We start from the raw sequence: 144,179 nt of genomic DNA, 5'->3' as shown, positions 1-144,179 counted from the left end.
CATTGTACCATGCCATTGCATTAGACGGTAGAGTATAAATTTATTCAATTCTACGATTCCGTTGCAACCCCCCCCCCCCCCTAAAAATAGATGTATGTATATATATGTATATCTATATGTATCATTTTTTTTTTATGTCAGCGACGCAGTTTCTTGAGAGTGAGAATTATAACGTAGCAGCTACCTTCGAGAAGCATGCACAGGATTATAGCCCCCCCCCCCCCCCCCCCAAGGCTGTATCAGTTCCCCGTTTTCCAGGCGTAGCAGGCGTGCATGAGCGGGTGTCAGCACATTCCGCAGGCGGCGACGAACACTTTCGGCAATGCATGACATGGCGGCAACCGTATCGACCAAAGCTTCAAATGTATGTCCGTCACTTTTAATCTGAACCGTCGTTGATCTGTTACAAGGAGTATTTATGTGTGGTTTCAAGAGAGCAGCCTGTTCTGGTCCGTGGAGAAAGACGCAAACACTACCGTAAGCCTGAGTGGCATGCAGGACAAGTAACTTTAATCTTCTATTTTACTAGCAGCTGGTAGCCTTCCCAAGAGGTAAGTGGCAGGAGGATCCACACCACATCCAGCACATTTCCATATTGTGGCGATGTTGCTGAGGCTCATGTCAGAACCTCACCGAGGACGACGACGATGCACGTGCAGACGGCGCGTGACAAACTTGTAATCTGGTCTAACTTGGTTATGAAGTTCCTCTTGTAAATTAAAACCGCAGAAGTTTGTGTCGAAAGTAGGATTTCTGGTACGGCACCTCATGAGCCCTGAAGGCACCCTGTCAGGATGAAAGTGCATTGTAACGTGGTCGGCACCGGCGTCTGATGGAGCCATAGCATCGCGGCTGGATTACCTGAAGCCGCAAATCGTCGTGCCGTACCTTCCACGGTCAAGTCAACACTTAGCCAAGATTTTCACGACTATTTTTCGGCAGTGAAATGAAGGTCCTGCGTTTGCCAATGGCCTCTCTTGCATCCCAGACCTTTAAGCAATTGAGGCGCGTAAGTGCGCGCTGGACTTGAATTCTTTGACGGTCGTTGTGGCCATTCAACGAATTTCATAAGCTACAATTTTCTCCAAATGTTCCAGCTTCTCCTGGGTTTCGGCCTTGCTGGTGCATTTAATTTTCTGTGTTGGAGGTCTAAATGAACGAATGTGCAGATGTGTTTGTACCGATATGATCTATGCCGCCACCAGGGGCCCTATGTTGCGTTTTTGGACTTTACCGTCGACTAGGGAGAAGAAAGTGACGTCAACAGCGCAGCAAACGGAGATTTGATGTTCATTGGTAAGAGTCGCTGATGAGGAATTTCCGCAGAAGAAAACAAAGCTTACTTTTTCTTTGTTTTCTTCTGCGGGAATTCGTCATCAGCGACACTCACCAACCAACATCCAATCTGCGTTTGCTACATTCCCGTCACTTCCTTCTCCCTGGTCGCCATGGCAGTCCAAAAACCGCAACATAAGGGCCAAAGTTTTACTCAGACACGTCAACAGAGGTGACGAAAACGGAAGCTAGTCTGCGGTGAGGTGACACGATTCTGCACACCAACGTCAAAAAGCGCAACTGTGCTGAATTTTGGTGTTGCAGAAAAACTCTGACTTTGGCGTGAATTCGGTGAGTGTGAGAACAGCGTTGGTAACAATACCTGCGAAACGAACTGTCTAAATTTAATGTAACGTGGCGAGGTTGATTATCAAAATAAATCCCCCCCCCCAAAAAAAAAAAAAAAAAAAAACATCACGAAAAAAAAATCGGGGGGGAAGTAGTGTAGCGGTGATGTTGAGGCGCGAGCCAGAACATCACCGAGGACGACAACGATGCGCGTGCAGACGTCGCGTGACAAACTTCTAATCTGGACTCATTTGGCTATGAACTTCCTCTTGTAAATTAAAACAGTAACAATATTTTTCAGGTTTAGTTGAGTGGATGTTGCCAGAAGTAGCGGCCACCTTTACCGCTCATTCACACTGCAAGCGGATCCGCGCTCGCAAAGCGGTTGCGAACGCGGTTGTATGAAGATCCAGTGCAATTTCACGTGCACTCGATGACATCAAGTGCGCGTATAATTGTACTGGATCTTTATACAACCGCGTTTGCAACCGCGTTGCCAACGCGGATCCCCTTCCACTGTGAATGAGCGGTTACTGTGAGCATGGGAGGCGACTCGGCACCGTTTTTACGGGGAGCCAGTCGCAGGGTAGGTACTCTTTCTCCGAGCAGTGCTTTCATTGGTGTCTCCAGTATGGGACCTCGGTTTTTGGAAGTGATCTGGCACCGCACGTTTCCATTTTAAGTTGAAAAACCAGACACTGGTACCATCTACAAAGTCCGCCAGAACGCGAACAGCGTGGCGGCGATTAAATCCGTTGTATCGTTGCTGCTGAGAAGGTTGCTCGCATTTGTTTCAATTGTACGCAGTATGAAGTTAGTAGGACAAGCATCGTACTTGCTGCATGTATGCCTGAGCGCAGACGTCTTTCAAGAACGAGCTTTGCAGGGCTTTACTCATTGTTTAAGGGCGATGTCCCATTAGACAAAAAAGCGTCTTGTAGAGGTCTCATGTCTTGGACAATGGTGTTTTCATTATGCTTACCGCAGCACCCGCTATTACTTTAGTTTAGATATATCGGGACTTGGCAGCAGTGACGGCACAGAGCTACCGCGCTCACGCCGGTCATCTTTGCAGATCGCCGATCTTGTTTTTAGCAGTCTACTTCTGGTCTCGTCGCCTTCTGCTCCAGAGAGATTACGAGCCCAAGGCTCAGCCGTCTGCGTGACTACGCTGTTCTTCGCGACAGCCTACCATTGGAAGGTGCCACAAGACGTCAGCCGCTGCGACGACACAGCAGCGACGGCACAGAGCTACCACGCTCACACCGGTCATCTTTGCAGGTGTGCTTGAATTTGTTTGTTCATTAATATTGGTGAGGATTACCGTTACTGCTGCCACAGCGCTTACTGTGTGCGTTTATCTGTCTTATGTTTTTTTTACCCATTTCTCTATGTCTGAAGACTTGTCAAAATTGTTAAATGACCTCAAGGAGGAACTTCCGCAAGAATGGCGGGCTTTCAGGGAGGTATTGGAAAAATACTTCAGAAGCGATATTCGTGAAACCCGGACCGATATCAAGGAAGTTAAAGATAGCATGAACTTCATTAACCTTCAATTTGAAGACTTAAAGGGAAATCTGAAAGGCGTTCCGGAAGAGAACGTCGAGCTTCGAAAGGAAAACGCAAGCTTGTCCGAGAAATGCGACGAAATGGAAAGGCGTATAAAGGCCTGCCAGGAACGGCCTCACGGAGTCTGAACAATACTCGCGCAACATCAACTTAGAAATCAAGGGGGTCGAGAAACGCGACCGTGAAGTCCTTCCAGAGTTCATGGAAAATATTGGGGATGTTATCGGTTAACCGATAGCTCGAGCTGATGTTGCTGCTTGCCATTGCGTGCCGACCCTGGATGCAGGAATGAGTAATATTATTGTGCAGTTTGTGAACCGTGGAAAGCGTGACGCTGTTCTTGATACGGCAAAAAAGAAGCGTCTCTCAGCTCAGGATCTTGGTCTTGACATGAGTGCGCCCATTTTTGTTAATGAAGAGCTCTGCCCAACACTGAAGCGTGTTTTTGGCAAAGCGACTGAAAAAAAAAAACAAGAAACGTCAATGTAACTGGAGTTATGTCTGGGTGCGAAACGGGCAGAATGTTTGCTCGTCAAACGGTAAATGCGCCGCTTGTTAAAATCATCAGTGAGGAAAACGTCGAAAAGATTCGCTAAGTTATTTGTGTAGCTTTTATGTTCCTTATTTTCTTTCAATGGAATACTTAGATCTTGTTTTGCCCGAAAACCTCAATCAGTGTTTTTTCTTCTAAAGATTGTGCTCACGTCTTTCATTTAAATGCTCGTTCCGCAACGAATAAACCCGATTATATAATATCCCTTCTAGATCAGTGTTGGGTTTATTTTGATCTAATAATGCTTAAGGAAACGCAGTATCAGCAGGACGCTGATATGTTTACCACACAGAGTTACAAACATTTATTTTTAAACCGCAAAGAACGACGTGGTGGTGGTGTTGCTATTTACGTGAAAAGTTCCATTATCTGTGAGTTGATGGAAATCTTTTGTCAAGTTACATGTGATTATAAGGTATTAGGTCTAAAATGTGGAAACAGTATTTTTTTATGTTTTGTATCGTCCACCTTCGGCAGATTTTTGAAAGTTTATTTCCCTTTTTGAAACGTTGTTGGATTACGTTTCTGTAAATAACTATCGCTTGGTGCTAGGGGGGGATTTTAATGTAAATATATTAGAGGATTCCATTCAAGCAAGAACGCTCAATAATACGCTAAACTCTGCGGGCTTGAAAACGTTATTACATCCGCGACTAGAGTCACATTATCCACATCAAATGCAATTGATTCTTTTATTACCAAAACTTCTACCAAAATCAAAGCCGCTGGAATCATTAGCAGCGATATCAGCAATCATTGTCCATTTTTTTCCCTTGTATAATCAAGAAACGCAGAGAGTTCGAGGGCTACCGCCACCTTTCGGGAAATGTCAGACGATTGTCTACTTGCATTAAGGGACGCGGTCTTAAAATCTGATAGGACCCCTATTTACTCTATGATAGATGTGGATGAATCTTACAACGAATTCTTACACTATTTCAAAGAACTTTCTGACTTACATTTTCCGGTCAAAACAGTAACTGTAAATAGGAAGATAAGAAAACCATGGAGTAACCCCTCTGCATGTAAAAACGGTGCAGAAGAAAAATCGTTTATATAGGGAGTTTGTAACTTCAAGGAATCAGGACAATTTATTGCGTTTTAGGAAATTTAGGTACAAATTAACGTCCGAACTAAGAACAGCGAAATCGACCAACTATAACGAAAAAATCTATGACGCCACAAAACAGCGCCCTGAGGTTGTTTGGAAAGTTATAAATGAAGTTCTTAATCGCAATAAGGTGTCTTATTGTACAGGTGATTTAACCGTAGAAGGTCGATCTATGTCGGGAGCGTGTCTGGCAGATTGTTTTAACACCCACGACGACAGTGCCAATCGTTATGTCAGTCATGTCGATGACACTTTTTTCTTGAACCCCACCGACGAGAAAGAAGTCTTTATTACATTCTTAGGTCTCAGAAACAGTAAAAGTAGTGGTATGGACAAGCTTGAAATAAAACCAGTTAAATTTGTAGTTGAGTTCATTGCACCATGCCTACCGCATATGTATAACTTATGATTATCTTCCGGAGTATTTCCCGCAAGTATGAAGTTTTCTAAAGTTTCAGCCATATAAAAAGGTGGTGATAAAAGCATGGTGAAAAACTATAGGCCTATATCCCTGCTACCTGTTTTCTCTAAGGCACTTGAGAAAATTATTCTTGCACGTCTCGATAACGTTTTTTGTAAAACATTGCGTGTTAACAGATAATCAGTTTGGTTTTCTAAAAGGTAAATCAACTGAATTGCGTTGTTATATTACAAAACATAGAAAAGAGACTTATTACGTTGTTGTATAAATTGATTTTAGCAAAGCATTCGATGTTTTAAATCACAAAATTTTGCTTGCAAAAATCTCTATGGCGTCCGTGGTGTGCCACTTGCTTTACTGAAGTCATATTAACAAGATCGGAAACAGTGTGTTGTTATTGATGGTCATTGCTCTTCTTTTCGAAATGTACTGCAAGGAGTGCCGCAAGGAAGTATATTAGGACCTCTTTGGTTCAATGTCTTCATCATTGATATTGTGAATATTGATAATAAAGCGCAGTTTATTATTTATGCAGACGATACAAGCCTGTTTTTTCTGATGATGATGCTAATGCTGTAATATGTAAAGCAAACTCTGTTTAAAAAAAAAAAAAAAGTTTTCTCAATGGCCTGAGGTAAATCGGCTAAAAGTAAACGCAACAAAATCGAAGGCTATTTTATTCAGGGCTACCAATAAACCAATCGTGGCAATCATACTATCCAACTCGGCTCTTCGGAAATTGAACTAGTAAATAAACATAAAATTTTAGGTGTATTTTTATCGGAGTGCTTATCGTGGGAATCTCATGTTAACTATCTAGTTGGTAAACCTTCACGAATTGTCGGTATTGTCGCTCGTTGTCGAAGTGTTTTTCCCCCCAACATTAAGCTACAAATTTACCACGCACTATCTCAGTCTCATTTAAACTATTTCCATCTCGTGTGAGCTACGACAAAAACTAATCTTCAAAATGTACCACCAATGCAAAAAAAAAGTAGTACTCCATATTGCGGATGTTTCGTATACAGACCTCCCAGAACCTTTGTTTACAAAATTTAGAATACTTCCTGTTGCGAGCATGTACGATGAACGTTTACCTGTGCGATTCGTTTTTCATCTGAGGCATTTGTAGATTTTTTGTACATTATTTCAGGACTCAAAATGACCAAAAATAATATTAACACACGCCGTACAGAGACATATGTGCTTCCTCAATCTCACAAAAACTATAACCTTCATTCACTACATTATAACGTACCATGCTTATTAAACAAGTATATCACAAACAACATAAACATATACACGTTCAACAAAAAATACCTTCGCCTGTACTGTGTATAGCTTCGCGTAGTGGTGTTTTAAATTGCATATCTTGCTGATTGGTTATGTATATATATATATACATACTGTAAACGACTTAATTTTCGCGGGCTCAAATTTTCGCGAATCGGGCCAAAGCTGAAAATTTGAAATTATTCGCGGGTTCTCATTTTCGCGAATTGAGCGTAGCTTCCGTAGCGTTCACATATTGTCCGAACTGTTCGCGGGCCGTATTTCTCGCGAATTGTACGTGATTCGCGAAATTCTCGAAAATTAGGTCCTTGCGAAAATTTAGTCGTTTACAGTATATATATAACGTATGTTTTTCAGCGTCAAAGCTGCTGCCAATGTGCCAATGTAAGAGATCCCAACCCAGTCGAGCTGGTTTTAACAGCCTTTTGTCTGGCTGTAAGGATGGCGAGGGGAGCTTAGCGGAAGGAGCTCGGGGAATTGGCGGCGAGGTCACCCGAAGCGTCCTTCGGAGGCGCTCGATGTCTTGTCTTTCCCTTTGGCGGCAAGCGGAGGCCAGCTCCCGAAAGTGGAAGCAGATTTCCCCGCGTGGGATGTAAACAAACCTCTGTTCGCGGGTGGTCGCCCTTGCCGCCGTGGTAATTGGGGAAGCGACTTTGTCAGGGCATGTCGGCGACTCCGGGGAGAGAGGGAGGTCCGGCCTCCCTTCGGGATGTCGGCGTGCCTCTTTGGAAAAGGCGAGTTTGAACGAGCCCGTGCGCGGAGCAAGAAGTCATCTCCCGCGGTCCCGAGGGCTCCGCGTACTTTATGCTGCGAGAAGTTGCCGTGCGCGGCAACGGATTTGGCGCTGAGGCGCTTTTGTCGACGTCGGGCTGCCGCCAGCGGCAGAAGCAGCGTGACAGCCTTGTACTATACTCGTTCTTCATTGTAAATATATCTATCGAAAAACCTCCATCGAGTTCTCCGGCTCCTGACTGGCGAGAACGGCAGATCCCCGCGCCACCGCTCAACACTCCACGGTCACCCGGCTCCATCGAAACCCGAGGGAGACGACGGAGTGCCGGGAAAAACACCATCGCTCCTGGAAGGAAGAACCTTTACTTTGGCGATCCCTCCAGTTCTCTGGAAATAAAGTTTTGATTTGGTTTAGTACAACCAATGTTTGAATCCATATTCACTCGCTAAAGTAAAGAAAGCACATGTCCCTAAAGAAAAAAAAATGGGGACCGTTGTCGCAGACAACGACCTCTGAAATAATATCACGAGAGGAAACTAACTTGCAGTGGCTAAAAACTGATCCCGCAGTCAAGCGTTTTAGTCGTGTGATTTTCAGGTACGTAGCAAAACAAAACAATGTAATGCTCCAAAAAACAGCGACCAACGGCCTTCATGGTAAAATAGATGCATTGTTACCCCTTGCGACGGTCTTTCATGAAAGGCTGTAGGGTGCAGAGGCTCTTTTTTGTTCGTTGACTTTTCATTGCAGGGCTGACATGTTTTTGCTCTTTCTTCCAGATGTTCGACTAATCCCGGCCACCATACCGAGTTTGTGGCCAATGCTTGATTTTTCAGAATGCCGAAGTCAGCATCGTAGAGAAGCGACGAGACTTCTGGTAGGCAGCTGATGGCTCCACTACACTTGTGGTATAGAAAAGTAGATCAAACTGACCTGTAAATTGATGTTGAAATCAAAATTCAACTACCGGCGCCATGTTCTGGTCGGCGGAGGAAGAAGCAGACACTACCTAGGCCTGAGTGGCACATCGAACAAGTCACTTTAATTTCCTCTTTTACTAGACACTGATAGCCTTCCCTGCCTGTATGTGACTGGAGGTTCCACCCCACACAGCTTGATTTCTGGTGTTACCACAGCCTTCTGTGTTCACTTTGCAAAGGCACGAGGGAAAATATACGTAGCCTGACACACGCATCCCCTCACCAATTCTCTAGAATGCACTCCATGCATTGTAGACATTTTAATTGAAAGATGGCTGGCCAATTGTTTAAGTACTGTTTATTCTAGCACCTAGGAAACATAGTTTACTTACTGTGCAAGAAGAAACGTACAAGTTACCCACAAACAAAACTATACATCTTTACTCGTTACTTGCTCAAAAAGTAAATAAAATACCTTACTCATTACGGAGCCTCAAAAAGTAACGCGATACGTTACCTCAAACGTAATAAGTTACTTTTCTCGTTACCTGGACGACCAAATACGCAACTGCTTTCATTTCATGGTTTATTGTTTTCTTTTCAGTAGCCGTTGCACTTTAAGCAGTAGGTGACTCTCCAAGGTTTCTTCAGATATATCTTTTCCCACTTCCTTGAAAATACATATCTAGTGACGCTGAAGTGTCGTTCGACTAACGCGCTTAAAGGAACGGCCGTGTTGTGATTCAGGAATACTTAATATATATGGGATTCCCCTCTCTCTTTTGTTTTCTCTGCTTCTAAAGTTCGAAGTTCACAATTGGTTCTGTGCCTTCTCGTGTTGCCAACCTCTGAGTTTACATCCGGTCTGTACGCGGTTCTAGAATGTACCTCCAACGAACGTTATTGGTTGCTGGGTGAAGGACATTCCAAGCTGTTGAGTTTGACTGTCATTTTGAGCGATAAACTTTGCTACACGCTCATACAGTCATACTGTGGAGTGGTTTTTCGCATTGCCCATCTGCATTTGTCGCAATAGACGGATAGTCAGGTTAGAATTAAACCAAGGCTCTCTAAACGGTGTTGTGCAGGTTACTCCTAAAAATAACAAAATACCGTTACTCATTACTTATCTGAAGTATAACTAAATATATTACTCTTTGACGAAAAAAAGTAAATAGGCAGCATTAAGTCGTTACTAGTCACGCGTCACGTTCCTGTCAGGCTGCTAGTAGCTAGGTTTCTGCCGTTAAAAGCACGGCTAAGTGCACTACAAGCTCTTTAAGTTCCCTATTGTTGCTGCTTTTTACAATATATTGTAAAAAACTCTCGGGAATGTTTTAGAACTAGGTCTATTTCTTGTATTTCTTGACAATGATAGTTATTCGGTTTTTGTCCCTAGTAGCGCACATCCTCGGCCTAGGCCTGGGCCAGATTGGCGCGACCTAGAGACAAATTGGCTCAAGTGCGGCACAAGCTTGCGCCAAACTGGCCTATGTATGAGCCGGGGAAGGCTGTTGCTAGGGTTCAATCCTTTCAATAAGCAAGTGACAATTTCAAGATCCCAAAGCCCGGGGAAACTATTCTCAGATAATAGAAACAGACGCGTTTTTACAACGGCAGGCTGAGTTCTGGGAACGGTTGTGCAACGTAGACACACACAAGAAAAGCTTTCAATGGAGTGGAATCGATGTCGCCGCCACACAGTTGCCAATTTCTTCTCACGGATGACGCACTCACCATTTGAAATACACGAAGGGCAAGATATGAAATTTTAATAAAGGTAGTCTTATGATGTCATTTAAAGCAATGATGGCTCGCTAATATGAACTCGTCCGTGTCTCCGCCCTCTAATTCCTCCGAAACCCCCCCCCCCCCCCATTTTCCTCGCAAAAAAAAAAAAAATAAATAAAACCGAATCCGTTCAATGTGTGAATAATTTTTTCTCAATATAAACGTAAAAAGCTGTGTATATATTCCTGTTTCGTCTACGAAAATGTTTTTCTATAGCTGTCATTCATACAACAGCCGTGCGTATTAAATAGATATGATTGTATTGTAACCTATTGCATTTAAAATGATGTGTATTTAGACAACATGACACATTTAAGATGGACAAGCGATTTTCGTTTTATTGTTCTTTAAATGAAAGGCTGTCATCATAATAATACGCCTCCAGGTGTCACCTGTGAATGCAGGTGTTTGGCGAGTGGTGTCATCACGGACCCCAAGCCATGCAGGTTTGCCCGCCCACGTCTGGCTGTGCGTGGCTTTCCCGTGTCCGGTGAAAAGAGCATCCTGGAGGCTGAGCAAGCCCGGGCTAGGTTTGGATTCTTCGGGTCCCCCGTATGAGCCAATACACCACTTCGGCCCCTGCGTCTCGTAGACGGGTGTCCTGGCTTGGCCCGACCTGGGTGATTCACTTCTAGTATCCCCTCTGATCATTCGCTTTTATCGTTCCTTCTTTTCTCACTTTCCTCTCAGATATCGTACTCCTGTTTCATCTCCTTTGGCCTCAAGGGCTTCACTAGCGTGGTATCAGATTCCTTTATCCATACCCACACTTGGTTATCCAGACCTACATTGGGTCTGGCGTTGTCCCAAAGCCATAATTGTTGGGCTCGTTGGTGGATGGTGCACCACAGTTTCAATTCACCATCCAATCTTATGGGCTCCAAGCAAAAGCAATTTGATCGTCCTCCGAAAAGAGGCCGTATCGAAGCACTTTCCGCATTTCTCAAACTGGACAGCTCAAACGACCACTTTACAAGATTTCGTCTTACACTCCGACGAATTTTCTAAGGCGCCCTCAAGAATGTCCCCACTCTTTGTTGCAAAAAATCTTCAAAACGCGTTTGGGGCGAAATATAAAGCGAAGAAGCTTTTTCCGGTGACCTTCTTGTCGAGATTTATGAAAGGTATCAGGCAACGGCCTTGCTTAATCGGAATTTGATACATGTTCTCAAAGTGACCGTATCTGCACATCGTATGTTGAACATTATTCTCGCTCTGATATCACAGGATAATCTCGTAACCAGTTCTGAAAAAAAGAAAAAAAAACACAAAAAAAACGACGGTCTAAGCCATCAAGGTGTTGTGGCCACAAAACGAACTAAAGTTCGTAAGGATGGCGAGGAGCGACCCAGCAAGAATGCTATAATGACATTCGAGAAGAACTCGCTGCCAGCTACCATAAAGGCGGGTTATATCAACTGCAAAGTGCAGCCGTAAGTCCAGTACCCGCTACGCTGCTCTCGCTGTCAGCGTTACGGTCGCGGTTCACGAGCTTGCCGTGGTCGTGAGACCTGTGCCAGTTGCAGTGGCACTGACTATACCGCTGACGACTGCAATCTAGACTACAAATGTTTAAACAACAATGGCGACCACCCTGACTACTCTTGATCTTGTAACAACTTTAAAAAGGAAAAAAACTTGCTCCCAAGGTGAAAGAAAATATCACCTACCAGGATGCAAATAGCCTTTCTGCTTCCCAGAGAGGCTATTTTGCCGAGGCAGCGTCCAGCAGAGAACCTACACCGTCTGAAGTCTCGTGGTGACCCAGGAGTCTTTTTCAGACAACGGGAAGCAACTGCAGTCCTCTACGCCCAGGCTTAAACCTGCGTTTCCTGGGCATTCACTCTCAGCTGCGAAAGCAGCAGATGCACCTAGTCGCACCATGGTCATAGGTGCCACAGCAGCAATAGGGGTCACGCTGTTTTCTCTGCCTCTTTGCCCCTCCCCTCAGGCCACGGAGCGAGTGCCTCGCTCCTCCTCGCGGGGGACAACTTCCCCGTCTAGGATGCAGCACGTGCCACCTGAAACAGATGATAAAGACGGGACTGCGTGCCGGCCTAGCACGTCGACCGCTGCCGCATCAGACAAAAGCAGGCGCCGTGGACTGTCCCCCCTATCCCTAGACAACCCTAAGCCCTCCACAAGGCTTGCCAAGAAGTCCCCTGAAGCAGGTAAGACTGCAGTTGCAGGCAACTGCAACTGCAGTTGCCTGCAATCTCTCTGCTCCAGAGCCAGATCCAGAGGATATTGAGTGACAGACCCAGAATAAAAAAAGAGCATAAAGGGAAAACACTAGTATTTGCTCCTAGATGAAATCATCACATACACTACCCCCTTTTTTCTCCATCGCTCCTCTGATAGTTAGATTTCCATAAAGAATGACGGCGGTCATCCTGGGGAATCGCCGATGTCTACTGAGAAACTTCAATAATATTGAGTTCCTCCTGGAGTAACACCGATCACTTGCTAAATGTTTACAAAACACGCATCTCAGTTCCAAGCATGCAAATTTTCTTAGAAGCTACTACATTTTTAGAAAATACTGAGAGGATGCGTCTGTTTCTGCGGGAGAAGTTGCAGTGTTGTCCCAAAGTTAATACTGCACTAGATGCAGTAAAAGTGCGACTCCTCATTCACAAAGTGGTAACTGTATGTTTCTTGTACATTCCTCCTTTTTTACTTTTTCGACAAATGATTTTAATGCGCTTTTACATCAACTTCATGAGCCCTTTCTTTTGCTTGGCTATTTTAGCGCGCATAATGTTTTGTGGAGTAGCGACCACATCAAGGCCCGTGGTCGAATGACAAGTACATTTTTATGTCGCAAGAAGTTTGTCTTTTTACAGCGGAGAACCGACCTTTTTAACCCATTATCATTATTTCCCTTATGTATTCATCTTTCTATCGGTAGTGTATTCATGTTTACTGATTTCGCGTGGGTAGCAGGCACTAACCCATATGGAAGTTACCACTTTCTTAGTTTCTTAAAGAACATCATTCCCCCAAAGTGAAGTCCAACGCCGGCTGTCCGTTCGAAGTTTGAAAAATCCAATTGGTCTGTTTTTACTGAAGCGACGCAACTAGCATGCACGTCACTTGAACAGACTTTCTGTCGGCCAAGTCACGGAGTTGTTAAGTAATTTTACCCTTCAAGCAGTGGTGCTTCCTATTCCTAGGACTTCCACGCATCTCCCGCGGCGACCCAAGCCATGTTGGAATGAAGAGTGTCCTGAGTCGCGGAACGAAACCAAACAGAGCCTGGGGTATCTTTCGACGTTACCCAAAGCAAAGTAACATCCTTTCCTTTAAGCAAATGAAAGATCAAACAAGATGCATCCGGCGTCAGTCAAAACGGGAAAATTTCCAGGGATATGCCTCTTTCATTAACACTATTGCAACACTCAAAGAAGTCTAGGATAAAGTTCATCGCAGTGAAGTGCGATATCATGTCTCCTCAATCCCGCTCCTCTCCCACAAGGGTATTTTTCCGGAAAGCCTAGAGGAGCAAGCGGATCTTCTCGGTGAGCATTTTTTCTTGTTTCGAGTCGCGCTCACTCCCTTCTCTATGGCAACGTGCCGTTTTCGATAGTTTCACACAACCACTAAATATAATCAAAGCCATAGGTCATCGAAGGCACGCATACAATATTAAAAACAGAAAACAAATGTAATACCTATATTTTGTAGCTTCTAAAAAGCTGCAAATGCGTTGTTTGTGGGGGAAAAGTATCACAGCCACGTGACTTCCGCCACATTTCTCCCCCTCTATATTTCTTCTTCCTCCCCAGTCCAGTTTCGGTTTCGGTTTCTAGCAGTTGCGTTTTGACTATATTAAACATATGCGTGACGCTGTAGCAAAATATCGATTGGGTAGTCTTCTGACAGCATAATGAATCGCCCGGAAAAAATGAGAATAAATTTTGGGGAGTCAAATGTCCCGTTTCAGGACCTTCTCCCTGTCCATCATCAGGGACTTCATTTGGCAACAGGAGATTCTGCTTAGCCTCTATGCTGAAGCAAACAAGATATTCCTTGAGAGACGACGATTTCCTCTGGGATTTATGTATTCATTAAGGATACGGCCGCTCGATCAGCATCCAGCCCAAGAGGCTGTTAACGGAACGCGATACCAGAGAACGTTTGAAAATAAGCCTACCGTTATCCCTCCATTCGTAAGGAGATACAGGAATTGGGAATATTCTATTAGAATAGACAGTAACCTGTCAGTTGCTTCTGTTCTAAAGACAGTGACTCCATGAGATTATAACTGCCCGCACTGGGATTTGCATTAACAAAGTTTAATAAGAAGAATACGCCAACTGAGGTCATGCGTCAAGAATTTTTCGAGCTTCATAAAGAACATGATTGCTGTTATCATTGCTACACAGACGGCACAAAGACGGAATCTTTTGTTGGATGCGCCAGGATTGGCCCTCGAGTAAGAAGTGTTCGAAGGCTCAATTCAGCCACGACTCTTTTCACTTAGGAATTGCACGGCCTACTGCTTGCGGTGGATCATATCATCCAGACAAGCAACTCCCCTTTAGTGATATACACAGACTCACTAAGTGCCTTGCAAACTCTAACGTCTCTCACAATTCACAAAAATGCTCTCATTAGTTTAATTAAAAAAATAGTATCATACACCAAGCGGTATAACGTTATGTTTTGCTGGGTGCCAAGTCTGTTGGGATCCCTGGGAATGAGGAGGTTGATTCTGCTGCGAGCACCTGTTGAACCCGTGCTGATGATATAGGTAGCATTCCGTTCAGAGATTTCTATGCTTCACTTAAGTACTACGTTAAATCTCACTGACAAGCAGAATGGAACCTACAGGTTAAAAACAAGCTGCGTACGATAAAGCCTTATCCTAGTGAAAGGGAGAGTACCAGGCATAAAGAGAGGTTTTAGAGGTCATTCCATGCCGTCTGCGTAACGGGCATGCGCGTCTTAGGCATGGACACCACTTGCGAGGGGCGGCGCTTCATGAATTTGAACATTGCCTGGAAGATATGATTGTCCTACATATCTTTCTCGAATGTACAAGCTATGATGGAAAACGCCGCCGCTATTTCTCACAGCTCTACCGGGAACATGTCCCTTTACACCTAGGAGTTTTACTTGGAAATTAGCCACTGCTCCCACACACTCAGCTTTTTGAGTTTTTAGAGAGTATCAACGTTTTGGGCGAACTTCAGTTTTATATTATTCCACTGTCATGATAATCCATTGCAGATTTTTTATGTGCATACTTTGAGTAAGTTCCAGCTACTAAAGCTATTTTCTTCCTGAATCCCTTCCTGCAATAATTATTTGCTTGGCGCATCATAGCCTTAGTTGGTTTTGCGCCATAGAACTCGAATCTTCTACTACGACTCATAATAGTACGTGGTACAGAAAGGGTGTCGTATATTATATCAGTCGTATATTATATGCCTGCGCAAAATTCGAAGAAATGCCAACTTTATGTTCGCAAATTTACAGTGCTACAATTTTTCTTATTAAATTCTCCAGTAGTCACTGAGCAGTTGGATATTGCTATTTAACCCAGGGTATCAGTTTATATTGTCACGGGTGGTGACCAAATAAACATTAAATAAACAGAAAAAAGTAAACGTTTAATGTGGCGAACTTGTGCCAAAAATAAAAGGGTACAAAAGAAAACAGCAGAGCGTCGCGGGCGTCGATGTAGGCGAAAGAGCAGAGTCGAACGCTGGGTTGAAACTGACTCGACAAGGTCGCGAGCGGCGTCTTATCTAGAGTGAGTCACTAACTCGAAGATTCGGCGGAGAAGGTTCGAGCGTAGCGCGCTCGGGGCGAGAATGAACACGCACTTTCTGGAACAACAAAAGCAGGGATAAACGATAGAAGTTACGTCTGGAACAAGAATAAACGAGAACTCTCTAGAGGTTCGTGATCGAGCGTTGCTTTCTCAGCCCTGCGCGTGGCAATATGTTTAAATCGTTCGAAGCAGATCTCTTCTTGTTTTTGTTTCAATTTCCCGGAGACACTACTCTAGCAACTAAGCACTTCATAAAATAAATCAAAAACAGATATACATAAGCCAACGATGAATTATGCACAGTTATCGGGAGTTAAATATAACTTTGCGTGTTTCATATATTCCTTGCATGTGTACGGAAAATGAAGCGTTACCATAAACCGGGCATTTTTTTTTTTAAATATATATTAACTAGGGCGTAGTAAAAAACAAAGTAAGAAAATAACAGGTACAATACATATATATATATATATATATATATATTTATATATATTTGGAATGAAGAGCGTATGGAAGCGTTAATATAAGGACAGACAAGATTTCTGTTTTACCCATTATTTTTACTAATGCATATTGCAACGTACGTCGCTGAGCAAGCGTATGCGTGGCCGAATGGCTACCGTGCTTGGCTGTCGCAAGGGGCCTAGGTTCAATTCCAGGGAGCGGACTCGTCTTTTTATTTTTATTTAGACTTTGCGTTCTAGTAGGTTCGGGAACATTATCGTCTGATCGAGTTACGAATGTTCTACGCGCCGAACGTTATACGCCGTATGCTCAGGAAGCTTACACGGGTGCAAAAGGTGCTTCGAGCGGCGAGCCGGAGTCAGTGTCGTGTCTTTACCAAGCGCTCGATCCTGCTGTTACGCGGCCATCGACGCCTGGGACACTAGCCTTCTTCTATTTTTTGGGGCACAAGTTCGACCCAGTAAACATTTAGTTTCCTTCAGTCTTTTATATCGCATCAATTGTCATTTCTGACAATATAAAACAGAAAACAAATAAAAGTATACGTGAATTTCGTTTGTTAGTCTATAATAATCTTAAGTATGATGCGCCTGCGAACAGTGCTAAATCTGAAAAAAAAAGTTGTACACTGTCATAGAAATATATTTTGGAGAAACAAGCGTGTAGTTTTATTCAAGCGATAATTCATCCGAGCTTCGCTATCAAAGCAGTTCGATAAATGAATTGTATATAGTAATACAGTAGTAGAATAGTATATAGTAATACAGTATATTTCCGGGCTTTGTTTATTTATGTACGTTGCGGAAACTTATATGTACAAAAAAAACAGAAAGCGCATAAAAAAGTGAAACTTTCCACATCGGTGAGACGTCGTAACGATATAAAGATTATGCATTCATACTCGACCATAGTGGTGATCTCTTGTATGGCTAGAATTTTTGCTATTTCTTAAAGTGAGTACGAGTTAAAACGGGACATTCGTCGGAGCTCTAGCCCTTGCCAGAATCGGGGAGACCCGACAGTGCCATAGATGCCAACACATACACACACGTGCACTCGAGTGCCCTTACGCACGGCCGGACTGGAAGCGCGCGCTCTCTTTCTCTTCTAACAGCCTTTGCAATTGGGGCAATCGCCACCTCCCGCCGCAATTCGCGGGGGGCGCTGTCACTTCACCCCTCGGCTACCCTTTGCCGTTTGCACACAGCGCGTCTGACAGTGTATCTCAGCGCTGTTGAAACTTGCGGCCGAGATTTTTATAGCCTTTGACGCCTGATCCTTATGTTTAGACCCTCAGCCACTATCTAATGCGCTTCTGATGAGCCCAAACCGGTGAATATTTCACGCACATCCCCGAGATATTCGGGAGTAAAAAGTAGTAAGTAAATACAGCGAATGCAATTGCGGAAGAACTATACTCGTCTTTACCTCCAAGACTTCGGTTGCAACTCAAGAACAGGAGGAGACAGACCCCTGCTGCGTGGAGGAACTTTGAATGATAAATAATTTGTACAGTCTCGTGAAATTTAAGCAGGCCCTATCTATCAATTGCCGTGGTCCGCATCATTATTTCATAGTCCGCACATGAAGTCGGTCAGCGGCTCTAGACGAGGGTGTAGTAGTCTGTACAATTTTCGCACAGTGCATATTACAGCCCAAAAGTGCTTCCTCGAGGGCCTGTGCACATATCCGGCTAAATTTTCGTTTCTGTCCGGGACCGACCTTGCAAGGTTAATCAGAAGTATTCTTGAGGAACTGTTGCGAAAACAACAACCTACGAAGCTCAAACACCAGCGCAAAGCAGCTCGAAGGGACTCTCCGAGTCGGGTTCTAATGGGGTGAAGTGAGGTGGGGTGGTTGCGCCCCTGGCGGCAAGCAAGTGAACTACATACGGAGAAAAAATGCCATTGACTTCCGGGCGATTGCAAAGGCCGTAAGAAGAGAAAGAGAGCGCGCGCTTCCAGTCAGGCCGTGCCTTACGTTATCAGCGCTGTTAATTTTTTTTTTATTCGTGTGTTTAGAACTTTTGCGTCAAGCTGAACACGATAATAGAGACGTTGAAGCACGGCACACAACTTACGGGTATGTGTACGCGTGAGAAGACCCAGTGTGTTTCGAGCCGGGCTGGTTAACTTGAAACGCTGCCTTCTAGGTCCTCTCATTTATAATGTTGTTTTTACGACGCACGCTCTTCGTGGCCAAAGGGCTGTTTTTTCTCTCCGTTTTTACGAAGGGAGAGAGATTCGTCAAGCTGGTAGCTATCTGCCGTTCTCTCGCATTCGCTCCTTTCTTATTTTAGCCTTTTTTTTATTGAATTTAGTGAGCGGAGTCCAACGGCTTGCTAGAGGAGGTGCGTCTTATTATCCAAGATTCATGCGTTTGTTACCCCTGTTTTGAAGCTAGCTTAGGATGGCATACCACGATATTAACTAACTTATTTTTTAAAGGAGTTACTTAGGAAGCATGCTGGTGAGTTACACATATACACAATTAAAACCAACAGGGTGGAATCACTCAAAAACTACGAGCACGTGGCCACACCAAAGAAAATTAGCTAAAGTCGATTTATGCAAATGCGTCGGCAAGCCACTATCTCTTTTTATTGTATAAGGTACAACCTATATCCTTCCGCCAGAAAGAGTTCTTCGTGAGTCAACGAGCGCGCAAGCAAGGCAGGGGGTGGGTTATTATATTCGGGCTTCTAGCCTTATGATTCGTTCTTCAGTGTTCTTGTTGGCTGACGCCGTAATTTCATTGGACGCCGAGCGCTAATATGTTTTGCGGAGCTCGCCACGCCCGGCGATTCTTAACGCTGTTCGAGATGATCACAAGCTTTTCAGGGTGACTTTCATGCTTCTTAAATGCCATAGCATTTGTTTCTCCAGCTTGCATGCAGCCGAAACCGCCGGGACATGTGTGCTTCGGATGAAGCGCGGCAACCTATTCAAGGGGTAGCTCTGCACTCGACACTCGAGGCAGAGATGTTCCGGTAAGTCCTGACGTAACGTAAGAAAACTCAAACAAAATTCCTCTGTGCGAATAAGCGCTATGCCAGTGCCTTCTATATAAGTTGCACTATGCGTGTCAGCTTCTCTCAAAGAGGTGTTCAGGCCCGATGATTCACCTCACAACACGCGCGTGCGGCTAGGTAACGCCGCCTGGCGGACATTCGTTTTTGTTTTTCTATTTTTCTAACATGTCGTATTTTCATTATTATTAAAGATATATTACATGTGTTTTTTCAACAACACGTGGAACACTTTTCTGGATGTGACCGCCGTGATTCAAACGAGTTCCGCTGAGACAAAATACAAAACTACGAAACGAGCACGGCCAGTCTGTACTTTTGCAGCGCGAACGCGGAGAACACTTCGCAGCTTGGCCGTCTGCTTCAGCAGCAGTTTGTGCCTTTGGCGATTACCTTGGATCGCGCGCATAGAAATAGTTGGCGCCGGGTCGTGTGCGGGTGAAAGGTAGCAAAATAAGAAGTAATATTCCTTTCAAAACGCCGAGCTGATTTTGAGCTCGAAACTCTCGGTCAGTGACATTTAGATTTCTTGCTGTCGGTGCTGCTGGGGCGACAGCACTTAACCTCCTACGGAAGAAATGGTAGGCTTCACTACACGGCGGGTTTGTTCGCCTAGGTGACTCCACCGCACGGCAGCCACACGTTCGCAGGGAAGCCACACGTCCGGCACCGACGTGACAAGAGCCGATCCTCGGAACTCGACGGGTAAGTCGATGTGGACAACTAGCTGTCACGAGTCTCTCGTCCCTTTGACTCTGGATTCCGGCCCGTATACACCGCGGCACCAAGGAAGACATAGCCTGGGCACAGAGTGGCTGGTCTCCGTGCGCCAGCTCTGCGAGTTGTCCTTCGGCCGTACTGCCCCGGAGCGACGTGCCGTCAGCAGCCGACTTGGAGAACTAGCAGCAGCCAGCCGCTATACCTCTCGGCTCCGTACGTCACCCCGCGGGGTGCGTATTTTCGGCACTGATTGGAAGTTCAGGGGGCGCCGCCAGTGACGTCACGGACGTCCAGACTCCATTTGGTGTTCTTTGATGTAAACATGTTTTATTTGGGTTGCCGCCGACCGCATTTTGAAACGTCGATTGCTCGGCAATTGTGTGCGTGTGGTCTGGTGCTCGGCGGCTTGGCGCTGTACTCGCTGGTGTGTGTCGACGTGCCGCCTGTATTCGTCACGTATCCAGAAACAGCGCTTTCCAATTTCGTTCGCCCGGTGCCGTCGGTCACTCCTGTTGCAAAATAAGATTCGTAGTGACTACAGTACCGCCCAACGGCACTTCTGCAGAGCGTTCAATTTCCGTCCAACGGTACTCAACCGACAGTAATCCGCGTTAAGTGCCGTCGGAAAGTCTCGTCTAAAACGAATTGCCAAAACCTGACTTCCGAAGGTGTCGCGTAGCTTTGCGGGTAGAATGTCTGCCTCATACGCAAGCGGTCGTAGATTCAATCCGCGGTAGAGGCTTTTTGTTTTTACATTTTTTTTGTTGGGGCATTTGGCGATATTTACGACATTTCTGTTTTACGACTAACACTGAAAAAAAAAAAGAATGCTGTCGACGACAGTGCTAAAAGCGCGAGCTAATTGCTTTGGTCCGCGCGGCACGAGCGCTCCTGCAGCGGGTGCTGTCATGCCAGTCAAGGCTACTCGCTCGCCGCTTGCACGTCCTTCGCAGCTATTCTATGCAAGGGTGATAATCCGTCGTATTGCACACATGTACAGCTACAGAAAAATGCGTACGAAATTACTGTGACTGGGCTCTTTCGCCTCCGGTACTCTTAATCTTCATTTGCAAAAGGAGTGACGCACGGCACCGGGCGAAGTTTGAAAATGGAGAACGCTTATTTTGATGTTCCTCAGAACGCGACGAGTACAGGCGGCAACATTGGCAAGAGGCACCAGCGCGGACACCGCCCAGCCGCCGAGCACCCGGCCACACACACGCCGAGCGACCGACATTTCAAAATGCAGTCAGCAGAATCCAAAGAAAACGTGTTGCTGACGTCAAAATAACTAAAACGTCAAATTAAAAATCTGTTATTTTGACATTCGTGACATCACTGGCCGCGCCCCCTGGACCTCAAATATATGCCCAAAAATACGCAGTCCACCCCGCGAGCGGCAGCGAGGACAACACCACCTGGTCAACGAGTGGTTAATCTCTGCGCGCCAGCACTGCGAGTCCTTCCCCTGCCAGACTGCACCAGTTCGACGTCCCTCCAACACTATTCCCCCTTGGACAGTGCATCGCAAGAGGTCACGGACGTTGCCGGGCCTGACAGACGAGACTCCCTACACTCACGTTAGATAAATAAGAGGGGTAAAATACGAGTTAGAAGAAAAATCGGTAGATTTGGTACAAACTGACAAGAGTGGAAAGTTCACATTCTTGCCACGGTCAGTTTACCAGACGAAGGCAAAGCAAGCGCTGGAAAATCTTTTTTTGTTGCGTTTAGTGAATGAACCGGGAACATCGAAAAAATAGGAGAAATTGTTTGTGGGATTCTTAAGAAGGAAGATTTCGAACGTAAGGCGAAAAGCATAATGACTTTAAAGCAATACACTCTGAGCCTAGAGTTTCATTTTTATTTCTTTCCGAAATATCAAAAGCACGGTCATTAATAAAAGAGAAACATGGTAGAAGGTAGCGTTCACGTTTCTGCAACAAGGGTTGGGGTATTTTCAATGAGAAGTGTCTCTGTCCGTAAGAGGAAAAAAAAAAAAACGAATCAATCGGTATATTGGAAATTCATGGCAGGAAGTGTTGGGTTTTTCAATGAATATAAATGACTTGTACACTTCCTTAAAAAGGTAAGAACTAATAAAGAGAGTGTAAGAATTTTTACGCATTTATTTATTGAAGTTCCAATCAGGCTCAGGATTCTCCGTAGATAGTGTTTTGGCTGTTTTGAATTCTTTTATATTCATTCAACTGTTGTTGGCTACGAGGGAAATAAATATGTGCAAAAAGAAGGGGTCTTCATAGGTTCCTCTTTGGCAACAGTGTTAGAAATATTTACCTAAGCTTTCTTAATTCTGCCATCATTGATGGACTGAAAAAGATCTCTTCGGACAGTCGTGTTGTCATAACATATGTCAACGAAATCGTTGTGTTTGTTTTTCAGACTGGAGTGGCGAAAGTTAGAAATGGTTATAAGGTCATCAACTCCTGAGCTTAAGTTCACTATGGACCAGCCAGAGAATAACTTGCTGAATTTCTTGGATGTACAGATTTATGTGGGTGAAGCATTATGTTGCGAATGTAGAAAGAGAAATCCAACACTGAGTTTTCCAAAAAAAGAGCTGCCACTCTAAGACTGTAAACGCGGGTGTCGTTCGGTCATTGATCACAAATGCTTTCAACAGTTCGTGTATACATTTCATAGCAAAGGTAGTCAAAGGGCAACGTTGGAGGCTGAAGAGCGAGGGACACGGAGAAGATTTGATTAGAAAGCACGTGAATATAATGATCAGGGCAAGAGAGGAGACAGAAAAGAGATTGAAAAAAAAAAAAAAGATTCGCATTCCTGCTATATTTTCACGCGATTTCTCACAATGTAAAAGCTTGTGCGAAGAACTCTGGTGTAAATGTGGTTTTCAATGAGGCTTAAGTATGTCTGGCAAACTTTCAGACTTTTGAATGAGAAACTAACCTAGTATAAAAACAAATGTGGAAATCAAAGCCGTCAATTATCAAATATTTACATATTTAAAGGAATCCAACAACTCCATGGCACAGTGGTCGGAGACAGAATTAGTACACGGAGACGTCAATGATGTCACACGAGTTGCAAGAAAATAATTATAATTTAGTCAGCAGGCAACTGTACAATTCAGCCATTCCTGTACCATGCCGGCAGTATCAAGACGTTCCTGCGTTTATAAATATTTTGGTTCTTGGCTTGGTTGTGTGTGCGTGTTTGTTGTGTGGCAGGCAAGCGTTTTGTGGAAAGTTGGGTTTCTGTTCGAGCGTGAAAAATAGCACAGAGTGTAACGTGTATAATGTTCACCTTGAGGTTTACTTATCAGTTTGGAGGGCTTGACCAGCAAGGTTTTCTGGGCTGGTTGGGAGTTCTCAGAAGTTAGAGCTCTTTTCAAAGGCAGGACAGTCGCGCAAGGTCATTGTTTTATCATAAATGTGTACATTTGTGGTTGCAAGCATTGTAACAAAAAGTAAAGTTTTTTTTTTTATTTATTTTTTTGCGTTGATTGTTGATTATGGTGGTTTCATTGTGTGTATCACTGTGTTACTGAATAAACGTATTCGCTCAGTTTCAAAGGTAGTCTGACTGACATTTATTCTGAGTCTCTTCCAGTTTTGGTTGTTCAAGTTTTTCCAACACCAGTCACAGGTTTGTCAAAGAAATTTTAAACTCGCCCCTTTTTAGCATTACCATATATTTTGTGCAAATTTAAGAATTTGTATAATCATTTGTTCACTGAGGTTTTTCAACTAGTATTATGCTTTCATTGTCCCGTATTTTTGGTTCCGTGTGATTCTAGTGTATTTGCATTGCCGCCCGCTAACGGGCAGGGTCAAGTGCATGAATCATAAGGCTGGTTTCTAAAAGATTTGTGAGCTTATGAGTCACTTGTATTTGATTTAATCGCATTACTTTTTGTATTTTAATTAAAATCTCGTTTGTGCTGAGAACCCTGTCTTGTGTCCTCATCATGGACAATACATCACCAGGGCGTGGAACAAATGGCCAGACCGCAGAACTTTTTGTTTAACATAAAAAATACAAATCCCAAACCTGTGACATTAGTTTATCATGCGCATCAGAATAGTTAGTTAGCAGCCGTCCTTATCTAATCTCCATGTTTCCAGAAATTAAGAGAAAAAAAACACCTGGTACTTGTCTGCATAATCTCGCGCTCCAATCCCGACTGCAAGCACATTTTCTCCATGTGAATATGAACACCCGCATGGGCAGGATAGCACTGGTTTAAGCGTTGATGCATGACGGAAATATAAACTCCAGGTTGGAGCCTATTTCGGTGATATGCTCCCTCTACAGCAGATACATATAGGATTGTATTGCGAGCTAAGCTTATTTCCCGTTCATTGAATATTTATATCACTAATTGAAGCTCACCGGGCTTTCTTCTATTTGAAGATGCAATAGCTCACTCCACGCTTTCTTGAATACTAATCCAATATTTCGAGAGCGAAAATCCAACACTAAAAAAGAAATGTTGTAGCCCCTACATATACGACTTCCTTTAACTTCAGTTGGACGTACAAGGCACTGACGTTCAACCGACGTTACAAACTTTCTTGAGCGGCTTGGTAGTCAAGTTGTACAACCTAATAAAATAGCTTAAATAAGTATAACTGACTGTACGAAAAGTGGTTGGTTTTTTTCTGGCCCTACTGCTGAACCTCAATGTTCTTTTTCTGTAATCTTCGATGCATACGTTAGCCATTTAATATGTTTTACCCCACCGTCATTAAACCTCTCGACACCCCAAACTGAAGTTTTGGGGTGTCGTATATATGACAAGGGGTGTAAGGTCTACACCCTTTTTTTAGTGTGCACGTAGCGGCAGGCACGACTATTCTTTACACTAATGTCACGTAAAATAAACATTACCGACGTCACATCTTTCCCAATGTCTCTTTTCCAAGGAAAGCATTTGCATAATTACATTTAATCTTGATCAAACACATTGTTTCACCCCTGACTACTTCATAATCTATAAAACACGACCTGGGAAGAGCCGCGATAAAACGGACTTTTTCCCAAAGAACAGAGCACGTTCGAAGCAAGAAGACAGAGCTCACAATAGGACGAACAATGCCCTTACAAGCACCATGCCCTTGACACAGCAAGGTACGCATATCACGCTCTTTGTACACTCTTTCTGTTGTGCGTGCATACTGCGTCCGTTTATTTTTATAAGAAACAGTGCCTCCCTTCGCAGTCAGATCAGAATTTTGATGACGCGCTTCCTCTTGTGCTTATCTGTGCCGCCATCTTTCCCTGGAGGAACAAGACAGAATCCAGGGGAATGCCTCGCTGGAGGCGCGCGACGCAAGCGGGCAATTAGAGGAACGAGCCGAAACGCGACGGCGTGCGCCTCATACCCCGCCCAATGAATAATGGAGCGCCAGTCGTTGAGGTGCCAGACAAAACGGAGGAAGAAAAAAAAAAAAACAGCTGCCGGAACGTGCGCGGTACGCGAAGAAATGAGAGCGCGGTCAAGAGCGCTCGACCAAGACGTGCGTTCGGTCCCCAAACTGACCAAGCGTTGACCTCCCGAAGGCCCTTGTGCAACGGCCTAACCTTGTAATAAATTCCGGCCGAGAATGAGCTGCATCAGATACTTACATTTGAGACGGACCCTCTAGCTCGAGGAAATATTTCCGTACAATAAAAAAGATAACAACCATAAATTTTAAACAGCCCATCTAGGGTGTGAGCTCTTGTCTAACTAATAGAAATGGTTCGAAATGCCTTGTTTTTTTGTACTTACTGTCGGAAACAGTGCGAAATGTGAGGCATATAAAATATTATTTACTGGTCATGCCGAACTCTCTAAGACCATTCCGTGAAATAAAATGTTTTCTAGGAAATATCAATATTCTACTATATTTGCGGTCTATGATACCCAAGCGATTAGAAATCTGAGGAACGTTACGATATTTCCCCAAGAAAAGCAGACCTTGATAATATTGTGAATGTCGACCATAGAAATTCATGAAAAAAAATTGTAGGGCCGTGAAATGAAAACTATGCGCGTCCAAAAGTTTAATTAGTGCTTATTGGTATTCTATAAATGTTATAAAAATATTCCGGAGGAAGACTGCGATGCTTATTGTTGTACAGTTTAAATTAGCATTCCAGGGTATGCTCCGAGGAGTTGATATCGAAGGAAGTTGGGCATGGTAAGATCATGTAGCAAGATTATGAGTCCAGCTTCTATCTCCGCTCCACTTAGAGGTATGTAAGATAAAACCGCGGAGGTAGCAGTATTTGGTAGGACAAAGTCGAACAGCAGCCTTGAAGATGTAGCGATGGCTTGCTGAGATAGTCAGCAACGTGAGAGCCATGAAGAAACATCCTTCAGCCGTATCTTGATAGTTAATTTGGAGTGTCTCAGGAAGCATTTTTTATTTTATTTTATCAAGATTTACGTGGCAAGGGCTAAATGCCTCGACGGACAGAAATAATATATATATATATGTAAATATATATATATATATATATATATATATATATATATATATATATATATATAACTCAAGACCTGCGGGCATGGAGACACCATGCTAATTGCCTTGTCCCTGTAATGTCCTTTTTAACCGTAACCAAATAACAAAGATAGAGTTTTACATGTTTGATCGCAGATTCTTTGAAAATAGACATATTTATATATGGGATATCCTGCTTTTAGACTTGCCCATAACAAGATCATGGAATGTGCAGAAGCATGCAGCAGTGTATGCTGGCGTTGGCGCATAAGCAACTGGAAAAGACAGAAACGCATAACATTGCGAAATATTCAGACCGAAAAGAACATACAATAAAGGCAGTGGAAACATGAACGTTCCGAGGTGAGCAAGCGCAGCCTGTCACGCTCAGTTGCGCGTCAACGAAAGTGCGCGGCGAAGGCTGCAAACGAGAGGTCAGACATTAAAAAAAAAAGCGTTTGCGCTGCCCGAGCGTTGTTACGACGAAGGCACCTTAAAGCAGCTGACCCACGTTTGTAGCGTTCGCCGAGTACTCACATTAAGGCAAAACGGGCTTCTGACGAGCCGGCGACAATGCACAAATTGACACATCTCCGGAATGAGCAGCGACGGCGGCAGGACCCCCGAAGCAGTGGCAACTTTCTCTTGACGTGCCACGGACGTACTCAGTGAGAGGCGAACAAGAACGGAGGCAGCGGAGCTTGCGACGGCGTTTGCGCAACCTGTTTGCCTGCCGCTCCGGGCGCCGGATGGGGCGGCCGCCAGAAGGAGCTCCTCCGCAGCAAACGGTGCCCGGACACGTGGATTCAGCTATCGAGACCTCGCTACTCAAGACAGCGCCCAATTACCAGGAACGGAGTGCGCTCCAGGGAGAGGAGGCGTCTGGATCTCCCTCGGGCTGGTCGCCGGAGTTCCCCTCCTGGGGCAAATGCCGAAGAGCGAGAAAGCGCTCACACGACAGCAGCCGGGCGTTGACGTAAAGCAAGCTAGCTGCCCCCTTTCCCTTCTACAAAGGGGCGAGGAGGTTGGCGGCCACAAAGGGCCTCGCGATCAAGGTTGATTTCCATATTCCGACCGGAGCCAAAGAGTTTGCCGGGAGCACTCTCTCGACGTGCACTGCGCAAAAGTGCTCGTCGCTGTTTGCAGTTTTCTTACCCCACGCTACTGGACAAAGGGACCGCGGCCCGTCGAGTCACTGCCTGGTGTCTCCGCGCTACGGCCCACGATTCAATATGAAATCGAACTGCGGGAGTTGTCTTTGGACACGGGGCATTGTTCTCTCGTTCATCCTGTGGTCGAGAGCTGTGGGCGAAGGGATGGCCGCCGACGTGCCGGCGGGGGATGTGGGCTTCAACGAGACTGCGACGACGGAGGCCCCCCAGCCGAACGCCCTGGCCATTTTGCGGGAGATGCTCCAGACTCAGATTGACCAGGCCTACGATTCGTCGGCGGAGAGGTTCCTCGGTGCCAAGTTGTCACCGCAGTGCAGTCTCAAGCTCCTCAAGTTTGTGCATGCGCTGCGGAACTTCGAGCCCTGGACACTGAGAAGTGAGTTCACATTACACGTCCTGTCGCGGTCACTTTTGCGCAGGGAAAATATTGCAAGTTAAAATCAAAAATTCGATGCTACTTTCCTGCCTAATTTTATTTTTCAATGGAGCGAACGCAAAAGTTTCTTTAGAGGGTTTAATAGGTAAACATGTTTTGCCCCAACCTTTTTGAACGGCACTCTTTTCAACGAACCAACGCATTTTTGTTAAGAAATATAAGATGTTGTAGGGGTTACTAATGGGTTCGGCCACCATGGCTGAATGATAGTATTTTAAATAATCAGCGCTTTACATTTGATAAAACATTTGTTTTTAAAGCAGCACGTCCTACAGCCGTGTATTTACTCACGTCAATTCAAGGTCGAATCACGTCTGCATAAACTGTGGCAACTATTTCGTCATAAGTGCAAAACGTATCCACAGAACTATAATTTTATATTGCAGGATATTCTTGTTGGGTTTTAGAATTCTGAAAGTATTAATCACAACGGTGTCCTGGATTTCGTCGCGCATACCTCGACGAAAATAACATTTATTGTTCTGTAACTACCGTGCGCGAGGTTCTGTACATAAAACATCGCACCGCTCTAGCCACTCTAAATGACTGTACAGACAGTACAAAAGAAGAGTGCATGCTGTAGAGGCGCAACAGTTTAGTATTTAGGATGATAGTGAAAAATAATTTGCTTGAGTTGCTGAATTTTTTTTTGCGGTTGCTTAAATAAGAATAATATAATTGTATGCTCTTTAAAATGAACACCTTTACCTTTGTAATTTTAGGTGTCGTAAATATTATATTGGCTTGGTTCTATGAACGATTCTAGATAGTAGTGAATAAAACAATGCTCTACCAGAATAATGTGCTTAATCTCTTTTTCAGAAATCCCAGTGTGTGCAGAGTAGTAAATATAGTTTGAAGATTCACAACAAAAAAAAACGGAGTAGCAATGATGGTTTGCAACTCAGACGAATAGTTTGAGCAGTTTATTAAAGAGTAAATATTTATGGCCATGAAGGAATGTAAATATAAGTTTTAAGATCAAATCAACCGCATTACTCGACGTAGCCTCACGTACGTGGGAGTAGATGAGAATAATTATTGAACATATAGTAAATAAATAAACATGACAAAATTACTTATGCTGATAACATCTACTCTTATGCATTATAAATAAATCTGCAGACCACGTTGCTGATATTCAGCAAGTTTAATTTTTATTTTATTTTGTTACAATTACGCAGTGCCTTAATCTTGAGAGTATGGTGCAAATGTCTTAAACAGTAAAACGAAAGATCTTTTAGATATAAGAATATTCGGAATTAGTATAGTCATGAACAGAAGATGCATTCTTACGCTCTTTAGTGTCCTGGTTTAAAACGACTTGTCAGTAGCCTCACAAGGTTATCCGCTAGTTTCTGCAGGATGTACTATTTAAAAATAATTTGGTTAAAGAACTACTCTAGCAAATCATGAAAATTCAGAATTCAATAAAATCGTCGTAGTTTGGCAGAATCGGGGATATGCCCACGTTTCCTAACAGAACAGACTAAAGTAATACTAAGTGTATATGAGGATGTAACGTAAATCGGCAGTCCTGTTTGTCTGTTCAAGGTAAACTTAAATAATAATAAAAAAGCAGGCCTACTATTTAATGTGAGCGAAGGCGACAGGAGCAACTCTTTTTGTCTGATTATGTTACTTTTTTTTTCTTTTCTTTTTTCAAGAACCTGATCAGACAGTTCCCCTGGCGACTTTCACGACACGCATTGTAGGGAGCTTTCAGTTTCTCGTTCGTCTTATCAACGTTGCTTCCCTTGCCAACTTGAAAACTGTCGGTTGCAAGACTTAATAAAAACAATTACTTTGATGCTCACTAAACAAGACCGTACGAGATACGAATCTCATGAATTCAGTAATTAATTATTTTATTGATTTAAGTTTCGGTACAGTGCCCGGGCCCCAATTAAGATAAATAAAAACGGTGCCATCTGAGCTGTCCTCAGTGAAAGGCTCACTATATTTAATGTATCTTTTCGATCATTTTCTTAATAACGGCGTAAATAATCGCATTTGTTGTCTCTTATGTAAAATTACACAGCGATTCAGGACGGTTCAGGGCAGCAATGTACTGATTGAATTTCATATTATCTTGAGTAATAAGCTCAAACGACAAAGATACGAATACTGTGGAAGATGTTAAAAAGAAACAAAGTTAAAATTAAAATTCATTTGACATACATTTTTATATAATATCGGGGGCACTGGCGGAATTTTCTAAAAACATTCGACTTGACTGGGTTTGCACCCCGACCCCCTTTCACACACACAAACACACACATGTACATATATTCGTCAGAAGTTGCACGATATGTAAATATCACATTAGTGATATTCACATATCAAACACGAGAAAATAAATCTGTGTTAAATATGCATCAAAAACGCATAATAAAATAACTAGCATGAGTAAAAGTGAATAATAACGGAAATATGTAGGCTACAGTCTAATAATTGAGAATAATGACGAAAAATGTCATTTTGAAAGACTGCGATCGATATATATAGTTAGTGCGAACGTGAGGGATGCGTCATGTTTCACACTGTCGAGTGTTATATGCTTTTCAGTTTCTCGTTAAATTTGTTATTTGATAAGCGATGTTGGTAGCTCGTTTTTTCCCGCGTAATATTCCTTGAACAGTGTGTTAGTATACATAGACTGAAACAATGTGCCTTTTAATCACGTAACTAAAGTGAAAATTCCAAATCGACAGGGTTCCTGCACGATGACGGGGTCGCCTAGGTCTATCCTGTTTACGGAAGCGATGCCAAACGGAGCGAGGCTCCTAAGATTTCCATAGCCTTCGCCCGGTAGAATGATTACAAGGGTAAGACCCTGTAACTTCCGGTAATGCGCTTGCGTATCTGGCGTCATTGGACTCGTTTTGCCCACCGTAAGGTGCAAAGCAGAATTGAGCGGCCCTCTCACAACTGGAAAAAAGTTTGCCGTAATGCAGTTCCGGCGCCAAAGGTCATACTACACTCCGTTTCACCTTACATCCCGACGCAGCGGACGCTACGAGCTATGCTAGCGAATCCCGCTCTGCGGACGTAGCCCGTGATACGCTTTCCGTGCGTCGCTCTGCTCCCTCTCCAGGGTCACGTGAGACTCACACGGCCTTGGATTGGCTCCGATGGCTCGTAGCATCCGCTGCGATCGGGCTTAAGGTGAAACGGAGTATAACGGATGTCTTTCTAATTCGATGCAAAGAGGCTTATCGGAGGTACATTACCATACTCCGTTCATCTTTATTCCCCCCTAGATACCGGCCCGTTACGCCAACTTTGAATAATTAATTGTTCAAATATCTCAAATGCGGCTACCACGTGACGGCTTAAAGGCCCGCGAATGGTATAGATACTCGATAGCTATGGACATTACAGACCTTTCCTCGCAAGGTGTGTGTTGCCATCAACGGTGCATGTGCAAAATGTGTAGCTCGGTCGCATGTCGGCAAGAAGATTGCACGAGCACTTATCGGATAGCCGTTAAAACATGTCGGTGTTTTCAGGATATGTCCGGGAGCCTGGGGGGACATATGCGTGTTTTAGAGAAACAGTTGGAGTGCCTTTGAATTCGTTCGAAGCGTTTCCAATGAGAATTCGCTACGAATAACGCATTCGGTTTGTGGACGAATATATTTCTGAAGGTCACACAGGTATGACGCAAGACAACCGAAAGGCCGCACAATTGTCCCTTAAGACAGACACTGAGATGAAAATAGAGGGGCTCATGTATCTCGCTGCCTTCGCGAGGAAACGTGATTGGGCCATTGTCCGTGTATCAACGTCATTTCAAGGACGGAGGAAATGAGGAGGTGGTTGCAGGGGAAAGTGGGGGAATATGCGTGTAAGCGCTTTATTTTATCCGTAAATTTGAGTATATCTCAGATTTGAATAGCTAGTTCACCCCAGAGGACTGGATTATTGGTCGTAAATGTGGCAGCAGTACATCGCAATTATACCGTAAGTGTGGTCCTTTAGTCTCTAGAATTGCTTTTACAAAATACTCCTCCCGCCTCAAAGTGCCCTATTTAGATGCACAAACCAATTTCACGTGATCCGACGGACGTGTTTCTTTACGAAGTTTGTCTTGCTCTTAAAAGAAGAAAAAAAAATATCCTAATATATTTTTTAGGATGTGTCAGTTTTAATATTGATGGGGATGAACCCATCAATATTAAAATGCTTCATTGAGGCTTCATTTAAGATACAGATTTGCTTTCGACGAGAAGGTAATACCTTGTTAGAGATCTCAACGAAAATATGCAGAAACCGAGACTCGTTTCCAGGCTTGAAATCGCACATATTGCCCCGCAAGGCTTTATAAACGCTACAGTTATGTGGCACCGTCGCTCCTTGAGGCGACACTGAATACTCACATTCACTGATTGGGTTTTGGTTCTTATTCGAAAAATGTTCATACAAATGTTATCCACCACTACTTACGGTACGGTTTCTAGTTGTTTTGTGTCTGAGCTTATTTGCCACTAAGTGAAAAAAAATTTCATGAACTGCCTGCCCCAAAAGAGAAAATGACCGGGTTATGTCAATAACACTTCATTGTTTCTGAGTAAGACGTATACCCTTCGTTGAGCAATTTACTCCAATCATACGCATAGCCTGTACTAATGCTTTCAATAAATCACTCTGTGTTACATCATATTATCGTTCATTGGGTGGCCGCCATTTTCCAAACCCAGTGCTTAGCAGTCTGTAAACTTCTGACACGAACTGAACAAGTAAAGCGGTAAAATTAACCGCGTGCCAGATGCAAAGTACGGTGGGTGCAGGCGAGACGAAAATTATACAGATAAACAGCGAAAAAAAAATAATAAACTGAGTGCATGATATCGCTACGCATTGCACTAATGTATATATATATTTATATTTTTTTACGTGAATCAAACAAATTGAAATATCAAATGCAGATCATTAAATTTTTAAAACATATGTTTGATTTCTTTTTGATCTTCGAATGGAATGAGTTTTTTTTTTATCATTTCAGCTATTTTTGGGTGTGTTTATGAAGTTTTCAATGATATATGCATGTATTCAAAACGATAGTTTGTGGTAATTCCGTTTTTACACAAGGACAACTTTATAAACTCCCATTCCCTAAAGTGTTTGAATACATATCTATAAGGAGCGTCTCTTTTCTCACAGGTTTAACACTGATTTATGCTTAGACGTAAACGCAAAATAAAGATCGCGGATTCTTTTTTTTTTTCCTTTTACAGAGGCCAAAAATATGTTTTACGCACTTTTTTAAATGCTTACGATGTGTTGCGCTTTTTTTCACAAGATAATATTCAGTTTTGCTGTTGACACCAAGTAGCTCAGTTTTCTTAAAGTTTAATGGTTCGATTTGATTAGTCAATATATTGGAAACTGCGGCTTGACGATTAAGCCTGTTTCTAATGCATACGTCTACAAAATTGGTGGCAATCGAAATCTTACTTTTTCCTCAAAAAACGATGATGATCAAATACTGCGTGACAAGGACAAATAAACGAGAAAACGGGAAATGATGGAGACTTGCTACAACACACAAAGGAAAACCTCGTGTGTTTGGCCGCCGACAGTGGCTTTGACGAACCGCGATATCAGTTCTTTTTTTTTTTTTTTTTTTGGGGGGGGGGGGGGGGATTTAGGGTAGCACGGCTAGTTAGTTCTCTGTGGAGTGGAAGAAGAATAGCTCGAGACCAAGGCGACATATGTGCCTGCGCGAGCAGCAACATTGTGTGTATTTGTTTAGTTTCATTAGGATCAGTTGCTAGTCAGCGCGTGTCTCGTGTTTTCTCGCATCTTTGTGCTTGTCCATGTCGCACTGTATTTTATTATAAATTCACACCAACTCACCCAATTGTCTATCTTACTAAGAAAAAGGATGAGTTTTTCATTTTATTGTACAATTTTAATATATAAAGAGATTAAACATCCCATGTACGACTAAGTACCCGTTTTAGGTGTCCAGCAATTTTACAAAAGTTGCTCTATTGTGGTATATATTTAAGTATAGCGTGCAAAATCGTAGTCGGTTTACATGTTTATTGCGTTTAGATATATCTTTGGTGCTCTAACAACGACCACTCTATGTCCCTAGTTTTCTTTGTTTTTTATACATTTTTATATTTTTACAACTTTAGTGGCGTGTGTGCGTTCGATACTACACAATAAAAATGGTCCTTCATACTTTGGGATGTGTGCGTTCAATATGAGTTCATAAAATTATAATGTTGAAATGTGTTTCTCTCCAGAGGTTACTTCACTTAGGCATGTTATAGAAATTCCAAGTTATAACTTTATTTAAGTCAACTAAATTTGACGCTCGGATGCACTTAAGTTATGCCCTTCATATTTTGCGCCTACCTTTGGCAAGACATTGTCTTAGAACGAAAAAGAAAAAGGAGCTGCGTGATAAGCGGAAGGTCCTGTTCATTAATGGGCAACTCGTCCTAAAACACCAGGATCAAGTGAGCGGTTCTTTCGATTAACCTTCAGGAGATTGGTAATGGTCGGTATTCTAGAATCGAGATCGCTCTACGTCGAAGCCTTCCCGCCCCTAATCAGAGGTCTCCGGAGGATAGCGTAGGAATGGAAAAGAACCGGAACCTTTCCGAGAGATTTTTTTTTGTTTTGTGTTTCGAGAGCCATCGCGTTCAGATCTCGTCAGACAGGGCTGCGCGTCTGGACCTTCACTTTGCGTCGCCCTAAATATCCAGGAACGATAGCCCACGCTATAATAAATCTCGCGATTCGCTTTCAGGTATGTACTAACTGTTACTTTTGACACGTTACTTACTTTGGTAAGAAACCGCGATCGTTTTGTTTATTTTCTTATGGAGAGGGAGGGGCTAGTTCCGTTAACTTTGTGTAATTAACCAGTAAACTTAATGTTTTATGCTATTCTTTCGTCCTTGGCGTCAAATCACAAAACAGCTCCTGAAAAAAAAAGGGTCAAAGACGTGCTTTTTAAAATGTTTATATTTAGTCATCGCCGGTTCGATGGCGAGGTCCACAGAACGATGACGAGAATTGTATGGTGTTATTTACCTGATGTAATTATATATTAGAAATTACTTACTCAAAGTGAGCGATGCTGATATTAATGTTGGGCACACCAACCAGCACAAACACGAAGCAAACCGTTAAAAACGTGATAAGTAAAATAATTGAACAATAAACGATCCTTAAAAATATAAGTGATAAAAAGTAAGCTATATCTTATTTTACGTGAAACCGATCAACGGACACAAACACTATATACAGTACATTGTTATACAGTTCAAAAGTACAACAAAAGCGGAAGGAGCAAGCATCGAGAATAAGAATTTCATAGCGAAAATGTGATTTACAATAGAACGCCATTCTTTCTTTTTCCCTTCACATTTTAAGTCAAATATAAATTATTTGGTTTAGACACGTATGAAACAGAAGTATATAATCACCCCTGCAGTCTTCAAAAAAAAGGCCTTAGAGTGATATGGCTTGTGTCTATTTTTATGTGCGTCTTTTTAGCGCGAATCAATATATTTTACTTTTTTTTTTTTGTAGCTCCCCAAAATCTTCATTCTCCATGATGTAGCTACCCAGGACGCTTGGCTTACCCTATCCTATTTTATCTTTCCGCTCTATTTAGTCTACCTATTTCTTCTCGAATACATCCAGCTTGTCACCTATTTGTTTCTTAACTCGATAAGTCTTATTTGTAAAATTGCGTAATTAATTTCCTTTGACTTACATACCCTCGAGGAAGCAACAGCATTAATATAGACGCAAATAAATGTTTTTTGCATAAGAATTCTTACGATTAATTTATTGAGCAAATGTTTCTGCACCCAAAAGTATCAGAATTTACCTACATATCATAGGACTATTTCACGTCAGTTCATGCTATGTTGCTTTTAGTCATATTCTTTTTTCTTTTTTTTACATTTCTAAAATTATTATAATTCTAAGCCATGTCCTTGGGGGAAAAACTCCGCTATATATAACCTCCGTAGATATATTTTTTTTTGCCAGATATAAAACAACTGATTGATTCAATATATCTTTATTTAGCGAGAACCATGTGCAGATATTAGGGCACCCGCCAGGTGTAGAGCATCCTTATTGCGGGATACCCGAGCTGCGGCTGGCTATCCCGGCCCTCGTCACCAGGGTTTGCTCGATCCCAGGGTCCGGGCTGGTCAGGCCGGCCATTCACTGTTCGTAGGATCGAAAGTGAGTCTGGGTTTGAGGTCTGGGTTTTTTTCTGGCATTCCCATACTTGATGGTACAACTGGCCGGGATAAGAACAGAAATCGCAAGTGGCCCGGGTATCGAGCGTGGTATTTGGAGTGAAGAAGGGTGCTGTGGCGATATGTGTCGGTCTGCAGTCTTCGGGAGGTGGTTGCTGCATCAATTTATAATTTTTGGTGTCGTGCCGAGTATTTTCTTAGGTCGTGACCGTAGTGGGTTACTATGTCGGAATACTTGTTGAGAAGGTCGTCGTGGGGATAACAAGCGAGTTTGTTCTCTCTTGGATAATGGCCCGGCATATATGCGCACGTGCAGCGGCATTTTTCGCCTTATTGCCTTCGAGGGATTCGTGTACGGGTACAAAGACAAGGTATACTTCGGGGTGCCGGGGGATGGTCTTGAGGATGTGATGTGAAGCGCTGTTTTGGAGATTATTTTCCGTAGGTAGTTGCGGCAGGCTGCCTGGAAATGTGAGAGCACTGTGATGATATTGTCGCCTATCGTGGCGGCTGGGGCATTGGCAATATCCTCGGCGGCTTCTGTAGATGTGCGAACTGTTAGGGCGTTCATTTCTTGCCCTGCTACATTGGTTATACATGCAGCATGGGCTGGCTGATGCGGATTCAGTAATGTTGCATCATAGTTTGCACCACATTTAATTTTCTTGAAAAAAAAAACACTTCAATTGATTAAATTGTTCATTTTCATTCATTATTCATGTTTTATTATGCAAGCGCATTAAAACAGTTAGTGCAGAAGAGATGAACAAAGTATGTTTAAAATTGCTATGAACAATAAAATACGAATTGCGTCAGAAAAGACAGTTTAGACACACATTCAGAAATTATTTTATATTGAAGGACTTTTTTAAATACTTAGTAAAATATACCAAAGTGTGCATACTTACATCGAGCTTACAATCATGTAAAACTAGTTTTACACCATTTGTGTTGTTTTGGTGTTACTTCACCTTTTTTAAAGAAGAGTTCTGCATATTCCCAAGGTTTCGTCCTGCAGCGCAAAAGCTCTAACTTTCGCTGGTGTTCGGAATAATGGTCGCACTACCTCTCCGGCGTCTTCCACGACTCATATCAGCCGCAGACAAGGAAGAAATGGTATCCTAGCTCTTGTACCATCAACCAATAGTAGCTGGAATTTAGCCACTATCTGTGGCTTTTATATTAAAAAAGTGCATTAGAAAATTCGTCTGATTTCCCCAAATCTCGCATAAATTCCGGTATTTTTTTATGCTGTACTATATATATATACAAAAAAGTGTTCCAATATAAAGTAATTTCTGAAAGTGTATCGAAACTAGGCTTCCCTGGCGTTTTTGCTAATTTATTGTTTCAGACAATTTTGATGATACGTTGTTAATAATGTATGCATTTATTGTGAAGCATTTTTATACGATACGGAACAATTTATAACTCCCTGTTACCTTTTAAATATTAATGGTGGTGTAAGCTTTGGTGTCAAATCTTTTAATTTGTAATGCGTAAAGATTCTGGATTTTGTGTATCTGCGAAAAAATTAGCTACGGCGTTCATATATAGCGGAATATTTTTCCCAAGGACATGGCTCGCATATATTATTTTCCTCGACATATAAAAATAAGACCTGAACCATAATTGCACGAAGTGACGTGGAATCACCGAGTGTGTTGCGGAGCAGCAATATCTGTGTTCTGTTCTATAGTCGCGAAAATTTTAATAAATGTAGATCGTGGCGAATCGCGGGGGCCACTATCACACATGGCCGAAAAAGAATTGCGACATTAACAGATAAAATCTCCAAAAGATGATTCACTCAGCAAGAAGCATGAACATTATAGGCGAGCCTTGTGTTTATTAAGTTGTCACTGACCCTAACTATGCCCACTTGAGCAACGACCCGCTGCGAGGAAGTAATTCACGACGGACCCGGGTGATTAAGGCAGCCCTGCCAGGGTTCATTTCAGAAACGGAAAAGAGCTATCGAGTCGTTTTTCGTATTCAAGGCACGCCATCTGGGAAGGCCTTTAGAAATAAGATAAGAGCTGTCGACCTCTAACAGGAAAAAATGACGTGGTTGTTAGCAATGCGGGAATGCAGCATATCTCTCTACAACTGTAGCTGGAGTAGCTTTCTCGAGTACTGTAGCGTCATCAGCTGCCCCAGTAGATGTCAACATACGCGAGGCGAGAAGACCTTAGGATCAATTCAGGCAGCATTGGAGGGGTAGTAGAATTTCAAATTTATTACCTCGGAAGCGGCTCGTACGTCATGTTGCAATGCACATTTATTTGTTCTCCTACAGGCGGTTAGTAATATAGTCACGGTAAAGCTACGCTCTGGGTATTGATACTATATTTCGCATTGTCCTATATCGGTGCGGCGGTATTTGTCATCTACCGTGGTATAACTGCTTCCTACACGAGAGAGTCTAAGGAGCTCATCTATGCATTCCTGCTGCATATCTTGATATTATTTTGTGCTGTCATTCGACCAACTTGAATAAGGTCCTAGGGAAACCAAAGGATGGCGGCTATCTCTATAAAACTAAACTAAGCCTTATTTTTGAATGTATTTTTATTAAATGTCACCTCTTTCGCTATATCTTATATATTTTCTTGATGTATACCGCTTGCAAGAAAAATCGTCATCCCGGAACACACTGTGAACTTAATACCATTCGAAAAGTTAATTTCTGTTTACAAACTGTCCCTGTCGTAACAAACTACATTTTATTATTACATGAGCTGAATGATAATCTAGCCTGAAGTTTTAATTTCACGTTTCTTATTCAACGTAAGTCCCCTCATCTTAAATATGTATCAGACTATAGCAAAGGGAACTACAATTGAATTAATTTATAGCTTAAACCGTTGTGCAACGTGATTAGTTCAACTTTCCCATGTCGTACGGTGGAAGATAAGATAGTTCAAAGACAATTTTGTCATATCTAGCCGATAATTATGTCCCGCTAATAAAAATTTAAAAAAAAATTATAGCATAAGAAAACACTTAGACGACTCAGCAATAAAAAAGGCTGTTTAAAAAAAAAACTAAATTATCACCAGTTGGTATGGGATAGGAGAAATAGGCATAGGAGAAATAGGAAGATAGCAAAAAAAATATAAACATAAAATTTTAGAGGTTTTCTAAATTTTATGAAATAAATCTCGTAAAGCCACTGTCCAACAAACCTAAGCAGTTTTGGAATGCTCTTATTAGCAAATCATTCTAAAACTCTAACCTTACCTATAGTCAAGTAGTACTTTTGTCCTCTGATTAGTCTGTGGGATGCTTCATTGGCGCTTTAAGCTAATTAGATAAATTAAAATCTAAATAGAAAAGATAAGTCCGTAGATTTCTGTCAACCTTTCAATAGCTTTAATTGTGCTTGTGGAAGGATGCTCGTGACAAGTGAAATTGATTTTCTCATCTTTGTTAGTACCGTAAACTTCACGAATATCTTTAATTTTTGTGCATATTTCTATTCCTTGTTTCTTGATGTTCGAGTGTGAGAGAAAAACCTTCCATTGTTCTTTTAGTAATACCACTGTGTTGTGGCTGATTTTAGTGTGCTGTATTGTATACTTGTATTTCTTGTATTCCACAACGGAAGCATGTCTTTGTTCCTGGTCGTTTTCGATGATCAGTGTCTTTTATTTTATTTTATTGGTATATGAAACACTAATTTTGATTATATATATTTAGAATGTTGCAGTTCTTTGTTCTACGACAGTTTTCTTTTTCTCACAAGTCACGTGATGACACTATCATGTTTGTATAGGATCCAAAGTTTACTTAACCTACACCAACATAAAGTAACGTTCATGCGGACGTCAATAAAAATAAAATAAAAAATGACATTGTGCGTGAAGCAAAGCTTGTATCGGCTATTTTTGGCCACTCGAAACCTCGCTTGAGTCGTTTGTAAACGTTTTTAAACTTGTACGTCAGCTAATGACTTGACTGTCCAACCATTTCAGCTGAGGAAGGCTTCGTTATAACTGAATACCTTGACTTTCTGAACAGAGTTACCGTGTCCGTGATCTCGGTATTCGATGTTAGTCACACGTAAAGTTCATAAGCTTTAAGGACATCACTAGGGACTCCGTTTCCCACTTAGTTCGAGCTTAGCCGATGCTGCAATCGGATGGAGCCAGTTCAGCCGAGACAAATGGGCGTCGTCACTTTCGCTCATTGTTTCTGTTCTTTTTTTTTTTTTTTTATAACGGAATAAACAAATCACACCACTTGCAATGCGCCCTATTTAAAAAAAAATATTTGCGCGCGATTGCTTTAGCCGATGATAGCAAATTTACAAAGATAATGAGCGCCATGACTGCCACTCTCTGCGCTCCTTGATTATCTCCGGAGGATCGTGGAATTGGCTGCGGACGGATTCAAAGTGAGATGGAGCTTAGGGTTCAAACGGGTTCACGGAGAATTCCTACACTCCAGGAAAAAGACTGCGAGTTCACTTCCCTACAGGGAACACAGAGACATCTAATCACGGCAGAAAAAGAAGCTAATTCAATGCAGAAGAAAAAAGCACTAAAGAGAAGGCAATTGAAGAACGGGCGAACTCTAGAGGGTTCTGTGGCGTTCATCAGATTTCACATGTCCGCCAGCCATCGTATTTAAGACCTTCAGTCCTCTCCGACTCATTTTAAAATATATTTTATTTTGCCTTAAGTACAAGCATGGTCAAGGCCTAGAAAGCAGATGAGCACGTACGCAGAGACTAAACAAAATTGTAGAGTAGAGACGAATTGTAAGCGCTTCATTGTGTGAGTCAGCGAATGACAAGCAAAAGAAAGAAGGCGAAAGCCGTGACGTGTCGTCTTCGGTCCTCAGGAATCGGCCCCTCGGCTGGCACCGCCGGCTGCTCTCGCATTTAAGCATAAACAAGGTGTAGATAAAGTACAAACCATTTTAATAGTTGCTTACGTTCTCGCGCTTCGGCAGCACAATGCTCACGAAGCGACAATACCGGTCAGTGATTGCCGTTCGCGCTTTGTTGGTTTCACATCACATGCGACACGAAGTTTTGTAATGTCTTTAGAGAAGGAAAGTGGATAACAACGTCTTCTGTTCCTTGAATGAGGATGCTCTTTGTTTAAGAAACGCCTCATAAATTACAGCCTTATTACGGTTGACGGCTGTAGTTTGAGTAAATTCATTCATTTCATTGTCTAGTGCGTTGCGATTCGCTAGTTCTCTCGCACACCTAGGTTTCTTTTTTTTTCCCTTTCTCTGCGATAGAACTGACTCGCTGAAACAAATTAACAAACTTTCAACCAAACAGAGCAAATTTACTGACAATATAACAAATAGGTTCACGAAATTTTAATTACAATAGAGCTGGGTTTGACTGCCCTGTGAACGTAGTATTAGTGGATGGTGATGATCTCGATCAATCAAAAGAGCTTTCAATTTCTAGTGCTCTCGATCTTCGGGAGGTGATAGTTAACATACTCGGCTACTGACCCTTCAGAAAATCTGGAGACAGCATTCGTGGAGACAGCAAGTGGAGGAATGCTGATCAGCCGCGGGCGAAGCTATTCACCGTTCATCCCTAAGCTGACGGTGTAGTGGAATGTACGTGCTCTTCAAAACAGTCATACCTCTCTCTACCTACCTTTCTTGGCGCCATCACGCTCCCGCTCATGCCCACGCCCAACGAACTTGTCAGGAGATGACCAGAAGGCGGTTTATTTTTCCAGCGAACGCGTAGCTCCCGCCGCAACGTCAAATTGAAGGGAGAATCGAGTGTAGATGTGGTATACAAAAACCTGCTGACGTCATTCTCGAACTACTCGAAAGATGGGTTCTTGGCGTGTTTACTTTCGACTTGTCATTCAAGGCTGCTGCTTCTCCAGGAAAAGAGTTCGTGTTTTGGCAGTCTTTCATACTTACTGACAACTTAAAAAAACACAGGGCGTGATTGCTTTTTTTTTTTTTAAAGTGAAACATTTTTAGGCTAGGTTTTGACATTGAGTGAAACAACAAATAGCGTAACTGCCAGTTAGTAGAGTTAGCACCACTTACTCTTCTAACTCTAATTAACACTAACTCTAACTAGCTCTAACTTTAAAGAACTCTAACTTCAACTAACTTTAACTCTAACTATAACTTGGACCTTGACTAACTCTAAATATATGTCTAACCAACTGTAACTCTAACACTAACTAAAAATTAACCCCACTAAACATTCGGTTTGGCGCTAGTGGTTCAGCACCACTAGCGTTAAACCAAGGACGATTCACATGGCAACAGAATTGTAGGGAAATATGCGATACATTTTTTTTATTTTAAATTTGCGATACCATTTTTAGTTTGTTTGCCTGTTGATGCCGCAGCTTCATTTGCTGCAATGCTATATTATTACCCTCGAAACTCGCCACGTCCTGTGCTTCTTAAGCTGTCAGTGAACGGGATGTGCCCTTTCGGAGGCGAATCGTTCCTAAACACTCTGCTCTGCATGTTTAGCATGGATGACCCGCCAGAATTAGCAAAGCATTACGTACATCTGCGCGGATGGCAGTGAGAGGGGATGCAGGACAGTTACAAGAGTACGCGGAGGATGTGGTGATGCCACAACAGCTGGGCTTAAGGGAAAACTTAACTTCCAAAATATTTTGAACTGTCGTGATACTGCACGTACATTACAAAATGAACTTCTCCCGATTATTTAGGTCGCGAGACACATTTTTACTTAGGAGCGATTGCAGAGCATTAACCCCTAAATCGAGGTTAACCCCGAGATAGACGCAAGCTTCGGAATTGCTGAAATGTATCTCCTAACATATATATTGCCCTAAATTGTTGTTGCGTTGTTTCTGCCTGTTTTTAAGGAAATATTGCTTTGTTACATGGTAGTCCTCCACGTGTAACTTTCTTCTTTTGTTCGGTGCCATTTTAATCTTGAGAGAACGCGACAATTACACAAGAGATAAGTGGTTTCTGCCGGCTTCTCTCCTATCATTATAATAGTTGCAACGAGGATCTAACGAGGCAGCGTCTTTCATTTATGCTCTTTCATCTAATAGTTCTCTGAATTGTTTTTTCTTTAAGAAATAGAACCTGAACGTTGTGATTTTTTTTTAACACTGACAACGTTGGTTAAAAGACAAATTCGCCCTAGGCGACACACACAATCGCTAGGCGGTGGGTGACATTCCAATATGCGGCAGGCGTGTTTTGAGAAAATCAGTTGAAACGGCAGGTAGCTTGCCGTCGGCGCCTAAGTTGTGCACCTAGCCTCGTGTGTGTTGCAGAAAGCCCTTAAACCAATATTGGCCACGATTGAATGTTAATGCATGCGTTGCTCTCAGCCATGTTTGAATCATGAAATACGTTTTCGGTTGTTCTTTCGAACGTGTGACCAAAACATTTAAAAATTCGACATTCAACGAGCTTGACAAAGCTGTCTGGCATCTTCAATATTACAGGTAGAACCTTATTTGTGTTTTTACACCAATATTTGTAATCTGAGTACTTTGAGGTTCATTACCGTCCAGTAGAGGTGCGCGCAATATCCATTTATTTTATCTTGATTTTTGCACCTATCCAGAAAAATTTGCCCCTTTTTGTTCCAAAAGGCAGATGTATCGAACAGGTTGAAAGTGTTCACAACATGTATATTTTTCTCATCTCCTTTTACTCCACTTCTATAGGATGTACACTATATGTTTAGAAGTAAGCATCCGTAAATCGCGAACTATGGAACAAAGTGTAATGGTACTGCGCTTTATACGTAAGTCACATCAAAGTTGAAGACTAGTTATATTTGTCTAGTGAAATCACTGGTTACCGACTCCTATAAAACAAGAACTTGCTTGGACTCGAAAGCACGATCCTGACAACCGTGGTGCAAAATATAGGTTCTCTTCGTTTTCATATTCATAAATGTATGAATTCGTGTAACGGTGTATATAAATGCAATTGTATTTTTATGTGTAAAATCGCATTACAGCAATATTGTAGTCATGTTTATTATAAGAAGATAGATAATAGTCGTGCACAGTAGGCCAATTATTTTTATTACCATGAAAAATTTGTTGGCAACGTTCTAATTAAAAAAAGTCTTTATCCTTTATGAGCTCTCTTATGAAACTTTTAAATAAGACATAATGTCATGATATGTTAAAGACAACATAAAAAAGTTTAAAACTTAAAAGGGGAATGAGTTTCAAATCAAGCTAAGGTCAAAGCGACCGAATCGAAGAGGAAATAACTGTTCGTCGCATTCTTTTAATAAGTAGTATGCCTACGTTCCTAAGAGGCATTTGGGTAAGACGATGTAGGTTCACAGTCTGGCGTTTCTAGGAGTCTAGCTGTCAAAGCTCTTGGCACTAATGTTTTTAACACTAATGTTTCGGCACAACTTGGGGAAGGTATTGCCGGACCGTTTTAAACTTTTTTAGTCATCATGCGGAAAAAGGTTTTAAAAATACGCGCGGCCGCTTAGACTTGTCAATGTGGGGCCACGTTGACCTATCGAGACGGGTTCAGACACTCACGTTCTGCGGCTGCGCCGAGGCTACTGAAAATCTTCATTTTTGTTGCTCCAAGTCGCAGCACACTCTACGCAGACATGTATGTGTGATAAGGGAGACAAGGTGACATTGTATGTTTAGTCAATCAGTCTAAAGACCTGAAATACTACCTATTTAAGAAGTCACTGAATGCGCACGCTTGCCCCATATGCTAATATGACTATATAATGTTCCACATTTAAGAATCAAAAACCAGATTCCCGAAACTTTCTTACGACAAAACTTTTTGTAAATTTATCTTACGACAAATCTAAAAAACTTTTGAGTATTCTTGAAGCAAAATGTGTATAAGTTTTGCGTAAGTTACGACAAAATCCTACGACAGGGGTGATTTAGTCGTAGCTTACGCAAAACGGACAAACATTTGGCTTCGGGAATACACAAAAGTTAAAAGTAAAGATTTCGGCGGAACACCGCCTGGTTAGGTAAGTACAGGCGGAGTTCCACCGAAATGTTTTTTTTAGCTTTTGAGTGTTCCCGAAGCAAAATGTTCGTCCCTTAAGTAAGTAAGACAGGGTAAGACAGGGTACAAAGTACCCTGTCTTACTCAAAAGTTCGTAGCTTTTTCGTAAGATAAACTTGCGAACTTTTTTCTCGTAAGAAAATTTCGGGATTCTGGCCCCAAATGCCCGTGAAACTTACTTTGCAGGTGCTTTTCTTTTATATGACTGAAAATGTGCTCCGACGTAGGTAATTGGTTTACCCATCCCTTGAACTCAAGCACAGAAACTCTTAGTTGTACGAATGTGGTGCTTCAACGGCGAGGTTGCCATTGCCACAATAAATGGCCTCAGTATGAAAAAGATTCCTTGAACATGAGTTTCATTCTGGATTGCTCTGTTGACAGGTGATAAAAAATTTCATGTATTCTTTATATATATATATATATATATATATATATATATATATATATAATATATATATATATATATATATATATATATATATATATATATTTATATTTATCCGGATTGGCGCCAGAAACTTACGTTTGCCTTATTAGGTTACGAGGGCGATGCATATCGTACAAAATGCACAAAATTCTCCGTACACTACACACAAGCTATATATATAATTTGCCTAAAGTGGTTTATCCACAGTGAATGCTAATGCAGAATTGTGAATTCACCCAAGAATAAATGTTCCGTCTTTATCGTTTGACGGATGAAGGTTGATTTTTGTCATAAATACCTAGCTAAGCCGCGAGCCGATTTCTGTCACTCGTCTTTGGGGCGGCAAAGTACGCGTAGCCTTCGTCTTTTATAAAGTGAGCAGTAATTGTAGACGCGATTCCGCTAAGTAGGAAATCTTGGGCAGCTGCGTAGCTTGCACTTCCTCTGACGACGGCTGACATAGTCGTGTAAAGTGACGGTAAAGTGTAAAGGACTGTAATGTGACGGTGCCACTTTACAGTGGCACCGTCACCGAAACGAAAAGTGTCAGGGTTTCCAGCAGCAATTTTGGAAGTCAATCGCAGCGGAAAAAATATGTAACTTCCTTGCCACGAAAAGAGAATACGCATGTGATATTCGTAAAGCCAAGACGCTAGCAAAAAAATAAACACAACATAACGCAACATTCACTCCACTACTTGTCGTGTTTTGCTTGTTTCGACGCACTCACTCGCGAATAATTGTGTCCACAGTGCGACCCATCTGAAAAACGTGCAATTAGAAATCTCCAGTTTATCATAGTTTTTTTTTTCTGCCGGTAACAAATATTTAACAGTGGAAACTTATTGCTTACGGCGAGCACCCGGAGAATGAGCCAATTGATCAGATCAACTTTTAGCCTGGATTTGTTGCAGTGGCGGACGTAAGGAGACGGTGGGGGGAGGGGGGGGGGGGGGGCGATCGTTGTTTTTTTTTAAGGTCATATCTTTTTCATTTAGAAAACGGGACGTACTTGTGCTTTTGGGGGGAAATATGCCTCGGTTTTGGTGAAATGGCAATAACCTAATCCTGTGCCATCAAGTTCGACCGTTGCGTTAAATTTGCTTGTAACATAACACCTTGTTGGGAAATCCTCCCCCCCCCCTTCCCGCCCTCCCTTCTCCTCCCCCCTCCCTCCTCCCCCTCCCCCCCCCCCCTTCCGCCCCCCCTAAGCCTGACCCATAAAGCCACCTGCGTCTCGAGACGACAGAAATACTGAAAAACAGAATAGCACCTGTTTGAATAAAATTTTGCGAAGGCGCGAGGAATGAAAGCGCAGCAGTAGCTCGCGTGAAGCATTGAGATAAAATTGTTTACCTTGGCTGGGATATTCTTGTGCGTTAACAGGCATTGTTTCCGCGTGGTACAAAAGAACGCTACTTTTTTTTTCTGTTTACACAATGCGTAGATGTAATATCTGTTTACGTTGCGCACTTGTATGTCACGGTGGGAAAAATAGCATTATTTTTTTTTTTTGCCTCAGGAAAACGTTTACGCATCACCGGGATCGTCGTTCTCCAAACTTATGTGCAACGGGAAAAAACGGCATGCTTTACTTATGCCAGAAGCTTACTTGAAATGATGGTATCCCTATACCTACAAGTCTACGTGCTCCATTATTTTGCTTCCAGCTATATTACACAAATTTATTTTAGTTTTATGAAAAATAACGTGTGGTTCGATTGGAGGTCGTAATAAAATAGGCATGCCGATGCTTTATATTAATAAGTGTTTTTCGGTAGAGATATTTTGCACCTGCTGCGCTGCATACTGTTGGAGTGGCCGTTACACAAACAATTTATCAGGAAAATCGGAATATTTACTCCTAGTGATTAACACCCAAACTGTGATGTCTAGAGTTCTCTGTTTTAGTTACACCGCCACGGGCATCACAAATGACTAGCTACGATTACGGTATTTGAAAACACTTTAAATAATGTTTTTCATTTTTTAAACTAATTATTACTACTCACCATCTGAGATTTTTAAATAATTAAATTTTACTCATGAAGAGCAGCAAGAGTTGAACCTGCAGGGAATATGTCAACAAATATTTCCCCTTAATTTTTAATATTTATTCTAACACTGGCAGATTCAGTTTGATGATCGTAACGTTTCGATGTAGTATATTGTATATATGCTGATCACCATTAGCTTAGCACGACACTTTGTTCTCAAGTTTCCACTTTGTATGAATTTGCTGTCTTCAATATATACACGAAGCAAAGGAGAAATTGTAAGCATATGAAGCGCTAACAGGAATTAAAACAAATCAGCTTGATGTTAAGGACTTGTTCTTCCGCGACACATATTAACCCAAATTTAGCAAAGATTTTTAAAAAATATATAAAAATATAGTTTGGTAGAAAAAGTAAAAAGTTTGGTTAGTAAAAATATACCGTTCATGAACATATTTTGTTACCTCTGAAGGAGGAAGCAGTCTCTGAAAGCAGGGCGTATAGCACATTATAAAAAAAGTCACATTATATCAAACAGTGTAAATGTGACAATACAATAATGGACATTTTTTAACGTACTTGCTTGTTTCACTAAACTTCAGTTTGCGAGTGCGCTTCACATAGTTCCACCTGCATTGTCCCTGTTTTGTTTTTCTCGATACTTTTGTTTTTCAGACGTCCAGGTACACGCACGCCGTACACTCACGGAGCTGCAACGGCCTTGCGTGTAACAGATACGGGTTTTATGCGAGCTACTCGTGTATGTAAGAACCTGCAGCCAGACGGATGTAGAAACGGGAGCGTTGCAGCCGATGTCGTAACGAATCGAACGCACTATTTATAACATCCGATTTGCATAGACGCCGCATCACTCTCAGGACAACAGCGCATGCGTGCTCGATGGAGCCCGTCGATCAAGTCGCCTTCGGCGTGCCCTTGTTGACGCCAGGCCCGCGCTTCCCCTGCCGGCGGCGGCCGTGACCGAGCGCGGAAGACGCAGGAGCCCTCGGAGTGAGGCGGGAAGGACCGCTGCTGCCATTTCAAAACAATGCGGAGACAAAGACAAGTCAAGGGACGTTATCACGTGACCTGTCGCACAATGGACACGCATACGTTTTAAGGCGCTACTTCCGCGTATGAGGAGTGAACTATGCGAAGGAAGGACATCTTAATTCTGTACCTTGAAACCTGTCATCCTTCTTTGTTTACGCTTCCGTTCGTAAATCAAAGCTCTCTAGCGTCATTATGTATTATCGCGTAGGACGAAAATGATCAAAAACATGTTTCCGGATTGGCGGCGCCGAAGGTTCCAGCTGTAGTATTTTCCTGTCGTTCAATATATTTTTTTTTATATCACCATTATGCATAGTTGTGAAATATGTACGTTTCTGCTGCTCGTAAAAATTTAAAAGGACATATTTAAAAATAGAGTAACCGCCTCTCTACTATGCGCTTCTTACACCTGACGTCCCTTTCGGTTAGCCTTAAAATCGAAACCGACATTGTCGCCTGCAACAGTTCCTTGGCGCCATTTTGGAGGCATTGAAGGCGATAGTAGTGGTATTCGGTGTGGCTAAGTAAAAGCTAAGTAGAAACATCGCTCGCTGACGTTTTCCTCGCTGGCGTTTGATGGTAAAACAAATTGGCGGCGAGCAGCCGAGGGAACACAGATCAGCATATGCGTGTCTAATATCCTTGGACGTAACTGAACGCGTAGCAAGACTCCTGTCGGACGGGAACATAGCTTCGTCTGCTAATCATTTGCGGTGACTGACAAGAAAATTACTGCCGGTAACTTTTGGTCAAATCATTGGGGGATAGTTTACAAAACTAGTTAGCACTGTATCCGGTCCTTCAAAGTTTTGACTGGCTACACAGATGAATAGGAGCTGCCGCACAAGTAAATTCCTCTGTTTTACTTGCCCTAGTGAATTTAAAGAGGTTCCTCACGTGACACGATGGTCAGTCCACATATCCTTAGTGAACGCGAAGCTCTTCCGTTGAGATGGTGTCGTCAGATCCGTCGTAGTCGTTAATGACACCTTTGAACCGATTGCTCGAGCGTCGCCTTGTCCTGGTTCCTAATGGTTGCCAAAATTCTAAAAAAAAAAATAATAATAAATAGTACGGTTGTACTTCCATTTTATTGATATTCTTACGGTTGGAATAACTAATTATTGCGCAAGTGACCATTTTAGACGTTGTGTGCGCGGACAAACTACAGCGCGAACATGGCACCAAAGCGCGCAAAACATAGCATAACAGCGACGAATGCCTCCAAGATGGATTCCGCAGGATTCCGGCAAAATCTCCAAACCAGAAGTATCGCTGCATTATGATCTCGTGCAAGAACTCTATACTGTAGTACTCCTCATGCGTAAAAGCTTGTAAACGCTTTACGCATTGCATGGTTTTTCAGATAATAGATGTAATATATAACGCCTCACCAACCTGGACGCAGCGGTTTGACCGGATATTAAACAAACTTAACAAAGTTGTAAGAATTTTGAGTCTAAGTATTCAATGTGACAAATTACATGCACATATGATCGGCTACACATTTGAAAATTGCGATTGCGAAAGGAAAATTAGTTTTACTCTGGGTCTTAGACATAATTCCTTTCCGTGCCAGAATACGTGAGCCTCTTCCCTGTTCAACTCAGCAATCGCGTTTGCTCTTCGTTGGATTAGTGGAGTTACGCATGAGCCATGTGTAAATGTGTGTATGATATAACATTACGTAAGTGTGGATGCTACACTTGCAGACAACATTGTACTTTTAATTTGATGAGAACCACTGCCCTGTCTCTCATTTCCTCTAACATATCTCTGAGAAGAGGGAGGAATAATCAAACGCCACCGAGCTGCATTGTCCACGTCCCATAATTAAACGCGCTAATTAAAAAGAAAACACTCATTTTCTTCTAATTAAATGCTCGAATGAAGAAGACACGTAATGACTGTTTCATGTAAACGTTTTTTTTTTTGTTTTTCAGAATAGATGCTCGATTGTGCAGAAAACTGTCAAAAGCGTGCCGACCGCAGGGAGATAAGCCTTGGACTTTAGTTAACTGGAGATAGTGTTAAATTTAATGGTACTTAAATTAATAGAAAAGTTCTTTGAAATAATCTTTCTCTGTGTTTTACTCGCTTTAACCAGTTACCCGGTACGTATCCTATACTTATTGGCCGTAACCCTCACCAGCATTCTTAAGCTAACGTAGTTGTGAAACAGGACTTTCTAACTATAATGAAAGTGATAACCACGTTTGCAACGAGAAACCAATCTTTTCTTGTAACTGCACCTTAGTCTACGTAATCCCAGGCTACTCTTTAGCAACCCGGTTTCTTTCTTTGGAGCGATGTAGATTTCTGATCCGGCGACAGCATTTTTCTGCTCCATCCCAGCAAGAAATAAAGGTGATGTCCTAGAGACTCGATATTTCATTGACCGTTGTCATCATGTACGACCTGCAGCGAAGACAAAAACCACTATATTTATGCTGCCGCTCGAGGGACTGCACACGTATGCGTACATGGCTTACACAAAGCCGTCTATATCGCTGTACTAAACTCTCAAGGCTATCATCGCAAGCGCTGCGTAAAGGGACTCTAGCGTCCGTGGAGAATAAAATTGACGGGAGGCCGCCAAACTACACAGCGTAAGAGCGACTGCCTTAAGTCAAGATTGTTTCTAGACTTGCTGTCCCTGGAAAACGCAATTCTGGCTACCGTTGCTGTGCGTCTCCGCTAAATAAGGTTTATTTGTTTGCTTGGCAATGGGCTCTTTAATATTGATGGTAGTGTCCGACGCTTTAAGGAATTCATGACAACGATTCGATATGGAGGAAAGCATGGCTCAGTTTTGACGTTTGCTAGACGGCGTACACGCTCAATTGCATAGCGCTCGAAATGTTTACCAGCTTGCCTTTTACGTCCAGGCTACTGTCTTAACACTTACAAAAAAAATCACAATTTGTTTGTGTGTCTACTATTTTTTTTTACTTTTTCTAAGCAACATTTACGAAGACTTATCAGAAAAGAATACAAATATACCAAACCGGGTTGGCAACACAGATGAATAGACGCCTCTAGTTGGCTTTTGATGTCGTGTTTGTTTTATCAGACTCTCGCTGTCTTTAAATGGAGTTACGAGTGCGACGTGTGCTTGTACGTTTGCGGGGGTAGAGGGCGCTCTGTATCAATCATCCCATTCGTAAACTCATTTATATTTTAATTGCGGACGACAGTCCCGCGCGCGGACCTTTTATTCTGCCGCGTGGCGTTTTGCTAGCATTTGTTGCAGAGCAGATATCTGCATTGGAGCAGTCGAGGCAGCACGTGCTTGCCAGTTTTGCGCTGTCTATCGTCCTTGTCCTGCATTTTGTTTCTGGGTCTCGCAGATTGCAACTCGTCCATAAAAGAGATTAACGCCAAGCCTCGCTTATATCCATTCCGCCCTCAGTATTTTTTCCGTCTGAATCTCGCTAGTTTGCTTCAGGCAAATCTTGATTACCGCTCTACAGCGATGCGGCCGCCATTTGTATTAACCGTTGCTTCGTGACCCGCTTTAGTATTTGCTGATGGTATGCTTCAGTTCTCCAATGAATACTTATAACGTTTTTTAACAAAAGTGTAGAAGAGTACCGTTGACTTCACGGGCCAATTAACGTAACACATTATCACATTAGTTCATTGCGTCAGGTCGCACGTATGACATTTCAATAAATATCGACGGATCGTTTTGTGTGGCAAAGGAAGGGACTGTTGACAAAAACCAGCACATTTTCGCTTATAAAATTTCCAGGTATGATTTTTGTGGAATAAATTGTCACTTCGTGGAATCTGTGCCCCCTTTGTAACCTCGTACTCCCCCATATACGGGGTGGACCATTGACGTGCACCATGCTTTATAGGAATAGAAAGTGTTCAACCCTGTATATTTAAAAGAAAAGTAGCTAAATATTTCCAAATAGGCCATAAAAAGTCGAAGTGTTTTTTTTTTTTCTATTAGGTCTAATCGATTTTTTATTCAGACTATTTACCTGACGTTCTAAATATTGATTTAAAGAGCGAGATATCAATTGTAATTTTCGAGAACATCTTAAAACAAGCCGGATTGAATTATTTGCTGGACAGTAACTTTTGAATACCTACTACAAGTAAAATTCTGCAGTATTAAACCGAGTGATTGTTTACCTCTACCTGAATATTTCTTGTAAAGCGAGAGTAAGCGTTAAAAGTAATTTCTAATTCATGTACTGTAGTTCAATTAATCAAAGCCATGCTGCTTCTCTATGGAAAATAAATCGGAAGAATACGCGCCATACGCATTTCAAATTCAGATAAAAAAGAGTAAAAGGAAGTCTCGTGTAAGACGTGCTCATAAAATGTGCGAGCATAATTGATCACCAGCTGTATTTCTTTATGTTGGCACAGAGGGACATACAGTCATCATTATTCTTTTCCGTACAAGGTAAACGATCGCTACATCATCACTTCTTCTAAACGATATATGAATGAAAGGAAACGCCTTTTACAGGCATGATTACAACAATGAAGCAAGCATTGCTTATATTAAAAGATCATGAGAACGCAGAAAAAAACATGTAGTAGTTCACTGGCGGAAAACGTTTTTTAATTATGTAAATATATTAAAATAAAAATTTAGTAAAAAAGAGCCGTCAGTGATTTTGTTGCTCAGCATGCTGCTTTTTCGCCTCGTTATATTTTTGTTTTCTTATAACTGCGTGACAACGAAAACGCACACCAAAATGGAAAGGCCTGTTGCGTAATATCAAACGTGTCCTTATAGGACACTGTCAACGCCTGTCTCTTAAACTTCCTATTTATTTATTAATTGGCTTTTTCCTTTTTATTTTACAATACACCGACGAAGAGCGACCGCAAGACTTAAACAATAAGCGTTTGTTCAACCCCCTCATGCATTCAGCTTCGCACATAATTTACTGCTAAAACAAATATTAAAAACCAACTTTGCGATAATATAGAGCAGAGTTTTATTTTATTTCAATTTTATACGATGAAAACGTTGGTTTCGATGGTTAGGAAATAAAAAGAATGACCAATAACATTTATCTTTGAATTCCCAAAATGCATGGTAAATAGTATTCAAGGAGGGATCGTTTAAGTTTACATACTTTCGAAGGTCATTCTCTGGAGTGAAGAAAAACATATTTATGTCACGTGACATAACTTGATGTCACGTGATATCTTGACACCTTGATGTCAAAGGGACGTCAAGGTGTCATGTCGCACCAGAACTTTACACCTCGACGTCAAGGTGTCGTGCGACCTTATGTCACATGACGCATTTGTATCACGTGCCTTTATTTATTCAACTATATTTTCACACTTTAAGGTCATGGCGTTAACACATAGAGATTATAATGAAGGATGGGCTGCGTTGGTTTGGGTTAAGTGCCGTGAAACTATACTAAAAGGAAAACAACGGAAAACCAACATATAATTTATGCGCCATTTTGTGCGTTTCCGCGTTTATTCTTCCTCACAAGGGGAAACTACATTCATTCGCTAAGAATCATCTAAAAAAACTCGCACTATAATAATTTACTCAAAGCCCTTATGGGTTCTCATGTTCTCCATACATCTTTACATAACACCATCATATATAATAAATTACTACGCTTCAACGGAACAATACGCTCTTGGACACGTAATGAAGATTTCGCCCGGACGTCATACAGAATCATCCTGTCTTACGTCATAAAAAAATACAGCTGAGGCGCGGAACTCAACTTACACTACTCGTGTGCAAGTTGTTCAAGGTTAAAACGAAACCAAGAAAGAAAAAAAAAGAAGCAACGCTTGGAAGGCAATAAAACGCGAAAGTGGATATCACCAAACTGCTGCCAAGGAGGGTGCCGGGGGAACCCATATTTTGTTATAATCGATGTTGCGCCATGTCAAGTTGTTGGGACGAAGTTCTGCCCAGCGTCTCCGTGAGAAATGTGCAGCTTGTAATCTATTCAACTTTGCGCTTCTCCGAATGAACAGAAAGCCTTCAGGCGTGTCTTCGGAAGTAAATAACTGAGTCCTTGAATAATTTATGCTAATTTCAACACATCAAAGCGGATTGAGAGATATACATCCAGGAGCTCTTGTTGCGACTAAATTAGCATCAACGTGAAATTAAAAACAAAAAAGAAACTGGCGTCTGCTTCCTGGGAAAGCACTCGCAGGTCCAATCAATGCGATGTACGCACATAGGTTGGAAAATGATGAGAACGGAAACTCTTCCTCATCATATACTCATGTCCGCTACATAACCCATACGGGGTATGGCGAGAGCTTTCCAAAAATCACAGTTGTTTCGCTTTCAGTGTGATTTCTATTACAGACGTCACACTATTATTTGTCCACGTGTACATAAAAGAGTACCCGTTAATTTACGACGGTACGGTGTGGACCATCCCAACAGCGTTCATCGTTTGGTCAATTTCTCCCTCGTCTTCCTGTTGCGATGGTGGCAGCATCTGATACCCCCCTCAGATTGGCTCTCTTCTGATGGTGGTAGCGAAACAATGTCAAGACTATTTCAGAATTTAGCTGTTTGTGATGATGCCTTTCTTAGTGACTCACAGCAGCCTATGATATCACAAACTCGTGAGCAATTGTTGAACCATTTTGTTTTATTTCGCGATAGATTTAGGAGGTTGTGTTATATTTAATACGAGTCAGAACAGTGATTGGCTGTTAGGTTATTACAGTGAGCACTACTTTGCAAACGTAAGTTGAAATAATGGTTACGACGAGAAAAAGGACAGTCAGAATGACTATTATTCAGACTGCCGCTTCGCCCGTGTCGTTTGTAAGAAATTGCGAGTCAATATAAAAAAAAGAAAACTGACATTTTATGTCTGTGGATGTTCCTCTTGCAGCTTTGCATCTACAAGGCGGAAGGTCTAATCCGTTGATGTAATTTTTGGCGTTTCATTCAAGTAAAGTTTTACGTGGCTCGGTGTGAGTTGTGTGCTTTTCGTGATTATTGATACAGAACATGGTAATTCCGGCAAAAGTACCGGCAGATTTATGTCGCGTTTGTTAGAGCTAGAAACCCTCACATAAAAAGTAGGTCACTTACTCGGGAAATTATATATATATATTTTAATATCTCTTCGAAACCTTGAGACAATAGTTGTGGTGGTTTCGCCACCAGAACCATTCAGATTATCAAAATATAAGCGCTAGGAGGAGGTTGTAATTAAATATCCTGGAAAACTCATTTGGTCCACATATGTATCACGCCGCTGTCCATTTCTAGGTGTGGTACTAAAAATAAAACAAAATTATGTAGGAACATTGAAGCAAAGAGTCGATGTGAGGGATATATTTTAACTTACAAGGTCACGCGGTCTCTTCTGGAGAGCGTTTTTATCTTAAATGGGGTAAAATGGGCTGTATGTCATTTCTTACTAGATGAACGTAATACTCTCAAAAAAAGGAATAAGTACCCGAAGCGCTCACAGAATATCCGGAACTGTTGTTTCGATAAAGTTGAAAGAATTCTAATAAACGGGTCTAAACTAGCCCCAGGGAATGGCGTGATAATTTTGATACAGATGTTGGGGGTTACCGAGGGCTCCCTAAAGCCTTGTTCGCTTTCACTGTAGACAACATTTGTTCTTCACTAGTCATGCGTACTCACATTTAACACACCACTCCACTCCAGATCTACATAAATAATCCCTCACAATATTGGAAGCGTATTTTTCGCAAATAACGCACAGTGGCATAAGAAAAACAAACCAAAAACGCGACATCATTTAATTTGTTAACTGAAAGCAATGTTTTACATTAGATATTCTGGAGTTTGTAACTAATGACACGTGTAATGAGTTCTGTAGGTGCAAACGCAAAACGCCAGTTTTAGTACAATAACGTTCTCACCTCACATATTTTATGAGAAAAAAAATTAAGATTGTCTCATTCACGTTGTGATTTTTTTTCGTTGAAATTATCGCAGCATGCTATATGCATTACGAAACATAAATTACTAAATTTATTCATATTGTCTTCCATGAAAGGCCGAATAGGCATGAACCTAGTTCTATTCTGCATGAAGAAAGCATAATGTTTTGTTTGGCGAAAACACGCAAATATTGCCTATAAATATATTGTCTTCCATGAATAGCCGAATAGGCATAAACCTAGTTGTATTCTGCATGAAAAAAGCAGAATGTTTTGTTTGGCGAAACAACCGCCAATATTGCCTATAAATACCAATATATAGGCAATACCTTACCTACCTTTTTTATACCTGATACCTTTATACCTATATATTAGTCTGTTCTCTACAGCTGATAGCAATTCAGGTGTAGGCGGTAGAAAAGGCGGTAATTTACTTTAGAAAAACGAAACAGGAACTAACCTACAGAACACGGCTTTTTATGATGCATTGACAATACACGTTTTACAAAAGTCCATGCCTACACCAGTCCGCCATTGCTTGCTCACATTCTCTCAGCATGTATTAAAAACTTTAATTAGATCAGAGTATTCGACGAACGATGACCCAACGTTCGTCTGAGACTGGTGTCCAATCATGCGCTTCGTGAGCAACAAATGGCGACCCCCAATTGTTGCTTGATGGACTTTTGAAAAGGAAATATGCGTTTCTCGACGAAGCCCTCCAATATAGCCTATGTTTAATTTTTTTATGACGCACGTGGTCATTTTTATTATGAAATTCACTGATCAATAACACTATTTTGCAATTACTGACGTTCCCACATTCCGAAATCGTTATCACCACTGAGAGTATTTTAGCTATCTTTATTCCGAGAAAAATTACGCAGTGGGATGATCATTCGTGATTGGTTTTTTTTTTTCGCCAAGGAGTGTTGCAAGATGCCTCTTGCATTTATTCAAAGGTATCGCTGACGTCCTAAAAGACAGTGTGGAGGCCAATGACGAGTTAATTCAAAACAGGAGAAATAAAAATGAGCCCTCGTGACGACTGTAAAATCCCGCACGTGTAAAAACCTGCACTATTCAAGGACGACTAGAGAAATTGAACGCGTGGATTGAGCGGAAAACCCTTTCAATCGGGTCAGCTGTGGCGGTAGCGATGGTCGAACAATAAAGATTTTAGTTTTAATACTCGGCAGTACTTGAGCTGCACCCGAAATTTGTTGTCTCCAGAATACGTTGTTCCTTTTGAAGCGAAAAGAAACAAGAGATGTTGAAATGGCGGGCTTCTTCAAAAGTGCTTTTCGCACCTGTCACAAGGCTCACGTCACAAGTAAACGATTCGATTATGTTTACGTAAAGGTAAAAAGTAAACTTAAATTGTCCGCACCGTGTGAAGAAATGACGCGGAACTTTGAAAAGATGGTGCTTTAAACGGTGAAGTTCGCGTACAGAGCTTAACGATTATGTGACTCGTTTTTGATAGTAAGTGTCATTGCGTCGAAAAACGGAAATCCGAGAAAATAACCCAAATCAGAGGTGGCAATTTGTTTTCTCGTAGTAAAATGGAAAGCGCTGAATATGACAGTATAAGTGCTAAAATAATTGAATTATAAACATGTTCATATGAGAAAGGAGCACTTAATTATGAGGAAATTTACTTTCAAAGGGTTATCCTATGAACGAGGCTCAAGTCTCAATCAAAGCATGGAATTAGGAACTACTCAAATAGGATGAAAACAAAAACATATAATAGACGTGACTGGAGAGGGCGAAGGGTTATCCGTGCGAAGGGTTATCAAAAACCACGGCTGTTGTGCTCAAGGTCCTTCAAGCTTTTCTTCAAATAATTCGGAAGATGCGGTTCCCTGAAGCCGGTGTGGTGTACCCCTGATGAATAATGATGTCAAGTTTAAATAAATTCACTCAGAAAAGAAGTAAATAATTTATTATAAGTGGGGCGAGAGCACATTTTTTAGAACAGTATGATTTCGAAGAGTTGGAATTCAAACTGGAGCATTCATACCGGGTACATTGAGAAGAATATCAACCTCTCTTGAGTTATAATGAGAGAAACAGAATATTGCAAGTGCGCCTCTTATGTTTATTTATTTATTTCAATTTATTTATTTATTTCAATACCCTCAGGGCCAACGGCATTACAGAGGGGAGTGGGTTGTATTCAACAAGAAAAATTATACAATGAATAGCTGAAAGGCAAAGCACAAATTAGTTATGAACAATACAAGTTAGAAATAGCAGTTTTAAACAAATCATCCGCCTGGATTATGGCGATGGAGGTGGGAAGGCGGTTCCAATCCAAAGACGTTTTGGGAATGAAAGATTGTTGAAATGTGTTTGTGCTACATAGTGGTACACCTACTTTATGAGGATGATCAAGACGGGATGAAACATAGAAAGGTGGTGTGAGGAGACGTTGACGGAGGAATGAGTTAGTGTGAAATACTTTATGGAAGAGAGACAAACGGGCTACCTTTCGGCGTGAGGCAAGACTAGGCAAGGATAAGTTAGACTTCATAGAGGTGACACTTGCAGTGCGTTGATAATTACTGAGGATAAAACGAGCGGAACGATTTTGAACAGCTTCTAGGGGGTTAACCAAATTTAAAAGGCTCGGGTCCCAGATAGACGACGCGTATTCAAGCTTTGAGCGCACAAGTGTTTTATAAAGAGTTAATTTCAGAGAGGAGGGAGCTAAGGAAAAATTACGTCTTAAATAGCCAAGCATGCGATTAGCATTACTAATAACGTAACCAATATGTATTTTCCAGGAAAGATCAGATGTTATGTGTACACCCAGGTACTTGTAAGACGATACAGAAAGTAAAGGAACATTGTTAAGACAGTAGCAGGGAGAAACAGAATGATTACGAGACACTCTCATTACTTTGCACTTAGTTGTGTTAAGCGCCATATGCCAAGTTTCACACCAATGAAGAATAACGTCAATGTCTGTCTGGAGTTTGATAACATCTGAATCATCAATAATTTCACGGTGAATGACACAATCATCCGCAAAAAGGTTGATTGAGGAAGAAATGTTATTCGGCAGGTCATTAATGAAGATTAAAAACAGAAGTGGGCCTAGTACAGAACCCTGAGGCACGCCGGAGGTCACTGACGCGAGAGGAGATGTATGGTTATTTGCCGTAACAAACTGGAATCGGTTAGTAAGAAAGCACTGGACCCAAGCCATAACGTTAGCATCAATGCGAAGGTTATTTAGTTTCAACAAAAGCAACTCGTGTGAGACTTTATCGAACGCCTTCGAGAAATCCAAAAATACGCAGTCGATCTGGGACCCTCTATCAAGAACAGAATGCAAGTCGTTAGTAAATAATAAAAGCTGGGTCTCGCAGGAAAATGATTTTCGGAATCCATGTTGAGAGGCGTTGAAAAACATGTTAGACTCCAAAAAATTAACAAGCTGAGAATAAATGACATGTTCAAGTATCTTACATGGTATGCTAGTGAGAGAAATTGGTCTATAGTTGTTAGGGGAATGTTTATCACCTCCTTTGTGCAATGGAACCACCTTCCCAACTTTCCAATCGTCTGGGAGGACTCCGAGATCTAGCGATTGGGTGAATATTTTTGACAGTATGATGGAAGAATATACACTTGTGTTTTTTTAAAATTTGGAGTTAATATTATCGACACCAGCACTGGATGATAGTTTAAGATTATCGATTATTCGAACAATGCCAATGGGATCAATTTCGAAATGTTCCATAGGCATGAAGCTGCACTGAGGTAATGAAAAAGGTAACATGTTACATGCACTGGAAAAAGATTTAACAAAAGCCGCGTTTAAAATTTCAGCACAGTCTTCACTAGGTATAACAGAATCATCCACCCTGATTGAGATTTCGTTCGAATTGTTATCACCAATAATGTTCCAGAACTGCTTAGGATTAGTAGACAACATATTCGGCAAAGTCTGATTAAAATACACAAGCTTCGCATCGTGAATAGCAGATTTGTAAGCCTCATACGCGTTCTGATAAGTCTCCCAACGTTTTGAACAGCCTGTTTCATTTGCAGAGCGAAACAATCTTTTCTTTTTATTAGAAAGCCTTTTTAGTGTCACATTAAACCAGGGTGAATGAGTGTATGATCTTATCGAACGGAGAGGAATGAATTTATCCGTGAGCAGCGCCACTTGATTCTTAAACAGGGTCCAGTTTTCCTGAATGGTGCGTTCAGAAAAGTTAATTATAAATACATCTAGAAAAAGGGCTAAGTGGTCATTAATAGCTTCAAAGTTCGCTTTGCTATAGTCGCGAATGCATTTAGTCACTTTAGAGGAGTTGTGCTTAGGAACCGTAAGAGATATGTATAATGAACTATGATCACTGACACCTGGTAAATGAGACACTAAAGAAACAAGATCCGGCGTATTAGTTAAAACAAGATCAAGGATATTGGCTGACGTAGCTGCGACTCGTGTGGGTTCAGTGACGAGTTGTAAAAGATTGAAATCAGCACACAAGCTTAAGAAATTGGAACACTCAGAGGAATGACAACTGAGAGAAGGGCACGTATCTGACCAATCAATATTCGGATAATTAAAATCGCCTAATAAAAATATCGGAGAATCTGGGAATCTTGCAGTAACCATATTTAGCGCATCATGTAAGTCATTGACAAAGCCAGTGGAACAGTTAGGTGGTCTATAACAAGCACAAAGTACAATTCGCCTATTTCCCGCGTGGAAGCAAACACAGATAAACTCAAGCTCAGTTACAATATTTACATAAAATGATTCAATTGTCTCGTTAATTCCAATCAATACTCCTCCCCCTGATCTATACTCCCTGTCGTATCGATAGATATTAAACTTTTTTTCGCAGGCAAATATTTCACTGTCACGGATTCGAGACGAAAGCCAAGTTTCTGTTAGTACTACGATATCAGATGATGAAGAGTCAATAATCGCACACAATTCATCACGCTTGTTCATGACACTTCTTACATTGGCGAAAAACATTGAAAGATTAGCATATGATTGACAAGGCCTTTGCCGACTTTGCTTATTTATGGGTTGCTACGAGGAGCTAGCAGAAGGCACTGACTCAGCAGCCGCGCTATTATCAGGATTTGCGCGGCGTGGTACAAAACGATCACCAACTTCAATCACATTGTCACTGTCTGAGCAGTACATAAAAATCTTTTTATCAAGGTGAAGTTTATTGTACCGTAAGCTAAAGTACTTGTCCGGGCTTCTCGCCTTCGCAAATTCAATCAAAACCTTTCGCGCGTGACGCGTAGCTGGCGAAAAGTCCTCGCTGACAGACACACTGCTGCCCTTTAATTTTGATCTACCCACCAGCACGTTTTCTCGAAGCTTGTAAGACGCAAACTTAACGACTATTGGGCGACATTTTCCCGCGACAAAGGCGCCGAGTCTATGAGCCCGAGCTATGCCGTCTTCAGCAATCTGCATGTTAGCTTCCCGATGGAGCACCTCCCGTACTTTCTCTTGGGAGAGGGCCCATGTCTCAGATGGAGTGTCAACGATTCCATGGAAAATTAAGTTGTCCCGTCTCGACCTGTCCTCCATTTCATCCACTCGGGCGCGTAGGAGCGTATTTTCTTTCTTTGTGTCATTGGCGATCAGCTGTGCTACCCGCAGTTCATTCTGCCACTCGTCGGACATTAAGGCCTTGTTTTCAACCACAGTTAGTCTATTGTTTACTTCAACGAGTTGTTTTTCAATCGATTGTTGGTTGCTTTTTATCTCGTTAACGGATGCCATAAGACCATTCCGGCCCTCCTCAAACTTAAGGGTACGAGCATTCACTTCATGAAGAAGCTTCAGCATTTCGTCAAGCTGCTTGCCTTGGCTCTCAGTCCTAGGTCCCGGGTTGGACTCAATATCCCCGCTCAAAAGAAGAATCAAAGAACACAATGCATCAACACAGTCGGAAACACAAAGACACAATGCTTCCGGGCGAGGCAGCACTACGAGACACAAATAGTCGCTTTTCACTTTCGAATAGTAATTACGACTACCCACCTGCAGTATGAAAACGACAGGATTAGACGACGTCCGCATGGTTGAAAAGCTGCCTCGCCCACTGACGAATTCCGCGCCAAGCAGGGGGGCGGTTTGTGAAGATTCCGATGATGACGATGTCGATCCGGTGGCACGATGAAACGTAGGCGAAACCAGAAGAAATTCTTGGTGAGGCACGGAATGTCCACCGACTTCACTGGGGGCGGACACAATCTGCGTTTGCTGGTGTTGCTTGTATCCCTGTAATCCAGGCGGGCCGGTATAGTTCACTGACAGCGTGAACAAGGCGAAGATCTGCAGTATGAAAACGACAGGATTAGACGACGTCCGCATGGTTGAAAAGCTGCCTCGCCCACTGACGAATTCCGCGCCAAGCAGGGGGGCGGTTTGTGAAGATTCCGATGATGACGATGTCGATCCGGTGGCACGATGAAACGTAGGCGAAACCAGAAGAAATTCTTGGTGAGGCACGGAATGTCCACCGACTTCACTGGGGGCGGACACAATCTGCGTTTGCTGGTGTTGCTTGTATCCCTGTAATCCAGGCGGGCCGGTATAGTTCACTGACAGCGTGAACAAGGCGAAGATCTGCAGTATGAAAACGACAGGATTAGACGACGTCCGCATGGTTGAAAAGCTGCCTCGCCCACTGACGAATTCCGCGCCAAGCAGGGGGGCGGTTTGTGAAGATTCCGATGATGACGATGTCGATCCGGTGGCACGATGAAACGTAGGCGAAACCAGAAGAAATTCTTGGTGAGGCACGGAATGTCCACCGACTTCACTGGGGGCGGACACAATCTGCGTTTGCTGGTGTTGCTTGTATCCCTGTAATCCAGGCGGGCCGGTATAGTTCACTGACAGCGTGAACAAGGCGAAGATCTGCAGTATGAAAACGACAGGATTAGACGACGTCCGCATGGTTGAAAAGCTGCCTCGCCCACTCGGTGAGGCACGGAATGTCCACCGACTTAGATCTACCTAGCCACAATGCAGATTCCTATGACCAGTGCCTTTGTAATAACTCTTGGCTATCACACCTGCTGTAAAACGGATCCCTATTTTGAATAAAGTTTAAGCTTAGTTTAGTTGTTGAAACGGAACTTACATTTTAGGTGTCTATATTTGTTTATTTTTATCTATTTTTTTTTATTAAAGCGAACATTGAAGTATTTTGTTAAATCCTTTCAATATTAAAGCATTCATACATTTTTAAAAAGGCATCTGCATAATATTGGAATAATTTTGCTAAAATGTTGCCTAATAAAACTGATTCACCTATATCTGCTCAGGGGAGCAGATATTGATGTTTTTAACCCAAATTTAGTAGCTTTTAAGACTTTCGTAACTAACCTGTGAACATTTTGTTGTGTATCATTACTAAGGTGTCAAGCTGTTCATGAGCACAAAAAATAAACAAATAAATGAATGAATGAATGAATGAATGAATGAATGAATGAATGAATGAATGAACGTAGAGGCACAAACGCGATGTAGTAGCATAGCTGTTTTGTTTTTTATTTGTGCTAAACTTTTGTGCTTTTTTCCCGACCACTCTAAGAACCTCTTTTTTTTCAAACGCCCGTTCGCGGTTTAGTGGTTACCGCAGACACTGAAAAAGCAGGTAAAAAGACGTGTATTAAAACTTCAGCTAAAATTACTATCCATCAATTCATCTTCGAAAAAAAAAAATACACTAGTATATTTACTTGTGGCTTTCTGTTCTGTTTGAACACGCTATTTTAAAAGTTACTTTCGATTTCCACCTATATTTTGCTCGGAAAAAAAGCCCTTCAAATGTTTCGTACTAATCAAGTGATTCGATTTGGGGCAGACGCAATCAGGTAAAAAATGGCAGAATATGCTCCTGATGTGACTTATATTCCCTTCAGTAGCGGCATTTAAATTTCCCAAATATGAACTATCTTAGTACGTTTCTTTTTTATGGTATATAATAGTAAAAGAAAGCTATAAACATGCCTAGTGTCCGAATGGTTTTTGAGAGGTCTAGCAAAAAATCATAGAGGAGTGTACATAAGAGTTGTGTAGCTACGTTCCACCATGAGTGCTCAAACAATTGAAGGGTGATACAAAAGTGTCACGTAAGCTTCACATATTCAGTAACTGTAAACCTATCTGCTAAATTTTAAATCTTTAGTAAATTCCCGTCAATAGCCAAGTAACAAATATCAAATGACTTGCTCAACTAGCCTGAAATTTAACTTTCCTATCTGCAGTGAAATTTCGATTACTTTTGTACAGTATAACCCAACAACTGCAAGGAATATATTTTCGTAATTAGCAATTATTTAAAAGCAACGAATACAGTCGCAAGTGATATGACAATGCCCTAAAGAGGACGTAGTTCTGAGGTCACGTGCTCTTTGGGAAGGTGGCTCTATAACGTTATAAATTCCCGTGTTTTCTAGACATAGTGCGAAAACAGGATATTTTAGCTTGTTTTCGAGTTTTTTTTTTTAACAACTGTTAGTTCCTTTTTATTATCTTCTCAGCAGTAAGTTAGAGCATTCACGTCAATCGTGCAAACAACTTATCTTGCCATACCGTATTTATTCTTGTTATTCCTAAAACAATGCACTACAACCACGCACGCCTTTTTGTAGAAGAACTTTTGGAAACTAAAGACTGATTTCGGTGCAGCTTTTCCTGTGGAATGCTTTCAGAACTCGGGGGTAAAACCGGTGGTGGAGGCATGTCGTAGATGATGTGTTTGCCATGGAGCTAAAGATATGGTGTATGAATGTTTGTTATTTTTATACGCTTAATGTACAAGGTGTCCTGCCAAAAACGCTTAGAAGGTTTTTTTCACCTCGAAAATAAACTACGCATTGTCGAACCCTCGTTCTCTACCAAAGTGTAGTGCAAGAGGTCCGAACCAGATGCCAGTTTTAGCACTAACAGTTATCTTATTCAAAAGCTATGTGATTTTCTGACACTTGTTCACTGGAAAAATGGGGCACATTTCCGCCCGTGTTCCGTAACTGGCGCCATGGAGATCCATGTATTCGAGAACGAGGTCGGCCGCCATCTTCCCACTGAAAATTTCAGAACCTCCATTATAAGCCTCAAGAAGGCAACGTTTCGTGCTGAAACGTTGGCATCTGGTTCGGATATCCTGCGCTACATTTTGGTGGACAATTAGCGTTCGACAATGCATAGGGCATTTTTCGGATGAAAAACACCTCGTAATTTGTTTGGCGAGACAACTTGTATATACAAAATTATGACGCTGGACAATGTGATAAAATGCATTTGATTGTATTTAAACAAGAATGAAATATATTCCATCTACAGCCACTTCGTGAAAGAGAGTGAACTAAGAAAACATGCAAATTGTACAACGGCGAAACAAAATATTGTTTTCATAGCTTAAAAAAAGTTGGTTGACATTGATGGTGTTCTGGTTTGTTATTGTGTTAAGCTGGGTTTTGATAGTGAAATCTCTTTGGGCTTCTAGAGAAGCCAAACTTCCATTCAGTTCTGCTTGCCTGACCGCGTGACCCCTTTCTCATCCAGTGCTCGACGCAACGGGCAAGTACCCCACGGGGCTGTTCCAAGGCACGCTGTCAGACATCGGGGCCTTTGATCAGTGCATCGAGACGGTGATACACGACGACTATGGCAACGAGAAGGTCAGGGCACACTACTGCAATCTGTACATGAAGTTCGGCAAAGATCTCTCCTTCTTCGAACATGTGGACGACATGCTTCGCTTGTCGCACAGAAGGGTAAGTTCACGTTCGGTTGTTTCGCAGGAAACTCAGCCAGGTAAAATTCTTCAAATCTATCAGCATTTTGGGTATGACGTTGGGCGGAGTGTTGGAACTTCCTTTTTTTATTTTGTTAATTACCCTAAAATATGGTGTGTAGAATAAACAAACATACTAACTGTTACGTTTTTAATGTTGTTCACCCATTACTTGGCTCACTTTTTTCTAACGCTAAATTTATTAGATTAATTGTATACAAAATGATTAACAACATCACTTCATTTGTATCTCTATCGCAAGTGTCTTCCACATTACACACTTACTGAATACAAGACCACATAATTTAAAAATGAATCTAAACAGTGTTCATATTAACAAACCCATTTTTGCAAAACCGAGCGCACAACGAATCTTCCAAGACGAGAATAACATGCCTGAACCCAGGAGCTTGGCCCGGGGCAAATGGTTCTCAAGGTTTGCTTATACCTATGGTCATTTCAGGCCTCGTGCTGAATTTCTTGCATTAGGACGTCCATTTACTCCTTCACATTAATTCACGACATTACTGCATAACATGGTCCTCATTGTATCTATTCTTTTCCGTAAAAATGTTGAAATAATTTCGTCTGAGCACTCTTAAATATCATGGCACGAGCTAGATGTTCCAGAATAAATGTATGCAATACGTCTTGTACGAGCGTGGTGCTCTCATTCTTCTTGGGTAAAGCGTCCTTGGCTGCAATACTAAGCGTGCAAATTGCATCAAAGCATGTTCGATATTTTTTTGTTTTTCTTATTGGGATTACGATAAAACATTTCCCTATCCTATCATCAAGAAAATATGTCTCGAGATACATAAAAAAAGAAAATAATATGACGGCTTTTTTGCCGAGATCTGTTATCGCCAATTTAGTCTCCATGCAGGCAGCCTTGATCCGTTGCGTACTAACGATCCCTGCTCTAAATCTGACATGCAGAATGCGGGTCGCCACTGTCGGGCGTCGGAAATTTCTTGTCGACCAGACTGGATATTAGTATTTAGGTGATCAATTAACTCATCTATATTACATATTCGGCCCGAGGTTAGTTGAAGTTTGTTCCGAGATGTGGTGTTATATAGTCTGTCTTTCTAAACTAAGAATGCTTAAATGTATTTTTAATGTTAAAAAGGCAAAAGTATAAAAATTAATAGTGTCACTTTTAGGCTATCTCTAAACAAATATGTAGTATAAAGCATATGTGGGATATTAAAATCACACCTCAATTAAAAAATAAAGAGGCACGCTACAACTTATTATTGAGCATAAACGCCAGGAGCGCGCTAAGAATATTCACATAGAATGGGGTGGCATTATCCTTAGATTGACAACTGCAAAGGTCCATGAGTCGCAGCAGATCCTTACACTGCAATCATTATGAATTATATTTCACTGTTCCATCCGAACTATTCACTGTTAAGACAAAGTTAATAAGCATGTTTATAACATATTCGCAAACAGATGCAATGTATACTGTCAGCAGAAGTAAAGGAATGCATATCCTCAGCTCAGTTCAACATACTTAGACCTTTTATGTAAAATAAAATTCACCCTAAGCAATAATATTGCGTCAAATTTTGCGCAAACCACCCTGAGAGCCATTCTCTGCTATCTATGACATAAATGAGTGAATGATTTGGCCAAAACTGTATCTAGAAATAAAAACGAATTCTGGCGTGTCTTAGCCTGCCTAACGTTACCATGTCATGCGTGATGTTGGGTGCCGCATTACAGATGTCTTATCAAGGCCGAATGCAAACAAGCGGCGTCATCATGAGGTTTAATAATGAAAAAAATACTCGGCATGTCATAGGTTTTTCTAGCAGACAAGGCTACTTATGACTGGACACTTTATGATTTTAACTACTATTCGTACACAACTTGTATAAACATATTTTATACTGCATCATTCGCCGAGCTTCAATAGAACCCAGTTATTTCGTCTCCACGTACTTTGAAAACAAGAAAAAAGTATCACAGGAACTTCGTAGTTATGGATGAGTAATTACAATCACTATTCCTAAATCAAGACAGATGCGTTTAAAGCTAGGACTGCCGCGTCATAGACAACTTCCCACAGCCCACTTCGAGGAACTAGACCCAATACACTCGGCACCACACATCTAACAAAAGCGAAATAACCGCCCAACTGGATTACTAGAAAAACGACCTTCGTAGAATGAGCACAACATCACGTGGTCCACGTAAGCCGCGATGGCCTTCAACTTTCTTCGCTCATTCATTTTTTGTATATTTTGTTTATACATGTTATAACCTTTTTGGCTTCGGCGCAGATTGGGACCTATATTGCCCCCAAGCGTTTTTTTTTTCTCTCTTGAAAGTCGTAGTTTGAATTTGGGCAGCCTGCCACGTCACACGCAAAAAATGAACAAAAAACCTCGTTATATATCGCGCAAGAGATAAAGCTATAGAATAGACGATGTTAACAGGAGTGACGTCAATTCATTTATGTAGATATGTGCATTTGATAAAAATCGGTAGATTTTGTTGTAGAGCTGTATAGGATAATGCTTCCGCTCAATCACTCTTACCGGAAAAATAACCGGCTTGCTCTGATGTAATCCTTTAGGTTTCATAGGGGTTCGAACGGACTTCCTGTGAAAGCTAGAAATGACGCAAGCTATTCGATTTGAAACACTATTCGCAAACATCTAAAAGTTTATTTACCGAAAAATGTTTTGCGGTCCTACCATGAAGGCCTGCGATCTGAAACGGCGCATGGCGTGTGCGTCCTAAACATGAGGCTCGGTCGCGTTCTTTATACTTCGGTGAAAGCTTTTACCAGCCTTTTTCTAGCCTAGCTCCCTCCATATTTCACACCGATATGATTTTTTGGAGTTATTAGTATAAAATCTAGCGCACGGACGTTTTTGGGGTGGATGTCCTCGAAACTATTACAACTAAAGACAGCATCTCAGCGTGGTTAGATGACATTCTTTTGTTTTCCGGGTGACGGTTTATTTGACACACTCTTCGAACCAGGACGCATGGGTTGTATTACGCTCCTACTTTTTTCGGCATACCACAAAAATAGATCTAAAAACTAATTACGAAATACATACGATATAAAAGACATTGCACTGCGGTAGACGATACGCATCTCTTGAATTTCTTAATGTATCGTGTAATTTTAGCATAATGCCTGCGTCAAGCGTGCGTGAAGTTTCAACAGAAACTTCATATTCGGAATGTGAAATAAAATATGAAAATTAGCGGTACATAAAATGATTGAATATTTAAGTCCTAACCTCAAAATTTCACTAAAAAAAAAAACATAAAAAAAACGAAAAAACTTACCCTCACACGAGACTCACCGCGTCGATTTCAAGCTGTACAAATGTTGACATTTTAGATGCACAAATTAACCGTAAGCATAATGTTTGGTTGTGTCTAGTTAATTCTAGTGATGCGCTTTTTTCGTTCCCAGCTTTCTCACCAGCTCTAGCTTAAACGTATATTATTTTCCGACAATAGCGTTACTTTTGACCGATTCGAGGAGGAAAGAAGGGAGAGAAAGATAGCGACTGAGTCACCTTGTCTGTTGCGAGTAACGACGACCTTGCGCCAACTGGAACCCTTGTTTGTTGCTCGTAGGGGGAGGTTTTTCCAGTTGCGAGCTCTTTCAAAGCAGGATAGGTGGTTCAAAACGAACCGTCAAATAAAAATATGTTCGCGGCGCAACTCAGTTGAGACGTGTGCTCCTACCGCCGCACTTAGAAGCGTTTCTGCAAAGATTTTCAATATTTGCATGATAATATATTGCCCCTCAATAATACTTTAGATAAAGTTTAGTACAAGAAGTTTATTTTTTGATTATCCTTACTTTGACGCAAAAGGTGGGTTTGGTTCTTGATGTGAGCTAAAGCCGATGAGGAAAAAAAATACAAGATGTCAGAGACTACACTGTATTTTTGCAAAGTTTATTTTTGCTTAACGGGTACTTTTCGTGAGTGTTATATTGCGCTTAGCATGAAATTAATACATAATGAAAAATTTATTTTTTTGTAAAAGAAGGAGCAGAAGTACAAAACTTTTAACTTCTGCGAACATCATTCTAGAGGGGTTCTAAGCTGCTAAAGAAATGAACACAACGCGTTTCGTCACTTTAGGTAGAATTGGTTCAATCAAGATGATTGAACCAATCAGACACCTTCAAAAGCGCACCATCATGCTGTCTTTCATGTTTCTGTGCGTGTTCGATCATCGCTGAACCAATCATAAACAAAAAAGGCTTAGTGGCTTACACTTTTACGATGCTTGATTAGGCTATTGCATGGTAACGTCGGCCGCGTCTGTAATATAGCTGAAACTACCGTATTTACTCGCGTATAGGTCGACCTGTTTTTCAAAAATCGCCTCATCAAAACTGGGGGGTCGACCAATACGCGAATCAAGGTATTATATTTTTCAACTTTTTTTTTTTTCGGGGGTCCCGAAGTTAGGGGGTCGACCTATACGACGTATCGACCAATATGCGAGTAAATACGGTAAGTATTACACTACTTAAAAATGAGTGCAAATAATCTTTTTCAAGACCCCAACCAATTCTTGGCTGTAGCGCATTATTGACGAACGTGTTACTTTGGGGCCTGTCACGCCCAATTGCGTGAATATTGACTAAGATTATATATTAGCAGCTGAAACTTAGTTCTCAGGCGTTAATGGTGTCCTTAATTAAAATACACAGTTATGCATTAGGCCGGAACAGCTTCCCCTTGAAACATCACGAACGGCAGCCTCATTCAACTCCCCTCATTTTGTACATCAGTTAAAGATTCGCTGTCCTGCTTCCACGAAAACGAATGGATGACGTCTTTGGTTCTGGGGGGGGGGGGGGCAACCACCAGGTGCCAGTTTTTCCGTGCAAGACACAATGACGTCAATGGAGCTTTTAACCTCTGCGAAATTGGAAGGGAAAGAAGAAATGGAAGCACGCCCCTCCGGTACATCCGCCTCACCTCAGAAATTCCATGTACCTTTTAAGGAGACCCGGATTCCACAGAGTGGCTTTGCATAGACCCTCTTTACGGGAGAGGTTGTTAAAACAGCAGAAGCTGCGTTAGCTATTGCCTTTTGACAGCAGGTCAAATTCAGCAATGTACTTATAGGTACTAATTTATAATAATTCCAGGATTGATTGGTGAGAAAACTGGCATCCAGATGGAGGAAAAGCAATTTGTGTATTTTAGTGGGATACCTTTTAAGGGGGACAAGAGCTTTAACAAATGGCAGAAAAAGCACGACTCTGGTTGAACGCAAGCACGACATTGCAAAGTTACGAACGCACTTCGACTAATTTGCGCTTCTAGAAAGGTCATAGTTACTGAGCTTCATTTGCTCGTGAGCAGAGAATAATAATTTTGCGACATCATTGAAATCTGAATTTTCGGAGGTATGGTTATTGTAGACCTTAATAATAGTGTTGTCTATTTTACTGAGATCAAATTAGCGTTAATTAAAAGCTACTGTTTTTTGTGGAAGTGACTGACGGCCAAACGTTCAGTGAAATAGTAATTTGCCTGGATCTAGTCAATTTGATTTTTAAAAGCTTCTTACATTGTCTAGACCAGCATCGTTGGAAAATAAATTATATTTTTTTTCATCTTTAATATTATGAATATAGTTGTTGTGTTTCCAAGCAAGCAAGCGTGCAGGCGTATATAGAGCGTATTACAGTAAGAGTTAAAATAATTGATTAAATACCACTCGAAGTAAAATCTCTCAAAATTTGGTGCTGTAATATTTATTATCTGCTAAATGTAATATTTATTGCGCAGCGATTAGCATAACTGCGTTATACCACTGTGATGTAAATTGCCTTATCTTTGAATTCTAAAATCTAATCTGCCTCTAGAAGATGCATATGTGAAAAGTAAAATTTCACTACAAACAACATAGAGCAATATTTACGTGGTAAGTGCTTGGTGAAGTTAAGAAAATTCGAAAACAGAATTGAATTTTTAGGTTGAAAGAATACTGAACCAAAATTTCGATCTAACAAAACAAGGCTGGACTGATGGGCGGGACGGTTCAAAACCCATAAACATCACACATACAGCGATATATCTAACGGATGCCCGTATTTTTGGAAAAAGTGCACAATTGAACACTGCCCACGAGGCCGACGAGACATGTCACGGCACGATTCTCATTTCCTCTACTGCTCGCTACGTCCCTTCGAGCTTGCGAACTGAAGCGAGGAAGAGAGAAGCGAGGCCTGCTCCGCATTCTTTAAGTTTTCCAGGGGGGCAATGACGTCATAGTCCTCACGTGATCGCGCCCTTCTTGTCCAATAGTACGGCCATCCGTTTGAGATATCGATGTGCGAGTGATCATTTCAGAGTTCGTAGCGTCCCGTTCAACGCACCTGCAGCCTTAGTTTGCGAACTCCAAATTTCAGTTTCGTATCTCTTTAACGTCTCCCAATAGAATCAAGTCTTAGACTACGACGATAAATTGAAATAGAAGAAAGAAACGAGAGCGAGCGGAGACTTCAGAACGCTGAGATCTGCTTGGAATGATCAGTGGATAGACGCAAAGCTACCTGTCTTTGTCCCTACTCACTCTTCGAGGGCGTTCGAAGGCGAACACCGCGCATCAAACGCCGGCATTCGGCGTTCGATCGCGTTCGAACAGTGAAAGAGACAACGGCAGCTAGCATTTGCGTCTGTGCAATAATTAGTTGAACCATATCTCGATGTTCCTACGTACCCGCGCGTTCTCGTCACGTCCTCTCCTTCCATTTCTCGTCGTACACCTGAGTAAAAGCAGAATTACCTTGCGAATCGCAATCTGCTCTAAAATAAACATATGGTTGAAAAAAAAAAAAATATATATATATATATATATACATATTGTATACGTGTGTTATGAAAGAAAAGCTTAGGCGGTTTTGTAATTAAGGAAACACACTTAAATCTTCTTAATTTGTCCTCCGGGATCTTGATTATGGAAATTAATTTTTAGTTTGGTGCATAGAGGCTGCAGAAAAGTATTTTCAAAGTAATGCTGAAGGCCTTTATCCAAGAGAGTGACGTCACAAAAAGAGTTTTTGGAGTTCGCAATCTCGCGCATCTTCAGCGCGTATCAAGGGGTATGCGCGAGCGCTTTTTCTATTTTTAAAAATGACAGAAATGAACGACACGACTGGTGCCAGAGCGGGCGAATATACCTGGAAATCTTGCGATTACCTGAGCGGCCCTCGAGCGACATGCGCTTGGCGGCAGAAAGATCCTCCTATTACGTAACGACTGGTCGGAGGCTTTGGGTGTTTTTTCGCGTTTATCTACATCTTCGGGGGAAACGAACGTGATAATCAGATTCACGGGCTAAAACTACGCTAGAAACAACCTTTACATTATTTCTTTTAAAGACGTCGTTCAGCTTCACTTGAAGGAACATAAAATACTTATTTATAAGTTCATGTTTTTTAAAACGCGATTACAGTTTACTGTTATTGTGAGGAACACATCTTGTGTACATAAACGCTGCCGTAGGCTTTAGGAGTTATTTTATGCCGTAAAAGTTAGTATCACATCAACTAACTCAGTAGTAAGATATCATAGTCAGTATTACAGATCCCAAGAGGAAAAAAGTAGTAAAACGTATATCAAAGCACATTCCTCTCTAAAGTGTTATTCTGTATGCACGCCGAACCTCCAACACGTTGCTGGCTGTCCTTGTATATTTTAGGATCTGCTCAAACAGGTTGTGTAATTCTCCGGATTTCAATCTGCATTTTAAACCGCCATTTATAACTAAATACATGGTTTCTCTCAAATCAGTTGTTGTGTTGCCCTATTGTGAAACACTTTACTCGCCGCCAATTACTGTTTCCGCCAAAATTTGGCGCGATCGGTTTAAAATTAGATAGCAACATTTACGAACCTGTTATCTGATGAAAACGTTGAAATATGGCTTATTTTCAGCACGAGCGATGTCAGGTACACAAAGAAAATGCTGATTTTCGTGCAGCTAGACGAGATCTCGGCAGGCCTAAATGAAAACGAGACAGGGCAAGATAAAACGAAATCCTATAGTAAAAGAAAATCAGTTATAGAGCTCTAGTACGCTTTTATTTTATGTTCAGTATACCACTTTTATTAATGAAACAGACACCAATATGTAGGGATGCCATATGATATAGTAGTTCAGGACGCGCATATTTAGCCATCCATTATAATGTCATACGCGATTTTTAATGGTAATATGAATGCTGACCTAACAAACGAATAGACAGAGATGAATGGCGTTCGCTACCGGAAAAAGGGTTCGATTTACCCATATAAAAGTTTCTATAATCGCCTATACATTTCAAATCATATAACTACGAGCATTGCAACATTGACAGCTGGCCTAGATAACTACGTTTACATTTGGGTAGGGACTTAACGTTCGGTGATGCATTGTATATTTTTGGCGATGCAAATAACATTGTGAACATTCCATGGGGGCACGCTGTTGGACGTTTTTGTGCATTTATTGAACTTTCATGACACAAAACATTAATGGAAGGCTTTTTCTTTGTTGCTGGTTTAGCTGTTCTGTGAGGCAGTGAATACTTTGAGACCGTGCGAGCCTTCTTGCTGTCGTTGAGGTCCGTGGGTGCTCTAGAAGTGTTGAAATTTTAGCGGTTATGTGGAAAGGAAAAGCAAGGCGCCTGGCAAGAATCAGCTTCATAAGTTAAGAACTTACTCTTGCGTAAATATTCTCCACCTTAAACTTACGTTAAATTGGCAACACACGACCATCGAAAGTTATACCCACCACTGTGCTGTGTACGATCAAGACTAATGATAACTGCTAATATCCGTTTGCTGAAACGGATATTAGCAGTTCCCGGTTGGATTGGAGAGGTCACGGGGTCAAGGGTAGGAAAATGCGCATCTTTCCAGCGACACGCCGGTCATATCTAGAGCGTATAGTTGCGCTGCATCTCTGGTGGAAGTTGTTATTCTTGGAAAATTCAGCGTGACATTCAGCCATGGTCAAAATAAATGCAAACAGAGCGACGACCGAACGATACTTGAGATTCCTCGTAGCGGCGGATCGGGGGGGAATGTTTCAAGCAAAAGATTGCCTTAATTTTTTTATTTTTTTTATTATTTATCGCGACACAGGTTGCTTTTGTTATTCAGCGCCAACGGCGCTGCCTTTGTGCTGGGCACTTGAGTGTCCGGGTACGAGGAATGTCGGTCTTTTATAGTAGCGCATGCCTTTCCGGTGACTGATCGTACACCCTCACGACCCGAGTATTTTGTTCATACATTCTGCGTAGTCATTTTATTGAATCAATTTTAATTTAATTTAACATTATCATAGGGTTGCTATAAAAGTCAACCTTCTTTGATTGAAACATAATTCAGGTCTTGAAATCACTCTGCGCTGCAGATGATAACGTTTAATTTTGCGTGCTTTTGTTTCCGCGCGTCGTTGACAACGTTTAAATAATAAAGAGCTATAGTTCAGAAGTGAACCTACCAATAAACCGTCGAGTGTAGCGCTAAATGTAGTGAGAAGTGAAGGTGACACAGTTAGCACGGTTATATTATGAAGTTGACCAAGCCATCTATAATAATGATGGTCTAGAAACAACTATAAATGCGAATTATACTAACTTCTTACCTAATGAACTTTATTATGTAATCATAACACCGTGAAACAAAAAAAATCGCATAGGTACACTGACTTTTACTGCCAAGCTTTCTGAACCTAAATTGAGAAGCTTGGACAAAATAAAAGAAAACAAAACAGATACACGTGCACAAAAATGTACGGTCTATCTTTTTATCCTTCCAATAACAACGAAAGAAAAACAAATGTATAGCAAAGATGCAAGCCAAAGTAGTGATCGTTTGATCACTGTAAGTAACTTGTTTTGAAATATTTTTGTTTCACTCCCCAAAACGTATGGCATGTGTTGAAAGGATCGTTTACAATATGTGGTTTTATTACATCTGTTTTTTTCAGACGCCGATTTTCGCAAGGTATCAGCAAGACAAGAGAGTCCACGGTGTCAGAATTGGTCTGTGCTTTGTGCACGAGTGTAACGAGGAGGACCTGGAGAATCTTTTCAAACTCAGTAAGTTCTACCGCTCTCTTTCCCTTCCTTGAGCGAGAAATCTCAGCTCAATACAGCTGCGAGAGATTACAGCAACACGCTGACGGGCTAGGTTCAAAGTAAAGTACAAGAGATACTGGTGGTGCGGAATTGAATGATGCAGGTCTTTTTTTTTTGTTGTTGTTGTGCGTATAATGTTATAGGCAGCACACCGAATACCTGTTTCGGGTTTACAAAAACAAATAGTTGTTGATTATGATACTTTTCTTTTAACCGGCGCAATCCAATGGTAAATATTAGCTGTTTTGTTTTGTTAAAATTTTACCCGCTTTTTTTGGGATTATGACCTGCTCATATGACAGAGGTTCGTAAGTGGAGAAAACGCAGTACATCTTATGTCTGCACGAAGGAAATGCCGTGAGAAGAAAGAGGCTGTTTAAAAACTTCGACCGTTCCTTGACGCTACTGAGGATGGTGTGGTTCGGTCGGCGAAATAATATAAATCTCAAAATCGTCTGCAGAAAAAAAAAGAAAAGACGAGAATAAGAGGTGCTTTGGAGCCCAAGGACGTTCACTTCTAACTTTTTCTGGAAGCAGGGGGTCCAGGCACATTGCTTTTTTTTTTTTGCTTACAATTTTTAGGTGCAACAGAAGCAAAAACCTTTCAAGAGAGTGCGGTAAAGTAATATTAAAGCAATTTTTTTGTGATATGTCTAGAATTTTTTTGTCCTCCTGCATAAGTAGTGTAATGCAAGAGCATTTCTGAACCTTATCGTGCTGAGTTGTTCATTATTCATGCGAAGAACATGTGCTGAGGCGTCACCCTCGCGGCGTGTCGTGTGTCATGTATTTTGAAAAGTGAATAAAAAACATTATTATTATTAATATTATTATTATTATTATTATTACTATTATTATTATGTCATGACACGAATTGCGTCAATTATGCAACGATTTTGTTACTCAATAAATTTAGAGGGGACCGTTTTCCACTGTGTTCTACGTTTTCCCGAAAGCATCTTTGTGACACCCGAAGGGTGAAGACTCGGTATTGCTTGGAAAGTGATTGAACACCGAATGAAATTTTTGTGAGTGAACGATTCTACAGTGGTGAGAATCAAGCGTCTCTGTATGGCTAAAAAATATCATGGCTTTATTACACCAAGAAGGTATTATATTCAACCGTTACCGTTTTTGGGAGCTAATTATGACAGCATTGATAGTACATGCTAATATCGCATTAATAATAATACATTCATATCAACATATCGTTCAAAACCCAAAATTACAATATTTTGATTTAAATATAACCGACGATTAACCGCAGGTTTTGCACAAATAATGTTCTAGTGAATAACTTGGTAAACCAAGTGGGAGTTCTTAGTATTTTAGAAATACAATTTGTTTTTTATTCGCCGCGTGTAGGCGGCTATTCGCATCCGGTAAGTGAAGAACATTTTCAACTGATGGCTTTATTTTTGTCTTGATGTTTGCCTCAAACATTAAATATTTGGTCATACATGTATTACGCAGAAATAGGGGGAAAAAAAAACATGCAATTCAGGTGAAAAAAATTGTGAAAATATTTGATTGATTTAACTGCACAACAGGTAGCACAAAGTTGTTATTGGCTACTCATTCAAAAGCTTACGCCCGATTATCTCATCAGGATTCATTTAAGAAGAAGCTTTCAGCGTCGAAATGAAGTCGTATGTTGGAAACCTAGCATTGAAAATCTTTCCTATGTGCGGTTCAAGTCTAAAGTTTACGTTTGAACAACCCAAAGATGGGAACTTGCAATTTTTAGATCTATCATTGTCGGCCCAAGCCAATCTCCTATGCGAGACTTTTTTCTCGGTCAAAGAAAGACATTTTTCCTTACACTTCCTTTCATTCTAAGATTGTCAAAAGGGGCATAGTTGTCTCCATTATAGGCTCCGCCCTGGCAAAGTCGTGTCATCACGCCGTTAAGGACAGTTGTAGATCCCAGATCCCTACGTCTTGAGGAATCTGGTTCCTCAGAAACAACACATTGTAGATCTCAGATCCCTACGTCTTGAGGAATCTGGTTTTCCTCTGGCAGTCCTAACAGAGGGAATTGGGTTCTTGTTGAAGAACGTTAAAGGGGTTAGGAGCACCGGGAAAAATATTTGAAGAAAGCGCCCGGTAGTAGTCCCGTGCTCGCACAAATTGTCCCGCAATTTTTAACAAAAAGCCAACAGGTAAACTGACTCAGTGGTGTTTTCTGCCCCCCAAAGGTTAGCTAAGATCTGTGCAAAAGTCGTCCCCGGAATTGGAAATCGTTCACAAACCGCATGCCACAAAAAAGACAATAGCAAGTTCGTTTCCTCCACGCAAGGTGCAGGAAACGAGCTTGAACACATTGAAAGATGCCTGCACGCAAGGCGCAGGCATCTTTCAGAATGTCCATAGGACAGAATGAAAGATGCCTCAACGACCGGCTTAGAGAACATTTTATTCCCTTCACGCCACGGCAGGAGGGCTACACTCGAGAGATTTGAAGATCGGACTACCCGAGAGATATTCGAGACTTATTAAATAAAAGAAATAGGACAGCATGCGTGAGCCATCCTTTCCTGTCGTTGAGTGCCAAGGAGTTGACAATCTTAGGTGACGTTTAAGGCAAGTTAATTGAGGCAGCCGGTACTAAAAAGTACCGTTTTTTCAGTTCTTTATATTTTATATTTATTTTACTTTCTCTATTTTGTTTCATGGCCATGCTTTACGATTTTTTTATTACGTTTCCTTCTTCGCTCAAATGAATCATGTTTGCCCATATTTTCTTTCTACTTTTGCTCTCTTTATTAACTATCACGTGGGGTTCATTTCTACGGCTTGTTTTTTCTCCACTCAAAATAAACAAGCTTGGAGTCAGCGTTCTTTCGTTCTGCCGGTCCTTTTTTCTTCCTCCGTGTTCTGTGCGCTGTTTTATCATGTCGAATATATATGGCTACTAACCACGATTCTTCCTTAAACACACGTGACAAAAAAGTACCCTATATAATGTTAGCTCGGGTGAGATTTTAGTTTTATAACTTCCTTCAATTGACAACGGTAAGAAAAACCCCCAATTAGAAAGTTTCTTCAGAGGCGAATATTTGCAAACAACAGTATTAGTACAGTTAGTTAAATAGTTTTTCCATACTACTCTTTAATCATACCTTGACGCCCGCCGAGTAAAACAACTTCATCCCAAAGGAATCATTTCTTTTTTTATAATTCTCGATTTTAACAAATAAAAATATTCACAAAGGCTGGTAAAACACCTTAGTTATAAAGGGCTACTTTTATTCTCTAAAAGTGTAATATTTTGAACAGATTGATTCGAAAACAAAATTTTGAACTCGACAGAGAATATATAAAAAAAGTGTTTTTGGGTAACTCTAAGAAATGTAAATGTTGGATTTCGTTCAATTTGTGATGCAACACCAAAGTTCCGAAACTTAATCCAGTATGCAATACAATTGCGAATGAGTAGTGCGACCGCCTCGTGTCATTCGAAAGCGTGTTGAATCCAATATAAGCGCACTCCTAAAAATGTTATATTCCGGTATGTTCCAACCTTAATTGTTCCAGATGAATGTAGCGCTTCGAAGAGGGTCGAACGGCCTCCACGATTTTCCTGTAGTGAATAACAAGTAAATTCGAAACCAGTTTCTTTCTTTTTTTTAACGCCTTACAACTTATTTTATATTCTTAAGCCATTGCTAGAACACGTGGCAGGCACACGACTGAGAAAGGTAAAGACGATAAAAGACCTTCGAATACTAAAGAGTGGAGTACCGCTTTAAATATAGGCTCTCATTCGCTTTGATTATGCCGTCCTTAATTTTTTTTTGAGATTGAGAATGGTGCACATTTCTCCGACAGCGTTAAGTTTTATAATCAAAACGACAGCACGAATCGCATTTATATTTAGATAGGTACTCTCCATGTCAAATACATTTCACCTGAAGAATCGAACACCTTCAGACACCCAACAAGAAAAAAAATGAATTGGCAATCTAATTACTCAGGCCAAAGATAACTAAACATTTTTATAATCGAGGACCATTTTTAGTACTTCGTTGTGATGTCCACCGCAATGGTGTTGATCACAATTTTCGGCTTTTGAGTTGCTTTAAATATACAAACTAAAGTAGTTTTTGTTTTTTGCGAGTTCACTTTTGTTATGGATAGAAATACGATTTCAAATTTTGTAAATGTAAGTTCAGATAAAAAATGCTATGTAGTGATTGAAATATTGTACTACGTTGTTCTCAAAGACCAATAGGAGGTTTGTTAACATCAACGGGATCGCGCTCTGCGTTTGCTTTTTGAAGATAAGTGATAATGGCATATTTTTCCGCAACCCCAAGGTTGTGTGGGCTTTGTGATATATTTTTTTCGGTAAGTCTGTTGGTCTTGTATGTTGCGTGCATATTACAAAAGGTCCTTAGACGTTAAACCGCTCGTCCAGGTAAATCAATTTGGTCAGGTTTTTTTTAGAACAAAACATATTTTCAGTGGGCACCACTTCTCACATGAGGCTAAAATATTTCGTACAAATATTTTTTCGTTCTGTGGTTGCCATATTTTAAACTTTGAGAAAAGTGCGTTTACTTTGAACAGTTGTGTGTTATGCTGAATAGTTTTTAATATTGCGGTGGAGCTCTCCCAAATCAATGCTTCGAGTGCTTCAAATATTGCGGTACTACGTCCACATCAACTCGGGTTTCTTCGGGTGTGCCACAGGGGAAATCCTTATGGCCTTTAATTTTTTTTATAAACCTACATGACATCACCGAAAACATACAGTCTCATATTAAACTGTTCGCCCTTGACTGCGTATTGTACAGGGAAATAAACACGTCAGACGACCTTGCCAAATTACAAACCAACGTAAACATTTTAGCTTTTGGTGCAATCAATGGAAAATTAGACTGAACTTAAGTAGATGCAAACATATTCGTTTCTCGAGCAATAAGCTGCGCGATTCTCAAAGTTACCTAATCAGTGGGACCATTTTATGTACTGTGTTCGAGTATGTTTACCTAGGAGTGCTATTGGCGGATTCCCTAAAATGGTGCAGCCATATAGAACCTACAATCGGAAAGGTTAGCTAAAGTTTTTATTTTATCCGCGGTAATCTTTGATGAGGGTCATAAACGTTAAAGAAACACTTCATTTTTTTGGTAAGAACAATCCTTGATTAGGCGTGCGTTGTGTGGGACCCTTATCACGACTTGCTTATCAACAAACTAAACAGAATTCAAAATCAGGTCGCACGTTTTTTACTGAACAATTATGACCCTAATGGTTACACGTACGAAAGCTATACTGGGATGGAAAACACTCGAATGTAGACGAAAAAAACTGAGACTAAAATTCTTCCACCGTGTCCTTCACAACGAAACGGGAATTGATAATGCCTGTCGCCTATCTTGTGGAGCCATCTTACATCTCTTCCCGTTGTGATCATTCTAAAAAGGTTTCTGTTCCACGTGCAGGACTGGCAGTCTTGCTAATTCATTCCTTGTCAAAACCGCAAAAGAGTGGAACGACCTCCTGGAAGATATTGTGTCCATTGATGATAATGACGTTTTCTTTTTCCACTTGAAATAATGGGTTTTAAAACCCCCTACAATAATGCCCAGAGGGCGATGTAGGTACAATGTAAATAAAACAAAATTAAAATCACAATTTATATTTTATTGTATATATAGGCTTAGCAGGGTTAACATATATCATACTACAGGGTGTCACAAAAAAAATACAGGCATTTTTTGCCACAAAAATAAACTAGGCATCGCTGAACGTTCATTCTCCGCCCAAAGGTAGCGCTAGAGGTCACAACCAGATGCCAAAGTTTCAGCCCGATCTAGTACCTTACACTAAAGTTATGTCATTTTCTTGAAAGTTCAACGGGAACGTGGAGCCCATTTTTGCCAGTTTTCGGTTTCTGGCGCCATAGAGCCCCATGTATTCGAAAACTCCGTTGGCCGACATTTTCCCATTGAACTTTCCAGAAAATCACTTACAACTTTCGAATAAGGTATCAGATCGGACTGAAACATTGGCATTTGGTTGTGACCTATAGCGCTACCTTTGGGTGGAGAATGAGCGTTTAGCAATGCCTAGTTTATTTTTGCGGTAAAAAAAACCCTATAAATTTTCTTTTGTGACACCCTGTATATTTATTAAAATATTTTATTTTCCTAAATTCTACAAATGGGTCTATAAATGTCTCTCCATTCAATAGCTTCCAGATAAATAAGTAAAAAATAAATTACACCTTAGTGGTGGTTACTTATGGCGCTTAAAAATTTATACAAAGAGGAATTATGTAACTTCTTGCAAATTGGCAAAGTTTATTGCAATACCGAAAAAAAAATATCAGCCTTCAGTCTCGAGCAAGGTATATGTGCCTAAGGTCGCTTCTTTTTCTGCAACAAAATAATAATACAATGAGGAGAGTAGTTTGACTGAAATTCGCGAAAATCATTTTGTTTTCTGGATCATCGAGCACAATTCCCTTTCGGCGCTTCCGTTTTCTCAAAAGGATATACAGCAGTGTTGCCAGCGGGAACAAGAATGTTTTGTTGTTGTTTTTTCAGAAAAAACCCAACCATTTCTTCGTTTAATAACGCCTGGCCTTACGCAAAGGAGTGCTTTACCAATTCCAGGTATAGCCGGTGACATGGGGAGAGTGGCAGGGAGGTGCTTTAGTTGTCCCGCTTCCAGCGGAAACTTCCTGACTTCGACAATGCTTCAGCGTCTCGTGCTTCTCGAGCTCGAGCGTGCGGCCAAAGCACAGTTGAAGGCTCTTAGCGCGTGATCGAAGCGGGCTGTTCGATAAACACTCCCGGCTTCTTATTTTGTCAATGACTATACACCTCTTTTTTATAAGAAACTTTATGCCCCAAGGACAGGAAAACCTTCATGAAGCCCACTCACTGGGTTTTACGCTAGTATCTAGTCGGCGTCACTGCTAACCCTAACCGAGTGAACTTTTCATTTCCATAGCCGCAGCCAGCACAGGCGCAATTTCAGACACTGCTGGCGACTAAAGTATCGCCTTCCCCGTTTTTTTTTTCTTTTCTGTTTATGTAATATTGTGTATGTATCTTTTCGATGTCAATAAGAAACCAGTATACTGTATTTAATAAACAAAATACTGTCAAGGATGTTTCGTGTTACGTGCACGACAAAGTGAATACCAATGAAACGCTTGTTTTATATTACTATCCGTTTTAACTGCGCCGCCTACTCAACCCGTACAATCGACAAAGCGCTTAGCTTACTAAAACCAAAAATTACAAGAGACGTTATCCGAAAGGCATATTTGACACCTCGTAAATAGCGAGACTGCGGATCAACATGGCAGGCAAGACATAACATTTACCGAGTGTCAGCATACGAACAATCTATTGTATATACCACACGGTATAGCGCTATCCCAAAATCGTTTATTTTATAAATATCTCAAATAACACACCACAATGGTGTCGACGGCAGTCACATCTCGATGATCGGACGGAATCCAAGATAACCTAGTTTTGGGGCAACTTTTAGGGACAACTTTTTTTTTTTCACAAAATAACCACTAAGACAAAAGGACGGGCGCGACTAGTTCGTTCCTCGTCTGAACCCGAAAAGCTATTTTGGCGTTGACTCAGAAGGTTTCTACTCTGATTATCTCTGCGAGTGTGAAGAACAATTGTCATTGTTTGCAAAATCGTGGAGAGGGGCCTTCGACGTCCTCTCTTCCTTCGTTTCGCGTGAATGTCCACCAGAAACGCTTGAATCGCATGAGCTTACCAGCCTTATTTCTCATGGTGGAACTTAACACAAAAAGTGTACGCAGCATGCGTAAGTGAAATAAAGCGGAAACTTTCAGAAGAACCCTGAAAACTTGGAATGCAAAGCCGCAAAGCATATACGGAGTATCGCCCTGCGAAGGTTTTCACTGCTCTAAACAGTCAAAAAGAGTGGCAGCCAATTTGAAGTGACAGGGAGCGCGAGAGTCGCACCAGCTGCTTCATCATCAGCAACGTGGCGGCAACCTAAATTATTTTCTTTTCAATGGTGTATAAAACACAAGGTGTGCGCCTTTCCTCCAATGACGTCACCACAGGTGAACCCGCAGAGCGCCAGTTACCACGTGTTCGCGTCGCTACACGCGCGTCCTGCTGCGTGCCACAAAGAGCGCGAAGCTAGTGTCAGACCCGTAGCCAAGAATCACACGTTCAACACTTTACCACCGTCAAATTCTTGATGGGAATCTCACAGTATATTTCACTGTATCTCTTTAACCGCGCATATGCCTGCGACCTAGCAGGATTTACTTATGACTTGCATTGTACAAACCGTGGCCTCTCAAGTTTCGTCCCTGTTTTGCCTGCTTGTAATCATCGTATATTCTTCATTCCTTGTGCCCTTAACGTATATAATAAGTTTAAAAACGGCCTAGAAAAAAAAAATAACAAAAAAACTGAGATTATGAAACAAGAAAGCAAAGAACTTCGAGCTTGTAATTTTTTACTTCTGACGTTATGCTTCGCACTTGTCTTCCAGTCGTGATCAGTGACATGGAGGTAAAGGTACAAGACTGCGTGACAAACCAGGCTCCACCTATCGACGACACGCAAGCCGGAATAATGTAAGTACTATGTGTTTACACCAACCCCAGTTTGATGTTGTTTCAGTAGAACATACAACATAGAACATAGCTTTATTTTTATAAGTAACGCTGTCCACAATACAACTAGCGAGCCGGTATCAGCCTCAGGGGCTTAGGTACCTTGCTCGGCAAGTGGAGAAGTAGCGGTATAATTAAAAACTGGGTATATCGATTTACCATCGAAAGCATGCTTCAGAAGACCTAGACTATTTTGACAAGAGCGAAAAAAAAAAAAAGAAACAGCATTACATTTGAGATATCATAAAACAATGAAACAAAAAATGCCTACTCACTGTCCTAACTTTTGGAATGCTTTTTGCAAGTTTTTATTCACATGTTATAGAAAGCAATGCCTCTGGTAGGTGGTTGAAAACACGTGGTAAAAGAGCATTCATGTACGCTCAAAATATTTTATTCTGACGCGCGGTACGTCGAAACGAAGTGATGGTCTCATTGGTCGCTACTTCAGATATGGCGTTTTAAACAAAGAATACCAGAAGTGTTGTGGGACCACTGTTTCTTTAAAACGTCCCTCAAAAGACGTGAGTTGAAGTTCGTGAAATATGCATAATTATACTTTTCAAAATACCTCTTAATAAATAATTTTCTATGCCGCGCAAAAAAAAAAAAAAAAAGAAACAAACTGAAAAAATGGTTATGCCGTACCGAAAGTAGACATATGTCAAGGGATCTGTTATCATTTTACTACCAGAAGGGCAAGAATAGTTTGACATTGTAAAGGCAACATGAGACGCTTCTTAATTGTTTACATAAATACGTCATATTGCCGCGCGCCCAGCTGACCAAGTAGGCAGCGCGCTCGTGGCCTAACGGTTATCGCGCTTGCCTTCCACGCAGGAGGCCATGGTTCGATTCCTGGCCGCGGCTACTCATTTTTGTTGACTCTGTAATGTGATGTTCTGGTGAATTCGAGAACTGCCTTGCTGATTCAAGTTCAGAATGTTATTCGCGCCGAATCTTCTACGTCGATTGTTCCAGAAGCCAACGCGTGTACAAAATGTGGTGAGCCGGTGTCAGTCTCGCCCCAGCTCTTGAACCTGCTGTTACGCAGACTTCGACGCCCGCGACGCTCTGTTCTTATTCTTTGTGTTATCTTTATTTTGGGCACAAGTTTGCCCTAGTAAACGTTAATTTCCTCCTGTTTGCTAATTGTTCTTCTAATCACCACCGGTGACAATATGAGTACACCATGACAAGTCACAGTCGAAGTAAATCCCCAAGTATTTTACCGATATCACATACTGAACCTAGGTTTGCACCCACAAGAACTACAGGTGGAAGCGCTACAGTATTTGACATATCCACCTGGTTGAGAAGGTGTTTAAAAGAAATATGGGTTGTATTTGAAGCATTAGCTTTAATTAAGTTAGCATGGAAGCAGTCCATTGTCGAAATACGATGTTCTTGAGGTTTTTAAACGGCAATTTTATAATCTGCGGCACAACCGTGTCGCCTGCCTATTGTTATATTTTATATCCAAAGGTAGCCTTAGGAATATCAATTACATAAAAGTTAAACAACAAGGGCGACAGGACTGAGCCTTGCGGCACCCCGGCACTCAGAAAACTTCTAATACTCTTGTGATTCTTAAAATACACGACTAGTGATAGTCCTGAGAGGTAGCCTTTTAAATGCGAAGAGAATGGGCCCCTAAAAGCGAGTTTTTTGGGGCGAAGCTCCTTAGGTGCTAGCCATGTCCGTATGTCCGTCCGCCGTCGGGTGCACGTGCTCCTGCTCGTGAGCTCACGAGCTCACGTGCTCACGAGCACGTGAGCACGTGCGCCCGTGCTCGTGTAGGAAAAAAAAACGCATCTTCACGTGGTGAATGATGCTGATTGGGGCGAAGCTCTAGTGGTGCTTGTCTGCGTAGACGGTGAGCCGCAGCATGCCGAGCCTTTCGTTCGTTTTCATCTAAGTCAGAAAGATAATGCGTGATATGGAACGTGGTTATATACGCATTTGAGCATTTGACCGCAACGTGACATGTATGAAAACGAACGAAAGGCTCGGCATGCTGCGGCTCACCGTCAACGCAGACAAGCACTACCAGAGCTTCGCCCCAATCAATACCATTCACCACGTGGAGATGCGGTTGTTTTTTTAATGTAGAACACAGTATTTTATGGTTCATGCTCTCAACAGCTTTTGACGCATCTCGGAACACTGCACAAGTGTACGAAATATTATGAAACCCTGCGTGTAAGCAGTCGGCAAAAGTTAAAAATACAGCTTCAGTTCCCCGTTCAGAACCGAAACCGTACAGGAGATCGGATAATAAATCAAACCGTTCTGAAGAACTGCTCATTACCTTTAAAAGTGTTTTACTAGAAAAACAAGTATTTTTCTAGTAATTCTGAAGTGCCTAATATTTGTACAGATGTTAGCTGATCGTTTTTATACTATCTCGTTGATCCTCCTAGATACAGCGGTTTCACAACATCTGTTTTCATTCCTGCTTGCCAGTTTCCTGTATCAATGACATTATTCAGCACTTCTTGAAGTACATGTCTATGAAAATTTCTTGGCACGTTACGTATGCGTATTTTCTCGAGGCCCGGTGTTTTTTTTTTTCTTTATTGAATATAAATAATCACGTAGCTCATCTTCAGATATCAGGAGAGTAAATGTTGAAGCCTCATTACGCACATTCCGTGTAAGATCAGTTGCGCCGTGACTATCGTTGTTTGTCGTCCCGGAGATACGAACAAAAAAAGATAATTGTCTTCAATGTTCTTTTTTTTTTCTTTTTTTTTTGCGTAACTTGCGGAAATGACTTATATATTATGTCATTACTTGAAATATCATTTCTTACCCCCTTGTACCAGATTGGCTAACCCCCAATTTTTTGCGGTATCAAAACGATTGCCTTCATATTCAATTTTAAAAATCAACGCTTAGAGGAACAAAATAAGGCGCACGCTTTAATTCTTGCTCTTTCGAGGTCGTTTTTCGGTGATATATTTCTTGACGAATGTTTGCAACGTTTTCAGAGGAAATATTTATAATTTATTGTATATAAAACTTCTGTTGCAATTCTAAGTTTGACTTTATTTTATTTTCAACTTTTTTTGTCCACGGGAACGAAAATTGAGAGGATATGTTGACTAACGCATTGTACAGCTTTAATGCTTATATCGAAATAGCGAAAACATTTATATTGTGGTTATCAATTATGTTATCGAACTGCACTTTATCAGCTCTCCCTATTTTTTCTCATTGGTTTATTTGAGCCGTTCATTTTGTTTTTGAGCTTATCTGGAATGAAATAATGAAATGCACCGTCAATTTTTCTATAGCGCTGAGGCTTTCACGCAGACTTGAACGTAGTTCAACTACTCTACTCAAACTACTGTAGTTTAACTACTCTTTCGAGTAACTTGGTAACTTTCAATTACAACTTGATTTGGGTAATTAGTAGTTTAATTTAACTACTTTTTTCAGGTAACTTCTACTCAAATTACTAACTACTTTCGAAATTATATAGTGCTAATTTTGCCCATCACGAAAGTTTGAGCGCAGAAATGAATAAGACGCCGGCAGATGAAGTGGCATTCCCGAACAAGGGGCCCCCTTGTTCGGGAAGGCGTCCTTGGACCAAGGTGACGGGTTATGCCAAGACATAACACCGGTAATCCGGTAATGCACGCAGGCGCCGCGTTTCCAGCTGCAACCGTGAAAGACGGGGACACTCTGAGAGTTGTTTTCGTGTTGTCTGTCTTTAGTGAGTTCTGACTCAAGTGGCACGTTCCACGGGAGGCGCCACTGGAATGACCTCGCAGCTGGGCGCCTGCTCCCATGGTCGCCTTGTCGTCAGCGCATACGCCTTTGCAAAGCCGGACTCCCCCGCGCACAAACCCTGGTACGGATAATCCGTTCATGGGAGCACGTTCCCGCTTCCAGCTCCAACTTTATACGAGCGACGATGCTTGTTCACGTATACCTTCGCGTCCTTTCGAGCATCCATGCCTGGGAGACCTCACCTTTGTTAAAAAAGATTCAGACGCGTCAGAATATTGTAGTCGCCGGCGAGGATTGCGAGTTACCCTTGGGAGATCCTTTTGTTAGGCCCGGCGTCAGCGGCAAAGTATGCTTCGGTTCATCTTCTGTTAAACCAAAATATTTTTTTTTTCAGTAGCGTAGCACTAGCTGTACAACGGGACGCGCAGTCGTCCGGATGATCTCATCGTCGTGGCGCGAGACTTGAACCCTTGACTGTCTTGTGCACTCGCTCAGCGTACTCTCAGAACGCCGTCGGAATAAAGAGGGGCCAGTTATAACAATCTCAACTTTACGAAGAAAAAAAAAAAAGGAGGAAAGTTTGTTATAAAAGACCCTCTACCCGAGGCAAACCTCACATGTTTCGTCATGGACACCTAAGATAACGACACTCGCTTACCCTACCCTGCACAGCCTGTTTCTCAAATTCAACGCTGCCGTTCCATCCAGCCCGTCGGTGGAACGTCTATTTAGCTTGGCTGGGGACGTCTTTAGAAGGAAAAGAGGAAAACTCTCCTATCAAGAACTTTGAAAGTCAATTCCTTTTGCGAGCGAATGAACTATTTTGGCGAAAACGCAAGCCATAAAGAGACTGTATTTATTTTAGGCTCGCAGGGTTTTTCATTGATCAGAACTGCTGTTCATTTTGCTACCACAAAAATATAAAAAAGTAACTTCGAAAGTAACTTCAAAGTAATTCGCTACTTTTTACAGTAGTTAGTAGTTTACTCAATTACTATTACAAATGCGTAATTTCTACTCTACTCTAATTACTTTTGGCGTCGATACTCAGTAACTTAACTTAACTACCTTTTTTGAGTAATTTGTACATGTCTGCTTTCACGGTACTGTTAAATATGCTGAAATTGATATGGTCAATACACAAGGGAACCAATTTTTCACTCAACATTTTTTCATATGTTGTTGCCTGTATTGCACTTTTAATACCGTGGGTTGCCACTAAATTAACATAGTCGCATACAATATGACGTGAGGAATTCATGGTTATGATTATAATGCAATTAAATGCAAAGGTGCAAGCGAGCTGGACAAAAATGACGAAAATAATCCCTGGAGAAGGGCAACAAGAAGGAGAAAGGACAAACACAAATCTCCAAACACAGCTAGGTGACTGGTGCGCGACCGAAAAAATCCGCCTTGTTGGTGTTAAAAAAAAATCCAACCTTGTTGGTGTTAGACTGGTAGCATCTGATAAAACACGTTTGCTCTACTGACGTCTAACCCCTGGTTAGCTCAGGTGGTAGAGTGCTCCACCTGCAATGAAGAGGTCCCGTGTTCGATACCCAGACCAGACGAATTTTTTCGGTTGTCAAACGTCCAAGCTGTGTTTGGAGATTTGTGTTTGTCCTTTGTCCTTTTTGTACCCTTCTACAGGGGTTATTTTCGTCAGGAATCCATGGTATTTTTTTATTAGATTCGCACACCATACTATATCGACTTATCGGGCTAAAATCCGATAGCGTTTTATCAAGTTCTTCAATAAGTAAGTTCGCTTGACTTGACCGCGGACAGCACAACAAAACAAGGTCGGCCGAAAAATATTGCCCGCTATCTGGAGACCTACGCACTCAGCGTGTGTAATTGTTATGGCAATCTAACTTGCGTACCAAATGTTGTTTACATAAACACATATACATCCCCCCTCCTACCAGACGGTCTTGTATATGCAAAACGATCAGAACCAGGAATATAAAAAAAAGAGTTGGAATATCCTCATTAATATTGATTTCAGTTAGAATAAAAGCATTCATAATCGTGCCTAAGTCACGAACTACCACCATAAACTGATCTCAATATTTTCGAATACTTCTTTTATTGGCATGGCACATACTATACGAAACGTTCCAATGTTCTTCGAATTTATTTTTAAAGTAACTTACAGTTTAAGAACTGAAAACGATAGAATGGAAGCAACACTCTACAACTCCGTTAATCCGCCAAAGCGATGGTCTTATGCTTTTCCTAGCGAAGATCTTTCCGTTCTTCACTGGCGTGTATTTGAATTATTTTTCATTTGCCCCCTCTGTGACCAACCAGACCAATTCATGCTTTTGCTTTGTAAGGTTGTGGTAAAGCAAGACGTTTTGGGAGAGTAGCAGTTTGAGAATTGGCACGGAGCTTGCCATGCACGCCTAACCAGTAATCTTTAACTTCCTTCCTATTTCTAACCGGTTGGTTGAAAACACAAAGCCGTTTTACTATACCGCGTGATTTTTTCTAAGTCGGCATGCAATTTAGAAAACGAGACTGGCAATAAAGAACTCTATCCTTCAGGATAACATTATCCTTCACAGCTGGCTGCACATAAAGAGTTTACAGGGATAATTGGCGAAACATTACGTAAAATACACTACTTGATTTTCAAATATTCACTTGAATTATGAATTCTCAATAAGAAATGCGTTTACCGCCATCAAAATGTGCCATGTCAGTTGCGAAAATTCAGACAACAATAAATGTGCTCCGCGATATTCTTTCAGAAAGTTAAGTTGTAAGACTTGATACCGAAACACAAAGCACAAATTATAGCAAGATTGGTTGGTGGATTCTTATGGAAAGTGTTATAGCCTCGTCTTACTGCAGCGACAAACACGAATTCTTGTCCGGTGACACAACAAAGTTTTGTGTCGCTGATGCTGTCCCACTGTAATGACAAACACCCGCGACAAGCGCTGACAAGCGCCGAAAAACGATCGACGACGGACAAGGTCTTGTTTTTTGTTGGACTTGAAGCCCCGCCTGCAGTCCTCCCGAGGAAAACCCCTCGGAGACGAACTTCTCCTCACCCACTTGTACCCTCTGCTGCTTCGCTTCCCACCCTTCTACCCTTCCTCCCGTTCCTCCCGTGGCTCGCTTGGCTCGCTCAGCTGCTCGACCTCCTGAGAAGGCTTTGGAGGCCACTGATTGTTCCCGGAGTTCATGTTCCTCGATGGCCCGTAGCGCTCGTGGCTTGCTTCCTCGCGGTCGTGTTGCGTAAGGGGATTCGCTGTGGCTGGCTTTTCTTTCAAAAACCTGGTGCACGAGGTGGTCTTATAGATGCCGATATCTACGCCCCTACATGTAGGTGTATACGCCGACATTCGAGTACTGACCGAAGTAAGACCTTTCACCACAAGTAGGACACGACGCTCCGATAAACCACTCCGGCTGCTGAGAGACTTGCTATCACGTTCTATGATAGTCGGGATGCCGTATGTCCCCCTAGAAACGCCTGCCCTCGATCAATCTAATATAAACGTCCTCAAAATGACATGAAAATCCGTGACACTCACCTCTAATGCATCGAACGACCCAAAGAAACAACTATTGGGAAATTCTAGACCAGATAAAGTTTCATATCAATTGTCATGACGGTTTGCGGAAAAGCTATAGTATAGTTGTAAAGGCTCTAAATAAATTATGGAGGGTTAGTTCCTTCAATTGGTGACCCGGACGCGATCGAATCTCGATAGTTGTAGCGAGATGCTCTTCTTGCGGAACAAAGAGTCGATCGTAAGCAGCCATATTTCCGCGTCCGAGCCCAAAACTCTGGCAGCTTGAACTTCACAGATGGAGAAACGTCTGGAAATGCAGGAGAAGCACCGGTGGAGGCGCGAACATTACCGATGGAATATTTCATGCTCTGAGTGGTTGGTCAAAGTTGAAGTTAAGGGAATGGCAGGAGGTCAACTGGTGGAATGTCCGGCAGAATGCCCCTTTACGCTCTTTGAGTACGACGGAGTTGTTAATTTCTTACATTTTGGGCGGTTTGCGGTTGCAGACAGTAACGTCAGAGAGGATTTTCGTTGAAGGTTTCGTTCTTAAGACAAACTTTCATCTGTGTCTAAATGGATGTAAAAATTGAATTGTAAGAACTTCCATGTTTTTCGCTATCGAGTCCATGAAATTCATTGAAGTCTAAATGTAGAATTTTAGAATTTTATAAAGTGTACATTTTGTTTTCTTGAACATTTTGACCTCGAATTCAAGATAGTGACGTACTTGTTCGGTGCGGTCCGTTATTATCTGGGCAGCGCGACGTCGACACAACGGCGAAACACTCGTGGCCGAGATAATGGCGAGCCACGCAATACGACTACTACTTAATTCTAACCATTATTCCGGAAGTACGTTACGGCGCTTGTTGTTTGTCTGACCTAGTTTTTAAACGCAAAAAACGCAAAAAAATTATCGATGAGTATCTCGAAGCCCGGTGGAATTACAGAATTGTCGAATTAGGTTTACCCGCATACAATGATTGTCTTTAAAATTGAAGTGGTCAATTGAAACAATATTAAAAACATGATTAGTTTAGTCTGTTAACCAACTAATTGTGGCGGTTGGTTTCTCAACTAATGTATTGCAAAACTAAGAAATATACGGTGCAGACAGCGTAATCCTATTTTTTTTAAATATCACTGCATCAGTCACAACCTGTGTTCAGAAAACAGAAATGCATGATCTAACCAATATGATATTTCATTCTTATTTTTCGGCCAAATAATATTATTTTCATTATTCTCTTGTCTACCAAGTTATAAACATATCAAGTACTTCAGTAGTAGTCGCAGCTGACAGTTTTACGTCAGCAAACGTGTGTAGAGGATTTCTTCTTTCTTCACTGCTGATGCAATCAGCCGATTAAATTTTCAAAACGCTCCAATAAATTAAATGAAAAGACTTAATTAAAATATAATCCTCCTGAATCGCTACGGTACACTAATTCCAGTATTTCGGTTCTCACAATGCACAGCGATATATACCTGATTTCGCTTTCTTTTAACATTCTATATAGACCAAATAGACAAGTAAGTATTAAATGCAAAGTCACCATTTGTGAAGGGTAAAAATTAGTTCTGAAAAGTAAGTTTCAAAGAAAATAAATTGCTTGCATTTCCAAAATGGTAGTGAGGTATTTAGCGCACAATGTACCTACCCCAATTGTCAACTTTACCAAGACGGTAGAATTATTTTATTATCAAACTTTATGACCATTCAGTTCACCAACGTTCAGGGTTTGACATTTTCCAGATATCCATTTGCCACAGATTGTGATCAACATAGTTCTTACGGATAAAGAACGAGTATATTTTTCGCCCATATTGTGAACGGTGGATTATTGCTAATATTATAATATATATCATCTAATTCGAGCAGACGTTATGCCTACATGAGTCAATTCATAAATGCCTGTCGGACCCAAGATTTGGATGCTCCTTTTCTTCATGTAAACCAATTCTTTCTTTTGACGCATTCAACATTACGTTTCAAGGCAATCGTAATCTTAAATATAGCAAATGATGGCAGAAAAACTAATTTTGTTTCAAGCTTACCTTGAGAGTCCTTTCTATTTTCCTGGTTTGGGTATGTATATTTCAAAGTAAAGACTAGATTGCTTGCAGGCAATAAAGCAAAGAGAACTATATGGGTCAAAAGCAAAGCTAGACAGTAAAACAATTATATCCCTTCATATTAGCCTTTGTTCCTTTCTCAAAAAAATAAACTCTATGATTGGTTGCATAGCGTTCGAAGTATATATAATTGACGTTATAATGCCCACTTTATTCAGTTCTGGATTGCAAAAGTTTCGATATTTGCAGGTCGCGCATCTACGATGGCTGACCTTACTCAGTACTGGTATGGGGAATGACTGTGCTCGTGAGCAGGATACCAAACTTTATCGCCGGGTAAAAATTATGGGTTTACAACTGCTATCCTTCCACTGAGGTCGACCGTCCTCTCGTCACGGTGTGTAATTTCGAAGGCCACGCACCCTTTGTATAAGGCCATGATCAAAAGAAGCCCACTCATGTGAGAAAGCACGCCATAGCCCTTTTCTTTTTACTCGTATTTTGGCTTTCGGCTGTCGTTTCTGAAGGGCACGGCTGCGAACCTGGGCTCTAAACATTTACACGTTGATCATCTGAACTGGGCAGGTCTGGTGAATGCATAATGATGTTGTGCGAATTAACATAAGAACATCTCTTTTTTTTAAGTATATTTTCGAAAAGAGGCGTATTGCAATGCCTGGGTCGTGTTTTGAAGAGTGGTTAATGCGACGCAGATTTTAAATTTAAGGCTTTTCAATTTTGCTCATTGCGTTAGGACCTTAAATACCAGACTGTTGCGGTCTAAAACACTTGGGTGGTCATTTTACGCGGGGTGATAGTCAAATAAAAAACTTGCCATTGTTATTGTAGCTATTTCTTCCTATTAACATTAAATCAACTGATCATTCGTCCATTATTTGTTAGCGGGCAAGATATTGTTTTATCAGATATAAATAGAATGCAATGCTTAGACATTCACCATTCTAGCAGTGCGTAAAGCGCAGCGGCTAGGATGATTATTACCTCGAAAGTTTTTTGCAAGACTGATAGCAATAACAGGCAATAACTGGCGATAACAGGTTACGGGAATCTCATTGAATACTTGTGTTTTAACCGTATGCTTTAACATGCTTCTTTCAGATTGCGTTAATAGATTACACATCGCGATTTGTTTAACTTTGAGGTCGGCTGGCATCGTACCGTTAGCTGTTGCTTCTAAATTTATTTAGCAAATTTTAGCACGTACTCTCGTAGAATTTTTCATAACCCGTTCGCAAAAAGTAGACAATGTTGTGTATTGTATAAACATGTAAGTCACTGTTTATGCAAGCGTTCTTTTTTTTCTGATTTAAAGATATATTATTTTTATGTACACAATTTTTCCTTCCAAGCTACAAACTAAAAGCAGAAAAAAGCAATTCCCACTGTTTTTTTTTCTTCCATAATATTCCACTGCTTCTCTATTATAAGTAGCATTACACACTATAGGCGAGTTACTAAAAATGTCAAAAAACGACAAGAGGTTTTTATTTAAAGAATGTATATATAATAGTTGTGCTTCCTGACTATTTTTACTAAAATTTGCAAAGTGTGACTTTCGCCTGTTCACCATATCTTCAACCAAGATATACTACCTTTTTTTTTACGAATCCTAAGCTACCGGTAGTGGTTGATGCGTGCTTTCTGCATATTAAATTTGCTCTATCAAAGAAACGCTCTTCTCCTGGTGAACCACAACGTGGCAGCGACTACGGTTCTCACGCGGTACTATCAATGTCAGTATTTGCTGAGAATACAGTCCGAATGAAAACTTTGACGCATACCGACACCGATAGGAGCGTTATTGTATATTATGTTCTTATTAATGTTTAGCATCCCAAAGTGATATGTAAGGTATGAGTAAACGTCAAAATAATATTATCGAACTCTTATTTTTCAGTGCCTTCCTCTCCGTCCTCGCCTTTGTACTGGCGTTGAGCACAGCAATTGATCTCATTCACAAACATCGCTATGGAAACGATGGGTCTCGAGGTAGGTAACTGGAAATGTGATTGATTTTATTATGTTCAAATACATGCCAGAAACAGTTTTCCAACCGTAAAACAGATTGTGTAGGCTGTGTTTTGTGTCTGATTCATATTATAAATAATACAGCGGTATCTAAGGGAAACAATTAAGTACCCTTTGTCTGATGGAAGTATCTTAGTATGCCTTTTAATAAAAAGACAGCGCACTTTAAATTAATAACAAGAAAAAACTCCCCAGAGCACTGTATAGTTACCGATATTCTTGAACCTGGGTTGGAGTAAACGCTGTGTTTGTGTCCCTTTCCTGTCTTCGTCTTTTGAGCTTAAATAGTTTTCGTAAACAATCCCTCGAAACTGTAAACAAAAATCTGAAAGTAGGAATTATTTCACAGGCTACAAATTTTAACACTGGTCTAGGAATGATCTCCTCCTTGTCGAGGAGTGAACACTTTTTGAAAATGTAAAAATTCACTTGTACAATCATATTGTATTTTCTTAGGAAACGATAATGCCTTTGAGGACTCCGTGCATATTTTGCGTTATTGTTCTAGAACTTACGAAATAGGAAATATGACACCAAAGTGAATCTGACTTGAAACGTGCACGTTGGAACAAAACAACATACATTTCACAAATGATAGGTAACAATTTTTTCTCCTTTTCGATGATTAAATGCCCGCATTTTAAATATCATATTTGAACTCCACATTGATCTCCCGCATTTCAAGTATATCCTAATGCAATTAACAATTAAAAATTTTTCCCAAGGCTGCCAAAAAGTGTCGCGATGTGGCTTTAGCATGCGTGACAGATTGCGCTGTCTGATGTTACTTCACCAGTAATGTGCTTAATAAATTGGGCCATAGTAACGCGTATGCTTATTGCCCATGTGCCTGTATTGAGCGCAGAGACAATTAGCGGGCTATAGTTGTGTGTTTATTGTCTGTGTATATTTGTGCACATATCCCTTCCTGAAAAGTCGTCTTTCGGTAGGCGCATCTGTAAAATCAGTGATTGGTTATCTAAGTGCAATTCAGCAATTAGAGTAAAAGCATCTGTTTCATCATGCAATTCGAAGACTGCAGCAAGTAAATATTTTCACTTAATATTATGTCACAATCCCCAAAAGGAAAGAAAGGTCAAATTAAAGAGTAGTTTATTTTAAGTTGGCATAGCAAATCCACGAGAGTAAAATGAAAAAAAAACAAGCTATTAGCTTTTATTGTATTATTGACTTTTAAGGTGGCACTTAAGACTGGACACGTATCATCGTTCGTTTAATAAGAAAAAAAAAGTGCATATCTATTTTTTTTTTGTTGTGTGGTGTTTTTTTATAATATCAATATTTGGCTTGCCGGGCTGTATTTTTAGAGCGCAACTCTTAGGGGCCTTTTTCCGGCTTGAGCGGCTTCGGCGTAGCCGTCGCCGTTGGCGAAACCGCGAGGTCACGTGACCCCCCAAGTTCACGTGAACCCTCCAGTTCACTTGACCCGCCCCCCCCGAAGTCACGTGACCCCCGTAGTCACGTGACCCCCGAGGTCACTGGCCCCCCTGAGGCCACGTGACCCCTCTGAGGCCACGTGAACCCCTGAGGCCACGTGGCCCCCTGAGGTCACGTGACCCCCCCTGAGGTCCCGTGAGCCCCCGAGGTCACGTGACCCCTCAAGGTCACGTGACCTCAGAGTCACCTATCCCTCACGACGCTTCCATCCTCCTCCTCAAGAGCTGGGCTCTAATCCGGCGTCACAGGGAATTGTAAACGGCTTTCTTTTTTCATATATTAAACCCCGGACTAACCTCCATGACTATGGATCCTACAGCGGTTGTATATTGGTATTAATTATATGAAAATCCTAATAATTAAAGGCATAGGCAAAGTTATAGATCAAGTTCCGAGTCAACAATTAAAAAGCATTGGATAATAATACCTGATTGTCTAAAACATTTGTAGGGAGTCGGGAGATGAAAACAAAACCCCAGACAGATGCCTAGAAATTACGAAGCAAAAGACGCCGTTTAAATTAGCTGCTCTCTGCGTTTCCCAGCTTTTGACGTTAGAAACGTTCACAATGCTTTTGAGCGTGATGTTTACTAGTCGTATGATCTGACGAAGAAATATTCTGAACTGTAAAATTCCGATCAGTATTTTTTTATATATAATGGCGCGTATCGGTATTTTTTAAACAACCGCTTTGTGAATTTATATCTCGTGACTTCATTTACTGGCAGTTTACTAACAAAAATATGGGAGCCGCGTCTTTTGTTGTGTTTTAACAGTAAACAGGCAAATTGTTAACAAACGCTGGGGGTTAGTGTTCCTATAAGAGGTTTATACGAAAAGCGTTTTTTTCTAGTATTTGACGTAATTTCAGTCTATCGTTTCTAACAAATTGATTTGTTTTGGAAATACATCGCTATTTAAAGTGCTCACAAGATGTGATATTATTTTTACCGCAGGAAAACTGGTCCAGTACCTAACGGCCTTCTCCCTTCCTGCGAGCACAAGAACTTTGCTGTCTGTAAACAGGGACAAGCAGTCGGACGCTTACAAGCTTCGCTTCCTGCACGGAATCCGGTTCTTCAGCATCGTCTGGGTCGTCCTTGGCCACTCATATAGCACCTTCAACTTCACCAACGTCTGTGAGTAGTTCTCCAATCCCTCAAATTGATAAATTTTAGTATGTATTATAGTTGAAAAATCACACGTATTAGGCTGCAACGCATCAAGTTTGTTAGTGTGGCATGGTTAACATAACGACAGCAAAAGGATATGGAAAGAAGCGCAGGATCAGAAATTATTACTACCATTCAACTATATTCAACTATGTCGGAGACCTATTCGACAAGGTCATGAAAGGCGCCTGAAGATGGTTCGCTTTGCCCAGGCACATATTGCTAGGTCATCAAAATAGATGAGTCTTTTTTCTATTCCCTCCCTATAAATGAAGCCCCTGCCGCGAATCATTTCTTAGTAGCACCAAATTTGCTGCGACGGCATATGGGACTTTTGTATCGGTGGAGACTACCTACATACACAACGCTGCGTCTGTGCTTACTTCATTTCTTGTACTGCAATGTTTTTGCGCCTTTTCACCGCACCCATTAAAAAAATACTGAAAAATAGAAATATTTACTGGATGGTCACAAATAAAATGTAAACAAAGCGGGCCTATTGCTAATGGTTATTAGCAACCAGCTTCATGTCGTCCTAGAAAAGCTCTAAATATGGCAAATTATTTTTTGTTTCATGCTTGTAAAATTTTGGCAGATATAATGAATATTGTGCAGCCTATGGACTTGCATTTGTAAGTTAGTTGCCTTTGCATAGTTTTATATAACAAGACACACATGTCTCATCATATTTCAGTGTTCATTGATTAGGAGAAATATAATGATGAACATTTAGGAGACTAAAGTCCGAATGCAACTGCTAGGAAAAAAACGGTGTTTTATACGCCTGAATATAGGTGCAAATTAATTATTAAAATCTCCATGCGTGTGAAGAACATTGCTAATCTGCACCACTGCTCGCTGTTTTCTAGTGCATGGTCATCCGGAGCCTAGTTTTCTTCATTCTGCAATAATTGCTTCTGGAATAACTGGAAGGACTAAACGACGCGCAGATTTCGTTCTTAAAAAAGGCATGCAGTAAACGTGAATGTTGGGCTGTTACTCCTGTTAGTTCGAAAGTGCATAAAAGATCGTCTAAAATGCAACAAAAGATTCATTTCTCATATATACCTTTTTTAGCTGCTGAGATACTTTAGTAATTTAGATCAATTTTGCCACAAATGTTGAGCTTTAATTCGATGCTCAGTGGATAAAAGAAGACTGCAGCGTTCTCACCACACAACAATTGAAGTTAGTTTATCGGTTAATTATTCCGGTCCACGCTGCACGTGTCTTGTTTAACAGCGGGGTATTGTTCAAGCATCATTGTTTGTATGTTTTGGTGATGAAACGTTTAAATTCAAAGCTACAGACCGTGTTTAGAGATATTAATTCGTTTTGTTTACATCCAGGTACCTTTCTATGTCCATATGTTAAGCCTTAAAAATAGCGCGCGAGGTTTTTTTTAGTTTTACATGATGCTCGAAATAATTAGACGCGCAACGGCTCCTTTTATGAAAACGACACGATTGAATGTACATCAACACGCACTACAACTTGTTTGTAGTACGTTTTGAGCATTACGTATTATTAAAAAAATACAGCTATTTACTCTGTGTTGATTAGCCAGTTTGAACCATCGCAAAAGTTATATTATTTTGCTCTGTTGATCTGTCGACAATACTATATCTCCGTTCCTCTCTTATACCATGCGCCAAAGTTTTTTTGTTTTTGAGTCTTAGAACAAGTTTGCTTTAACAACCTGTATTGACTAGCAAAGGACAAAAGTATCGACAAAATTGCTTGGAAGCATGCACATGGGTATTTCGGGAAGCGTTGATGTAGCACTTCATTATTTGTCAAAGCATCTAAACCAGTGCGCCTCTCTGTCTTTCTTCTCCTCAGCCCGTCTGGTCAATGCACTTCACTATGGGGACAACATCACATTCTGCTTTATAATGGCTGGCTACCTGAGTGTGGACACTTTCCTCTTTCTGGCGTGAGTATTCTTATAAAACGATATCCCCGAAGTTTTTATTTCAAGGTTTGCATGTAGCACCCAAAAATAATAGTTATAAAAAGAAATGTTAAATTGTATTTAACCCGTAAAGCAGTCAAAAACGAATCACCCATTTTTTTACGTGTGAAATTCTTGATAGAATTAACTCTATCACACCTGGCTAGTGAGCGTAAAACGTTCATTGACTAAGTGCTCGCCGTTTCGTAAAGCCCAAAAGTGAAGCCGAGGTAAAAGCGTGGCCGCGAGGCTCGATACTGATTGGTTGCCGGGTGGGAGAGGAGGAGTGACGTGCTCGAAGCTGAATGGTTTTTGGGGAGGTCTTGTGACCGGGGATGGAGTGAGGAGGAGAGGTATGCGAGAAGGTAAGGTGGGAAAGAAGGAGTCTGTTGACAGATCATCAATGATCACCAGGTTTTTCTTCTCAAGTGTATGTATGCCACTTGTTAAATTATCTCATGAAGTGCGCTGTGAATGTAGGCGTCTGTCTGAACAGGGTAGATGTGCTGCTAAACCAACTTTTAAGACTGAAGACCAGCTACTCACAATTACATACATAAAACGCAGAATATCGATACATGTTTCTGATGCTAGAAGATTTCATGCATTGAACACAATTACCTGGAAGTTTACCATACGTATTTTTTATAAGGAACAAAGCAGAAAATGATTTCTTTTCACATTATAGAGTTTTCGCCATGGGAAAACAGTTAAGGCATAATCAATATGAATCACTGAATCTACTGAATCACTAATATTCCACCCCATTTTTTCGAATAAAACGCTACCTGTTACTCAATTATACCAATATTCTATTCGGTATAGTCGCATGGAGCGTACTTAATAAGGTAATGTGTGAGCTTCAGTGAGCTTTATTGATTGAGGACAGTTTAATGGTGTGGTGCCATTAGAAACTAGCAAGCAATGAAGCTATTATATTGGTCAATCATTGTCTGCGCTGGCACGTGTATCGATAAATAGACACAAACTGTTGCAAATCTCGAACAAAATCGTTCATCGAAAACGTTTTATCAATCTCAGTGGTATCGAAAGCCAACTGTCTGCGGACATATCGGCCTCCTTGTCATTCCTTGCTGAGAATGGAACGGTTTGGCACATAGGATATGTATTTTTTTACGTGTCTGCATGCTTACAACGACAAATTCAACTGGATGTCTTGTAAGCCATTGGAGCGCTCATTGTGATAGCTTTCAAAGCTTCCCAGTTCAGAAGCTGTGAAATCGCCACAAAGGTGAAGGACAAAAAGGCAAGGATAAAATAAAGTCAATGTGCAGGCTATTTTTTGTTTCAAATATGTAAAGCAATAAATTACTTACCGACATTGTAAAATGTGGGCGCTCATTTTATTTGCGGCTGATAACCAGCGAATGGTATGTTGTAACACAGGTAAATTAAACGATGTAGAACAGACAAACGACGATAATCAGCATAAATTGAAGCATGTGCCCGGCAATATTAGAAATGGGGTATTGAAAGTAGAAGCACAGAACACTGGACCACAAGAGATGACTACTGAACAGTGGGACGACTGGTAGAAGGTGATGCTTGAATCAAAATAGGCAGCCAGGCAGCTAAGTAATTACCTTCGGCGATTGAATAGACATTAACAAGACTACCGTTTCAAGCACTAACGAAACCAGTGCAAACAACCTCTCCACCAGGTGATTGACGTTTGTTTGGAAACAGCTCCAAGTGAATTAATTATGTGCTTGAACTTGTTTCGGTGCCACACCCCTTTAACCTGGGCCTTTTAAGGATTCCATGGTGATTAATCAAAACGTAGTCTTGAAAATCTAAGTACATGGTTAAGATCTGCCTTTTAAGCATATCATGTGTAGTTACTGCAAGTTTACTGATAGATAAGTCATGCTTTGTAGGACAGCATATGTATATCTAGTTTAGAAATCCGTCTCTTTCTATTTCTTTCAGGCGTAGCTCTTATTTCGTCGCACTAATTTTAAGTTAAGCCCTGGTAGATGAGTTAACTATAATGTCATGTGCAAAAACTCAAAGTTAGTTTGCGCATAAAGCCTAATTTTTCGCAAAGGAGAAAAACCTCTCTGCTTAGAGAAAAAGCACTGCACAATATCGTTAACAACATTGCGTACTGAATATGCCGTGATTTGTGTAGCTGATTACCTGTGTGTTTTAGCGATGTCCTCATTAAACCAACATCTCAATAAGGTTCTTTTAAAATTTATTCAATCCTCATCCACAACGTAGTGGACGATCTAAGTTAATGTTAATTTCCAGATTGTTGTTCGAAATACACCAAAGTGTTCCAGACCTTCACCTTATATAACGTAGCGTGTTCCCCTGCTTCGCACCATAACCTAAGGCTATGAGCAAACACACACACACACACACACACACACACACACATATATATATATATATATATATATATATATATATATATATATATATATATGTCATTGAAGGTGTGCGGAAAAATTAATTTGTGACAAACCACCAATGTCTACCTGTACAAAAATATCCGGTGTACGTAATGCTCTAACAGAATCATAAAGGTTATCGATGATATTTTCATTGGCATACGATGCGTTGCAATTCGACATTGTGAGTCACAATTATCTATTACGCCTTTTTTCAGAGGCTTTCTTCTGACGTACAACTTGATGAGAGAACGCGCCAACGGATTTGTTGGAGGATGCATTGCTTTAGTCCGGCGGTGGATCAGGTAAGAGTTGCAAAAATGTTTAAGGTGTAGTGGTCACGGTGTCCTTGGTGTAACAATTGTTTATTGGAATATCTACTGCATGAGATTGAAATGTCTAATTGTTTTATAAATACAACTCCTAATGAATCGTTTTAGTATGATGCCGTTTAAAATTGCACCAAAGGCAGCGACAATAATATATATAAATAGTTATTCGTGCATGATGAAGAGTACGCATGTGATGCATCTTTAGGGTACTCGCTATTCTGCTTTGCAATTCTATCTCGTATAGTGGTTAGCGCGAATACCATTCTGGAGTGTTATTTTTCTTCCGAGAGCTGTGAATCGCGTCACTATAATTAGGTGCTATGCGGAAAGCAAGGGGTCTGTTTCTTGCGCAGGGGTTGCGTCTATGTCAGAACTGCGAGCTCTTATTGGCTGATTGAAATTAATAGAGGGTAAACGTCGAGGCATCTAGCTTTGAGGTCTACTCACTATTTTTTTCAATCAGCCAATAAGAGCTTGTTAGTCGTTCTGAGGTCAACACAACAGCTTCGCAAGAAGCAAACGACTTGCTCTCCGCATCGCTCGACACAAGTTTTCTATTAAGTTCCTTTTTATATTTCTTTTCGTAAATATGTTTAATATTCCTGATAGTCCTTTCATTGATAGCCCTGAAAACATTATTACAATCTTGTAGCAACCATTATTAGCTTTACTACAGTGGCTTCTTGTTGTAATATCTAGGGGAAGGAAAGAGCGCATTTCCAAAAGTACTGGAAGTGACATTTAAAAACTGAGGCCGTTTACAACTCCCCGTAACGCCGAATTAGAGTGCAGCTCGTGAGGAGGAGGAGGCAAGGGTACTGAGGGTCACGTGTTCTCGGGCGGCGGGGAGGGGTCACGTGACCTCGGGGGGGGGGGGGGGGCACGTGACCTTGGGGGTCACGTGACATGGGGGTCATGTGACCTCTGGGGAAGGGAGGTCACGTGACCCCCCCCCTTCCCGAGGTCACCGAAGGCACTTGAGGTCCTCCCGAGGTCCTCCCGATGTCCTCCCGAAGGAACCCGAGATTCTCCCGAGGTCCTCCCGAAGGAACCCGAGGTCCTCCCGAAGGAACCCGAGGTTCTCCAGAGGTCCTCCCGAAGGAACCCGAGGTCCTTCGGGAGGACCCTGGGTTCCCTCGGGAAAATTTACCCATAATGCGCCGCGCGGTTGCGCCGACGGCGACGACGACGGCGACGCCAATGCCGCTCATGCCCGAAACGGGCGCCTAAGAACTGCGCTCTAAAACATTCAAAATAACAATAATTGGCACCAAATTTGGGGCTACCGCGTGTCCCAAGTTGCGGCCAGGGTCTTTAAATCCACCGCAAAATTCGGTTTCTTAACCTATCGCGCTACGATTTTGTGCAGCGTTGACCACAGATGGTGCATTTTTTTTTTTAGTAAAATTTGCAAAGAGCGAACTTGTTTGAGGAAAGTGTAGAGAAAGAAAAAGGGTTAGCTTCTATGGAAACGCAGCGAAGCCACCGGTATCCAAACAATATGGCGCCGTTTCGCACGGGAGACAAGAGATGGAGCAAGCGGTCGCGGCGCCAAGTGCCGCCAACGAACGAGCATACGGCACCTAGAGGCGAATTTTTTAGCAGTCGATCGTTTCGACTTAAATGCGGCGCGCGTTCCGCAGGCGGCGACAGTCGCAGAAACAAAAACATGCACGGTAACAACAAGGAACTGCAAAGCAGACGACACAAGTACCACTAAAAATAACTGCTTAAAGAAACCGACAAGCCATTTTTTATCAATTATGTGTGCATTAAATGTGTTTTATTAGTAAGGATAATAAAATAATACATTGGCAACTGATATTAAAAAAGCTCGCGCCGCTTTTGTGTCAAAAAGATAGTCTGCTAAAGACGCCAGCTCTCGGCGCCGTATGCTCGTTCATTAGCGGCAGTTGGCGTCGCGACCGCTTGCGCCATGTCTTGTCTCCCGTGCGACACGGTGCCGTATTGTTTGAAGACCGGTGGCTTCGCTGCCTTTCCATAGGATCTATGACTTTTTCTTTCTTTACTTTTTCCTCAACTAAGTTCGCTGTTTGCAAATTTTACAAAAACAAAATGCACCATCTACACGCAACGCTGCACAAAATCGTAGCGCGAGAAGTTAAGAAACCGAATTTCGTGGTCGATTTAAAGATTCTGGCCGCTACTTGGGACAACCGGTATAAACAAAAAACAACTTCGGTGCAACTTTCTTGTTTTAAATCTAATCGTTTTTTGTTACCACGTTTGTAATTTTATTATGTTTAAAAATCTAGTAGATAATGATGAAAAAACAAATGTAGGAAAGAGTGCAATGGGCATGCACAAAACTCAGAATGAATTGCAAGCTTTTTCCGCGACACATAATCAAATTCGAGCAGTATGCAATAGAAATATGGTTTATCTAATCCAGAAGGAGCTCATTGCAAGAGTCGCTGTATTCTTTTTTCCGCAGGGGTACAGTGCCGCTCTTCTTCGCTATTATGTGCACGTTCCTGTTGCCCCTCTTCGTCAATGGACCCAACGCAAAAGAGATTTTTAACAATTTTTATACGGAGTTCAGAAACCAGTATTGGGCGCTTCTGCTTCAGATTCGGAACTTCACGAAGGAACTTCACATCGTAAGTGATACACTAGAGTACATAACGAAAAAATGAGGTTGTTTGGGGACATACACCGTGCTAGAACAAATAGTAGTAATACAATTTTAATAATTAAAATAAGGCACGCTCACATATGAATATTTAATGATCACCGTCAGAAATTAACTTTTTGACATAAAATAGGTTTAATACGCGTGTAATATTTTCCTGCGTACACACAATCACGCCAGTTGTATTCAAGATCTAGCGTTCACGTTCCTACTTAATGCAACTAACTTTGCGTCAGATGATAATTGAAAAACAAAGCTTCCGACCCCAATTGCCATTGTAACTCATAAAGACGTAGTAAAATGCTGCTGGAGGCTCGATTTGATTTGCAAAATAAAAGTGGCCAGCATGCGCATAAAGCAATTTTGCCGGGATGTTGAAAAGAACAAAACAATGTTCTAATTTCGTGTTACCTCTGACTGATATCGCGAAGACTACGACAATACGCTTGGCATTAGGATTGAAGGCGAAGCTATAAGCACAAGCATGTTGCCCTGAACGACGCTTATACTGCACGAGCGTGTGTGTTCGCGACGCCGTCTGAATGCCCGGAGCTCTTGATTGCAGCACCTGCTACGCCAGCGCTTAAAGTGGACCGCCGTATATGAGGCGGGGGGGGGGGGGGGGGGGGGGGGGGACAAACTAAACACCCGAGTGGCACACAACCGAAAAATAGGGGATAAATTGTTAAAAAGAAATGAACACAGAAAGTTCGACTTCAATACAATTAAGTATAACCGAAATATATGATAATGGCCGTGCTAATACACTTCGGTTGTGCATTAAAATAAGACACATGGCAGGAGTGCTGTCGAATGCGTAGGACACATGAGCATCACAAACAGGGATGTATGCATTCACACTTTGTGCAGTCCTTGTGTATTTATTGTGCTTTTATTTCAGGGAATGTACGGCCACCTTTGGTACATGTCCACAGATTTTCAGCTCTTTGTGATAACGGTGTTCATCCTTCTGCTCTTCAAGAAGTAAGTAGATCCTTCAATGGATATTGATGTATCCCACGCTGTTTACCGGTACTGTATCTACCGTTTGTTTTTCAGTGACTGGGGATATTAGTGTTTTAGCAGATCGTTTCGAGGACCCCGATAACGACACTCCATATCAAAACAATCCTCTAAATCTCTACATATAAAAAATTTAACCTAAAAAAAACATTCCTTCGTGAATATTATATTTATAGCAGAGGCCCCTTTGTATATTTTAAGACAAACTTGAACAAATGATCTACTTCAAATTTCGTAATTACCTTTTTTGAAGTATTTGCTTTCGCTGTCGCATTGCAATTATACATATTTCTTGCCCCTCCACAAAATGTTGGAATAGTTGCTGTAAGAAATTTAGACAAAAAAATTCTGCGCCGTGTTCTTCTTTCGCTAGTTTAATCCCAGAGGAAGCTTATCAGTCGAAGCCATCCTATAACAGAGCGACGGAAGTATCACGCGAATGAGACGTTCACCTCCGTACCTGAAAGATTATGCTCGTAACTTGGAAACGCGTACGTAAAATAGTGACGTACACGTGCCTCTTTTGCATATGAATGTTTGCCAAAAGCAAACTTTCGTTCAAGACTAGGCGCGAACAGAAGAATAGAATTTATATTTTTTCGTAAAAGTGTTCCAAAAGCCGGGATTCATGATTACAGAACAAATACCTCCGACTTATATAACGATGTCAACAATTTATGAGTAGACGTTTCGTCTCTCGTGCAGGAGACATAATCAGTGCAGGATAACCTGACTAGCTGCCAGCAACCAAACGCTTGCTTTGTCCTTCAAAGCAAGTGTTTGTTTGCTGGTAGCTAGTCGGGTTGTTCCTTTGACTAGCGCAAAATGAATTAGTTTCTAAAAACTGCTCTAGCTTATTTGTACGACTAGTACCAAATACATAATTAAAATGGGCCAAATAGTCGGACTTAAAGAAAAATAATAATGAGTCGATTTGAGTTAAATTTGATCAAAATTATAACTCTTCATTCCTACACTGACATCCATCGCTGTCGGTGGCGTCCCTTCAAAGGAATAAAAATTATAGTATTTGAATTGACAATTTTCATTCATTCTTAGGCGTTGGTCAAACAGCCCGTTTGCATTCAGGCAAGGTGTGCTTTCAACATCGATGTAGGTCGAGATATTTAATTATAACGTTTTAGACAGTGCCAGTGTGCTTCCAATGTACTTTAATATTTTGTTGATTGCGAGGTATTACAATTCAAATAGTTTTAAAGGCATTTCGCATGATGTCTGCAGCCTGCCATCCCGCTGAGCATGTATATGGATGGAGATAAAGGATAGACACTGAACAACGAGGCAGAAGTTATCAATCATTATAAAATACCGTAGAGCTCAAGGTAAACTCTTTTATGGGTCGCATAGCAACAAATACTGCATTTTCATGAACTAATCATTTATCGAAATGATAGGCTATTTGATAGACTACTTTTGTAGACTATTTCGTGGTTAACCACAGTCCCTAGAAGGCAATGGATAGATATATAGATCTTGTTCAAAAATAGTTCGAGACACAATTTAGCACATGGGTACTTTTTATTTACGAGACAATATTTGTAGGTATTTATATTTAAACTTTTTCGTTATTACAAGGTAGTTAGCATGGTGCAAAGCCCCGTTATCAAGGCTTGAATTACTGTGGTCACTTGTTGTTCGGTGTCTTAAGAAAGTAAGTATTGTATATATGTTACTAAAAAAACTCCATCTTTCTAGGAGATTGTGGACTGCCGTCACCGTCCTCAGTGTGCTGTCATTGATTGCCTGCTCCATCTCCATGTGGGAGGTGCATAACACAGTGTACACTCCATTCGTGCTTCCTATGGCTGATAATTTCACGTAAGCATTTTATTTATTTTTAGAAATATAAATATTGATCAAACAAAAGGTTTATTTCCTATAGTGGCTTGCGCATGCCAATGCACACATTTGGCGAGCAATAAAGAGACATACACGGACTCTGTAGCTGCAGTAACGCCGAAGAAAGTGCCACAACACAGGCGGCAGGCCCCTTCCGGCGTGAGGCGGTCGTGTTTTACGCCGTTTTGGTCAATGGCGTTTTGTCCTTTGGGCCAAGGTTTGGTGATTGACGAATATTATACTTCCGCTCACACATAAGCCAAAGCGCAGTCGACGCCATGAGTTAAGGGAGGCGATCAAGCATCGTTAGAATTGCAACGTCACGACATTTGTTGTCTTTCTGTGCACGTTCTTGAAGCAATCAAGCGCAGTGCGTGCGCCATGAACTCTGCGCGAACGCCTTGAAGTACAGTGACGTACAGTGAAGTACAGTGAACCGAAATATACGCACCTTTTGCAGTGTTCCCCAGCACTGGCGTGGTTGAGTAGCTGTGTGTGCATCCCAAGAATTGGTAACTTAGCCCTTTCTCCTGCCGCATCTCAGCCGCAAAGTAGGTGCCACCACCTAGTTTGCGGCCAGTGCTCAGCGGAATTAAGGTTACCTCCGTAATGCAATCCCAAATGATGGGTATGTCTCTATGATCAGTGCTTATAAAACGCCTTGAGACACTCAACATAGCGTGAAACGAACAAACCTACGATAGGAGGGGAGTGGCATCATGTGCCTGTGAGATGGTAAACACCGAAATAATCACAATCATTTACGGACTAGTATGATGTAAGACGCGTATTTTCTAGATATGAAAAATAAAACTCCATAACAAAAATGGCGCAGTTTAGGTGTACTACACTCTAATGTTTGTCTTTATTCCCGTAACACGATAGTAATTTTATTTTTGTTGTTTTTCGTTTTAAACGGTGTCCCTACTTTAGCTTCTACTTCAGTGACTCCTGCGTAGAGTGTTGAACATTTAATTCATAGCAGGTTAATTCCAATATTTGTCAAATTCCTCCCTATCTGAGAGAATCTCACTGCGGTGAAATCGTACTGTAACCGAGAATTAGCTTAAACTTTTAAAGTTACACTGTTTTCTAAAGTAGTCCTCTGTCCTCGTTTTCGAGCGTGAGATATTATATATTTTTTTAATGTGAACTACGCATTTTGTATTACTTTCTATTAAAGAGGATCATAGCTCCTAATGCAATATGTCTCATTTTTCAGGGTTTCCGTCGGCACCTTAAACGAGGTGTACACTCATCCGTCCTACCACGGAGCCGCATTCTTCCTTGGTGCTATAACACAACTGCTGCTTATCAAGTACAGCTCTGTGAAAATCAGCAAGGTAGGTGCCCTTGGAGGGTGCCTTATTTCTCATTGAATTAGTAGATCATACCAATGTTGTTGTTTTTTTGTTTTTTTTAATACATAATTGATTGTATAACATATTTGGTAACCTCTCGTGAACACAGATCACAACGGCAATCTCAGATTCCTCTCTACGTTCAAGCACACTTACCACAGCTGCGCAGAGAAATTGAGTTGTGATACTAGGAAGCCTTACCCTTGACAGCAATTAAATGTTAGACTTGGAAGAGAGTGAAACATGATTAGCACAACGTATGTAGACACGGCGAATAAACATTTCTTGGTGATTTCACTGACGTTCATTGGGCTAGCAAGCGGCGATAAAACCGCATAAATTAAACGGCCACTGCTTCTTTTCATATTTGGATCACACTGAATGTCCCTGAGGCCTATAACTTCGCCTGACGTTTAGCAGTACAGCCAAGAACATTTTTGTTTATAGATTTAGTATTAATATTTTAGCTGATTGTCTTTTAAAAGATAAAAATAAGCCCTTTTCATGTCTTTCTACTTCAACATACTAGGTGGATATAATGTGCGTTATTCCCGTCAAAGTTTTTAGTAATCCTAATATTTAGATTTTGTTCGTTCGTCATAACTCGCACAAAGGTACGTAGCTCATACCATCGAGGCCTTCGCCGCTGCACCTTATAAAGTGTGATGAGGTGATGTACGGATGCCAGAGAGGTGCTCACGATTTTTAAATGGAGCGTAGGGAAGGGTGTGAGGAGATGCCGGTGCGGGTTATGACGGCCATGCGTTGATTAAATCGGTCATTACTGGGTCGTTCGTCTCTGTAGCTGATCTCACAATTCAAAATTTGGCGGCTCGTGCTGCAGCTCTTTCAGTAAACGTGAATCTGGTAGAAATACTGACGAATTTGACATGCTTGCGTCAGTGTATTGTGTCGTGTAATAATAATTCTAAGCTTTGAAGTTAGACCTACCTAAAGAACTACCCAAAGAACGACCTAAAGAACGACCTAAAGAACCACAATAGAATCTTAGGCGTCCCTTAGTATTAGCCATTTAGCAGCCGAAGGAAACATGCACACAATGTGTTAAATATAGTGAGGCGGCACACGCTGTGCTCACCACAACTCAACTGACTATGACAAGCCCTGCGCTCTTAGGTTCGGAGTGTGGTTAAAATGCCGCAAGGACAATCGAGTAAGATTCGATACTGTCTTTCAGACGCCTCAATGTAAAGTCAACCTCTCACTTAAATGGCACACAGATAGCTATATGTATATATGTTTACTCAGGAGGTCACAATGCATAGTGAAGTCTTCCAGAGGATAATGAGCACGACCGATCCGTCACCTTCATTGGCCAGAACGAAAAACAAAGATTGACACAAATTTATGAACTAACAGTTTCAAATTGGGTGCTTTAAGCGATCAGCGGCTGGAATGTAAATACAAAAATAAGGCGAAGAAAGAAGACGCATTTGTAAAGCGCTCGGCGCTATAATAATCTGATCCTCAAATGAACCCCTGAAAGATGAGTACTACGTAGATTATTATTATCCAGTTATTGCCTTAAGTGACTGATGAAAAGCTGCCAATACGAAAAGTCAGAAGTTTCCTAGTCAACGCCTGAAATTTCTCTATTTCAGCCAAACTTTCCCTCGCTTGCCCAAATTATTACATAATACTAAATATTGGTGCTTTCTTTTCACCGGTTCCATTTTTACAATGAGAGATATATTATGGAGCTTTTACGGTTTGCATACGTTTCGCAAAAATCAGTTCATCCGGCCAAAAAGCGGCGAAAGCAAATCTGGCGAGGGGAAGTGCTACCGGGAGTTTCAAACCTTAGGTGATATGCACGCCATCAGAACATGGTACTGCTTAATACCTTCAAGGGCGCGTTTTATAATATTCAGTCCAAAACTCAAGGTGGAACACATATGAGAGTTCTCGTATTTGAACACAAGGAACACGACACACAGTGACTACCATTTTGCGCACGGCATTTCACGAAATATTATTAGTCGTGGTAAGTCTGCAATGCTGCATCTCCAGACATCACAATATTTCTTCTTGTACTCAGGCTTTCTTTTTTGAGAAGCCACAGCGGCGTTTTCAAAAGATTCCACTTGGCTGATCCTTTCCTCCATAGCTTTCACGGGGGCGATGAAAACAGATGAAGAATTATTTAGCTGAAAAGAGTTGTTCCCGTGCTCCTCAGTGTTTCCAGATAGTCGCACAACAAACCACCAAACGGCTGGAGAGAATAGCATAAATGTAGCCAAAGCCGCTAAACTTCGATGTTATCTCAAAATAAAATCATAATTGACCTATAAAATTCTAGATATATACGCGCCCAAATTTTCCCTGAAACTAGCAAGTTTACTCTTATTACCCCATAAACCTGAATATTACCTTAATCTGAGAAATTTTCCTCGAATTGGCAGCCCTGGACTCATTCCCTGTCGTTTTTCTGTCGTCACCGCATTCTTGGGAAATTTGATAATTATAAGCGTACGCCTGCTCACTTGCGTCCTCACGTTTTGCTCGTATAGTAAGCGGCTTTGATGACGTCGTTACACGGGCCGTTGAAAATGTACGTAGACAGACGTCACATAAACGTTAGATAATCGTGGTTTGCCTAAATTTAACCGAGATGCTGTCACTCGGCTTATTCACTCCTAGTTGAAGCAAAAACGAAGCCATATCTGGTGACATCTGATGCATCTAGATGTAGAGTAGTGCCTATGTGATTCGATTTATTATTATTATAATTCTTTACTTACCAGCCCCATTTTTTTATGGTGCACAGACATATTATCAGAACGATTGAGATATGCACAAGCAGGAGCCGCTTTGCTATCACTGTAATTTAGTGACAACGCTGGTCGAGCGCGCATTCCTCCACAACACGTGATCTGCTGAGATAGCTTTAATTTCAGCTATCACTACACTTTGCTTCCACTTCAGTTCAGATGCAGCCGACAGTAATGAGCTAATAGTCGCTATCAATCAGCTTTAGAGTGCAAGTCACTGGGCTTTTTTTTCATTTACGATTGATTCAGCGTGATTGAGAACTTGCATAAACTTGACGAACACCATTAGAATGTGATTTTGACTCTATCCTTTTCGGTCCTATCACCTGGTAGTGTCGGCTGCTTTTGAACTCCAGAAAAGAAGTTTTGGCTCAATAGCTTATATCGAATGATTTTTCAGCTGCTTTATTTGGCGTTGTTTCTGTTGCCAATGGTAATACTAACTATCCCGTGAAAAATACAGAAAAGAGGGTTTGGCTCAGTCGCTGTCGATCTTTCGGAATAACTAAAATCTTGGACGAAGTCGCTCGGGAGCATGGAAATTTCAGCTGCACTCACCATCTAGTAAAATCTAAGGTATCATAGCGCCCATTGTTATAAAAACACTGACCCTCTTTCTTTTAAGTACGATAAGTACAATTTGTGTACTCCAATATTGAATAAAAAACGATGAATTTTCTTGCGACCCAAAGGCACCTTGACCCTTTTCTGTGAACCTAGCTTGGCGAATGTTTTGTCTGTAGTACGAAATTTTAAAGGAAGATGAAGTGGCCTCTCCCGAGGACGACTGAAGTTGTGACCTCGAAATTGGGATATCTTTAAATAAACCTGAATCAACTGAAATATTACAGGCGAGGACTTTTCGGATTTCTTTTGATTTAATCAAAAACATGGGACACTAGCCTATAAATTTGTCTTTTCCAAAAATATATGCTATTACGATTGTTCCATTTACATACTTACAGTTACAGTCATCTTGGACTTGGTGAGTTCATCAGGTCAAAACTAAGATTGCGAAGCAGAGTTTCAGCTAGCTAACGTTACAAACCTAAAAGGCTCGATATAGTCCTACGACACGCGGGCGCGCGAAAACATGCACCCTGCTTACGTCACGTTGTCGAAGTGCCGTCAATCTATAACTCCGGCAGTTTGGTGTCGCGATCGTAACAAGTGGTGGCGGCCGGCACACTTCGTCAGCGACGTCGTGAAGTAGGTCTTGCTCTGTTTCGCGCCTTGTTAGCCGGACCAGAATGCTCCGCGTGCGTTCCCCTGGATCGACGCACCTGCACAGTAGCACCCAAACTCCCGGAGTCTGGGAGCGATAGACGCGGGCTGTACAGAGGCGCATATCTCGCACGTAGTGTCTAGCATAGCTAGGCCGACCTCCGCTGGCGACCGCACCGAAGACGGCGGACGATATCGAGCCCTTAACTGTAACTTTGTGCTACCTTTAACTGTGTAATTACAGGTAAAGGAGTTTTAGAACAGAATTGAAGTCCGGGGATCCCCAAGGAGAGTATGATGGAGCGCCTTGGAAACTGCTACGAATCTTGTAAAATGCTGTTCAGAATACAACCTGTACATAGAAGCACATAGTTAAAAGGAAAAAAAAATATGAACGCGCCCCGATGTGATAGCATCCACATTCCCATGATTAGGAGCCCAGAATTCTACTACTACGCCAAAGGGGCACTGGTTGTATGTCGGCGCCAAAGAGGCTGTGATGAAAGCGAACGCCGATCAGCCGACGGCGGCGTTTCGCCTTCGAGCGCGCACGAACAGCGAGTAGAGACCGATGCCACAAGCTTTGCATCTGCTCAATGATCATTTGAATGGAAGCTCGAGAATCTCACGCCCTCGCGCCATCATTCCGCCCTCTTCCTCAGTTCCTTTTCTATGTAACTGCAATCTTAGTCACAAGTTTTAAAGGACGACGCGGCAACATTCTGCGTATATAAATTTTATCCCTAAGGTACAGTCATAATGCACAGGATGTTTCCTTACGGTATACACATAGTGCATAAAACATGGACATAAATTATTGCTGGCAAAAACCTGATAAAAAAAACAGGGTTTGCCCTTGACTATGGAAATTACGTCCATCTTTCTCCCAAGACTGCGAATGAATTCCAATCGGCGTACACTAACTTTCACTTTAGTACTATAAGTGAAGCGAAAGTGGCATTGCTTGTTATTTGGGCAACGCTAAAATAAAAAACAAAAAAAAACTTTTATTTTGGTTTTGTTTTAGTTGTTCCAAGCAGGCATGTGGCTCATCACTGCGACATGCGGACTGACAGCTATCCTGAGCATGTACGAGTGGAACAGGGGTGCGCATCCACCGGAGTGGGCCAAGCTGTCATTCGCCTTCTCCGAACGCCTTCTTTGGGCTATCTGGCTCTCGTGGCTCACATTCGCATGTGCCACCGGAAGGGGAAGTGAGTATGCCTTTAGCGTCTCATGGCACCTACTGATGTAGACCATGTCTCGCCCTACAATTTTTTAGAGCGCAGCTCTTAGTGGCCCGTTTCCAGCCTGAGCGGCGTCGGCGTCGGCGTCGGCGTAACCGGGGGTGGGGGTCACGTGACCCCCCGAGGTCACATGCCCCCCCCCCCCCCGAGGTCACGTGACCCCCCCGCGAGGTCACGTGACTCCCCCGAGGTCACGTGACCCCCCCCTCTTTTGAGACCACGTGACCCCCCTCGGGGTCACGTGACTACCCGCAGGTGACGTGACCCCCCTCAGTACCCTTCCCTACTCCTCCTCAAGAGCTGCGCTCAAATTCGGCGTTACAGGGATTTGTAAACGGCTTTCATTTTTTTTCACCAGAATATTATTGAGAAGTTGTGGAATATCATGACCTCGCAGATAATTATAACGTTTACTTTTAAAAAATTATCAGTCAGCGCGCATGCGAGTTCATGAACACTTGAAAGGCCTGAACATAAGACAGGGGAGGAAAATGAAGATGCTTAAACAGGTGGTCCGTGTTTTGCTTCATTTTAGGCGTCTCGTAATGTTTCAAGTTTGCTGTAAATATTCTAATCCAACATTTCCATGTGATGTAATTAAGCCTGTGAACATTCAGCTTCCTTGTTTTGTTCCTTGTGCTGCGCGTGCCGCCATCCACTTGAAGGACTATTTCCCTTATTGCGGAAAAACATTTTTTTTTCCAAACACTAATGGACATGGTTTATCCCAGATACTAAACGACATACCTTGATATGACTTGTCGTCCAAGATGTACTCAAATATTTGCAAATGGCTTCTTTCTTTCTGCAAAGCCACTAACAAGTCAGATATTTATAAGAAGCCTAATTTCTCCTGTACAAGTACTTTATGCTACGGTCATTGTGCCACGCGGAGGTATGGACGCTCACTTCAATCTTGGTACTGTCAATAGAAATCAAAATTAGGATTGCGCGTTTAGATTGCGCGTTGACGGACGCTCTCAGTCAAGTAAAACGCCAAATAAAAGCCACTCCAGCAATTGAACAAAATATATTTTGAATTGAAAGTGTGTAGAAAAAAAAATATGAAAATAAATATTTTAAGGTGATAGATGAATCTGTTCGAATTTTCGTAACTAAACGTTCATATGGGTTCATCGTGATATTGGCAAGATTTCTAATACAAAACATATCAAAATGAAAAAAAGAACTGCTGCACCGTCCACTTATTTCGGCCATGAAAAGTAAATATTTGCCGTAAAGGTAATATATTATTTACCCTAATAACTCGAGTTCACGTTTTGTCCACGCAATGGTTATATTTGTGATGTTCTTTCACAGGCTTCATCACCCACTTCCTTTCTTGGGGAGCATTCGTTCCACTCAGCCGGCTATCATTCGGCGTTTATTTACTTCATGTGCCATACTACTTTGTTCGCCTCTACACAACGAGAGAAAGGCTCTTTTTCTCACATTTCACCATGGTAAGTGATGAACAAGCTGGGACCGCCATGGGGCCTACGCTTTTTGTTTACGTTACTTGTTTCTACGCATGGCTAAATATGCGCAACAAAAAAAAAAGAGAGACGGACTCAGAAGAAAAAAACACAGACAACAAACAAGCGCCTTTCTACGTGTTTCTCTTCTTATTCCCTATCTTCTTGTGCTCATCTTGATCCATATTTAGTAATCATAGCGACTCGCCGAACTGACCACCCTAACACAGTTTGTTTTTAGACACATACATTATGTTTTTGTGATCCCAATGGTGTACACCAGCTTGGTTGATATGCAGCAGAATCCAATGTTTTGCATAATCATCAGGCTTGCAGCTTAGCAAAGCCAAGGGTTTGAGTGAACCATATAAAGGTGTTTTATAACATTGATCGTAAAGTTTATCAAAAGACCTTGCCTTACAATGAAGTTTGGCTTTAACAAAGGTCTAAAAACCATAAAAACATTTGTAAAAAAAAGTCTAGATACTTCAGGAAGGCGTCTAATCTCAAAATCTGAAAATGCGTATTCGCATTCTCCCTATGGTAAACATTGTTAAACGTTCAACATAGTAAAACTGCGCACAGGCAGACATAAAGGAAAACGAGCTAGTATATTACCGAGCTCAAATCACCACAATTGTATTGTTAACCATTCACTCTTTATGCCGTATTTTAATGATTACATTGTATCAGAGCGAGATTATGATAAAACAATCGTTCTACCAAATTATCGCACATCCAAGTAATTTTGTGTTCTCATTTTCCGCAGTTATGTTCCTTCTTTTATGTTTATATTTGGTGTGTTATGTATCTACGTGCTATTAGAGCACACCCAATATGTAAACGGAATCGTAAGATTACATAGAATGGTTTTAGAACAGAGGAACCCCCCCCCCCCCCCCTTTGGCTGTCCTTAAAATTGGGGAACCAAAACCGCAACAAGATTGGAGCTGCCGGCTTATAGAGCATGGTTTTCCTCAACGCAGCGCTGTGCACGTGCGTTTCAAGCTTGCAGGGCCATTGAGTCTAACAAGCGTGATATTCAAAAAAATATATATATTAAAAAAAGCGTAAACATAAGGTTTTAAAAATAACTTCTTGGTTACAAATAATAGCTTATATAAAGCCAACTGAACCCGGATAAAACACAAGGCAAACTAAAATCAGTTTATTGTTAGAAGTTTTGCGCCAAAATACTTCAATCATTAGCGCTTTATTTTGGCGTCCGTTCTCGGATTATTCGTGGCGTTCGTGTGTCGCGTTTACATTTTGTCGCCAAAAAGTTAGACTTTCAACTATGCAGAAACCGAGACAAAGGCGGTCGAGCATAATCTGCGAGCAGGTTCTTTATTTAGGTCTGAGCTGGAGCGACTCGAAGCACTGTAACACTTGTTTTTAAGCTCCATGTAACGTGCCACGAACGCTCGGCTGATCAAGCCAAGAGAATCGACTCAGGGTATTGGAGTAGCTAGAGTCATTGAATGTTCCCGGAGCACCGAAACTCCCAATCTTTCCTTGAGAGCCGAATCGCAGCGCAGCAGTCACGATCCCAGCATGCCGTTGCACTGTGTACAGTGTAGCGTTCTTTCTCCACCGCGTTCCAGGCCTGAGGCGACACTGGATTGTTTTTATTGAAGTTATTTCCTTCTTTCCGAGCGGTGCCTTACTTCCTTCTTGCTGTCTCATCTCGTCATTTCTCGCCTCAAAATTCATCGAAGTCGAGTGTTAGGCTTAGTGTCACAGGGGTAGAGGTTGAAACGCAGCAGCAGCGCAACCTGAGTGAGCAAACGAGCCGGCAACTTTGTTCGGCGAACCAGATTAGCAGCTACTTGATATAAGGAATCTAGAAAAAATTAACGTACCCTCCGTTCGATCCTAACATATCGATGCCCAGAACTCCCGGCAGTGCGCACCAACTGTAGTCGTGGTAACGTGGAAATGTTTTATATGAGGAGAGCAAGTTCGTCTGCTTCTTGCGCAGGGGGTAGCGGTGACGTCAGAACGCCGCGCCCTGATTGGCTGATCGCGACCCCCCTATCTGAGCGTCGTCTGCTCCTTTGCAACGTCGTCTGCTCGCAATGTAGTCTGCGTCTGTCTTACCTTTCCTGCGTCTTTCGGAAGTGCAGGCGACGATCTTACGCCAAAAATGTGCGTAAGACTTAACTTAAGAACAAATTCGTATTCACGAACCGAAATTTTCGTAAGTTTTGCGCAGGTTAGGACGAAATCCTACGACAGCTCCGAAGCCGGCTTACGCACTTCTTACGATCAAATCAGCATGGCCGACAGCGTCGCGGTCGCGCCGACCCACGGACGTTTATTTTTCTACGTGCGCTTCTCACGCGTCCCGACTTCAAGCAGCAAGAAAAAAGTGAAAAGTACTTTAAACAGACCACGAAAAACAAGAACGCTGGACCCACAAACACCCGGGAAAAGCCCTAACGGCCACGATTCCACCGAACGCGACCAAGCGAGCACGGCAGTTAGGCCTAGCAGGCACTCCGCGACTCGGCGACCGTCTGCCCACGACCGGTTGGTGTGCTGAATGGAATATGGCTGCGCGACCCTTGTGAAGCCTTCCCGTATTATACTTTGATCGCTGACCTCAGTTTTAGATTAAGAGGTCAATTTCTTCCTCTTGTTATCTCCTTGTTTCCCGAGGCAACGGTGACTCTCTCCGGTGAAAAAGCGGTGAATCTCCGACAGACGCAGGAAAGGTAAAGCAGCCATCGCTTTGACTAGCAGACGTAAAGCAGACGAGGTTAACTACGCCAACCCGCCGACGCCGTCAAAGAATGAGGGGTCTCGCCGCACACGAGAGGAGCGAAAAAGTATTTGGGAGGGAACTTGCGGACACTAACACCGCTCACCCCCGTCTCGGTTCTTAGCAAACAAACCTCGGCGCTTCGGGACACCTCGCCAGTGAGTCATTTGACTTCCCTCCTTGATACGCGTCTGCTAGTTGTTAGACAAAAACAACGTACCGCTCGAGTTATTTCGTCTGCCCTCTCTGAAAGGCGAAGTCGAGCTCGCTCGTAAAGACCTGCACTTCCGAAAGTCGCAGGAAAGGTAAGACAGACGCAGACGATGTTGCGAGCAGATGACGTTGCAAAGGAGCAGACGACGCTGAGATAGGGGGTCGCGATGAGCCAATCAGGGCTCGGTGTTTCGACGTCACCGCTACTTCCTTTCTCATGCGCAGAAGACGAAAATGAGCCCACTTGCGGCCCTGATATCGTTTTAGTTGTTTTGGGCCTATCTCCAAAATGGCCGACTGATAACTTCCGCTAAGTGTAAACCATCCAATCAGAACTGAATTCTGAGGGGATTAACTTCCGGTAAGCGGACTAAATGGAATTCGCTACTTTGTAAACATTCAACGACCCAACGGTTAACCTTTAGGCTTAGGAACGGCCAGAATAAGAGGGTGATCTTCAAAATGGGGCGAGCTACCCGCTAATGATTTGTTTTTCGACCAAGATAAAGGGAAGCGAAAGCGGGCTGAACCATTCACCGGCAATGGACGTGGCTAATATGGCAGCGACAATGCCCTATTCAGACCGAAGCGAGCGGAAAGGGATCCGCATGTCTCCCGACGTAACCCGGCCCCAGGCAAATAGTGGCCCCACGCTAATTTTTAAATATTTTGTTAGAGACGAGCGAAAACCCAAGACCCAAATTGCAATGTTGGTTTGCCACTTGCGGAATGATGAGCACAAGCGGCCCCCAAGCTTTGGGTCCCCCTATTCTAAAACGCTCTTATAATTACACAAAATCAGACAAACCCTCGGTATCAAATCTACTCTAATTCAATACAACCAAAACGTCTACGAAAGAACAAATTAAGCGGCTTCATGCACAAAAAGCAAGTCCATAAACATTATGTCGCTGAAAGTAATAAATAAAATGATAAGATGCGATCCTGAGTATGAAAACTAATCACCTGTTTGCTCCTCAACTCATGGCGCTATAGTATATGTCACCTCTTTCTCTCCGACACTACGTTTTTATCGGCGCTCAACTTTCTAAAGCTCTTGTGACATAAACTGTTTAAGTAAGAGATACTCTTTCCTGCACCTTTCTTTCCAGGTGACCCAGTGCTTCGGCGCCCTTGTTACCAGCTACCTCCTCAGCCTCGTGCTGTTCGTCGCGTGTGAGGCACCAACGGGGCGCCTTGAAAAACTAATCATGATGCCTCGCAGGCGGCCCGAGAAGCCGAGTGGGACCAACGAAGACAAACTTTGCGTGGACGACGCATTTAAGAACTTCAGTGCGCCGGACCTGCTCGTCAAGGAAAAAGGAATGCAAAACGGGAACAGGAACGGTGCCATCACTGCTGGACAGTCAAGCTACCTTTGAGTGCCACACCTATGCCTATAACTCATCTTCTCATTGTAATTACCACACGCATGTTCAACTGTTGTTTGTTTCGAAGAGACCGATGTGTTTGCTGCGCGCCTGGCGTTCAATGCTTTTTTTGCTTCTTAAAGAAGTAATACCATGATGTGATCAGCCGTGGGTGATAAGAAAGTAAGGAGGTATGGTTGTCATGAAGCGACATGCTACCTTATAATATTTGTGTCCCTTCAATATAACGTCCCAGCTCTCTTCTATAAAAACCTCAACAAGGGCAGGTAAAAAATAATGTCCTAAGCCTCTTTCTGAATAGACTTCTGCGCCCCTTTGTATATTCGGACATATGAAGAAAATATCACGCGTCCCGGAGGGAATAGTAACATGAAACATACGAAATATTAATATCCGATTATCTCTAACGTTCCTAACATTTCAAGCGTCGCCGATCGGGAGATGGTGCCCGCATTTCTTTAAAAAAGTCATACCGGCGAAACCACCACATGAACACTTACAAAATATTGTTTTTCTAACCTCAGCAAGAACCATTGTTTCTCTAATTATTTTCAGCTGGCACTTCCCAAGATATGTAGTCCTCTTTTTGTCTGTGGTAGGACAATAAACCTTTATTGGGAGTGTACTAGGCTGGTAATATTCATCTTCACATGCTCATCTGCTCTGATAGGGGCAATTGTTTGCATTCTTGATCATAAACATTTTGCTTCTTTGGTAAACAGTGCACTCTTCAATGATGCAACTGCCCCAGCAAATACACAGTATTTCACATGAGCCTAAACTTTTTACGAAGAATGTTGGGGATTTACTCACTCTCAAGATACGTAATCCTCTAAATGTAGTATCACCATGCTGCATTCCAGCGTTCTGAATGAGCCTGAATGAATTTGAGAAAACAAATATCATATTTGCAACCTGCCTATATTGCATGACTTGACTGAAAAAAAAATAAAACAGCAAAACGTTATTATTAGATTATAGATTATTTTATGGTGTGGTTCGCTTCATTGAAGATGACCTCGGAATGCCTGCTCTTTAGGCAACTTGGCGTGAAAATACATCAAATATCTTCGAGACTACAGAAAACTCCGGGGTAAAATAGGAAGGAGACAAAAGAAGACAGCGACCCTGGCGTTAGGGAGTGGACAACTATTTTCACCGGAAATGCAGCAAGTGGGTCTCCGCAAAAAAATTATAATCTATGAAAAATATATATGTACAGCATCCGTAGCTTAAGCTCGTGATATTTGGCGTCTTGGTCTTTTGATGTAAAAATACAGTGCTTGCAGTATCGACCTGTCAAGATTTGCACACCGATTTCGTACAATCTAAATCATACTTAACCTTTTCTAAGTTTATTGACTTACTTGCTTTGTTTCCACCGAGACCTTCCTTATCAGATGTCATTAGCTCTAAAGTGAGCGTAGTCGATAATACGCATCAATTTGTAATAAGATTCACCTGAAATGGCTCTAAATGGTTAAGAGTGAAACAATTATTAGTGATAATTATCTGAGTTTTTGTATGTTTACACATTTGAACGACTTCAAGTCACCTTTGTTTGCCATTACCATCTCTTTTGACCAGATTACCCTTTAATGGCTGCCAATCACCATTGATGATAAAATTAACAATGATCTATTTCGGTGTTAGTGAGAGTACGCTTCAACTGGCTATTATCGGCAATCAACCTCAAGTTATTATATGTTTGCTTGGTATGGCTAGAAATGGATAATAATAATTAATATGAAAACGTCGCGCTATTTCTTTTTATGGACTAAAACAGCTACATGTGGCTATTGTTAGGTTTTTTAATCTTTTTTCTTACCAGACTGGCTTCAAATGGCTAATAATAGGTAGTGGTAAGTATAATATCAATTATCTGCGATTCGAGTGTTATGAGTAAAAATGGCTTCATGTGGCTCTTGTTGGCCATATGCATCACGTTTAAGATAACTTTGATTGAAGTGGCCACAAACAGCTATTAGTGGCTAGTGTTGATAGTTTTGAGCGACTTTCGCGTTTACTAACTAAAATTACTTTAAGCGGCTATTGTTCGGTGTCAGCATCTATTTCTTTCAAGATTGGCTTCAAACGACTAGAAATGGCTATAGTGAGCATAATTAACAATTCTGTGATATGTTAGTGCTTATGGATGAAAGTGGCTATTATTGACTATAAGTATATATTTTTATTAGATTGGCTAGAAATTGCGACAAATGGCTATTTTAGTGACTGGTGTTTTTAGGTATGAACCAGTTTTGCTTTAGTAACTGCAATCGCTTTAAGTTGCTATAGTTGGCTATTAGCTTGTATTTCTGATCAGATTGGCTTCAAATGCCTAGCAATTACAATTTGTGAGTTTAATTGACAATTCTTTGTTATTTCAGTATTCATGGATGAAAATGGCTACAAGTGGCTATTATTGGTAATAAGCATTTGTTTTTAGTAGTTTGAGTGCGTATAGTTTTGAGTTCATTTTGTGTTTACAAACATGAAGTGGCTAGAAATGCCAAATAGCGAGTGTAATTGACAATTCTGTGCGATTTCAGTGTTTTTACACGATAATGTCTTCACGTTGTTATTATTGGCTATAAGCATATTATTTCGTGTATTTCATGATTGGCAACTGAAATGGCTGTTGGTAGTGAGCTATATCTGTGTTTACAAAATGGAATGGCTTCAATAGGATATTAGTGACTTTTAGCATCTCTTTTTACTTATATTGGCTTCAAATGACTAGAAATGGCTACTGGTTCGTATAATTAAATATGTGCTATATCAATGTTTCTGCATGACAGTTGCCTCTAAAAGATAATATTGTCTATGAGCATCTATTCCTAGTGATATCGGTCTGAAATGACTGCAATGGCCATAGTGATTGATATTGCTAAATTTACGCTATTTCTCCATTGAGAAATGAGAAGTGGTAATTGTTGGCTATTAGCACCTAATATTCGTGACGTGGGTTTCATATGGCTAGCATTGGCTATGAGTAGGCATTGGTAGCCAGTTTTGTCAATGGTAATCACTAATAGTCATCCTATAACGTTTCAAGCAGATTTTATTCATAATAAATGCTAAAAGCATGAATTAAAACTCGAAGCGATTCCAGACATGAGTATGATATAGTAGAACATTGCGGATAATAAGCACCAAGGGACTTTTGTAGTAAATTCAATACACTCAAGAAAAGATGCTTATGGCCAATCATAGCCAGTTGAAGTCAACCAAATAGGTAAAGATATCAACTGCAAAAAGTAATATTAATCACAATTAGGCGCATATATAGTCATTTCAAGCCGATGTGGCAAGTAGCAGCAGCTAAACGTCAATAATAGCCACTTGAAATGTATTTAAAAATATTTAAATAGGCCGCCTTTTTGAATATTTGTCAATAATACCCAGTTTGAGGCGATTTAAGCTGAATTAATTATGACTAGATCCAAAGACCTGATATTGTTTAAGCTATAAGAGCTACTTGAAGCCGTATACGCATACATAAACATTGAAATTGAACATTGTTGGCATATCCAACCATGACATAGTTCTTCTCGCATGCCCTTTGCTAAAGAATAAAACTCCCTCTTGTTTCATTCAAAAGGTCCCAAATGTTGGAAAAGAGAACGATGTTGGAATTATGGACTACCTAGGTGAAACTTTTGAGGAATATAGGGTACACTTTTTTGCCTACGACAACAGTAGATGAAGTCTGGGGAAAGTTAAGAAAGATAATTAGCAATGTTACTTCACGCTTCGTTCCACTTCGCACTAAGATTGCCATGAAAAATTTGTGGATTGGGACATCATTCGACTAAAACGAAAGGTGAAATAGCTACGAATAGAAGAGATAACCGCGCAATATTCAGAGATAGCGAACCCATCTCGTCGGCTTCGTCATGCTATCAACGAGTCTAAATATTCCTTTATGAACACCACACTTCAGACTTTTATAACATCAGCACCACAGAAGTTCTGGATGTATATTTCAATAGCAAAATATAGTGTTACAGTGATGTCCTGTTAATATGGACACTTCTGTTCCCGTAAAAAAAACATAAAAAGTCCAAACTTTGAGTTTTCCATAATAACAAGCCAGAAATACATGTATTTTCGCAGTTGGTCCCCGAAAGCGTTGTTCATACACCGGGGTATCCATATTAACGGGGTTTGTATTAACGAGACATGACTGCACCACTATCACTGTTGATTCAGTAACGATCACCAATAGGCTAGATTTGGCAAAAGCTTCAACGAATATTTCCAGTCCGTTTTTAGAAGTTGTGGCGGTGCTCTTCCCACGCTCCCAGTCAACCCGGTGCTTTCAACTTGATGCTGAATATGAACACAAAAAAGTCACCCGGACCAGACGAGATTCCGACCGAATTTTTAAAAAGTGATACTGAATGAATATCCCACTACCTGACAGTTCTATATAAAAAATCACTTTACTGCTGTCAGATCCTAGGGGATTGTAAGTGCGCCAAAATAGTTCCTGTTCACAAGCAAGGTAGCCAATCCCTTGTAGGAAATTCTAGGCCCATCTCATTAATTAGTACGTCGTATAAGTTTCTCGAACATATAATACCTAATCATTTGATGATTTTTTTTTAAAGTAACGGTATACTAGGTGACAACCAGCATGGTTTTCGACGAGGTCGCTCAACATCTACGCAACTTACTGAGGTCACTCATCAACTTAGCTATTGCATAGATAGAGGTGGTCAAACCGACGTGATATTTTTAGATTTTACTAAAGCCTTTGATATCCTTAAGGATCGAACAATAATTAGATGGATGGAAGCCTACCTGCATCAGAGAGAACGAAGGGTCCGTATAAAGGATGAATACTCAAGAACTTGAAGGCCTGTATCTGGGGTACCGCAGGGTTCTGTGCTCGGACCTGCACTTTTTATTCGTTTTATTGGTGACATGGGTAAAGAATTCGAAGAAACTGTACACATTAAGCATTTCGCTGGCAATACGATAAAATTTAGCGAAATTACAAGTTTATCTGAAAAGCTAAAATAAATCCGCATTTGCAAAAAATTACAAACAAATGGTGTGAGAAATGGCAGATATCACTGCACATCAATAAAACCGTTTTTATGACCGACTAAATAGCTAATTACTCTAGTTTTTGATTGCCGTATTGGAAAGAAATCACTCACCAAAGTGACAGAGTATAAGTATCTAGGCGTGATATTCTGTCCGAATCCCTCATGGAACCTTCATGTTGATCAAATAGGCAAAAAGACCACGCAACGGCTCTGGACTTTACGAAGATCTTTACGAGACGCTTGTCCCCAAGTTAAAGTAACTGCCTTCAGAAGCCTGGTCTTACCAGTCCTGGATTATGCTGTCTGGGAACCCTACACATGTAAAAAAATAGAAAAACTGCAAAAAATACAAAACAGGGCGCTTGCCTACCAAAAAACCCAGTATGACTTTTCACTATCTGGATTATGGAACTAGAACTCTATCTGGATCTTATCTATATTTTATCCGGATTCGAGCATTTCCGAAATTATGCCTTTTTCTGCAATCTGGATTACAGGTTTCCAGAAGCAAAACGAGTTAGATTTCCAGTTCCTAATCCAGATAGTGAAGAGGTATTGTAGTGTTGCAAGCTAGCGCCATCTACGGGAGTTAAGGGTAGGTGTTGCCTTTTACTTCAACGCTTAAGGGTAGGTGTTGCCTTTTACTTCAACGCTCAATTAGATGGCGCTGCGCTGTCGGCACGAGGGATTTCTCCTTAGCGCGCGCAGATTTCACCGCCTATCGGAATCGTGGCAGCCAAGATAAGAGTTGCGATTGGGTGTGACGTGAGGGACATTGTTGAGTGTGTGAATAAATGGGGCGGCTCAAGGAGCTTGCTCAGAGAATTGGCCTGAACGTTACCCCATCTACATGTGCCCCTTATCCGACCAAGTACCGGAGTCGGAACCACCGGCCCGGCTCACGTCATGGAACCCCGTTGGGCAACTCGGTGAATTGCGCCCTTGCCGGCCACCCTCGTCCTTGACATGCAGCTCAGAATGGCACAGCGTAGAGCGTCGGTCGCGTAGGAGACAGGCGGCGTTATGTCCGGACCAGGGGGATCGGCGTATTGTACCCCCCATAAATATAACATGTATACCGGGTTTTTTCGGTAGGGTTCGCTTTAATTTTAGTGATTAAAGATCAACTACATTGGTTACATAATGGCAAAATAGAGCAGAATTTCACGTGATTGATGTGCATATGAAAATGAATCGCTTTAAAACGTTCTTCTGAATTGTTAGCGATTCGCGAAAGTTCGCCAAACAAAAATATATACAGTTTTCGACTCCGAGAATCGTTAGACATAAGCATGACAGGCATTATGATCCCTATCCGTACTTCTCTGATGTATTTAAACTTTCGTTCTTTGTGAGATCTATACATGACTGGAATAATTTTGCCTGAAACCATTGTAAATAGTTAATGCACATCTTTGTTTGAAAGAAGCATTTCCTCGTATTTTCTGATGTAATGTCGTAACGCATATTTTGATTAAGTGTTCTTTGTCACTGTGTATCCACTCCCGCCTTAACCAGTCAATGGCTAGCGGTAATAAATAAATAAATAAAATAGTACAAAATTGTCATTTATACTTACAAATTGGTAGTCACTTAAAGCCAACCTAGAAAAAAATGTTAGCTATGTTGCGCGTTCTTTCTTGAGTACTGAAGAAATGGTGCGACCAACTTCGAGCTCAGGTGAAAACGCTCTGTTTAAACCACGTTCCCTCGAGCTACTGCAAACGAGTAGAGTCGTCGTATTTGTTGGTGGCGACACTAAACATATCGACTGCTACAGGCTACTAGCCAGCAATAGCCACTCAAAATCATTCAGGTTCATAAACATAGAAACCGCTCATAATTATCATTAGTAGCTTTTAATACCCATTTTAGCAATCTCAAGCAGATGTAAATAAATCGATGCTCTAGACGATAAAAACCACTTGATCTATAAAGATTATCATCTCTAAACATTGAAATAGCACAGAGTCGCCAACTTTATTCAGGATTAGCCATTGATAGCAACTTGAAGCCAATCTGGTAAAAAAATGCGAACGGCCAAAAATAGCCATTCCAATGTGTAGATAAAGAAATAGCTGCTAATTATAAAAAAGTAGTCGATGAAACCATTCTTTTTTGTAGACAGGAATAGCTAATAATTATCAGTACTAGTTATTTAGCCATCTGTAGCCAATTCAAGCTTTCAGGTCAGGAATATATGCTTATAGTCAATACTAGCCAAATCAAGCCAGTCCGGTCAGGAATAGATGCTTATAGTCAATACTAGCCAAATCAAGCCAGTCCGGTCAGGAATAGATGCTTATAATTCATATAAGCCAACTCAAGCAAGCCAAGTCAAGACTCCGAAGTGTTTTCATGACCGAGCACAGGAGCACGCAGTAACAGCAGAAAAATAAATATGGCTCGCAGTCGCATTTACCGATACATTGCAACACGTGTGGCAGTTTTCGGCGACTTCAGCAGATAAGAGTTCTGGGGAAAAGCTATGAGACAATCACTTGTGAGCCCTTGGAGGCATTCTTCATAAAAAAAAGTAGGACGGCATGTGTCAGCGACACTTCTATTCTGCTTCATGGGAACGAAGTTCAGTTTTTGAATGATCGGGTACTAAATCGATCAATTTTTATGTGTTGCTGCTTCGCGTGTGGTGTGTATATATGCTTGGCTTTTCCTGAGTAAAACTAGTTGAAATTTAGCGCTTGCCCTTGTCTTCTTTGCGCCATTTTATATACGTACCCAAATCAAGAATAGATGCCAAAAGCCAATAACATCCCGTTTAAGTCATTCAAATATTTTAAAACGCTACAATCGCATAAACTGTCAGCAACAGTTGTTGATCGATATGTATAGTCATTTCAAGATAATAAAACATTAATAGATGCTTATAACCAAAGATTACAGGACACTTAAGACTGCCTATGTGTGGGAATGTGAAAGCATTCCTACACGCAGCGCATACTTACAAGCTGCGCACGTCGCTCTCCTCCGCGCCGCGGAGGACAGCGGGCAGCGCGCCCCGCTCCTTCGCGGTTCAACATGGCTGACAGCAGAGCGCATACACGTGAAACAGCTTATGGCAAAGAAAGAGGGAGCGGGAATTTCCCACTCCGCTTCTCTCCCCCCCCCCCCCCCCCCCCCCCTTTCCGGGCCTCCGGCCACGCTTGACACGAGGCCCAAGAGAAGGTAGCGAGGGGCGGCCGTGCACCCGCCATCCTCTCCCTTTTACCGACGTGCGGACCGCAGCGCCAGGAAGAGGAATTCCATTTGGGGTGGCGTTCCTTGGGACTATGACGCGGGGCAGTCAATGGGAATTTATTGCTCAGTTCGATCAGCCGGGATTTCGGCGCCGTTTCGCTCAGCCGGAATTTAAATGCCACTTTTCGCGGTTTATGACAACGCTGACTGTGTTCCATGAGACAGTTTATGCTTTCGCATTAATAATTGCCACTTGAAGTCATTCTCATCCATAACGTCCAAATAGCCCATGATTGTCAGCTGTATTCACGAATAGCCAATCGAAGCCAATCTCGTAAAATATAGATCGCAATTGTCAAAAGCAACTACATGAGGCCATTCATGTTTGTAGATACAGAACTAGGTAATATTTATCAATACTAGCCACTTATGGCCTTTTGTAGTCAATTCAAGCCAACCACCAGAGACGGCTAAATTACTTTCCGAAAGTAATTAAATTACATTACTAATTACTTTCCTGAAAAATGTAAAAATGTCATTAAATTACATTACAAATTACCGAAGTTCATAAGTAAAATGACGTTACATTACAATTACTTTTGAAAAGTAATGCCATTACTTTGAAATTACTTTGCAATTACTTCTGACAGAAATGTATGTACATTTTATTTACACCATACACATATATTTACAGTACACACTCAGAACTCTGCATTGCACCGCAAGAGCAACTGTAACTCGAAGTGAGCGTCAGAAAGGTTTCCAAGCTTAAAAGACAAAGTGTCCTTTGCCAAACTGAAAAGACGCTCTGCTGGCGCAGATGAGGGCAGGCCTGTATTGTACATGATAAACAGCTGTTTCATCTTCGGATATGTCTCGAAGACAGTAAGCTCAGCAGTGTCGCTTTTCATTCAACGCTCAAGTTCATCAGTTGATGGCTGAGGGTGTACTGTTCTTCTTATCTTGAAAAAGTCGTCATCCGTGTCGGTGACTTCCGGCGTCTCGCTAGCTTCCAAGCTCTCTTCTCTGGGAAAGACTGCCTGGTAGTGGCGCCGGACCAGCTGCCACTTCTGCTGCTGCAATTGCTCGTCCCCAAGCCACGACAACTTGAAACGAGGGTGTGTGCCGGCTGCAATGACGTAGTCAGCGTCCCCCACGTGCTTTGAGAACCTGGACAGTAGCAGGATTGACGGCTGTCAATGCTTGTGGAGCGTATGGGCTTGTTCAGAAAGATTATTCACGCATCGCTCAAGACCACCTAATATATAGTGTTTTTTTTAAACAAATCTGCACATGCTATACTGTATACATTAATAGACGCGGGTCATGGCAAGCCCCCAACATCTTAACACCCCAAAGCCTATGGGATTGCGGCATTTTCGGATAAGAATGTTGAAGAAGGAACAGGAAGCGTGAACATATTAAGCTATACCCTGTGTTTCTTAGCTGTCAGTCACTATAATCCCGAAGCCCACAGAATAAATTAAAAACGCGAAGGGCGCTGCGATGGTGAGGAAGCATTCAGTGTTCCTGCGCACTTCGGGTGCTTTAATCAAACCGCTATTTGGTCTTCGCCATTTTCTGAACGCGTCCCGCAGATAGTAGCGGTTGGCCTTTTACATACTGTGCGAAAAAAAAAGCGCACGTATTTTTAGAGCCCAGTAGCACAAGAATACCACCGATTTTCATTAAAGAGTAGGACTGTTAATAACATACCTTTTTGCGACTCCACCTTTAAGTACATCAAGGAGTGGCCTGCAATACTTCAATTCCCACGGACTGTGAAGGGAGCGCTGAAGGGACCACAACGTCGGTAGAAGGGCGCCCATGTACATGTATCTCTCATCCTGCAGGATGTCGAGGGACTTCGCGACGGGCTGTACAATCTGTAGAAAAAAATTTAAATTAAAAGAAGCTGTCTTATGGCGATTTTTTCTATTCTATATTGGACCGCAAGCAAAAAATTACACTCAAATCGAACATACCGACGTGTACCCTTTGAGGAAGATGAGGTCGTCTCCCAGAATCCGTGAATATATTCAGGGCGTCTAAGAATACACAGAAAGAAGATATACACAGAAATATACACAGAATACACAGAGGCGTCTAGGAGCTTGTTGATGTTGCTTCCTTGCTGTGGGATCTGGTCCAGAGCTTTGTACAAGAAATTCCACCTCGTTGGACAAGGCACCTGCGAAAAGCGACCCAGGTGCCGCTTTACGACCTGCGATGCAATGGAGGAATGCTGTTGCTTGGTCCAAAGGGCTTTGCAAACGGTTAGCACACTTGAGAGAATACGCTTGTAACGCGCATCCTCCAGAGCTTGTTCCGCATCGGCTGTAGCCACCAGGTTCACGTGGGGGCGGGGCAACGCTCGTGCCTTGGCAGGCGCACCTCGTCCTCATCGGGGAGAGTGTCCAAATGCAAAGGGGCTTGAAGGACCTGGTAAAGGTCCACCACCTCGTGGTCCTTCTCTTCTTCGTTGGTTTCTTGGTGGCCAAACATTCTGCAAATAGCAAAAGCAAGCGGGAGTCTAAATCATTTGTGAAACAGACACAAAGAAAAAAAATATGTTCTATACCTGAAGGCCTTTTAGAAGTTTGATGCATTGTCTGTAACAGTTGTGGTGACATTATTCAGGATCTCGTAATCTGTGAAAACACCGTGAAGTGCGCTGGCGAGGACGTCGTATGTGTGGTGTCCGGTAAGGCGCATGCACGCCAACACAGCGGTCTTTCTTGCGCAGTCTTGCTCCAGCCAGTGTGCAGTGACGCCGAGGAAACTCCTGAAATAAGTAAATTTGAGTTCAACCCTTCAACACAACTCATTTGCACAAAATATCGCCTCAGATTTTTAGAGCAAATAATTTAATTCTACCGGCTACAATATAACGACATACCGACGGAAGCACGTCCAGCAGTCTGCTGTGCAGCAGATGGCGACCACGTCTCGGAGGTGTGCACGAAGTCTGTTCTTCATATCTTCGTACATTTTGTTCACTCTGTCGGCGACTGTCTTGCGCGACATCACGTTGACTCCGGGTTGACACGTCTTCACTAGGTCAACAAAATCTTTGTATTCCACGACAAAAAAGCTTTGAAACGATCCTCTAACAAATTTCGTTATAGCTGTGTCTATTTCATCCTGTGAAGGAGCGGCGAACCGTTTTCCCTCGAAGTGGTCCAGTTTCGTCTGCTTAGCGGCATTCGGAGAGCTTTCCGACGAGCATCCGGTAGGTCGTTTTAATCTTCGACCGTCATATTCTTTTAATTCTGTCGGATGTCTCTTCTGAAAGTATAAGAAAATGATTGGTATTATTTTTTTAGGATCTTGATCACCTCATGACGGTATAATATATATTAACCTTTCCCCTCATTATGTCATGCATTATGCCGCATATAGTATGAAAAACCTAAAAATTTTCCCATGGAAATTTTTAGGTTTTAGAAAAATTGTGTTTTTGTCGTAGTGAATAATTACAAAGATAAAAAGCCTAATTTACTCATTCCACTGTTCTTTATGAAAAATTGCTGACTTGTTCACTTTCTCGTATAGCACGCGTTAAAACAATAGCTGCGATTCATACGCCGAGAAAATGAGAAAGGAAAAGGCGCACGTGCGCGCGGGGAGGTAAACCAGACCTAAAGCTAGCTGCCTTTGTCTCCACTGCACTCGTTGAATGCGTTCGAACGCGAGAGCCGAACGCCTTATGCCGACGTTCAGCGATCTGACGCGTTCGACGAGTGTAGGGGAGAGAAAGGCAGCCTTAGACCCAACGGCACTCGTCGAAAGTGTTCGAATGCGAGGGCCGAACGTCCTACGCCGGCGTTCAGCGTTCTAACGCGTTCGACGAGTGCAGTGGAGACAAAAGCTGTCTTTGTCTCCGCTGCGAACGCCAATAATTTTCAGAAAGACTTTGAGCGCGTGAGAAGCGTAGTAGTGCACTAAAGTTACCACTCGTGGAGCAGGTACAAGGCTGGGGCTAAATAAGAGAAGGAAAAATCGCGCAGGCGCCTTACCGCAACCGCTAACCTTGTACCTGCTCCCCGAGGGGTAACTTTAATGCACTACTGCGCTTCTCACCCGCTCAAATTCTTTCTGAAAATGACTGATTTTGTGGTTTTCCATTACGCTCAGCAAGTTTCTAATTGGAACCATATGCCTATTTTCACTAATTAAAAAGTTAATTAACGTGTCTAAGTTAATTAGCCGACTTATCGCAAAGACTAGCCACCCCCATAATATACTCCTGGCCGTATAACTCACCTCTACAAACTACATAAGTGTTACTTTCACGGCTTTTTTAAACAAATCTGTTAAGCTTAAAAAAAAGGCAAACAAAATACAAAACACCCTGTATATGCCACTTGCTACCGACGGTTTTGCTCCCTTCTCCACGTCCCCTCTTCCTTTTCTACTTATTTCCTCAAACTCCGTTTCATCCAAGATGGCCTAAAAGCAGGAAATACCACTGCCTCTCCAACAAGAGACTAGACAGACCCACCCGTCAAAATGTCAACGCTCAGACAGCGAAGGTCAAACCAGCTCCGTTCGACCACAAAGCCGAAGAAACCTGTCTGCTTCGGCGCTTACTTGCAAATACGCCTGACTAATACAGTTCCAGACATAAATGCGCATACTGATTGCAGACCAGGAAACACGTCGTTATTTTGTAGAGGGAGAGTGATCACATAAAGAGGGTGGTGAAGGAGACGCCAAGGATTAAGACGTCTGACAACTGCACTAATGAGGCGTCTTTGCAAGTAAGCACCGAGGCAGGCAGATTCCTACGGCTGTGTGGTCAAACGGAGCCGGTTTAACCTTCGCTGCCTTTCGGTACGAAAATTTAAAAACACAGCGGACTATTTCGCACCTCCTTCCCTTCGTAAGCTCTCTGCCTTCTCATTGCGATACATCCGCGGTCCCCAAAGCGCGTCAGCGGGTCCAAACGCACGTCGCACGACACCCGGACCTCACTTATTCCCTTCACCCCTAAGCTGACATTACGCTGGAAGCTACGCGCTTGCCGGACCAATCAGCCGCCTCCCTATCATCACCTGACCTCATTCTCTGCGCGTGGGTATTCGCGAGAGAGCGTGATCACGTGGCAAAAGTGTCGCTGACCCAACGAGCACGTAGCTTCTGCAGCACTGTCAGCTTCATGGTGAACAGGGTGGGGAAAGTGACTTTTGTCTAAATTTTGAGCGACCGGCTAATCTTCTAGGAGAAGAATGACTGTATCCGGGTGCACGAACGAGGGTCCGAGCAAGAGGGGACTCCCGCTTTCCGTCTTCTTGAACTGTTTGGTAGAATGCGCGAATGATGAGTTGAGGAGGAAAGTTAAACAGGAAAAGGTTGAAAATCCGTTTCATGACCCCTTTAAAGGTAACGTGCTTTAGAATACTCATCAATCAATTGTCGCGTTTTTGTTTCTCGGTTCCGAGTCCGGATGCAGAAAGACCACTGGAAGTCCTATATGAATGACATTTAGAATCCGCAATGGCATTTAGAGGATTGTCGTCGTTACGGTCACGTCGCCGCTATTTCGGTAGCGCGTACTTGCTGAGCGGCGCACTGTCGAGATTGTAAATTTTGATTCCTTGCTAAATGCGAACAGTAGATATTCGTGACGGCTAGCTCGTGCAATCCTGGCAGAGCCGGGGCGCGCTGCCGATATGGTGACGAGCTACCAAAAACGAGTATATTATTCTTGCACGCATGATTGTGGACCGGGCTCGTGGCACTTTTTGTGCATCGAGTTTCTAAATCAAGCCACTAAAACATGAGAACTGATCGATGAATATCTCAAAGCATGTTGCTTTCCTGGAAAATCGTTAAATTGGTATAACATCTAATAGGCTAATGCCGTCAAAACTGCGACAGAAACGTAATACGGCCCATTAAGACCTTAATATAAATGTAAATTTAAAAATGTTATTCATTTAGTCTACTTGTCGCGACGGTTATTCTCCCACCTAATAGCCACCGAGCTCGATACACATGCAGTGAAAGCAATTTTATTGCACCGGTCACTACGCCTTAAAAAAGGATTGGTTCGAAACAAATTTAGACTCTCTATCTTGAAACACAATGAAACAATGAACTCACCTGCAGGTGTTTCCGAAGGTTTGATGAAGCTTTCACGTTGGCCGATAACGTCTTCGGACCTGGCGGACATAACTTGCAAGCTACGGTGATGTTTTCGCCTGTCTTAACTTTAAATTCAAAATAGGGTTTTAGGTCAGGCCATGGCAACTCGTTCTCGCTGGAACTCATATTCACTGAGGTGGGATCCGCCAAAGAGCTCCTTATATAACCTGGTGCAAAAGGGATTCACCGTTCCCTTACCAACCCGACTCTCAAGAAACAAAAATAAACAATACTTTTTTGCCTTCTTTTTCTTAACATAGAAGAAATTTTAATCTTTTTCGTCCAAAAAAACTAGTCACTAATTCCCCAAACTTCTTTCGGGGTCGAAAGGTGTTTTTTGCCAATACACAAGGAAACCGTGGTTCTCGCACACTTTACGCCTGTCAGCCGGATATCTTCTGTAGGGAAACACTTCTGCCACAATCTGCTCTTCCCCAATATAAACCAGCCCTCAGAAGACAGAGCACATGGCATTGACGTGACATCCAGGGTGACGATAATCTTGCCGTTTCTGCTTTTCTGTTTAAATTTCTCGATGAGGAGGCACTGGGCAGGCGAAAGAGGTAGACACGAAATACAGACAGCGAGACGAACAAAACAAAAAAAAAAGACCACTCTATTTAGCGCCAGCAACTGCTTTCCACACTTCCAATTCCCAAATCCCCAGGACCAGCGCTATCGCTAGATCTGGGGATTTGCGACAAAACCTTCGCGAGGTCAATCATCTGCTATTACGTGTACAGGCAATACTTCGATGTCTAAAGTCGAGACTCATTAAAAAGTTAAGCATAGTAATTACCGGTGTGTCCTATTCTTAGCTCGCCTTTTCAGGTTTTAACATGTGTTCGCTTTGTTGTATTGTGCTATTCGCATTGTAAAGCCGGAACATCCCAGACAGGGTCGCACCTTCGACCCGTCTTATTTGTAGTGTCAGCAGCCGTGAACGTCCAGCAATGCCCCCAAAGCTTTCCCTTTCGAGGCCATCTTGGCGTATCTCTTGGTCCCAAGTCTCAGGATTAAAGTTCAAGTTCCCAACTGTTCTTTTTTTCCTATTTTCTCTTACAATATGCTCTTACTTAATATTCTTCAACACCAGATAAATGGTATGTCCCTTTTTCAATTGTTTTGCGATTTAAACACAAGTAATTACAAAAGTAATTTGTAATTTCCTCGAAATTACTGCTTCAAAGTAATTCATTACATTACTAAATTACCCGTCCAGGAAAGTAATTCATTACATTACCCATTACTACGAAAAGTAATGTAATTACTGTAATGAATGTACTGTAATGTCATTACTGCCATCTCTGCCAACCACCCTATTGATTAAGACCAATATGAACTCGGCTTATTGGATATAGTATGCGGTTAATGGTATACAACAGGATATTGGAGCACAATACCCCGATATAAGTTACGGTTATTTGTATACAACAGGATATTGGAGCACAATATCCCAATATAATTTGCGGTTATTGGTATACAACACGATATTGGAGCACAATACGCCGATATAATGCGCGGCAATTGGAATAGAATACGACATCGTGTGCATATTGTTGACCGACATGGACATATTGTACGGCCACGATATATAAATATCGGCTGTCGATCATGAACCCAAAAGAGAATACCATAAGATATCGCGTGCATATATCTCAGAATGGATACCAAATTACCAACATGATTTACGCCGGCATATACCGCGAACTAAGAGGAAACTTAACACGATTTTGAGCGTTCGTGAAGCATCATGTAGATATCGATATGCCGACATATACAACATCGCGTGAATGATATCGTAAAACAGCACAAGTTACCATACGGCATTACGAGAGAGAACAATATTGGAGGAGGATACACACAGAACACAACCGTTCTGCGTTGCGAACACATTAACATTGATCGAAAGCGCAAGTACGTACGGCTGTTGGTACGGCACACAGGACACACAGTCTCGCGCGCTTGAAATGGTAGACAACCACCAAATCATTCAGAATAACTGGCTCGAACACCCGCGACCTACCTTTCAACGAGAAAGCCCAATAACGACGTGCCTATTGGAGTGATCGTGTTCCAACAAATATTTATTGCAGGTGTTATAATGCAACAAAAGTTAGGTTACCGGTGTTGGGAACGAAATCGAGCGCAATACGTGACAACGCTAGTTCGCACGATAAAATAATGAGCGTGAACAGGTTTGACATGTCACGTGCATGTAGTTGCTTCTAACGCGCACATTTCTCGATATTGACCCTCCTTTCAGGGTAATCCTACGTCGTACGAAAAATCCATGACAACATGCGAGCACATTTCACCACCACACTTTGTCGCCTGTTTCGCGAGATTCACACACTGTGAAAAGACGACGTCGAAAATATGTTTATTTGCGCCATCAAACGATTCGTTACAGCCTCGTTTTATGAGAAGAACAGTTTCCATCGTCAACCCGCGCGCGCGCCAGCTCGAGCTTCGGAGGCAGTTGGAAGGGAGCGAGACCAGCGAGCCGAGTTAGCCGTGCGGCCGAACGAGCCGCCAAACCTAGCCGAGCCGCTGCAATTGCGCACTGGGCGCACTGCGCAGCGGGCGCCCTCGTCGTGCGACCCGGCGAGACCGACAGATGACAGTTCGTCGCGCTTTTTGCTCATGGGCTCTAAGCGGAAGCAACACACTTCCAATCGCTTCGAAAGGTAGGTATACACGACTTTATTACTTGCGGCATAGAGGGCTTCGGTGAACACGGATCAAAGTAAACACCAAAGGACATAGAGGAGACAGGAAGTTTTCAAATCGCAGCTTATTTGAACCTCGACCGGTTTTATTATATAGCCGGTCGTGATTTGAACGCACGTGTCCCGTGTTGAACGCCCCTAGCTGTGCTCTGTTGCAGGCGTCATTTCGACGCCGTGTACTCCAATGTAATGCCAGTCAGTGTACACACTCGGCTAGCTTCGCTATCTCGTTATCTCATGTGCGAAATAGACGTAGAAACCAGCGTCGCGTCTCTTTCGGATATTCAGCCTCCAGCCCCCTTGTTTCCGGCGTGCTTGCCACCGCGACCATTCGACGCTTTGAATTCGCGGGCTCGTTCGAAGAGGCGTTGCTTGAAGCTGACGAGTCGCCGAAGTGTTACTGGCCACTTCTCTTTACGAAAGTCGCGATCGACGCTTGGCTCTGAGCTCGTGCTTTTTACCTCTCGGATAGACCATGAGTGCCGACCACTGATCTCTGGTGCCGACTGACGCCGAACGAAGTTGAGAATTGCTGCCGAGTGAGTCAAATTTTTGTGACGCCGCCCAACTGCCCTGCTATCGGCTGCGGAGAGCGAATAGTGTCAGAAAACACAAAAAAGACACGCCTTTTCTTATTTCTCCGTTGGCCATGTTTCACCTCAATCAACGCAAATCGAATTGCGGCTGTACGTCGGTTGACTCATTACTGTGCCCAGAGTGTAGATTGTCTCACTACAACGGAGCCTTTTAGAGCGCAGCTCTTAAAACCCGTTTCCGGCTTGAGCGGCGTCGCCGTCGGCGTAACCGCGAGGTCACGTGACCCCCCAAGGTCACGTGCGCCCCCCGAGGTCGCGTGACCCCCAGATCACGTGACACCCGAGGTCACGTAACCCCCAGATCACGTGACCCCTGAGGTCACGTGACCCTTCGAGGCCACGTGATCCCCCACATCACGTGACCCCAGGTCACGTGACCTCGAGGTCACGTGACAACCCCCCTCGAGGTAACGCGACCCCTTAGGTCACGTGACGCCCAGATCACGTGCCCCCCAAGGTCACGTGACCCCTTCCACCATGGTCACGTGACTCCCCCCACGGTCACGTGACAGGGGTGAGCGGGTGCCCAAAAAAACACAGAAATAGAGAAGTCAAGTGTCGGGAGGGGGTGGTTTATGGTATACCATTCCCATGTGGTTTACTTACGTTGGCCAAACAGGAAGATGTGTAAACGACCGGTTATTAGAGCACAAAAGGGCAGTAGAATTGAGGGCTCAAAATTCAGAAATAGCCAGACATGTTGAGGAGTGCGATGGGTGCAACCCGGAGTGGGCCAGAACAGAAATGATCTACAGTGAAAGAGATGCAACTAAAAGGATATTGAGGGAGACCATTAGCATGGGGAGCATTGGGAACTGCATAAGCAATCCTTCCGTTTCTTTAGACAATTTAACCTGGTCCTATATCAGAAACGGAGTTTCCGTCTCCATGACGGGCGTGATCCAGCCGAAAGGTTAATTAAAATTTATCTTGTTCTTTTTTTTGAAGCCGTTGGAAGGAGACAGAAATAAAGGGAGGGTGGGAGGTAGGTTTTTGGGAAGGTCGGGGATAAGCAAGTACAAAACGAGCGTGTTGGTAACAGTAGTTAAACACGAGGAAGTATATAGAAGAGGGGACGGACGGATAGCGGCACAACCTTTAAGGCTTTGAGATTACTTTGCGGCGCATTTTGGCTCACTGGGTGGGCATCTACATGTGTTTCCGAGGTTGGTGTTTACGTCGGCAACTGTAAAACGGGGGGGGGGGGGGGGGTATATCTGAGGGGTGTGCTTGTGTACGAATCGACGGCGGGTGGCAAGGAAGCGTTGCGAGGAAGTGGGAGATTAGCAGTATAGTGGCATTGGCGGGTGATAAGTCAACTGCGTGGACGTTCTCATGGACGCTGTGGCGCCTAGCGCATCTGCATGTATGTGTGTGCCAGGAGGGCTGCTGACGTCGACTGAACGGGAGGAAGCGGCTTGACCTTCGGGACTGTGGATGCCGGTTGGGGCACCGGGAGGCTCGCCTTTTTAAACGAGTGTCCGAAATATGAACCTTCAGCTGTGTTTGAGACGTTGTGTTGTGGTCCTCGCCTTCTGTGTTCCTGAGTCTCGGGTTTTATTATACAATAGATCACATGGCAGCAGAAAAATAGAAACGCACTCTGCACTGTTAGCAAGTCCCGTGTACTTGGTGAATATTTGCGGTGAAAAACACGCTATTTACACAAATTACCATAAATTTACACGTTGAGTAACGGATCATTCGTTCAAAAATCATGCGAGGCTGTAAAAAACGTGTTTTCGTTCGGTCATACACGCATAACCGTGTAGCCGACCTCGAAAACACGCACCACCGCCGGCGACGACCGCAGCATTGCCGGCTACCGAAGCACCGGAATGCTTGGGGACACACCTAGAAAGGACCGTGGAGAAAAATTCCGCGGAAAGGTACATGTCTCGGAGACAGGTATGCACCAAAAGCAATTACGCCATGTCGCGGAACGGGGCGAACAACGCGCTTACCGTGCTTGCCGCCATTGATTGTGGTCGATGGCAATGCCAATGCGGCTTCCCTTATCTCGCCTTTTTTTGTATTTATTTTAGGCGTCTTGATAATTGTTTCTTACACACCACAAATAAAGTTAAGGGTCTAATTACTCGTTCTAAACAGTTACGATAGATATAAAAAGCGTGTCCTCGATCTGAACACGTGACATTGCAGTTCGTTTCGGATTGGCTTCAACCCTTCAACTGCAAGCGAAGGTGCCGCCGCTTCCCATTTACCCTCCTGAGAAATTACGGCTCCGTGGTGGCCAGTGTTGCTGCATCTGTACGTCATCTTTAAGTTAGAGCTGACAGAGGTAATATGGCCACGGCGCAACGCCGAAGTACGCTGGAAGCTAGAGCCGGTTTGCTTTCGTCGTTTTTATTTGGTCGGAGAAAATCTGGCAACAACGCACGTTTAACATGGCGTCGGTATTGTTTTGGTTGGACGGCAGGGGGGGAAGCTGCTCGGTTTGCGAGCACATGCAGCGAAGACGTGACCGGAGAAGTGCCCCTGTGATGTTCCCAGACGACTGAAATTATAATTCGTAATCGTCGTGTGTGCTTGGAAAACGAAGGGAGTCACAGGGTCCACGAGTGTGCAACCACAAGCCAAGGTTTACGACAGCGCTGCGTTGACTTCGGCGATCTCGTTCTGTTTGGTGCAACGCGGCGATACGGCAAAGAGCTGAAGTGTTCGTGGTGTGTGGTGCGGTGCTTGGAGGTAGAAAGCCACACTAACACGGAGCGCGAATCGGTGGTTGTGGGGTTGTGGGACTGAACCCGTATACGGGTTCAGTCCCGTCGTCGTCAGCTGATCCGGAAGTACGCAGCGAACGTCTTTAAAAATAAATCTTCCTTCGTTCCGTTTCTAAATGTGGAAGTATCCCGACGCATACGGTGAGTAAAAAGCTGCGGGCGTTTTCAAGAAAATTACGTCGTTTAAATTGAAGAATGGACTCCGGATTATTGTCCTAGATCTGCCTTTTTTATGCTTTGTGTTGTTGGACTGCGTTTGCACAGCGACGCACAAAGCTCGAGTAGATGATTCGGTCCTGCAAACGACCGGTTAACAGAATTTCAGGGAAACTTGAGTCACCACTGATATTTTCCTTTGAATCTCGTGCGAGTTTGTTGCGCTAATGATGCGGTGTGAATAAATTGGGGCAAGATTTCCTACCTGCCCACAGATGCATGAACTGAGACCATTTTTTACGTAGTGAACATAGTGCTTTTTCTTTATTTTGGAAAGAGGCGTTGCTGCATTTACTATGGCACAATCACTTGAGAGTTGACAAATTGGAGAGAGCGAGCAAGCTTTCCCAACTTTGTCTGTTTCCTCTGGCACTGCCCAGTTTCAGTTTCAGTAGGCATATCTACAAGCAGGTACAAACTGCTCTAAAGCAGGTAAAAAACGGGGGAAGCTTAGGACGGTGCGGACTCCGTGTTTCGCGCTTTCCGTAAGGTGGCGGGGTAAATGCTTTTGCGAGGTATGCGGAATATGGAAGCGATTTTGGTATGCCCGTCGTTTGCGTCTCTCCAGGAAAACGAATAAGATATGATTACAAAGGCGCAATCACAAGCCAAGATTTAAGATAGCAGTGCGTTTGCTTCGATGGTCCGTGTAGTTGTTTTTTACCCTGCTCTCTGCAACACCGTTTCATGACGAAGAGCTGGAACGGTCACGGTTTGTGCTGGCCTCCCGTTTGACAGAAACCCGCATCGCCTGCGTCGGCATCGAGTGCGCTTGGGCTGTTGATGCTCACGAGCCACGGACGCTTTCATCCGTGGCTTGTTGCCAGCTGATCCTGCTGCTCAACGGTGAGGAAGTGGAAGAGTGATCTCTGAAGTGAATGTAGATCCTCGTTCATTCAGTTATCCGGTGTCAAAGTATGGAAGATGTCCAACGTGTACTGAGGGCGGGAACTACGACCGTTTTGCCTTGCTTTTATAACCGAAACCAGAGCAACGAGATAACTGCCTTGCGTACTCAAAAATGACTGAAGCAAAACGTTTCAACAGGTCGAGTACGTCACCGGGGATATAGACGAGACGGTGCACACTGTTTAAACCCTTGCAGTACCCACGAGTGGTACCAGGAAAGCGACGTCAACAGAGAAGGAGCTCGCGATTCAGCATAATGCAGTGCTACGGGCCCGTGTCTCTTCAAAGTTCGGGGTGGTGGCAGTATAAAAAAAAGACGCATTAGCGCCCCACGCCAGTCACCACGAATAACACCGGCCACGAACTCCCGAGCCCCACCGCTCCACTCAACACCGACACGACAGACGACAACAAACTGCATCAACACTACCCAAAAAGTGAAGGCGTCTGCTCCCGTACTGCAACTAGCAGAATTGAAGTGTTGAGCAGATGTCCTTCACAAGAATATGTAAAAAATG

The 144,179-nt window shown here is 42.0% G+C and overlaps 1 protein-coding gene and 1 pseudogene across 1 annotated transcript; both read left to right on the top strand.

Annotated features, from left to right (window-relative positions):
* The first annotated feature begins 27,556 nt into the window (after positions 1–27,556).
* LOC8032428 (nose resistant to fluoxetine protein 6) lies at positions 27,557–122,681 on the top strand. The gene is made up of 15 exons (XM_029986768.4): positions 27,557–28,033; positions 66,308–66,519; positions 76,530–76,641; positions 85,198–85,282; positions 96,590–96,681; positions 99,135–99,317; positions 101,193–101,286; positions 103,940–104,026; positions 106,509–106,674; positions 107,608–107,690; positions 109,446–109,568; positions 110,812–110,932; positions 115,994–116,180; positions 117,534–117,676; positions 121,778–122,681. The coding sequence occupies exons 1-15, from the start codon at positions 27,718–27,720 to the stop codon at positions 122,045–122,047; spliced, it is 2,274 nt and encodes a 757-aa protein (XP_029842628.3). The 5' UTR covers positions 27,557–27,717; the 3' UTR covers positions 122,048–122,681.
* Positions 122,682–127,345: 4,664 nt separating this feature from the next.
* LOC121837077 lies at positions 127,346–128,570 on the top strand (annotated as a pseudogene).
* Positions 128,571–144,179: the final 15,609 nt, after the last annotated feature.

Source organism: Ixodes scapularis, unplaced genomic scaffold (genome assembly GCF_016920785.2).
Source record: "Ixodes scapularis isolate PalLabHiFi unplaced genomic scaffold, ASM1692078v2 PGA_scaffold3__209_contigs__length_174095766, whole genome shotgun sequence".
NCBI lineage: Eukaryota > Metazoa > Arthropoda > Arachnida > Ixodida > Ixodidae > Ixodes > Ixodes scapularis.
Note: the sequence above shows the minus strand (reverse complement) of the source record. Positions and strands in the feature narration are given on the sequence as shown.

What these genes read in the sequence shown, in the direction of transcription:
- LOC8032428 (XM_029986768.4), top strand. Translation starts at nt 27,718, where the DNA reads ATGAAATCGAACTGCGGGAGTTGTCTTTGGACACGGGGCATTGTTCTC. An exon ending in TTCGCTTGTCGCACAGAAGG is followed by an intron (nt 66,520 to 76,529) that starts GTAAGTTCACGT and finishes TGTTTTTTTCAG; the next exon opens with ACGCCGATTTTCGCAAGGTA. An exon ending in GACACTTTCCTCTTTCTGGC is followed by an intron (nt 101,287 to 103,939) that starts GTGAGTATTCTT and finishes GCCTTTTTTCAG; the next exon opens with AGGCTTTCTTCTGACGTACA.